This window comes from Triturus cristatus, chromosome 7 (assembly GCF_964204655.1).
Source record: "Triturus cristatus chromosome 7, aTriCri1.1, whole genome shotgun sequence".
NCBI classification, from domain to species: Eukaryota; Metazoa; Chordata; class Amphibia; order Caudata; family Salamandridae; genus Triturus; species Triturus cristatus.
The window spans coordinates 1,361,597,659-1,361,741,837 of record NC_140590.1 but is presented as its reverse complement, the minus strand read 5'-3'; the positions used below and the strand labels follow the sequence as shown (position 1 = coordinate 1,361,741,837).

Genomic DNA, 144,179 nt, shown 5'->3' with positions numbered 1-144,179 from the left:
AGAGTGTTTTAGTGTTAGAGTGTTTTAGTGTTAGAGTGTTTTAGTGTTTCAGTGTTTATTGGTTTATTGTTTCAGTGTTTCATTGTTTTATTGTTTTATTGTTTTATTGTTTTATTGTTTTATTGTTTTATTGTTTTATTGTTTTAGTGTTTTAGTGTTTTAGTGTTTTATTGTTTATTGTTCTATTGTTTATTTTTTTATTGTTTTAGTGTTTTAGTGTGTTAGTTTTAGAGTGTTTTAGAGTGTTTTAGTGTTTTAGAGTGTTAGAGTGTTAGAGTGTTTTAGTGTTTTAGTGTTTTAGTGTTAGAGTGTTTCAGTGTTCTAGTGTTTTATTGGTTTATTGTTTTAGTGTTTTATTGGTTTATTGTTTTAGTGTTTTATTGGTTTATTGTTTTAGTGTTTTAGTGTTAGAGTGTTTTAGTGTTAGATTGTTTTAGTGTTAGAGTGTTTCAGTGTTTTAGTGTTAGAGTGTTTTAGAGTGTTTTAGTGTTTTAGTGTTTTAGTGTTTTAGTGTTTTACTGGTTTATTGTTTGTGTTTTATTGTTTGTGTTTTAGTGTTTTAGTGTTTAGAGTGTTAGAGTGTGTTTTAGTGTTTTAGTGTGTTCGTGTGTTAGTGTGTTTAGTGTTAGTGTTTTAGTGTTAGTGTGTTTTACTGTTAGAGTGTTTTAGAGTGTTTAGAGTGTTTTAGAGTGTTTCAGTGTTTAGTGTTTTAGAGTGTTAGAGTTTTAGACTTTTAGTGTTTTATTGTTTTAGTGTTTTATTGTTTTAGTGTTTTATTGTTTGTGTTTTAGAGTGTTAGAGTGTTTTAGTGTTTTAGTGTTAGAGTGTTTTAGTGTTAGAGTGTTTTAGTGTTAGAGTGTTTTAGTGTTAGAGTGTTTCAGTGTTTTATTGTTTCAGTGGTTTAGTGTTTCAGTGGTTTAGTGTTTTATTGGTTTAGTGTTTGTGTTTTATTGTTTTATTGTTTTATTGTTTTAGTGTTTTATTGTTTTAGTGTTTTATTGTTTATTGTTTATTGTTTTATTGTTTATTGTTTTATTGTGTTAGTTTTAGAGTGTTTTAGAGTGTTTTAGTGTTTTAGAGTGTTAGAGTGTTAGAGTGTTCGAGTGTGTGTGTTAGAGTGTTAGAGTGTTTTAGAGTGTTTCAGTGTTCTAGTGTTTTATTGGTTTATTGTTTTAGTGTTTTATTGGTTTATTGTTTTAGTGTTTTAGTGTTTTAGTGTTTTAGTGTGTTAGAGTGTTTTAGTGTTAGAGTGTTTCAGTGTTTCAGTGTTTCAGTGTTTCAGTGTTTTCAGAGTGTTTTAGAGTGTTTTAGAGTGTTTTAGTCTTTTAGAGTGTTAGAGTGTTCGAGTGTCCGAGTGTGTGTGTGTGTGTTTTAGTGTTTTAAAGTGTTTCAGTGTTTTATTGTTTCAGTGTTTTATTGTTTTAGTGTTTTATTTTTTAGTGTTTTATTGTTTTGGTGTTTTAGTGTTTTAGTGTTTAGTGTGTTACAGTGTTTTAGTGTTAGTGTTTTAGTGTTTTAGAGTGTTAGACTGTTAGAGTGTTTTAGAGTTTCAGTGTTTTAGTGTTTTATTGGTTTATTGTTTTAGTGTTTTATTGGTTTATTGTTTTAGTGTTTAAGTGTTTTAGTGTGTTAGAGTGTTTTAGTGTTTTAGTGGTTTATTGTTTGTGTTTTAGTGTTTTAGTGTTTTATTGTTTTAGTGGTTTATTGTCTTAGTGGTTTAGTGTTTTATTGTTTTAGTGTTTTAGTGTGTTAGTTTTAGAGTGTTTTAGAGTGTTTTAGTGTTTTAGAGTGTTAGAGTGTTAGAGTGTTCGAGTGTGTGTGTTAGAGTGTTAGAGTGTTTTAGAGTATTTCAGTGTTTCAGTGTTCTAGTGTTTTATTGGTTTATTGTTTTAGTGTTTTATTGGTTTATTGTTTTAGTGTTTTAGTGTTTTAGTGTTTTAGTGTGTTAGAGTGTTTTAGTGTTAGAGTGTTTCAGTGTTTCAGTGTTTCAGTGTTTTCAGAGTGTTTTAGAGTGTTTTAGAGTGTTTTAGAGTGTTTTAGAGTGTTTTAGTGTTTTAGAGTGTTAGAGTGTTCGAGTGTTCGAGTGTGTGTGTGTGTTAGAGTGTTTTAGTGTTAGAGTGTTTTAGAGTGTTTCAGTGTTTCAGTGTTTTATTGTTTATTGTTTTAGTGTTTTAGTGTTTTAGTGTTTTAGTGGTTTATTGTTTGTGTTTTATTGTTTCTATTTTAGTGTTTTAGTGTTTTAGAGTGTTAGAGTGTTTTAGTGTTAAGAGTGTTTTAGTGTTAGAGTGTTTTAGTGTTTTAGTGGTTTATTGTTTGTATTTTATTGTTTTAGAGTTTTAGTGTTTTAGTGTTTTATTGTTTGTGTTTTATTGTTTTAGTGTTTTATTGTTTATTGTTTTAGTGTTTTATTGTTTTAGTGTTTTAGTGTTTTAGTGTGTTAGTTTTAGAGTGTTTCAGAGTGTTTTAGTGTTTTAGAGTGTTAGAGTATTCGAGTGTGTGTGTTAGAGTGTTAGAGTGTTTTAGAGTGTTTCAGTGTTTCAGTGTTCTAGTGTTTTATTGGTTTATTGTTTTAGTGTTTTATTGGTTTATTGTTTTAGTGTTTTAGTGTTTTAGTGTTTTAGTGTGTTAGAGTGTTTTAGTGTTAGAGTGTTTCAGTGTTTCAGTGTTTCAGTGTTTTCAGAGTGTTTTAGAGTGTTTTAGAGTGTTTTAGAGTGTTTTAGAGTGTTTTAGAGTGTTTTAGTGTTTTAGAGTGTTAGAGTGTTAGAGTGTTCGAGTGTGTGTGTGTGTGTTTTAGTGTGTTAGAGTGTTTTAGTGTTAGAGTGTTTTAGAGTGTTTCAGTGTTTCAGTGTTTTATTGTTTCAGTGTTTTATTGTTTTAGTGTTTTATTTTTTAGTGTTTTATTGTTTTGGTGTTTTAGTGTTTTAGTTTTTAGTGTGTTACAGTGTTTTAGTGTTAGCGTTTTAGTGTTTTAGAGTGTTTCAGGGTTTCAGTGTTTCAGTGTTTTATTGTTTTAATGTTTTAGTGTTTTAGTGGTTTATTGTTTGTGGTTTATTGTTTGTGTTTTAGTGTTTTAGAGTTTTAGTGTTTAGTGTGTTACAGTGTTTTAGTGTTAGTGTTTTAGTGTTTTAGTGTTAGAGTGTTTTAGTGTTAGAGTGTTTGCAGAGTGTTTTTGTGTTTTAGTGTTTTATTGGTTTATTGTTTTATTGTTTTAGTGTTTTAGTGTTAGAGTGTTTTAGTGTTTAGTGTGTTACAGTGTTTTAGTGTTAGTGTTTTAGTGTTTTAGTGTTAGAGTGTTTTAGTGTTAGAGTGTTTGCAGAGTGTTTTAGAGGGCTTTAGTGTTTTAGAGTGTTAGAGTGTTAGAGTGCTCGAGTGTTCGAGTGTGTGTTAGAGTGTTTTAGTGTTAGAGTGTTTTAGAGTGTTTCAGTGTTTCAGTGTTTTATTGTTTATTGTTTTAGTGTTTTAGTGTTTTAGTGGTTTATTGTTTGTGTTTTATTGTTTTAGAGTTTTAGTGTTTTAGTGTTTTATTGTTTGTGTTTTATTGTTTTAGTGTTTTATTGTTTATTGTTTTAGTGTTTTATTGTTTTAGTGTTTTAGAGTGTTAGAGTGTTTTAGTGTTAAGAGTGTTTTAGTGTTAGAGTGTTTTAGTGGTTTATTGTTTGTGTTTTATTGTTTTAGAGTTTTAGTGTTTTAGTGTTTTATTGTTTGTGTTTTATTGTTTTAGTGTTTTATTGTTTATTGTTTTAGTGTTTTATTGTTTTAGTGTTTTAGTGTGTTAGTGTGTTAGTTTTAGAGTGTTTTAGAGTGTTTTAGTGTTTTAGAGTGTTAGAGTGTTCGAGTGTGTGTGTTAGAGTGTTAGAGTGTTTTAGAGTGTTTCAGTGTTTCAGTGTTCTAGTGTTTTATTGGTTTATTGTTTTAGTGTTTTATTGGTTTATTGTTTTAGTGTTTTAGTGTTTAGTGTGTTACAGTGTTTTAGTGTTAGAGTGTTCGAGTGTTCGAGTGTTTTAGTGTTAGAGTGTTTTAGTGTTAGAGTGTTTTAGAGTGTTTTACAGTGTTTTAGAGTGTTTTAGTGTTTTAGAGTGTTAGAGTGTTAGAGTGTTCGAGTGTTCGAGTGTGTGTGTGTGTTAGAGTGTTTTAGTGTTAGAGTGTTTTAGAGTGTTTCAGTGTTTCAGTGTTTTATTGTTTATTGTTTTAGTGTTTTAGTGTTTTAGTGGTTTATTGTTTGTGTTTTATTGTTTCTATTTTAGTGTTTTAGTGTTTTAGAGTGTTAGAGTGTTTTAGTGTTAGTGTTTTAGTGTTAGTGTGTTTTAGTGTTAGAGTGTTTTAGAGAGTTTTAGTGTTTTAGAGTGTTAGAGTGTTAGAGTGTTCGAGTGTGTGTGTTAGAGTGTTTTAGAGTGTTTCAGTGTTTTAGTGGTTTATTGGTTTATTGTTTTAGAGTTTTAGTGTTTTAGTGTTTTATTGTTTGTGTTTTATTGTTTTAGTGTTTTATTGTTTTAGTGTTTTAGATTGTTAGAGTGTTTTAGTGTTAGAGTGTTTTAGTGTTAGAGTGTTTTAGTGTTACAGTGTTTTAGTGTTAGTGTTTTAGTGTTAGAGTGTTTTAGAGTGTTTTAGTGTTTTATTGGTTTAGTGTTTTAGTGTTTTAGTGTTTAGTGTTTTAGAGTGTTTTAGTGTTTTATTGGTTTAGTGTTTTATTGGTTTAGTGTTTTAGTGTTTTAGTGTTTAGTGTTTTAGAGTGTTTTAGTGTTTTATTGGTTTATTGTTTTATTGTTTTAGTGTTTTAGTGTTTTAGTGTTTTAGTGTTTAGTGTTAGAGTGTTTTAGTGTTAGAGTGTTTTAGAGTGTTTTAGTGTTTTAGAGTGTTAGAGTGTTCGAGTGTTTTAGAGTGTTTCAGTGTTTTAGTGTTTTATTGGTTTATTGTTTTAGTGTTTTAGTGTTTTATTGGTTTATTGTTTTAGTGTTTTAGTGTTTTAGTGTGTTAGAGTGTTTTAGTGTTAGAGTGTTTTAGAGTGTTTCAGTGGTTTATTGTTTTAATGTTTTATTGTTTTATTGTTTTGGTGTTTTATTGTTTTAGTGTTTTATTGGTTTATTGTTAGTGTTTTATTGTTTTAGTGTTTTAGTGTTTTAGTGTTTAGTGTGTTACAGTGTTTTAGTGTTAGTGTTTTAGTGTTAGAGTGTTAGAGTGTTTTAGTGTTAGAGTGTTTGCAGAGTGTTTTAGAGTGTTTCAGTGTTTCAGTGTTTCAGTGTTTCAGTGTTTTATTGTTTATTGTTTTATTGTTTTAGTGTTTTAGTGTTTTAGTGTTTGTGTTTTATTGTTTCTGTTTTAGTGTTTTAGTGTTTTAGAGTGTTAGAGTGTTTTAGTGTTAGTGTTTTAGTGTGTTAGAGTGTTTTAGAGTGTTTCAGTGGTTTATTGTTTTAATGTTTTATTGTTTTATTGTTTTATTGTTTTAGTGTTTTATTGGTTTATTGTTAGTGTTTTATTGTTTTAGTGTTTTAGTGTTTTAGTGTTTAGTGTGTTACAGTGTTTTAGTGTTAGTGTTTTAGTGTTTTAGTGTTAGAGTGTTTTAGTGTTAGAGTGTTTGCAGAGTGTTTTAGAGTGTTTTAGAGTGTTTTAGAGTGTTTTAGTGTTTTAGTGTTTTAGAGTGTTCGAGTGTTAGAGTGTTCGAGTGTTCGTGTGTGTGTGTGTGTGTTAGAGTGTTTTAGTGTTAGAGTGTTTTAGAGTGTTTCAGTGTTTCAGTGTTTTATTGTTTATTGTTTTATTGTTTTAGTGTTTTAGTGGTTTATTGTTTGTGTTTTATTGTTTCTGTTTTAGTGTTTTAGTGTTTTAGAGTGTTAGAGTGTTTTAGTGTTAGTGTTTTAGTGTTAGTGTGTTTCAGTGTTTCTGTGGGTTTGTGTTACTATCCTTGTGGGGACTTAAGTATGATAACACACTCACGCTGTGGGGACTTGATTGCACTGTGGGGACCTGAACCCAAGTCCCCACAAGGTAAAGTCTCCTAAATGATTGGAAATGACTTGAAATACATATGCGCCAATTTTTACAACTTTTTAAAAAATTGCCTTGTGGGGACCTGTGTTTCACCAAGTGTGTTTATTTTTTTGCTCAGCTCTGCCCCTGTAGACAGGAGGTGGTACTGTAGCCTTAAACACACTTAGCATATTAAACACACTTCAGGATTTGGAGCTCATCTAACAACAGAGAGGATAGTGATTTTAAAGAAGCAAACCCATTAGAAAACATACAACTTGAACAAAATGACCTTTTTAATTGTATGTAACTTTTTTTCCAAAGTTTATAAACCACACAAATAGAAGCATGTGGGTCATATTGCATTATTTCCCAATTATAACAATTGTAAGTATGAGGAGATTCAGATGGTTACATTAACCATGTATTTGCTGCACAAAAATGTTCCTCAATCTAAGCTGCGGTAAATTTCATTTTGTGTCTGAATGCTCAGCCTACGATAAATGGGAAGCAGTCTTAAATTTGATGAAAGCTTATTTTCATTTGCAGCTGGAAAAGATTGACAAAGCTGAAAGCGTTTTTCTTTTTTCTTGTCATAGTGTAGTTTATACAGCGTGAAAAAGTGCAATTTCAGGAACGCACTTCAAGTTGATGGTAATTTCTGCATGCTTTGAAAAATGCACAAAAAGGCATTTTGGAGAGTGCCATCTAGGTCACACATTAAGGGCATGTGTGCTTCACATGTGCACACTTAACTTTCGTTGGGGGTGCAATAGGGGGTCCTTAGGCCCCCGGGCACCCTTTGATTTCCATTTGCAATTTGCAATTACCAATTTTGTAATAGCAATTTGCGAATGCATTACCATTCATTCCCCTAGCCCTGCAGGCCCATAGGAATGAATAGAGTCACATTAGCTAATAGCGATTTGCAATTTCTGAATCGCTATTAGCTAATGAAAAGGAATTGCACATTTAAAGCGATTTCTACATGCATAGGCATTTGTGATTTCCAAATACTGTTTTCTTAAAAATCGCTATTTGGTAATCGCAAATGAAGAGTTTGATGCATGTGCCCCTAAGTGATGTGCCCAGAATCAAAGGATGTTGAGCTGCTGCCGAGACTCAAACCAGATTCCCCAGTTTCAAAGTGAACCTATAATAAACTTGTCAACTCACATTATGTCCATTGCTGAGCGAAATGTCCTTGCCAAGGGGCTGTCATTTGTGCCCACTGTCATACCTGACTCGTTTCAAGTCAAACTGGAACTTCAGAAGTTCTTTCGGAAGATTAGACTAAAATACTATTTTAGCAAAAATATCTACAATCCGAGAACAACCGCCACAAGCTTTAGACCCACTTCCACCTTTACACCGGGTTCCTATCTAATGAGCGAAAAGATATTGGCATTTGAGAAGATTGTCCTACAAGAAGCTATGCAACTGATGAATGAAAGGAAATATATTCATTTCAACATTAGCAAGGAAGAAAAACTCGCACTGAACTCCCTGCGCAACAATGATTCTATTGTCATCAAAGCGGCCGATAAGGGTGGTGCCGTGGTGCTACAGAACACTTGTGACTATGTGGAAGAGATAGAACTTCAACTGAGTGACCGGGAGAGTTACCTACCGACTCCACGGGATCCCACGCTCACCCTGAAAGTCATGATAGAGAACATAACCAAGGAAGGAATGAATTCCGGCTTCCTCAGCCAACATGAACATGACTTCCTAAACAAAAAGGAACCAAGGATCCCTACAATCTACACACTTCCTAAAGTGCATAAGCGGATAGTGAAACCACCGGGAAGGCCGATTGTGTCCGGTTGTGGCTCAATATTGGAACCGTTAAACCAGTTCATAGACCATTTCTTACAGCCGCTAGTCCCAAAAACCAAATCCTTCGTGAGGGATTCTATGCATATCATTCAACTTCTGGAAGGACAAGCCTTTGATACGCATAAGCAGCTTCTGGTAACACTCGATGTGTCTTCCCTCTACACATCTATCCCACAGGACAAAGCCCTGGACATCATGAGACAAACACTGGACGAACGACCGAGACCACACTGGATCCCTACTAACTTTCTGATCTCGCTCCTAGAGATCGCTATGAAAAAGAATTATTTCATCTTTAAGAAACAGTTTTATTTCCAGTGTAAGGGCGTAGCGATGGGAGCTACATACGCGCCGAGCCTGGCCAATATCTTTATGGATGATTTTGAAGAGGAACATTTGTATTGTGATGAAAACCCATACCTGAATCAGATCGCGATATGGAAACGATATATCGACGACGTGATAATGGTTTGGTCTGGAGACACAAATGAGCTAAATGAATTTCACGCCTGGCTAAATACCAGATCAAGTGATATCAAATTTACTATGACGAGTAGTAATGAGTCCATAGATTTCTTGGACCTCACGTTTCGAATTGAAGGAGGTCTGTTGTACTGCGATCTCTACAGGAAACCTATGGAGAGAAACACACTGCTGATGTACAACTCGCATCACCCACGCAACCTGAGAGATAATTTGCCCTACGGGCAATTCCTCAGACTGAGAAGAAATTGTACAAAACGATCGGATTTCTTCCAAGAAGCAGACAATCTCGTGAGTCGCCTGAAAGAAAGAGGCTACCCAACAGGACTCCTCAAAAGAGCAAAAAAACGAGCTTGGTATTGCCCACGTGAGGAACTCTTGGAGGTAAAGGACAAAGACACACAATCGGACAACATCGTCTGTGTAACGACTTTTAACACCAAGAGCAATAACATCAAAAAGATTGTGAAGAAATATTGGAACTTGGTTGCAAGTGAACTTGACACTAAGCAAGACCCGATCTTTGCCTTCAAGAGAGGTAAAAATATCAAGAACACGGTCGTCAGAGCATTCTTAGAACCACCGAAGCAACAAGGACTAAGAAACTACCTTGGACTCTCACCACTCAGTGGGCACTACAAATGTGGACAATGTAAGGCCTGTGACCAATGTCAAGAAGGCACGACCTTCACGTACAACAACAAAACATACAAACAACCTCTCTTTACAAATTGCAACAGCTCCCACGTCATATATGCCATCCTCTGCCCCTGTGGTCTGACATATGTAGGGCAAACTATTCAGAAAGTTAAAGCCAGAATTCTTCAACACATAAGCAGAATAAAATGCAAGGTACAGGGAGCACCCATGGTGGAGCATTTTACGACACATAACCATTCTCCAAATAGCATAAAATGGTGGATTATAGAAAAGATCAGTCCCAATGCGAGAGGTGGCTCATTATCTGGGGTCCTAAATTACAAAGAATGCAAATGGATTCATTCACTCAACTCTGTTCATAACGGGTTGAACGAGATTGAAGAGACCGCTAGACAAATGGGACAACTCTAATACTCTGAGTCTCTCATGTCCCATTATCTAAAATGTTTAGAGCCCCTCGCATACACTTGAATGTGTTCAGCTCACCCATTCACCCAACTCTGTTATTAATGGGTTGAACGTGATCAAAGAGACATGGGATAATTATAACACTCTGAGTCTCCCATGTCTGTTTACCTGTATGCACAAAACATACGACAATTGAGCCTGCGGGTCCCTCGACTCACCCTCGCTCTAGAATCCTCAACTCATTCAGGTCGTGACCACAAACATGAACTCAGTAGCATTAATCACAATGTATAGCTTACTCACTTTATAACGCAGTATTAGCGATTCTATGCATTGATCTCTGGTTGTTTTAATCCAAGAAAGTTTGTACATTTTTGTTTAATTGTATATTGTTGTTTAAATGTATGATTTTTCCGAATCAACCATGCTGGCTCTAAACCGCTGACCTGACCTCCATCGGGTGGGATTCTAACTATATGATTCTACACCTCTCAGAGCCCCACGTATTCACCTGTCCATTCACTGTTCATGATGAGTTGAATGCACCGAGTCTACGCGCTCTGCCCTACCATAGACGCATATTGAGTCGCATGCACCACGTAGCCGGTTGCCTAGCAACGAGACCGGGACGCTTTTCCTTTGACTCATATGACGGAGGTACGTCATACGTTTAGCGTGTTGCTTAGCAACGAGCCCTGGAGGCGACCACACACGCTACGTACACGCGCTCTGTCCTACCATGAAATAGACGCCCAGCGGCACACTTGGTGTCGGAGCTCGAGCAGATAGGACGTTAGCCTGCACCCACGGACCGGAATTAATTCATTTTTTCCTGGCACCATTATCATTGAGGTAAGCGCTGTAGTATAACAGCTAATGGCGCAATCGCTCAGATGCGATCCTCACAATAGGTGACTAATCCCCTCCCCCCTTTTTCGCAGAATCATAGAGTGATCACAAGAGACAGGACGATTGCCTGTAACCTTCCACCACATCGAGGTCTTTAGAATTCGGAAGACAGTGGTCGATTCCCTTCACTGGGTAAGTCGACCGCAACCTCGATATTAAGTTTCAGTAAATCACCGAATTTAAACAATTAGAGATCTTATTATGCGAATTTTCCCAATTAGGATACCCACTTTGGAAGAACACCTGCAGTACCCCTTTGCTACTGCATACACACCAGCCCTCTGAATCACCACGGGCCCCAGTAGGTGAGTCCTTTACCCTATAACCCTACATACCGTGATTTATTCAGCCTCTCGCGTCAACACACCTGACCATACATTATTATTCTCCAGGCTGTCCCCCATTTCCTTGTCCTGATGAAGACCCGCATTGACTAAGACAGTAATGCCCCCCTGGGTTGAAACGTCGACATATCCCCCGGACCAGCTGAAAGACTCTGTATAAAGACTCATTTATTCAGTCTACAGACCTATTCAAACAGCCGTTGTATTCTGGCCTTTTAAAACGTCGTTATCACGAAAGTCACTTTGTATATATTACGCACCTCACTATAGCACTGAGCACCACTCTTCACTTTGTCACAAATTACAGTTTACTTTTTTTATAGTGACAGCCATACAAATTGAATGTGGGGATTTATAAATGAAGTAATTTATAAAACTTTTCATATACCCCCTCTTTTGGTCTCTATGTGTGTTGCTTATGAGAATTTGTCTTTCATGAAATTAACCTTTGATTGATTCAATGTTTTAAGAAATAGTGCATACCCGACAGAACCATTGTTTGTTTGATATACCCAGTTTCAAAGTCAGCAGTTTTGGCTGTAACACTAATTCATCTCACCATTAGATTATTCATTTTGTTCTATTAGCCGAATAAGATCAATAGGCGATATATTAAATGATTGATGCAGACGAGGAATATTTTTTAAACTTGTGCTGATTGTATATTGCATATAACAAGACAAATGAAAGTTTGAAAACATCTACCCTTCACTGATATACCTGAGTGACCACGCCACATCTATTCCAGTGACATAAGCCCTTAGGGCACCCACACATTAGAAGTTACTCTGTGAGTGCCCCAGTCGCATACCAATCTCATCCTAAACCACTGCCCCACATATGCACCTTTCAGAAGCCTTACAAAGCCATAGTAATCCACAGGTTACAAAAATCAACTGACTCTAAATCCGATCTCAGGAGACAAATGATCATAGGACTCGTACCCCCCCAGGATGGCTCCCAGCCCAGCCCCCATCCAAACCCACAAATCAATGCTTGACGACCAGAGCTGTGGTTTAAAAAGGCCATGTTTATTACAAATCATCACACAAACATGACAGTATATAATTCATACAATTTGATACGATATGGATTTATCAAATTCAATCGTTTAAACAATATTTATATTCAAGTTGCCCCTAGCTTCGTGCTCCATCCGCTAGTCGGGCAGAACTCAATTTATTCACCAGAAAACTCTATCTTTAGGGACGGGTGGGTGGGAGATTAAAAGGAGACCCTTACATCCCGGGGCTGGCGCAGCAAGGAAAGAGGGCGAGGACACGGGCAAGTTGCCCTAAATAGGCCCTTGCCCCCTCCCCCCCTCGGGGCGCCGACTCCGGCCGGAAGTGACGTCACGACGTTGACCCGGAAGTTCTTCGTGTTGCCGTCCTGTTACTCACGATCACCAAAGGGGGGGGCGTGCCTGGGTGCCCGGGGGGCCGAGTCCTAAGTGAGCGCTTCATTATATTTCGCGCTTGTCATAGGACTCGTACCCCCAGGATGGCTCCCAGCCCAGCCCCCATCCAAACCCACAAATCAATGCTTGACGACCAGAGCTGTGGGTTAAAAAGGCCATGTTTATTACAAATCATCACACAAACATGACAGTATATAATTCATATAATTTGATATGATATGGATTTATCAAATTCAATCGCTTAAACAATAGTTATATTCAAGTTGCCCCTAGCTTCGTGCTCCATCCGCTAGTCGGGCAGAACTCAATCTATTCACCAGAAAACGGTGTCTATTGCTCCAGCACTAAGGGGCCTTCTGGCTCGCTTCGCCCAACCAACTGAGAACCACGCAAGGCGCAACCCACCTGCGTCCTTGAGGGGTGAGCCCCTGTCATCTGGTCTAGGTCCGCCACCTGAGGGGCCCACCCCTCCACCACCAGGCTGCACATCGGGGCTCGTAGGGAATACCCAGGGGCGGAAGCCCCATGCCCTATTTTTAAACTGGCACCCTTGCCCCCAGCCGGTGTCCCATTCTCTCTGGGGTGAGCTTACCGTCTCTCCACCTCAGTGCTGGCCTACGGAGTGGCCTCTTTACCGCCACTAGGGGGACCAGGGCAGACCGCCCTTCACCCTCCCCACCCCAAGCGACATATTAATAAAAATGTACAGGGTACTGCAGTACTGTCCCAGGAGTGCCGCAGTACATAAAATAAATAAGGAAATATATCTTAAGAAACATAAAATACACCATATTTTACAAATATAATGTACAATAATGTATTTTCTATTTTAAAAATATTTAAATATTCGCAAAAAAGTCTACGCAGTACTGTGGTAATACCTTTGGTTAATACAGGCATTAGCCAATCACATACTGACTTCTCATCTGCATGTGCTGTGGTATGCTGCAAACTTACAGTGGTATACCACAAACCTATCACGGTGTAGCGCAGTAAATATATAACACATTTTTCATAAAACTTATAACTTTAATACTACATACAATATTTACACACACTACCCAAAATTACCATATACACCTCACAAAATGTATTGCAGTCACATTACATCTACATCAGTTTTCACACTTTCACACTGTGTCTGTTTCAATTGCTGCACTCCACTCTGTCATTCCAATCTATGCTATGCCACTCTACATCACTTCACTCTACGTCACTCCACTCCACGCCACTCCACTCTACGCCAATTCACTGTAAGCTATTACGCTCTACGCTACTCCATTCTATCACACTCCAGTCTACACAACTCCACTGCAGGCCCCTCCACCCTACACTACTCCATTGTATTCTAATCCAGTGTACTCAATGCCACTCTACAACACTACACTCTACACTATTTTACTCAATGCCACTTCACTGTATTCCACTGCACTGTACACCACTGTACTATACATTATTGCAGTGCACGCCACTCTACGATACGATACGATAATCCACTGTACGCTATTACATTGTATACTGTACAGTGTACATTGTACACTACTCCATTCTACTTCATTCTAATCTCCACTCTGTCACTACACTGTGGAGAAGTGTGGCTCAGTGATTAGAGCGGCAGACCCTGATGCAGAGGTCTAGCCAGGGACCAGGGTTCAATTCCCCGCCTCAAAAATTCCACGGACCTGATCATTCTCGCCTCGGTGCCTATTCCAATCATGGAGTCCCACTCTGCAACTCTGGGCAATAGCTTGCTTAATCTCCACAACGGCCCCCACAACGCTAAGGATGCCTGGCCTCCACCTTGGGGGTGCCCAGGAGTGGCGCGCCTCACAGGGAAAGCCAGGATGGGTTCCACAGCGGTATTCGTACAAGCGCCTTGAGACCCTTGCGGGTGAGTAGTGCGCTATACAAGTATCAATTTACAATTTTTATTTTACACTCTAAGCGACTACACTCTGTGCTATTCCTCTGTACCACACTCCACTCACCTTTACTCTATGCTTCTCCACTATATGCCACTCAACTCTGTCACTACACTGTATGCCGGTAAACCGTACGGTGTTCCACTGTACACTGCTCCACTGTACACTATTCCATTGTATGCCACTCCACTCTATGCCACTATTCTCTATGCCACTGCACTCTAAGCTATTCTACTGTACAACACCCCACTCCACAGTGTGCTATAGCACTATATGCCACTACAGTCTATCCCTATGCACTTTACCTCACTCCCCTCTACAACACTCCACTTTATGGTATTGCATTCTAAAACACTCCACTCTATGCCACTCATCTGTATGGCTGCGCCCAATGTCATGAACCGTAATCAAAACACCGCCCGCAGTTACAGTGTTGACGAACTCCACCTGCTCAACAATGGACTCTGCTACGAACACTGCTGCTGAGCTGCACCTCAGTCCTGAGTGGGTCCCTTTGCCTGCTGACATTGCCACTTCACCTGCCTCCACACACCCGCTCCCACCACCCACACACAGACTGCACTCCTCACCAAGTCAAAACAAAACAAGGTAAAGTAAGTCCTAATTGGGGCGTGGATCGTGAGAAAAGGCATCATGGGTGGGAGAGTAGCCCATGCTCTTGATGGAAAAACAGAAAAACAGAAGTGTAAATGTGTGAGTGTGACCTGAAGGGTATATCGAGCTTCTGAAGTAGTGGCCCTATGGGCAAGAGCTCGAGACACCCTTGGGAGCCAGGGGTGATGAAGGATAAGCACCGAAGGAGTACTGCCACATCCTCTGTTAGAGGAGGGCATCTGCTATTTTGGTGGTAACCCTTGGAGGTGACCCCATCTCTTGTAGCACACCAGAGGAAGTATCTCCATTTTCCAAGGCCTCAGAGGAGGAACTCTGTGGTCCCCGAAACATTTGTGGAATGTAGCTTCTGGCATCTGGGTTAACTGCCTGCCTCTGTGGACCCACAGGAGTTTCACATTGGTTGCCACAAAATCTACCTTTACTTCCAGGGAGATGCTGGAAATATCTATGGAGTTTAGTATAGTGTCTAGTTTGTCTGATTCGGTGGCTGTCAGGCTGGTGGAGGGGTCTGTCTAGGCAGTGACTAGCCCCAGTCTTTACTGCTTTGGTGCATCATATAATTTAGGCAGGTGGTGGAGACAGGGAAGGAGGGGTGGTTGGGGGGTGAGTGGACCCACTTGCAACCACCAGCATGGTAGCCCCACAGCGGAAAAGTCACAGAACTTTCCTGTCACGTAGTTGTGTTATGTAGGAGCAGCCACACCGTGAAGGTTGCGGCTGAACCCCTAGGTTCAAGGCCTGGAGAATGCCCCCTGTTAAGTCTCTCAGCACCCACCTGCTCGGTACCAATAAAACTAGGCCCAGCCACCAGAGTTCCACACCATAATGGCACCTCTAGACCAGTGTTCCGTGCTCTCCATGCCAATCCTAGGTCATAGGATGCTTATTTCCAGTCCAGGGGGGACCTGGCCTGGCAGTTCGGGCTGGACTGTTCCCATTGGGCGCAGGGTCAAGACTGATTTGCATATGGCTGGGTTCAAACTGGAATGGCATGGGGAGTAAAAAAATGATGGATTTAGGCCTAGATCTCTGTACTGGGGAGAATGTATGACATTGTTCTGCATTCTGTCCATCAATTGTTCTTTTTGCATTTTGCCGCTAGGTCATAGCCTGTCTCTATTGCCTGAAGCTCTGCTGACTCTCTGTGTTTTGGTCCTCTGACTCCCTACTGTGATCAGCAGTAGGGGACCACAGAGCACCAGACCCCCGGGAGCAATTGATTTCCTCCAGGAAGCACTCCGCAGGTCACTTCATCCAGTCAATAGTGGCATTGCCAGGACGAGGTGTCACCGCTTTTGCCCCCGCCCATGAAGCCCAGCGGCCTGGTCAAGACAAAGCAGGACCCAGAATCGATATCAAAGTATCTGCTTAAACTTTTTCTGTCTAATTACCAAGCAATGCAATGAATTGTTATAATCAATAAGAGTGTGTCATAACGATTTCACTGCTTTAAGATGGCCGCCGCGTAAAATGCAATAGCGAGGTTGATGTTTGCGTCATCTGTGTTGTTGATGCGTGAGTTACGTAAAATGAATTTAAATGCCTTTGCGCGGCGTTCGTTACTTAACACTGACGAAGGAATCTCCGAAATGCATCTGTTTTTTGTTTATTTGCTGATTGAAAAGAGCTGATACGACCCCCCCCCGCCCCCGAGAGTGCTTGACTTTGTTACAGGACGAGGACGAAGTTGGGAAGCGTTTTTATGAAGAAACGTGGGGCACCACCACGCGAAAGCACCCGCCTGTGAGTGACTTGGCTTTTCGGTGCAAACTTGGCAGCGGTATTTATATCCAGGGCACCACTCCAGGATACGGCAGCTGTGTACCAGCGAAGATTGAGAGCAATGCACGGACCGGCGTTTCAAGTTGTGACAACGGAAACGGGTAAGCCATGCCATTAAGACTTTCTAACTTCCGCATTTACCGTATTGTGAGCCTGGGGTAAGGCGTGTGGGGGAGCGTATCGTGGAAAGAGCGTGCAGCCTTTCCACAGCAACCAACAAGAAATGTTTAACGAAACAGATCGCCGCGAGGCAGCACGCGACATATTTAAAAAGACTACAACCAAGACAGCAGTGGGATCAGATGACTTCTCAAAGGAGTCTAACACTCGCAAAACTTTGCGCATGCAATTCATTAAATTGGAAAGACTATATGAAAGGGAGATGAGGAAGTGGTGGGAAGCCACCTCTCTCCAAAATTACATGGATGTTGATAGGGTGCCAAGAAGTCTACGTATTTATACTGTACCTGCTTACGAAAACCCGGATCCACATCTTTTGGAAGAATGGGCAGAGTACACAGCAGCATCCTGTAAAGGGATGTTGGCTATTCTGGTCAAATTTGCATGGAGTGACAGAGAGAAAGCATTGGCAGAGATAGCTAATCTGGAAAAGGAAATAGCTAATGATGTCGAAACAAGAAGATCTAAGAGAAGAAATGAGGAAACGGTTACACAAATACAAACTGACGATACGGCAAAGAAAACAGGATAAATTTGAGCGTGATTATGCTCAGGGCAGGATTTTGACCTTTGCGAAGAAATTTGATGAACCCCGTAAAGAACTTAATAAAAAGAAACCTCTCCCCCCCACTAAAAGAATCGAAACCTCCGAATCGGAGATCACGGAGAGTGAACTTTCAGGAGATGAAATGGCCGCCCCTCCTAGTGACCAAGGTAAAACTCCTTTTCACTTGGAGTTCAACCTCATCTGCCAAACATGGATCAGAGGCGGGAAGAGCAAGCCACCCGAAAGCAAAGACGGACAAGGAGAGGTGGCTGGAAGGGGAAGAGCAAGAGGAAGGGGCAGAATCGCATCACGATCAACACGCAGCAACAGGGGCAAGAAATGGTAGGAGATGTGGATGACCTTACCATCATCAATCCAACATCCCGAGTACTGACAGCGGCGGAAGAATCTGCCCTTAAACTGGGACTGTCATTCTGCCCCAATGATCGTTTGGAGTTCACGCAGACCAGAATCGATCTGTTCAAATTTATACGCAAAATCAAATTGCACAAATTTTTTAAACTCAAGCCATCTATTATGGAAGCACGGCGACTCAAGCAAAAACCACATCTTAGGGATACTGATATCTTGGCGGTACAGGATCTCAGTATGCTTGAGATGCTTGAAGAACTGCGAGCGGAACAAGATTGTAAGGAGAATCTGAGTGAAGATATAGCAACAAGAACATGTCAGGTGGGTATTGAACAAGAAACACCAACTACCATCTTCAAGCCTACATCACTCTTCAATCCGCAAATGCCATATGATGCGATTGATTCATTCTCTGACGCAGTACTACAAGACGTCCTAAAATTCAGAACGAAGGATACACCACGCAAGCTCAAACAGAGGAACTTGACAAAAGAACAAGTAGTGATCCTCAAAGATCTAAGCATGGATGATCAGATAATCTGCAAACCTTCAGACAAAGGAAGAAATATTGTGCTACTTACCAGAGAACAATATTGCCGTGAAGCACTTCGCCAGTTGAATGATAACAGGTACTACGAAAAGACAAACAAGGAACAATACCATGAAAGTATCACCCTGTACCATAACCTCATTGAAAAATTACATAATAAAGCTATGTTGGACACTAATGAATTTCTCTTTCTACGCAACAGCGATCCAGTGACACCGACCTTTTACCAACTTCCAAAGATTCATAAGGACCGAGTCGATCCACCTGGGAGGCCGATAGTCTCCTCAAAAGGAGGTCTCACTGAAAATTTGTCTACCTATATAGACTCTTTTCTTTTCCAACTGGTTATTCAATTGACATCATATGTAAAAGACACTAAAGACTTCATCATGCAGATGAGTGATATCCAATGGGAAGCTACGTACTTACTAATTGCCTTAGACATCATTAGTCTGTATACATGTATTGATCATAGTCAGGGCATAGAGGCGATGAAATACTTCCTCAACAAAAGACCCTTGAGATTCATGGAACATAACAATATGTTGATAGAGTTCATCGAATTTTGTTTATCAAATAACATCTTTCTATTTCAGGGTCAGCTATACAGACAGATCTCGGGAACGGCTATGGGCACCTGCTTCGCCCCCAGCTATGCGAACTTATTAGTTGGCTGGTGGGAGGAGCAGGTGGCCCTTAGCAACGAAAAGATGAAATGGCCCAAGTATGTAGTTGTCTGGCACAGATACATTGACGACCTTCTCCTAGTTTTGAAAGGGTCGATAGAACAGGCGGAGGAATTTATACATGAACTGAATAATAACGATCTTAATCTCAAGTTCACGTATGAAATTAGTTCAGTGGCAGTGAACTATCTAGATCTCAAAGTATATGTGAGAGATGGAGTCCTTGAGACAGAACTATATAGGAAACCTACTGCCGGCAATTCCATCTTGCATGCCGGCAGTAACCATCCTCCCAAAGTTATCAACAGTATACCATATGGCGAGCTCCTCTGGCTTAAACGCAACTATTCTAGAGAGACTAACTTTAAAACAGCTGCCATCAATTGTATCACGAGATTTCAGGCCAGGGGTTATGATCAAGAGGTATTAACATCCACACTCAATAAAGTCGAAAGAATTCCAAGAAAAGAACTCCTAACAAAGAAAGATGTAAATACAGTAGGAAGGAAGAAAGAGAATGAGGCTGGCAAATTCCGTATGATAACAACTTTCTCGGATGATGCCAATACCTTTAGGAGAATGCTACAAAGAAACTGGCATATCCTCCAGACTGACTCAGTGATAGGCAAGGATATTCCATCAGTACCACTAATTACATTTCAGAAATCTCGGTCACTCAAAGATAAATTGGTCCAGAGTCATCTGTCAGCTATCACGCAGAAAATAGGTACACTTAAAGAAATGAAAGGCTTTTTTCCATGTGGAAAATGTAGAGCCTGTACCAATAGCAAAAGAGTCTTGAACTATACCATCCAAGGAATAAAGAGAGCTAGAGTGATACAGAAATTCATTACATGTTCCACTACACACGTTGTTTACTGCCTGACATGCCCTTGCGGGCTGAGATATATAGGAAGCACTATCCATAATGTTAAAATGCGCATTCTTGAACACGAGCGCGCCATTGTGAACAAAGATGTGAATTATCCAGTGGCCAGACACTTCGCCCTGAAACACCAGAGCAACAGGGAGCTGTTGCAATATTTTGGTTTGGACCATGTGCCCATAAGCCCAAGGGGTGGAGATAGAGTACAAAGGCTACGACAGCTAGAATCCCGCTATATAATTGATTTACATACTAAAGTGCCTTATGGTCTTAATAGTGGAGAAGAATTAGTTGTTCATCTAGGCAGATAACTTGGACATATTGAATTTTCATCCCCAAAAGAGATGTCCTGTAATTCTGCTCAATGCATATAACTCTGTTACCTATCCAATTTTGTGCCAATATTTTATGCACTTATTTTTTATATATTTTTGATTTTTATATTTACTCTAATTTTTCTCCTTTCTGTACTTGCTGGTACTGATGACAGGAGCTAAATTGATACTTCTGGTTTTTGCTTATTCATGGCGATACGTCCTTTAATAATATGTACAATCACAACATTGTAGCATTAAGCAATGGGGCCAATATATGGCGTGATATTGGTTAATTGAATGCCGATACACGGCTAAATAGCATTGTGTATAACACGAGTTGCCCGCACCTCAATATGAGTGCTGCGGCTTCACTGTCATAATATACGTATCGATTTATTACTTAATGCTAATAGGACATAATGCCACTTAGCATATTGTAAATATGCACATGAAGAAAATTGATATCAAAGTATCTGCTTAAACTTTTTCTGTCTAATTACCAAGCAATGCAATGAATTGTTATAATCAATAAGAGTGTCTCATAACGATTTCACTGCTTTAAGATGGCCGCCGCGTAAAATGCAATAGCGAGGCTGATGTTTCCGTCATCTGTGTTGTTGATGCGCGAGTTACGTAAAATGGATTTAAATGCCTTCGCGCAGCGTTCGTTACTTAACACTGACGAAGGAATTTCCGAAACGCGTCTGTTTTTTATTTATTTGCTGATTAAAAAAAGCTGATACGACCCCCCCGGGAGTGCTTGACTTTGTTACAGGACGAGGACGAAGTTGGGAAGCGTATATATATATATATATATATATATATATATATATATATATATATCAACCTGGGTTTTGTGGATTCTGGAGTGCTTCACAATAGCCAGTGGTGCTGGTTTATGGCGATGCCACCTCACGCCTCTAACAATCGAAAAATCCCACTTCTCACATGAAGAGTGTACTTTGAGAGAAAGAAAATGTGAGGAGAGGATAATTTCATTCTTGAGTTATAGAGACAAAAATTATAAAGATGTGCCAGTTTTTAAATCAATTTCTCTATTGTAATAATCCTAAAGTGCCAGAACTAATCAGTATGTGGAGTTTATTGCAATCAGAAATACAGTTTTATCTTCTTAATGGAGACTAGAGTTGATAAGATGGGGGCTAGAAAACAAAATGAGAACACAGATACTTGGATTTTTAACGAAGTGTGAACCTTCCTGGATGAACACAGTTTAAATCCGTAAATGCTGCAGCTGAAGTGGGATTCGTAGATATGGATAATTCCAGTCTATCATAGTGGTGGCTTGAGTACCACTATTATCACATCATATCATCTCATGTGCATATATAAACTGCACATTCACACCTGAGGGTATCTATTTGCTGAATACCATATGTTTTTTGTTATCCAAGTAAATAGTACTTATTCTATTGACCTTGGAAGGAATCAAGGCTGAGTGGTAGCACCAGGATTCAAACATGTGAGAGAGTGGTCAACACATATCCCACAAGTGGATTCATTAATTTAATAAGCCACCAGACTAATACGATCTGTAGGGGTTCTTCAACATACCTATCATTACGCATATCACTGTGGAGACGTGAATATGACTAATCACACATTATCGCTGTGGGGACTTAAACATCACTGAAATCGCACAATATCTCTGTGAGGACTTGCACATGACTATAACCATGCCCTATCTCTGTGTGCTATCCCTGTGCATCCTATTAATCACAGACTATCTCTGTGGGACCTGGGCATGTCTGTAATCACACACATTCTCTTTGGCAACCATGGTAACACTATAGTCACACACCATCTCTGTGGGGACCTCGACATCTCTATAGTCACACACTACTTCTGTGGGGACCTGGGCATGTCTATAATCACACACTATCTTTGTGGGGACCTTGGCATGTCTATAATCACACACTATCTTTGTGGGGACCTGGACATCTCTATAATCACACACTCTCTCTGTGGGGACCTAGCCATCTCTATAATCACACACTATCTCTGTGGGGACCTCAATATCTCTATAATCATGCACAATCTCTGTGGGGACCTGAGCATGGCTATAATCACACACATTCTCTTTGGCAACCGTGTTAATACTGTAGTCACACACCATCTCTGTGGGGACTTGAGCCTTCCCGTAATTACACACAAGCTCTGTTTTGGCTTGAACATCATCAGTTTTGCATTCTCTGTATGTGGCTTTGTGAATACTGAAAAGTAGTAAAGTTAGACTTTTGGTTTAAGTTTACATTGTTAGAACTGAAAAGTAGAAAAGTTAGATCTTTTGTCTAAGTTTACCATTGTGAATCAGACCCTGTTTTAATGAGGACTTAAACACAATCATCTTCATGCACTATCTCTGTGGGGATTTAAACACGGCTATAATAACACACTATCTTTGTGGGGGCTTGAAAAAAACTATAATAAAACACTATCTTTGTGGGGACTTGAACATCACTATAAAAACATACCATCTCTGTGGGGAATTGAGCATTCCTGTAAGTAAACACACGCTCTGTTTCCACTTGAAGCACCAGGGGTGCCATGAGGCACAGGGTCAAGACTAATTTGCATATAGCTGGGTCTGAACCGGGGTGGGGAAGTGAACTAAAGAACGATGATGGATTAAACCCGGATCTGTGACTGGGGGTGAGTGACTGAAAAGTTTCAGCACTCCGTCCATCATCTCCTTTCAAGAGCTTTCTTCGCCCTAAGTTGGCAGGGTATGCCCAGGCGTGGGTCCCTTGCTCACTTTGCCACTGGATTCAAGCTAGCCTGGCTGATGAGGGGGTGTTACCCAGAAACCAGCCCCAGGATGCTTGTTTCCGGTCCAGAGAAGACCTCGTTGGGCAGTTCGAGCTGGACTGTTCCCATGAGGCACAGGATCTAGAATGATTTGAATATAGCTGGGTCTGAACTGGGGTGGTGAAGTGAGCTAAAGAATGATGGTGGATTCAACCCAGATCTATGACTGGGTGTGAGTGACTGGAAGGTTTCAGCACTCCGTCCATCATTTCCTTGTGTTTGCTTTGACTTGAACATCATCAGCTTCATATTCTCTGTATGGGGCTTTGTGAATTTTGAAAAGTAGTAAAGTTAGACTTTTGGTCTAAATTTACCTTTGTGAATACTGAAAAATAGTAAAGTTAGACTTTTTGCCTAAGTTTACCTTTGTGAATCGGGCCCTATTTTAATGAGAACTTAAACACAATCACCTTCATGCACTATCTCTGTGGGGACTTAAACATCGCTATAATAACACACCATCTCTGTGGGGACTTGAACATCTCTATGATAACACACAATCTCTGTGGGGACTTGAACATTGCTATAATTACATACCATCTCTGTGGGGACTTGAGCATTCCTATAATAACACACAACCTCTGTTTGGACTTGAACATCGTTAGCTTCACAGTCTTTATAATGGGATTTAAGCTTTGAATGTACACACTATTTCATGGAGACTTAAATACAATAATCTTTACCCACTATCTCTGTGGGGACTTGAACATCTATTTTGGCAAAAATGTAAGCAGCTAATCAAGTTCAAGGTTCCATTTAACCATATTCCTTGGTTCCATATGTTAATTAGTTTATGTGTTAGTTCCCTTATCTCCTAAGATGATTTTAAGCGCTAATAAATGGGTGAAATACAGCTTTACGTGTCTTTCTTTAAGCATGATATGACATTTTCCGGCACATTAGCATAATCTATCAGTAACGTACACACCTAGGATATATATAGCAATTCAGATATGAATTGATTATAATGTTGTTTGTGTATATTGTTGATAAAATAAACTATTAGCCATGTGCCTTTGACTGTATTCAATCACAAATAGTGTTACGGACTAGGTCCCCACAAGGATGGTAGCACGTGTTCAAGTCCCCACAAGGATGGTGCTGTGCGCACGATTAAATAACAATATATTTGCAAATTTGATTAGTGTGTTTTAAAAACATTGGGAAAGGTTAGTCCCCACAAGGCAGGTATTCACACATAGTCCCCACAAGGATGGTAACACGTGTATGTGTGTGTGTGTGGTTGTGTGTGTGTGGTTGTGTGTATGTGGCTGTGTGTATGTAGTTGTGTGGTTGTGTGTGTGTTTGTTGTGTGTGGTTGTGTGTGTGGTTGTGTGTGTGTGTGTGGTTGTGTGTATGTGTTTGTGTGTATATGTGTGGTTGTGAGTGTGTTTGTGGTTGTGTGTGTGGTTGTGGTTGTGTGTGTATGTGTGGTTGTGTGTGTATGTGTGGGTGTGTGTGTGTGGTTGTGTGGTTGTGTGGTTGTGTGGGGTTGTGTGTGGTTGTGTATGTGGGTGTGGTTGTGTGTGTCGGTGTGGTTGTGTGTGTGTGGTTGTGGTTGTGGGGGGTTTGTGGGGGTGGGTGTGCTTGTGGTTGTGTGTGGGTGTGGTTGTGGGTGTGTGTTTGGTTGTGTGTGTGGTTGTGTGTGTTTGGTTGTGTGCTTGTGGTTGTGTGTGCTTGTGGTTGTGTGTGCTTGTGGTTGTGTGCTTGTGGTTGTGTGTGCTTGTGGTTGTGTGTGTGTGGTTGTGTGTGTGTGGTTGTGTGTGTGGCTGGGTGTGTGGGAGTGTGTGTGTGTATGTTGGGGTGTGTGTGGTTGTGTGTGTGTGTGTGGTTGTGTGTGTGTGGTTGTGTGTGGCATGTGGCTTCTGTAGCACAGTAGCATGTGGCTACCATGGCACAATAGCATGTCGCTACTGTGGCAAGTGGCTTCTGTGGTACAATAGCATGTGGCTTCCGTGGCACAATAGCATGCGGCTACTATGGCATGTGGCTTCTGTGGCACAATAGTATGCTGCTACTGTGGCATGTAGCTTCCATGGCACAATAATATGTATCTACCGTGGCACAAGCCATACGTGTTTTATGTATTCAAACGTATTATCATAATATGTGTGAATACATAAAATACGAAGGGCTTGTGCCATGGTAGCCACGTGCTATTGTGCCACGGTAGACGCATGCTATTGTGCCACAGTAGCCACATGCTATTGTGCCACAGTAGACACATGCTATTGTGCCACGGTAGCCATGTGCTATTGTGCCACAGCAGCCACGTGCTATTGTGCCACTGTAGCCACGTGCTATTGTGCCACAGTAGCCACATGCTATTGTAACACGGTAGCCACATGCCATTGTGCGATGCACAGTTTTACTGGTTAGATAGAACATGTTGTACAGTAATGCATAATACTATTATGCATTATTGTACAGTATTTTCAATCTAACCAGTAAAACTGTGCTGCGTCCGTCCCCTTGCAAGTTATTACATGGCCACACAGGGTTCTCATAACTCACAAGTATGTAGTATACACGCACAACAAAACGTATAAGTAAAAGATACATTTTCCGCTTTTATTCCACAGTTTGTTTGCTTCATTTTGCCTCTGCCACCTAAACCTGTGAAGCCCACGTTTGTTCCACTCCCTTTCACAGCAGCAGCGTGGCTTTGAACAGCGTGAGCCGCCCACTGCTTGCACCAGTGCACAGTGCGTGTGCGTGTGCAAACACGACACTTGTACACACGGATCTCCGCTTCCTGCAGAGTGGTGGGTGTGCTAGAAAGGGGGGGGGAGTATCACATGGTTAGAACGAGGGGGGGCAGTGGCCGCCTGCATCCCTAGACAAGAGATGCAAGTATCTGACTCAGAAGCCACTCCCAAGCGCCTGGTGAAAGTCAGATCCAGCCGAGCCGCTGTCTAAAGTTAAGGGGGGAGAAAGAGATCCGGGGTGGTCAGACGTGGTTATGGATGCTAGAAGTGTACGGCACCTTCATGTCCCTGGCAAGGTTCATGTTATATAAATATCCACATATATACATATGTACATTACCTACTGGCGGTCGCCAGTAGGTAGTTATAGTTAGGACCACGTTTCCATAGGAAATCCGCAACATTCTATTTTGAATAACTTTGGCGCCGGTTGACGAATCCTCGCGAATTTTTCAAAATAGGTGGGGCGCTACGCTCCGCTCCTACCCTGAAAGTCTCGGGGGGATTCGTCAAGTGGGGGCTGAGATAAAAGGGGGGTCCCAAAACGCGTTTTTCCCATGCATTTTTCCATAGGACCTTTAGACAGGGCTACAGCCCGAACGGCTGAACAGAATTACTAGAAATTTGGCAGAGAGGTAGTCCTCAGGTCAAGGAAGTGCCTTTTGTAGGTTTGGTGTAAATCTGTTCAGTAGATTCTGAGAAAATAGCCTTTAAATCAATATATATCTGAGCCAGCTTACGGTGCGCTTACCGTACGCTTACCGTACGCGTACGGTGGCGTGCGCGAGCGCGATTCTGATTGGCTCTTAGATCTTAGTAAACATTCGAATCGGCCGAAACCAGGAAGCGGCGGCCGCCATTTTCTCTCTCGCACTGAGAGTGATGATTAAAATACAAAGCACAAAAACATGTAAAGGGGCTGTTTAGACAGCTCCCACACACATAGCCATGTTGAGGGAGTCCCCAAAGATCCCCCAAGACCAAAAACGGAATTTTTATTTTTTCGGCAATTTCGCCGATTACGCTTACCGTACGCGTACGGTAAAAAAATATTTTTTTTAAAAAATAATCCACACTCTCCCCACCCCGTGTGCAAATGGTGCCCGAAGGTCACCATTTGTGCATGGCATATAAGATATGCGAAAAACTAAAATATTTAAAAAAAAAAATATTTAAAAAAAAAATTATCCACACTCTCCCCACCCCGTGTGCAAAAGGTGCCCGAAGTGCACCATTTGTGCATGGCTTATAACAGGCGCGAAAAATTAAAATATTACCTTTCAAAACGAAGTGCATCATATGTCCTCCATGTGCGCACGTTGCGCGAAGCGCATCGTGCGTACATGGCCCATCTAGCGTAACGTGGGCACGCGGTGCGCGTAGCGCACCGCGTGCCCACCGTGCGTGCACGGCACTAACTGAGTAAAGTGGGCGCGCGGTGCGCGAAGCGCACAGCGTGCTCACTGTGCGCGCACGGTGCGCGAAGCGCACCGTGCGCGCACGGAACGAACTGCGTTAAGTGGGCGTGCACGCCACGAATGGCGTAAAGTAACTTAGCATTTAAAAAACCGTACAAATTCACTGAAAAAACCATAGGTTTCACACACGTTATAGTTAGGAATTAGCATTTAAAAAACCTTGCAAATTCACTGAAAAAACCATAGGTTTCACACATGTTATAGTTAGTGGAAATTTTACTGATAAAAAACCAATGAAATTCCCCCGTTATAGTTAGTGCAGGCAACTATAACTCACGCGACCGCAATCTTCTGCTGATGACATATGTGTCTTTATGAAAAAAAAATATTTGTAATATATGTATAGCTAAAAATGTATGGAAGAAGACATGGGCAAATAAGTGTCTAAATACAGTATTAGCATCAGCAGAGGATTGCGGTCGCGTGAGTTATAGTTGCCTGCACTAACTATAACGGGGGAATTTCATTGGTTTTTTATCAGTAAAATTTCCACTAACTATAACATGTGTGAAACCTATGGTTTTTTCAGTGAATATATATATACATACATACATATATACACACCTGCATACATAGACACACACATACGTTCATACGTATGTACTTACATACGTACATATTTACTTACACCCATGTTCATACATACAAACGTATATTGATACGTACATTCACACATTCACACATACGTATATAGATACATATGCAGATGCATACAGCTGTACATTATACATACATACGGGCATACAAGCGTAGACAGCTGCTAACCTCGCATTTTCACCTCTGGCTCAGACCTCACGTGCACCCATACCATGCCTGGCCAAGCCAGGTCTAAAGCTGCGCAAACACCCAACAATTCATGGCGCTGTGGCATTACCCATGCTCTGACCCTCGCCCTCAGGCCCGTGATGAGGCTGTGATAATACACACATGCATTGAGTATATACATCACAGGAGCGGCACGTGCGATGTTCCTTCTCATGGATTCAGGTGTCCAAAGGCTGTGGTAAAACCCAGTGCATTGATTCTATGCCACCGTTAGCCGGAGCTGTGCTGTGAGTTATGTAGGGCACTCCTGCTTGTGGAATGACGGGGACTGATAATGTTTACAGAGAGAGCCCTAATTTATAGGCAGACTAGTTTTATTACCATCCTTTTGTTATTGATAATAGCAATACATTTTAAACAAGGAAGACAAAAGTAGCGTGTGTCTTCCTGTGGGCTTGAGCTCCCCGCGCTGCTGTACGTCAGTCTCGCGCCTAGATTGAAGTGTCACTTTAATCTCGCTAAACACGGGCTTTGAAGCGGCAAGGGGCGGGGGAGCGCATTCCAGGCGGGGGAGCGGACCCTTTGAAGTAGGTGCACGCGCCAGTGGGCTGAAGCGCTTCCCAAAAGTGGACTGCATGGCGGCATGATGCACGTGATTGTGCGCGTGCTCGCCATGCAATCCACTTTTGGGAGCACTATGAAATGCCCCCCTCTTACTAGAGTCTCGCATAGCAATTGCGTAAACGCAATAGCTAGGCGAGACCTAAAAATGAAATACTATGCAGAGAGCAGAGGAAGATGTCAAAATAAAGAATATCTAGTACTGGTTCGTCAACAACAAACAAAAAAGTCACAAAGTAGGTTCCATCCAATGCCTATGGAAATAAAAGTTCATGGAACTGCATTAACAGCGGAAAATGAAAACAAAACTATAACAAGAAACAAGACATTCTTCAAGAAAGTTAACCTTGCTGAGCATGGAAACATGCAACCGAATACTCAACAAGACAAACAATTAAACAGGTAGTCTGAAAGGGTTCCAAAGAAACCCTTACGTTTAATTGAAAGTTGCTAAATGTGTTTTTTTTTCTTCTTCTTTCTTTTCTTTCTTCAAAAGGGGGGAGGGGGAGAATGTAATGATGTGCATGCATTATGATGTAAGGCGTTCTAATATAGAAGGTTAGGGTTTTTTCAAGGGATACAAGTTCAGTTATTTTTAAGACTGGAGAAGTTATGAAGCTGATCTACTTGCTGATCTACACGCTTTAATAAAACTATTACGAACTTACTTTATGCCTGCAGTAAGTCATTATTCCGTGTGACAAATCTTTCTATGATAATTTTGATTATATGTGAATTAGAATTTGATTTTGAAACTGTGATTTTCAAACTACTTTGATAGAGTTTGCTAAACATTGATTGCAATAATTATACAAACAATTAATCTAGTAAATCCCTTGTAGGCAGATTTACCCACCAATATTTGTTTGCCCAAGCCGTCAAGGGTTAATTGGGTTCCCCATTTACGTTTAAGTATCTATTCACAGCAGGAAAGCAGCTCCAGGATTGGTGCGAGTTCCTTTCCACAAGCAGTCCTTACTTTTCCTGCTCGTGGAAGGGAGAAGTGCTGCAGCGGGCGTGTTCCTGCTCTGAGTTTATGGCGAGCAGCGCCTTCGCGCCCACCTTTTTTAGGTTTTGCCTGGACAACACTTGCGCTGTGCTTGTGAAATCTATAGTATTCAACTTAATTCTGAAAAGGGCTTATTTGTCTGTGGGCTTGTCACTTTAGTTTTCCTTTGTTTCTATTGGTTGAGCATTGTATTTCCTTTACCAATGTTTGTTTTTGTTGTTGTGCTTCTCTTATCAGTTTCTAGAGGCTGGATTACTCATTCTCATTCACCTCTCATTGGCTTTGATGGCTGGAACTACTCTCTGCATATAAACGCTAATTGCATTCTATAGCAAAGGCTGTGGAACAGACATCTGTATGTCATTCTATTTCACATGGATATTTTTGCTACATGGTTTTCATTTCAGAAGTAATGTTAAATACACTTAAGAACGTTATACTTGGTTAGAGCAGTTGTGTTTATGGCGTGATTTATGTCAAACCTGGTGTTCAATGGTGTGACATCTTAGGGATTTTTTGTTGACATTAACGTAATTTTATACTTACCCTTATGCTTTTATCACGGTTCCATAATTAAACTTGTTTATTATTTTCACAAGTAAACGTGGCACCTGATATTGCGGCACATCACAAGTCCTGCGTTTATATCTATTAAAGTACTAGATTTATTGTGAATACAACATGGTGACTATCATAGACACTGATTTAACATATCGGGAGGAGCTACGTTCTTTAGCTGTCAGGTGAGTGAAACAAGGGGATATAAGGTTTTTGCATGCCTGTGGATTCCCTTTGGTAAAGGAAAGTTTGATCCTTTGCGCAACTCTTATGGCACTATATTTCGGCCCGGGGCATGTTTATTTGTTTAAACAATTGATTTTCTAATAATGTCAGACTTTCCATTCACACCTTTATTCATTTGTTTACATTTATATGACCCGTACGGTTTAGGGCTTATTGGTTTGTCTGTCTTTTGAGTTTATTCGTACACATCATTTCCCTGTATATTGTCAATTTACTGTTCTCAACCTCATTCTAGGAGGAGTCACTGGTTTCTTCACCATGAGGGCACCCCTTGGATGTTTATGCTTCGGTAATCTTCATTACACCGAGTGTAGTCTTCCTTACCACATGAGTTACACAGTGAGCTTCAGCTCTGCAACAGAATCCTCCAAAGCAAATTTCCATTCCATTCCTCCCACCTCTTCCCCAACATTGCTGACCACCTTCACCCTTGACCCAGTACAAGAGGAGGCACGACCCACCCCACTTCCTGTATAACTACCAAGCCCCCTAAGCAACCATATGAAGCCGATAGTCAAACAGGGAGGGAGGGATGGGAACTCATGTGGCCAATAAGACTTCACTCGGAGTAATGAAGATTACCGGTAAGTAGCCGGGGCATTACCTCCTTGTGAGTCTTCCTCACCACCTGAGTTACACAGTGAGCATATATATAAACCAAGCGGCTTCATGTTCACCAACAAGAAACCACAGCCCAAAGGATGGGGCAAGCACAAAGTTGTAATCCAAACAACAAGAACGAGGAAAAAAACAGACAGACGCCCAACAGGAGAAGTGCCAATCACGTGCAGGAAGACCCAATCTGTAGAACAGCCTCAGCAAAGCCTTCAGCTGCAAGACCACCCAACACCACACGATAGTGGTCCATGAACATGTCAGGAGAGGCCCACGTAGCGGCCCTACAGATATCCTCACTTGAGACCCCCTTGAAAGAGGCCCAGGAGACAGAAATACACCAGGTAGACCAACCCTGGATCCGGGCCGACACCTTTGGCCCCTGGGAACCATAGGCCAGAAGAATCGTCTGCTTAATTCACCTACTCAGGGTGGACAGATAAGGCTTATGATCTGATCTCACCAGGCCAAAAGTGACATACAGACTATCACAATGGCAAAAAGGCAAAATCTGCTCCAGATAAACCAATACTGCCCGCCAGACATCCATCAGGGGGAGACCAGCATGCACCCCAGACCCAGGCACCGGGGAGAAAGCCGGCAAAGCAACTTCCCTGGAATGGCTGGCAACTGATGGGACCTTGAGCAAGAATGTAGGATCGGGGAGAAGGACAACACGATCCGGCAAGATACACAAGAAAAGAGGAGACTGCAAAAACTACCCCTACTCACCATTCTGACCAGCGGACACAATGGCCACCAGAAACACCACCTTCATGGTCAAGAATTTAACGTCTACAGACTCCAAGGGCTCAAAGGGAGCCACTTGAAGGGCCTGTAACATCAACGGGAGATCCCAGGTTGGGGCAGGACAAATCACGTTGAAGACAACAACTGCGAATCAATCAGGCCACCAATGGACCCTGCTTATCCAACTGAGGACTGCGGAACACCCGCAAAGCCGCCCACTGAACCCGAAGCGTAGAAGGAGCCTGGCCCAATGCAAAACCATCTGAAAAAAAATCCAGCACCCTCATCGGGTCCATTGAATCAGAGTCCAGGCCTTAAGAAACACACCACCTAGAAAAGGACCCCCAATGCCGGGAATAAGACTGAAGGGTCGCCGGACGACGGGAACCCTGAAGCAAGTCAACCACTTCCTCGTAGCAGCCACGGGACAAGAGACTCGCCCTCTTAGGAGCCAGGCCTCAAGATGGAGCCGACGCAGAACCCCCGCAGGAAGATGTGAACCCCTCAGCGGGTAAGGAAGATTGGGAATCGCCCAACACTCCTGAAAGGCCAGCTCCTTCAGAAGAGGATATCACGGGCGGCGACCCCAACCCGGCACATTCAACAGAACAAACACCTTGTTCAGGCAAATTTTGCACAGAACCCAGGCAATCAAAGGGATCAGAGGAAATGCGTAGAGCAGGGTGTCTGGCCACCTGATTGACATTGCATCCACCCGCCACGCCTCCGGGCAGGGAATAATCGTGCAGAAGCGGGGCACCTGAGTATTGTCCTTGGCCGCAAACAAGTCCACCATCGGGCACCCAAAATTAATCTGCAACACATGGAACACCTCCCCTGACAGGGAGATTGGAGACATGGGGGAAAAACCCTGCTCTGTTGATCCACCGCACAATTCTCTCTCCCCGGGAGAGACACCGCCCGTAGAGACAACAAAGTACCTCCGCCCAGGTCAGAATCTCCTGAGCCAGGAGCCACAGGAATCGAACCCTGCATCCCCCCTGGTGATTGAGGTAACCCATCAACACCTTATTGTCCATCCAGACCAGAACATGATGACCCCGAAGGGCAGATGCAAACTCAAGATAAGCCATCTGAACTGCCTTCCGCTCCCGGAATTTGGACAAGCAACCAGCCTGCGGGCAATACCAGAGACCCTGCACAGACCAGGAATCCAACGTTGATCCCCAGCCCAACTGGCTGGCATCTGTCGTCACCACCTGGAAGGGGGTACACCTGAAAAGGAAGACCCCTGGAGAGATTGGACTCCACCATCCACCGACCCAGGGTGAACCGAATCTGAGGGGACACCACCACTGGCAGATCATAAGCAGCGGAACAAGTGGACCAATGGGAAAAGAGATGGTTCACCAATGGGTACAGATGCAAACAAGCCCATGGCAGGACATCTTTTGCCGCTGACATCAAACCCTGCAACTTCAACAACTGATGCACCGGGGCATAATCCAAGGCCAGCAGGCAATCCAGGTCCCTCCTCAAGGTGGCCCTCCTCCCGGCCAGCAAAAACATCAGACCCCTGACTATGTCCCGGTGACCCCCAATAAACACCAAGTCCTGTGTGGGAACCAGATGCAACTTTTTGTGATTGATCAGAAAGCTGTGTCTCTCCAGAATCTTGCAGACCCTCTGGATGTGAAGAGTCCCCTTGGAAAAACGAGAGAGGCAGAAATCAGCCAGTCATCAAGGTACAGGAATACCCGAATCCTCCCCCTATGGATGAACCCAACCAAGGGAGCCAGAACCTTAGTGAAGACCCTTGGGGCAGAAGACAAACCAAATGGCAATACCTGGCACTGGAAATGCTCGTGCCCCACACAAAACCTGAGGAACCACTGGGATGCAGGGTGAATGGGTACTTGGAGGTAGGCATTGAGAAGATCCAAGGAAGCTACCATGTCCCCCTGAACAAATAGAAGAAGGATCTCCTGCAAAGACAACATCATAAATTTACCACGGGGGACAAACAAGTTAACTTTTTTCAAATCCAGCACAGGACGAAAGTCCCTAGAAACCTTCCCCACCAGAAAAAGAATGGAGTAGACTCCTTGACCCCTGTGACATTTCGGAACAGGACAAATGGCCCCTTTCTCGAGAAGATCCCGAAAACCTGTCAACAGAGCCTCCTTTTTTGGTGCAGCTGATGGCCAGGGAATGTGAACAAACAATTCTGGGGGCGGAGAGTTAAAGATAATTGAGTAACCCTCTCTGACATTTCGCAGGACCCACTAGTCAGAGACCGACCCTTCACAAGTCTCCTCGAAAGCCAACAAACGACCCCCCACAGGGGGATGACCTGCAGAGACCCACGGATAGTCAGTACTTGGAGGAGTAGACAAAACCACTATCTGACTGTTGAGACTGAGCCTTATGGGAGAAAGGGGTGCCCCGGCTGCAAACCCTCCCCCGAAAGGGCAAGCTCCCCCTAGGTGCAGAAGAAGGCCCGAAGGCCCTCTTGGTGCCAAAGAATCTCCCTCTAGAATGACGGATGGGAGTCAACAGCTTCCTATCCTCAGCTGATTTCTTCACCACCGCCTCCAGAGGTGAACCAAATAGTTTAGCCCCGAAAAAGGGATCTTCATCAGAAGGGACTTCTGTTTAGCTTCGGCCTTCCAGTGGCGCTGCCAGACCTGTCGCCTTGCCTGAATTGCAGCGCCCCTCGAAGCAACCGCGGCTCCCAAGGTATCAAAGGAAAAGTCAGACAACAGTCTTGTCTGTGCACCATGGCCGCCAGGGTAGTCAAGATGTCAGCCCCCTGCTCTATAAGCTCGGTGAGAGACTGAAAGTCCTTTAAAAGTGACTGAATGGTGTAGGAGAGGTAGGCAGATGCCCTAATGGGGAAGTTGACTGTGGAATCAAACCTCTTAACTATCGCCTCCACCCTCTTGTCCACCAGGTCTGAAGGGGAGGCATCCTCCGAAATGTTGGACCCAAGAGAGGATAACCCAGCCATCGGAGTCAACCTTCACAGCAGAGGGAATGTCTTTCGCAAAATCCTGAATTTCATAGCTTTTTGAGAGATAATGCGGGAAAGAGTGTTTGTCCACCTCCTGCCACTCATTGTCAAACACCCTTCTGATAGATGGGGCACACTGCTGGTACTACATGAAAAAGCATCCGCATCCTCCTACACTGTGGGGACAACAAAAGCCAAGTTATCCTTAATGCTCCTGCCCTGCACATGTCTGCCATGGAGATCATCCCCTCCTCTTCCACCTCAGCACTGGTGGAAGGCTCAAGACGCTGCTTCTTAAGGGAAGGGGGCCCTCACGCACTCTAAATGCTGCAGCCACAGCAGCCTGATTCATCTGCTGGATGGCCTGCAAGGATGGTGACTCCGCAGGAGCCTGAACGCTAGGGCCTGCCTCCATGTGGGGTCCCTCACCATGCTCTATCCTGCTTGATACACAGAGAAGAAGACAATAGCCACAGTGATAGGTAGGCAATAAATACATAATTGGAGTCGTGAAAAACAAACACGACCGAAAACCCCGCCGGTTGCCAAGCAACCATATACCAAAGCAGGGAGCCTGCTGACACTGGGCGCCATGTTCGCATTCCTAGGCAAAAAGACCAGAAAGGCAGGAGTGCATGACGTGTCATGAGGGAAGTCGAAATGGGCCGTCGTAAAATACACAACTGCCCTGAGAAACAAATGCAGCTGTAGAAGGCGCGCACCGGCCGGTAGAACCTAATCATCAGAAGGGCGTTCCCCAAACAAAGATCCAGTGGAGCCCCCCGTGGAGCCCCATGAAGAAAAAAAGGGTGGGTGTAGGGGCAGGGATACAACCAGCGCCGCACTGCACGTCCCTCATACTCCCAGAATGAGCCTGCTGATGCAGGGCTTCCTACCCCAACAATGAGCCTGCTCCTCCGAGCCTCGCTGTAAAGCCCAGTAGAAGAAGCTAAAACAAAAGGGGGCATTTAAACGAGAGCCCGCTTTGCAAGGCCTCAACCACGGGCGTCCTTGCCCCACTTACCTGATACTCGCGCTCGGAGACTCTGCATCGCAGAACAGAAAATACAGGAACTGGAGTGGGTCGTGCCTCCTCTTGTACTGGGTCAAGGGTAAAGGTGGTTGGCCATGTTGGGGAGCAATGGGAGGAATGGAAAGTAAATTTGCTTTGGAGGATTCTGTTGTGGAGCTGAAGCTCACTGTGTAACTCAGGTGGTGAGGAAGACTTACGAAGAGGTAATGTAAGGTATGGATTGTTCCGTGTTTTTTGTGGTGCATCTGTTATTAAGATCAACAGTTGTAATCTTTCTGTCACCCCTTCATGTTAACCCATGCATGCAATGCTTCAGGTTCTCCATAATGTAGTTACATTCAGATCAACTGCACTAATCTCTCAGTGATTGCACCGCTATCCCACGGTTTAACTTTCACATGAACAATCATATTATTCTACTCTTAAGTATTTTTCAGTGTTGAAGCTTGGGTTTTCACTTCACCAGTTGCATTACTTCATAGGTTACTTGTCCCCTTGTGAAGGGCACCGCCCAAAATACATAGAGACGCTTTGCAATAATGGTTGACTGACATTTGATTATTTGGATTGCAATAGCAAATAGACTTGGAAAATAATATTGCACACTGCAATTTTGATGGAATAAAATGGATGAACTTTACATATGAATTTGCATGGTGTAATATCTGGAATTATTTGTTGAAACACAGAATACATCCCTAGTTAGGCATTAAAGTGGTGCATTAAGGGGACGCTACTCCTGCTGTGTGGAGCGCTACAAATTGAACCGGTACCTGTGTCATATCCCATAAAACCATGATGCTACGTGATGGAGTTTAGTTCTGTGTAAATAATACTAGAACATTGGGAGGACATTAGAGGAATTTACAACAAGATTACCTGTCATATACCTTATTTTTATTGTATAATGAGATCGGTTGCTCTCCTCATGCCTTGTGGTTAAGAATGTGTAACTGGGGAAGATGTCACTCATATGTACTCCAGGTTCGCAATTCTGCTAAAACTGAACTATAGCGTATTGTGTAATGGATGTAGGTAGTCACAGCAAATAAATGCCAGTTCAATCTCACCTGACTACTTACCAGCACTTGCAACTCCCAGTATGGTATGACGTGGATGTTCAAAGGCGCTGCATCTTTTTACCATAGGTCATATTTTTAAACCATGGACTTGTGTGGGTGGTGTTAGACTAGTGTTGCTTTTGCCTCAGTTGTCTGCAGTTCTTTAGCATTGTTTACGCTTACCTCCATTCATAGTCGCATAGAATTCTCTGCTGTCTCGTGTTACAGAGACTGTGATATGAAATTGCTTGCATCCAAATGCAAAACTTACACAATGTATTTTGATTGGGGCACTGAATGGGTCGGTTTGGGTACTTTTGTTTCTCTTGATGGGGTAGACCTGCGTGTAGCAACCAGGAAAGGGAAAGACAGAACAATTTTACCACCTCACCTCATAAAGGTGAGCAACTCATTTTATGTTTGTAATCTTTTAAGATTCTGATGGAAACTGGATTCTTTTTTGTTTGCTGTCTCTCATTTGCTCCATCTCAGTCTCTTCTGCTTTCATATTTGTCTTCTGTTTTCTTTCACTGCTTCCTCTGGCTGGCTGTCTCTCTCTCCCTCTCTTTCTCTCTCTCTCTGTGACTCCTTCTTCACTCTTTCTCTCGTTTTCGCTCGCTGCCTCTTTCTTGCTATGAGCATGCCCCTGCGCTTTCTCTCCTGTACCTCTGTCTCGCTCATAGTCTCCTACCCTGTCTGTTGTTACTTCTCTCTACCCACTCCCCCGCTGCACACTTGTGCTGCACCCCTCCACTCCTTGCCCTCCTCCCCCTGGTCAATGTTCGCCCCACCCCCATTCTCACCCTCCTGCTAATGCCTACTGTTTGATTTCCACCCACCACCACCACCATCTTTCCTTGTTTGGGATTGGAAGTGCATAGTTATTCACTTTGTGGCAGTGTGCTCTTCATGCAACTGATCATCCTGGTGCAGCCCCTGTTTTTGACTTCTTCTAGACATGAAGCACTTAAAGGCGAGTCACTTTGAAGCGCTATAATACATATGCTGTCTGTTTATCCCATTGGCGGCTCGTCCTCTATCGCCCCACTGCCTTGATGCAGCAAAAGAAAGTAAAAAATTAAATGATAAAAACGTAGTGTTATTTTATTTTGTCCTCCTGCTGTGGCAGCTGGTGTGAGGGGGCGGGGTGGGGCAGAAGAGCAGGGGATGAGGGTACAACCCTCCTAAGTGCGCAGTGACTGTTTGGTCGGCCCTCTTGGGCTGCCCAAAACAGTCATGCGCACTTTCCCTGTTCTCCATGCAGGCTGCATTACAGCCTGCATGGACAGTTAAGTAGAGGCAACTGAACAAGCAGAAAGCAATTCTGGTATTTAACTGACCTCTACTGGGTGTTTTCTATCAAGACAGTTAAGTAGAGGCAGTTGAACAGAAAAAAAAGTCCCTAAGCGGAAGCAGACAAGTCCTAGGGCTGATCTCCAGAGCCCACAAATTACATTCACATATAAGTATACACTAAAGTATATACAAGAGGTCTTGAATGCTCGACCTAAAAAACAGCTTACTAATCACATAGCCAAAACCAAATGCATTTACTGATGCTGTATAGGTCGAGCCTGTAACAGTGCGCATGCGCTGTTCTGACGAAGACTTCATGTAGGAGCTTTCGAAAACTAACCTAAGAATCGCACACGCTTGTGCGTGTGCTTTTTGTTTTGGCCCACGCTATTGGCCTTTGCGTGCGTTTTTTTAACAAAGACAGCACACAATTGGCCAAAGGCGGGCGCATTGTTCCGCCCATGGCCTATTGGTGTCGGTTACCCGCACGGCCGCCATGTGGTTTCAATTATCGTGTCCAGACACGGTGCGATAATTGAAACCAGATGTCTCGCTGTGGCGCACGCACCACTCGCGTGATTGTCTGTATTTTTTCAGTTGAGGATGATCTCTAAAGAACTATTCTTTGTTTCTTTGCGTCATGATGAAAGTATGCATTACTACCACCAATGGTAATTCATACCTGCCAACTATTTAATTAAACATTCCATACCTGCTAGTTTAACATCATCTCAATGCTATAGTGATGCTAGTTTTCTTTTTCCTTCGGTTTGTGCCTCTCTAAGCGCCGTAAAATTCTGGAGTGTGTGTGCTCTATAAAATACCTAGCTAGTGAATTCATTCCCCAAGCACAAACCTCGCATCTTATGTTGAATTGAAGGACCAGAAGGAGTGAAGGGACTTGCACAAGATCACACTGTTCGTCGTGGTTCTATTACAAGAGATATACAACATACAATCCCTGTCTGCTATGCTAACACACTGTGTGACTGACTGCACATCACAGGGACGGCCCCAAGTGACTGGTTTCAGGTTAATTTCACGTCGCCAGGCCACGGTTTTTACTCTCTTCATACTCTTTTCACACGAGTTACTTCAATTTGTTTAACTGAATATAAAGACTATAACTCCCAGATGCACCGATTCGTTATCTGCATCATCTCTCAGCCTCCACGAGCTAGCAGAGACCCCTTAACCCCTCCCGTCCCCCTTGTTTTATCAGTTGCTGTCAACATTGCATGGGAGTAAATGTGTTAACATAACTTATCTATTCCTGTTGCTTCCTACCTTCTCAGTGTTGCTCCAAGTTGCTCAGCGGTGTTGCTTCTCCACACCTCCCCAGACTAGCTTTCTTAAACAAAGCTGTTGGGCCTCAGTCAGCACAAGGGCATACTGTTAACCCCTGCAGGGGACTTAATTAAAGCCAGTGTATACCACGGCGCGCATGGGCAAATTTACATAAAACCAGAAACATTACAGTAAATCTACACTACAATAAATAAGTCGACCACTTCCCACCTAACCCCATATTTTACATTTTTTTTTTTTTTTAAAAACCTTTATTTATGCCAACATGGATCACAGCTATTCAGCCGACATCCCAGAGGTCCGGCAGCATGATAAGAACAACACGTGAGAGGATCCATAACTATAGAACAGGAGTAACAAAGGTTTAGTTTCAAATTATACCAAAAGTGAAAAACAAAAGCAAGGCAACATTTATTTTTGTGTATTTTGGGGTCTACTATGCAAAAATGTTGGGTATTGCTCACACCAGGGGCGTAATGTTATCGACTGCAGGGTACTTAAATTACGCAGGTGTCTGGCGGGATGGTCATCGGCAAATTCTTATAAAAATAAAAAGATTGCAGGAAAAAGAAGAACCTTTGCGCACAAACTTAATAAAAATAAATTATACCAACACAGATCATCCGGGATGTTTATTTTTACAAGGCACAAGTTTAAATCATAATTAATTACTTCGGATATCAGCTTCTCTCCCCTAAACACCGTAGGTACGTTTGTTTAGCCACATTTTTTAAAACATGTACTCCCTGTCTTTACGATCTGACCCACCCTCTGTTCATATTTACTCTCAACCGCTCCTTTTCTTTAAAAAGAGTTTCTCTTTGGTTCTCCTTTCCCCTCTGCCTGTTCTCTTTCCCCCAACCCCCTTGTATTTTAACTACTTTCGGTGGTTTTTAGAATGTGCCACGCCAAGCTGTTACATGTTGCGCAAAACAGGGCCGTAATGTAAACGCCTGCAGGGGGCTTAAATTTAGCTGGTGTCTGCTGGTACGCGCATCGGCTACTTCAATTAAAATCTTAGAAAAGTGGAAATAATATTTGATACTTAGCGCAAAAACTTAAAAAAAAATGTTTTTAAGTTAGACTAAGCATCCGGGATGTTGTTTTTCACAAGGCATAAGTTTAAACAAGCATTGACATAGCCAATAGGTCTCGCCTTTGGTACCTTATGTGTTTAGCCATGCAACAGTTGATGTTGTTGCACCAAGGATATTGTGCTGGATAACCAAACACTTATAAGGTCCCAAAGGCGAGACCTATTGGCTATGCCAATGCTTGTTTATTGAAGGCAGTTGATACTGTGTCTGTCATAGAAAACTAAAAGACACACAAATACTAATCATCAATTTGATTTGCTCACGAGGAAATGTCACTCGAGGTGTCACACATTCAGTATTAGAATATCATTAATTCACGCACTGAAACCATAGAAACGGGACACATAAGCAATCTAAAATCTTGCCAGCTATGATTTGATGATGGGTCATTTTTGTATGCTCTATTTTTTGCAATCATATACGTGCCACCTTTAGACAACTGCATTTTTACTTTGCATTACTTTCAATGCCTAATGCAAATGTTTATACCAAAAAATACTCTGGTGCTTGCCACGGCCAGTCTTATTGGCTTTGCCACTGTTTGTATTTTACTTGATTTAGAAACTCTTGTCATCCTAGTCAAGAGTTCAGGCAGAAAACGCTGCTTTAAATATTTGATGTGAATGTTCTTTAACGCGAAATAAAATGAATTAACAATGCTATCTATGAACGACAACAAATCTCTGTTTTGATACGATCTCACTGCTGCTTCTCTGTATTCAGTCGACTGAAGGTGCTATTGTCTAAAGACTAGTTAGTACGTTAACTATACGCGATAGCCTACGTGGTACAATGCTAGCTCAAGATGGACGCCACTAAAACGTGCGTAGGGAGGCGCGTTGTAAGTCTTGTGTTTATGACGGAACTGGGTCAATTGTGTTGCGTAGTTTCGTAAGGGGGCGTGTTCAATGTTGAGTGTTCTTTGCATGGATACGGGAACGTGATATCGACGTAGACTACTATTGCCTAAAAACAGCTGTTTTCAAGGGGAGGTGTCCAGCTTTGTGAAGTTGAATGACTGCGCCACACGAGGTACAAGCCTATAGACTTTCTTGTTACAAGAAATCAATTACGCGTGTTAAAAAAAATGCTAGCTCTCCCTCAAACTAACCAAAGATTGCGCACGGTGCTTTAAGTGGGATTGAAAATGTGTGGGGGGTGAAGAGGGTGGTCTCCAAAAGTGACTGGCCGAAAAGGGTAACTAGAAAATATTTCGAAGAGGCGCAGTCTATGTAATTAAGGGTTGTGGCTTAAACCATATGAAATAAAAGCATGTACTTCGCACCGCGTGCCCCCCCCCCCCCCCCCACACACACAAATTGGGTTTCGTTGAGTTTTCAGTTATTGTATCTGGAGTTAGGACCATAGAGTTATTCAGCAAGGGCACCAACTTATGTGGCAGTGTTGATTTATTTATGTGGCAAGAAAAGCCAAATTATGCGTATAATGCAGCTTATGTGATTTATTTATGCATTTTTCTATAGCGTGAACTATACCCAGAGGCGTCAGAGCGCTTTACAATGGAGCGAAGTAAATTACTTGTAATACATGGTATTACTTCATTATTTTGTCAGTTTTACTCATGGGAATTTAGTCTGGGTAAAGATTTCACCTTATTAGTACCAGTTTAACCAACCAAATACTTAAATAGGCAACTGGAAGCTGACCAGTTAACCGTTGCAAAGGATCTTCAAACACGAGGCAACGCATGTTGCCACATTTTGTTAACAACCTTTGTTCAGTTTGAGCTAGAAGGGGGGGGGGGGGTAACATCAGCAGATTGAGCAGCAGATGATGGGTTATGTGGCAGATTCGTAATAATGCAAAAAAAAAAAAAGCAGCTGTCGCAGAATCACATAATTCCAGAGGCCCCGCATATAGCAAAACAGCAAGCTGTATGCTTAAAACAATCCAGACTTCTGATTGAAAATGTTTCATTCCCAAAACTACGAGACTTTGAATTAGCATTACTAAGGACTGCGGATCGGGTAATAATTTCCATATTGTTTGAATCACTCCTTTCTCTTCACATCACTTTCCTAAGCGTCTCTCATCCTGTTCGACATACTTTTCTCCCTAAATCTCTCTGAAATCCTCTATCAGCATATCTTACACTTCATCTCTTTCCTTTTCAGTACAGCCTTTTCACTTTCTCTTGCATGTACCTCTTTTTATCACCTCCCCTTCACCATCCCACCACACACAATACATCCACTCACCTAGAAGGACTGCATTTCCTTTTCCTTGGGCCTTGCGCCTTATTGTGAAAGCTCTGTACCTCCTTCACAAACCTTTCCACAATTACAGTTGGTACAAGTGACTAAAGTACTTCGAAGACTAATAATTTTAGAACAAGTACTTTATTACCAATATACACCACCCACAGGAAAAACCTCCAGCTCGATGTGGCTCATCGAGGCAATTGTCAAGAAGTAGAACTTACATTCCAAGCTCGAACGCAGAATGAGAACTTGACAGCCTGCACGAGCCACTTACACGCAAGCCATAAACATAACACTTCTCCCCCCTCTATTTTCAAACAGAAATAATGTAAATGCAATAAAGATAGTACAATGCTAGGAATATATACATAAACCCACGTAAAGGCATGTAAAGTTAGGCAGAACGACTCAAGATGCATAATCCAACATCCATGCAGGTTTCTTCCTGATTCTTTTGCCCATCCCATTTGAGCTGTTCCAACCCTCCTCCACACGACCGTTGCTAATGTCCACATTAGGCTCACCCAGAGTGGTATCCACACTTGTATCCTCCACCTCCTTATCCTCAATGAGAGAATCAGTGTCATCCCAAATGTCATTTTTAACTCAAAAGGGGGTTTTAAAGTGATCTTTCATCTCACACAATCTAAATTCATGTGTTGGAAGAACTCTCCACAAACCAAGCAGAATTCCTTTTTGTTCTAGCAACTCTTCATCTCATAATTTCAAAAGGAGTATATCCAGTCATATCATTAATAGTTGTGCGATACATCCAAACTGTTTTGTGAACACGTAATTCCCAATCATCATCCTTCACACCAGCAGATTGGACAGCACCCTGAGTACTCTGCTGAAGCATTTAATTATGCAGTTTCCACTGAGATAATATAAAGATGTCGTACGATGTTTCAAACCTAATCTATTAAAGTAATACTTCACTTTGAGAGATAAAAACTATACACCGTTGTCCATGATGATTTGAGTGGGAATCCCTTCCTCTGTGAAAATACTGTCTAAAAAAAAAAATACAGCATCCGTATCCACCTTGTCCACAATCTTGACAATAGGCCATCTTGAAAACATATCAATGGCAGAAATAATATACTTAAACTCATTATCCACAGGGCCCATAATGTCTACAGCAATGGGTTCCTATAGACCATTGGGAATACAGGGAACACTCATGTTGGGTCTTAGAGTCTCGAGAGATTTGTCTGCATTAGCACAAACCAAACAATTCCTAACTGTGCGTTCAACTAGTATGTCCAACCCAGGCCACCAAAAAACATGTTTAACAGGCTGGTTAGTCCTAACGATGCCACCATGACCATCATGACACAGCTTGATAATAGAATTTCTTAAATGCATAGGAGGAACATCTTTATCATCTCTCCACAAAATGCCATTTGCATAAGATAATTCATTATGCACCTCCCAAAAACACCTTAAATCAGGACTTAAGAAACTCTTACTGGGCCATCTGTTTTTGATATAAGCAAGTGCTTTTTGTACAGTCACATCTTTAGTGTATGCAGCCTACCAAACTTGTTTCTCAATTAAAGGAATGTCCTCATCATGCTCTAAGGCAATATGGAAATCATCCCAAGCATTGCCCTTATTCTCCTTTATCTGTAGGGGCATCCTTGATAGAAAATCTGTAGAGATATTATCCTTACCGGAACATACATTGTTTTAATAAATAAAATCTTGAAGTATCATTGACATTCTCTCAATGCGCCCTGAAGCCTTAATCATACCATCAGTGGTGAGGAGATTAACCAAAGGGTTATGATCACTTCTCAAATCAAATTGCTGTCCCCAAATAAAAACCTTGAAGTGTTCTAGAGCCCATACACAACCTAATGTCTCCCTTTCTATTACCGAAAACTTTTCCTCAGCAACAGTAAGTGCTCTGGAAACATACACAATGATAGCCTCCCTACCACCTTCTTTCTTCTGGGATAAGACAGCCCTAATCCTTTGTAACTAGCATCAGTGGTGAACACACTGTGCAGATTGGGATCAAAACCAGATAAAGTTGTGCCTTCAGCAATAGCACATTTGACATCCTTGAACTCTCTCACATTCTCCACACCAGCTTGAATTTGCTCTTATTCTTAAGGAGTTGTCTAATTTGAAGCACTCTACAAGAAAAATTCTTAATGTACTTGGCGTACAATTCTGTAAGCCCTAGAAATGATTGTATATCATCTTTACTTTTTGGGGCTGGAGCAGAAAGTATCGCAACAATCAATTCTGGTTTCGGTTTCACACCATCCATGCATAACACATGATATAAATACGTTACAGAATTCTTTGCAAACTTGCGCTTTGAAAATTTCACTGTTAAACCCCTCGTGTTCAGAATTCCTAAAACTTTTTCCAGAATTAAGTCATGTTCTTACTTATCCTTCCTATGTAAAAGAATGTCCTCCTGAAAGCACTGGACGTTATTAAGTTGACCAAATAATGAATGCATTAATCTTTGAAAGACAGCCGCAACTGACGCTAGTCCGAAAGGCATTCTTTTGTATTGATAGCACCCTACAGGAGTGATAAATGCAGTATATTTTTTACAATCCTCATGCAGCACAATTTGATGGTACGCTGCAGATAGATCTATAGTTGAAAAATATTTGGCCCCCTTTACAGAAGACAGCATTTCTGATATACGAGGTAAAGGGAATTGATCAATGAGAATATTATTATTCAAATATCTCAAGTCTATTCATAAATGAATATTCCCATTAGAATGTCTAGCAATAATCACAGGAGATACCCATTTAGAGGACTCAATTATTTCTATATCTCCTGCTACTAAAGCACCCAGTTCCTTTTCCACCTCCCTCCTGACTGTAATGGGTATGTTTCTTGCTTTAATATTTTTAGGTCAAGCATCCTTTTTTAAGAACAATGTTGTGTTCAAAACCAGACAATTTTCCAATTTTGTTACAAAAAACTCTGGGAAATGTATTAAGCATATACTTCCCAGTAACCTCACCTTTTTCTAACACCATCACATGTTCAGGGCTATTGAGATTAAGCAAAAATACCAAGTTCACCCTGATCAAACCATCCTAAAACTGAGGGTCCGTTCTTAGAAATGTACAATTTACCTAGACTTTTAACGGTTTTTGAATCTAAAGATCAAATTGCGAAAACCCAATAAATCTATCCTTTCTCCAGAATAGCCTTCAGGAGAAATATCTGGTTCTTCCAGTGCAGTACCTACGTTTTCTGTGAACTTGGTTTTCCAAGCATTCTCAGTGATGATGGAGTAGGGAGAACGGGAATCAGCATACATTTGTATTTCTACCTCACCATAGTTTTTTTTTTTAACAGTAGCATTATCCACATTGAGGATCTTGTCCTGTTCTCAATCCGTGATGTGGAGAATACATTTTTCATTACTAAATGAAGGAGAATGGCCTGCTTCCTCTTCACTAAAATCACCGTCTTCAACACACTTTACTTTTTGTTTCAATTTCTTTCTGCATACCTTCCCAAAATGCCCTACCATGCCACAACTGAACATTTTTATTTCAAGGCAAGACACATTTTACTATTGGCAAGATATGATTGACTATCACACCTAAAACATTTCAAACCCTCTTTAGTACGATCTCTAGATCTTTCTTTATCTTTATCTACTTGGTTGTACTCTGTTTTATGAACTGCACTCTTAGTAGAACGTGAACCAGCGCTAACTTTGCCAAGACATTCATCACGCCTCGCTTCAGACTCAGCTTGTATGACTTTGGCACTTCTGCTGGACATTTCTGCCTTCCTAACTAAAGCCAGGATATGTTGTAAATTGGAGTCCCCATTTACCCACATTCTCTCTTGGATAGATGCATCCTTGACATGCATCACTACCTGATCTCTGATGAGCTCTTCCTGCAACGATCCAAATTGACAGTTTAAAGATAAAGTTCTGAGCGCAGCCACATACTCATCAAGCATTTCATCATGCTCTGGTTTCCTGTGAAAAAATGTGTATCTTACAATACCAATACAAACCTTGGGAGAGAAATGTCTATCAAAATCCGCTATAGAACAATCGAACACATTTCTATCCCTTTCCCCACCAATTACTTTAGGCATCTGTGTAAATGTTTTTTAAAAATTCAGGACCTATACAATGTAAGAAAATGTTTTTTTGTGTTTCGCTGACATCTTTCCTTGGTCATCTAAAATCTCGATATAGTTTAAAAAGAAAGGTTAACATTCAACCCACTTCATGCATAGCACTCCTCCAGCCAGCCAAAACGATTGAGGAGGGTTTAACTAAAAAATGGGCTCACACATGTCCGAAACTGGCTGAAAATGAGAGGTTTAATCACAGTGAAGGTACAACAATGAGACCACAACAAACCAGAAACAAAAGAGTGCACCAAGGGACCGGTCAAGTTACTAGGTGGATGAGCAAAGTCTAAGAAGACACTAAAAAGAAAATTGCAGGAGGACAGTTGAATACAAGTTTGAAGGATTCCGCAAAAGTGTACGCTGTTGAGCTAGTGGGAGTAAGCAGGAGAGAACAAATCCATGGAAGGAGAACAAAACTTGGCAAAACAGAGGGACTAGTTCACTGAAAGAAACAGAGCTGCAGAAGTAAGGAGCAAAAGTTGCAGCAGCTCTACCTAGTACTAAACCAGTGTCCCCTCTTCACCCTCCGATTGCCAACAAAAAAACCATGTAGAACTTATGAAGATCACTCGTAGAGACTTACGATTAATTCAACTGGATGGCGGATCTTACCACAAATCCCTTCACCAAATGAGGAACAATTAGATGTATGTTGTTGTTGGTGCAGAGAAATCAGCATGCAAAACCCAGTAGGCTGGAGGTAATTAAATGGGTTTGAACTGGTTTAAAACAGCGTCACGCCATGTGCATACACTAGAAAGCTGACCACGAAGAAAAAATTGAGTCACGTAGACTAGATCGTGCGTAAGAGCACGACGTCGCAACAATGATCGAAAGACATGCTAGGTGGGCGCGAGGCAGTGGCGCAAGGCTTTTGAATTGACAAGACCACCCAACTGCCACCCATGAGTAAATACCTAAATAAAATGGAGATAAAGGTACAACTCACGTCCAAAAGGAAACTGGCGGAACAGGTGAACGGTCAAGGGCTTCTCCAGAAAAGCTGCGTGGAGAAACTGCATGAGGAGCATCACGTAATGAACAGCTGACAAGGTAAAGTGCACATACAGCAGGGTTCGTTAGGGTGGTGTGCGGGTCGTTGCCACAGTTGTAAAGTACTCCAGAGATGAATAATTGAAGAACAAGTACTTTATTATGAATATACACCACCCACAGGAATAACCTCCAGCTCGATCTGGCTTGTCGCGGCAATTGTCAAGAAGCAGAACTTACATTCCAAGCTGGCATGCAGAATGCAAACTTGACAGCCTGCACGAGCCACATACACGCAAACCATAAACATAACAGTAACATCTGACTACACACTGTCCACAGAGGCAAAGGACTGGATGAGCACATAGCTTACTGTGTTACTGTGTACTATGAAGTACCGGTGAAATCAGTTACCATCACCGTGCTGTAATTTTAACTAACCATAATTTAAATAGTCAAACGTGGTAATGCCGAATCGTGCTTCAATTATTTAGAATTAGTGCTATGCTTGTAACATTGACCTTCATGTTGTCACATGCTTTAAAGATGCTCCAACATCTGTTACTTTATAAGTACTTTATTTGTACAAATACCCACACACTTCATCTGGGCACTAATGGACTATACCGCTAGTCAGCGCCTCTCTAACTTCATCCCCACTCTCCCAAGGTTCTACCATCTGAACCTTGTTGCATCATAATGCCCCAGGCATCGTAGTACGGTGCCTATAAGGTTTTCATACAAAAGCACGCATAGTGCCCTGACATAACACATCCCTTAATTCAGACAGTAGATAGAATTGTTGTCTATGGCCTTCATTGGATTCCTCTATCATGAATACAGATACTAAATCTTACTTATATGACTCAGTTATGACATGAAGGAGTTTCTGGCTGCTGTACTAAGACTCTTTAAGGCTGTCAGCAGAGCGATGGCTCTAGCATAGCTTTGGGAGTGGGAAGACCCAGAGGGTGGTGAGTGGCCAGATATTTTCTGTCTTATTTATTTTTACTTTTGGAAGCGAAGAAGAGGCTGTGTTACGTGAGACTTCCTAAATACTTTTCTGCCACTGCATAGCATTAGAAATCAAGGGCAAATGATTTTGAGGGCCATACATACCATACAATTGTCGATGGGTAAAAGGTCAATAACATGGATGTTTTTAGCCTTAAAGTTTTGAATAATACTATAGACAACTTGAGCTTTGCTCTCGTTTTCTATTTCATGTCACTCAGAGCTCACCGATTGAAAAAATCAATGTTATTCACTATTGCACATCTATATTTGTATACATTGGAGCCTGCAATCCCTTTAAAAGGCCATCTCTAATTTTTTGATTTCAGTAGAGTTTTGACACCTCTAGACGTCTTCTAACAACAAAATGATGTAGCTGCTCAGCTGTAGCAAAAATATTACAGGTGAGTTGTGACATCAAAATGCCTGCTGCCAGCAGCCAAGGTGAACGGCAGGTCACACAGCATAATTGTAAGGGTGGGTGGAATTTGCGAAAGTGCCTTTCGCAAAATATCGCGAAACGGCAAAAATTCTCCGCGATCACTCGAAATTTCACGTGATCGCGGAGATTTTGTGCTGATTAATGCGTTACTGAATTTGACCTTCAACTCGGGCACCTGCTTTATTTATATCTGTAAGACTTACAGATATAAATAAAGCAGGTGCCTGAGTTGAAGGTCAAATTCAGTATAAGTAAGTGCTTCCTGTTGAGGTTTAATTTTTGTGACAGGAGCATCGTGCCAGAATGAATCCTGCCCTGCATATTTATTCAAGAAGATGCCACCGTTTTGTGCAATACCTAATTGACTTTACAAATATATGTTCTCCGTGTTTGGTGGTAAAAGCATGAAAAAAGAAAGAATTGTAGTAAAATAAAGGCAGCTAAAAGGCCACAAAATTTAAATTTTTGAATGTTGTGCCTCAAAATCTGTGTGAGTCCTAAACCATCATTTCGACCAGCTGTGCAGACACTCTAAAGCGTGTGGGGGGGGACGTTTCAAGATATTTCAATAAGTAAAGTCGAAGGGTGCACCTTGACAAGTATGGCAGGCTCCTGGCACACCTATGTCCATGCGCCTCATGAGAGCTCCATTAAGAACGTTTTCTTCATTTACATGAGATATTCGTGACCAGCTGACATATTCAACATTTCTGGAAGAACAGGAATATGCCTGTTATGAGAAGATATTGTCCTGGGGAGGCTGGGTGTCAGCAGGGGTGATTCAACGGCTAACTAATAAGAGTAAACAAACAGAACATAAAAAAAAAGAGTTTTGCAAGTCCGATATTTAGCTTATTACATTTGAGACCAACTTACCAAAATAACTAAGGACTATGCTTGCGCGTGAGCACTGAACTACTCGGCAAGCACTGGAGTGGAAAAAGCAGGGAAAAACGAAAACTGAAGGACTGTAGAAACATATGTTCAGTGTTACCAACTGATGCCATAGAGAGAAAATACTCAGTACACATTGATAGCTTGCTTGGGGTGTGTAGAACTCATTGTGATACTGCGCCCTGGCAAAGGCCGCAATACTTTAGCAAAGTATAACAGCGAATTTAATTTACATGTACCTGCTTACTTAAATCCAAACGAGACGTGTGAATGTTGCTTCCGTAGCGGTTTGGTTATCGGTTTAATTAGGCTAACCATTCAGAAAAGCCCATTTTACCTTAAGCACATGTGCCCTCGGAAGAAGACTTATTCTGTAAATTGTCCCCAACGCAGATAGAAGCCCTGCCCAAGCGCATACACTTGTGACATTTATTCATGCATGTTTATATTGCTTTTTCTACAGAGCCGACTTGATCTAGAAGGGTGTCAGAGAGGTTATAAGGACTAAGGGTGGGCGACAATTTCCGCTTCCCTCGCGGATCGCGGAAGTTTCGACATTTTCGCGTTCCGCACGGAACGTGAAAATGTCGAATTTTCGCAATTTCCGCGAGCGGAACGGAAATTGTCGCCCACCTTACATAATTGCATCTGTAGGTTAAACGACGAAAGCAGATACTGACTTTTCGGTATTCTGATGTCTTTTTTCTAAAATGAACAGTGATCAGAGAAATGAAGTACATATGGCACCATGTTTATCTTTTGCATGCTAAGGGTCAATGCAGGAAAAATAGAATTTCTGTGCATGTTTCTACATATTTTGAAGTGTGTCATTTTTAATCTGACAGTAGTGATTCCAGTATTTTTTTCAACCAATTACTGTCAGTCGTTTTGTATGTTTAATTTAGCATATTTCATTTTTTTATGTCTCTATCAATGCTGTTTCATATGAAAGAAGATGCCAGCGATGTACGGTTTGCGGAGAGGGGTGATAGGGTGACCATTTTTTCAGGAATAAAATATCTTCTTCCATAATTTAAAAGTATATTTGAAGTCACCTTGGAGTTCCACAACCTCATAAAGTTCTTCAGCCTTGTTCCCCCATATGGTCATGTAACTCCGCAGTGACTTTCAGTGCCTTAATAATGTATGCCCTGGGGCATTTGATCTATTTTATAGATTGGCACCAGTTAATAATTAGCATGTTTTTTTACCTGGGGATTCTGAGTAACATCAAATAGACAACAAGTTGAAGCTCTAGTTGTCTGTGATGTCACTCAGAACCTTGGGATGAAAAACATTTCAATTATTCACTGTTACCCACCTTTCATTTTGTTATGTACTTGTAATTGTTCCTCATGCATGTTTGTAACATTCTTTATCGAGGACACGCGGCAACCCCACGTGCCCTCGCATGTATTATTTACTTACAAGTGTGCCTTGCATCTCCCGGGCGATGGTTGGGATTCCATGCCAGTTCCTGCTGTGCTGGATTCCATTCGGCTTCTGTGGGTGCGTCGCAGGCTCCTCCTATGGAGTAAACTTCATTGAACGATCAACCTGCGTCAGAGTGATACTTACACTACATATTGGCGACGACCGGATCTTTCCAATTCTTCGGCAGCCTCCCGACGCCCATCTTATGCCCAGCAAGCCGCCAAATTCAAAGCCATGCGCCGACAGCTCCCCGCCCGTGCTGGAGCTTTACCACCATACTGCCAGCAAGTTCAGCTTTCAAACTGCCAGTCGACAGCTTCCGACATGCTGCCCGTACCAGAGTTTCATTGGGAACCCGCTCAACTCATTGTAAGTGTTTCTGGATTTTTTTAGCTTTAATATTTTTTTGGGGCCCACCATTACTGCGCGCTCATAGACTCGCAGACATTCCACTGCTCTCTCCCTGTGGGCGAGCGCTCTCAGGCATGCTATCTCCACCGGGGCATGAAGTCACATGATGTCCAACGTGGCGGCCATCTTGGTGCAGTTAATTCCTCATAACTGCACCGATAGCTACAGCATTTTCATAAACGTCTTCTCCTCTGCGTTTTGGGAGCAATCCTTCTACCAGCAATTTCACATTTACTGTTCCTGCTTGCCACTGCGCTTTACTTCAATAGTGCACCGAATATCAACAATTTAATATATCTATATCTATATATATATATATATATATATATATATTTATATCTATATATATATATATATATTTATATCTATATTGCAAATCACCCACCACCTCCTTTTTTTTTTTTTTTAGCCAAACCAGGTTAAACAGTGGTCAGAATGGCTCAGACTTTTTGAAAAATCATCTTGTGGCAATCGATGCTGTCAATTACAGTCCACAAAGAAAATTTGCTCTATTATTTGGCAGTCTTGGATGTGCTGCTCAACAGATCTTCAATAATGGGCCACATATTCAAGCTCCTACCAGTCATTCTGGCGATTCACAATGGAATATTTACATCAAGACTCTTGACCAGTTAAAAAAACAATTTGCAACAGAACCCAAAATCATGCTAGAGCGTCACAATTTCTTCAAGTATAAAGAGTCCGAAGGTGAAAGCATGGAAGAATACGTTGCAGAACTCAGTATATTAGTGTCCACTTGCGAATTTGGTCCCACTGTCGACACCAGCTTATGTGATCAGTTTGTATTTAGGTGTTCTTCACAGAAAATACAGGAAAGAAAATTAAGTTGCCGCAACCCCATCCTTGATGAGGTAATTGACTTAGCGAAGAGCATCGAACGTTCTCTAATTTCCACTAAGGCCCTGCATAGCGATGCTTCAGTCAGCACCCTGACAACAGAGGACAATGCTCAAGCAGAACACATATGTGCTGTGAACACAAACTACAAGAATACCAGACCTATCAGCGCAAAGCTCACTCCTTTTGTTTCAGATGTGTCTCCAGGAGTCACATTGGTAGCTTTGCCAGATGCCCAGCTTCAGCAAAACGTCTCTTATGTAAGAAATTAGGCAATTTTAGGTCATTCTGAAAAAAGTAATAACACCAGTAGAGTCAGCTGTATTGACACACAAGTGGGTGAATGCACTGACTCAATTAGTAATGTAAACTTAACAATAGAATGTAATTCTGTAAGTGTTCCAATCAAAGGTTCCACCTGTGAGGCCAGCATTGATGGTGCAACTATGCATATGATAGCATATTCCAGCTCCCCTATTACCATTTTGAGAGATACCGCACTACTCTGGGATAGAGAACTGTCTCCCAGTGATGTCAACCCAAAGGCATTTGGCAAAAAGGACATAGACATGCTAGGATTCTTTTCAGCCAAACTAGTCTGCTTGGGTTGAAAAACTGTCACAAAAATGTATGTAGCTGTCAGAGGTAAAAATATTATCGGGTGGCGGGATTTAGCAAAAATAGGCATTATTTTGAAGCCTGGTTCTGATAATACTATTGTCTTGGGGGATTTACTGGTAGATTATGTATGCAACCTCAAAGATCCTGTACAAGGTATTCTTATTCAATTTGAGAACCTTTTGCGCGAGGATGTTGGCAGTGTATAAGGTTTTGGGCATTACATAAGGCTTAAGCCCCAGGGCTCAACCTGTGGTTCATAAAGTAAGACCTATTCGCCTCAGTGTGAGAGAAGTACTCAAAACCAAGCTGAAAAGTTTATGCTCTCAAGGGATCATCGAACCTTGTAACTCCGCACTTTGGGTCACACCCATCGTGGTTGCACACAAAAAGTCTGTATAAATCAGACTCTGCGCCGATTTGAGGAGTCTTAATGCCAACATTTTCATAGACTGACATCCCGTCCCTAAAATAAATGAGTTGTTGGCCAATTTGGGAAGTTCAAAATGGTTTTCCTTGATTGATTTGAGGTCCGCCTATCACCAAGTTGCACTAGACAAAGACTCAGGATCTCGCTATGTTTATTACACCATTCGGAACCTACAAGTACCTGAGATTGCCATTCGGTTTGGCGTCTGCTGCAAGCGTCTTTCACAAACTGATGGATCATCTGTTTGACAATCGTAGGGACGTACAGGCTTACCTGGGCGATGTCCCAATCCATGCTGATACCTTAGAAGAGCATAATCAGTTGCTACATCAAGTTTTGGATATTTTTTCTCATAGAAACATGACAATAAGGAAAGATAAATGCAAATTTGCCACAAACAAATTGGATTATCTGGGTCAAACCATATCCAGCTCAGGGATAAAACCCAAGCTGTCACTCATCAAGGTAGCAAGGGCTCCCAATGACAGGGATGCCTTACGCTCCTTTCTTGGCCTCGCTGAGTACTATGCTAGGTTTGTCCCCAAACATGCGGTAGCTGTGGAACCTCTCAGGTCCTTATTAGGAAGAGGAACAAAGAAGACATGGTCTCAAGACAAAGAAGCAGCATTCATCCAGGTTAAAGCACTCATTGAGAAGGCTCTCGCCTTAAGTGCCTTTCAAGAGAGGCAGGCTTCTGTTATCACTGTAGACGCGAGTTAAATGGGTCTAGGAGCTATTTTTAAAGCAAACATGTAAAGAAAATACAGTAGCGTTCGCCTCACGAGCCCTCAAACAATGCGAAAAACAATATAGCACAATCGAACTGGAAGCATTAGCTTGTGTATGTGGCGTCCACAATTCCAAAATGTACATCTGGGGTCGTAAATTTATTCTACAAACAGACCAAAAACTCCTGGTGCACATTTTTTCCAATGGAGCAAATAATCTGTCGGCAAGATTACCAAAACTAGTGTCCAAACTACTAGAATTTGTGTTTGAAATTAGGCATGTTCCAGGAGGAAAAAACATTAGTGCAGACTGTCTTTTATGAATGCCCGTAGAAGATGTTGAAGAGGACGACTTTGTGGATGATGTGGTCAGTGTGGCATTTGTGGATGCCATTAATCTTGAATTATGTGCAGGCTTGAGTGAACTGGACTGGTTGACTGCTTGTCAGCAGGAGGAAACCTGGAGCAAAGTCTGTGAGCACGTTGTTCAAGGTTGGCCAGAAAAAAGACCACTAAGCAGGCCTTTGAAATCATTTGCTCAAGTAGCAGATGAACTGTCATTAGTCAATGGTTTACTAATGAGGGGGTTTTTGTATGTACCTCCTACAAAATTGAGGGATTCTATCATTAAATAAGCACACCAAGGCCTTTTAGGCTCTACCAAAACCATCATGAGAATTGAACAGTACTACTGGTGGCCAGGAATTGACGCCCAGGTAAAGTTCTTAATTGACAGGTGCCCTGAATGTCTCACATCTTACAAACACTGGAAGACACACAACATCCCTTTGTATCCTGATGCAGCATGGGAGAAACTAGCCAGCACTTTACTATTCAAAAGAGTCTGATTAATATATTCACAATAACAGCATTTTACCGATATATAGAATATACTGTTCTTGGGTTTCCTTAAATTTAAAAAATATTTTTTGATTGAATTAATCACTGACTGCACAAACTCACAACTTTGGTTTTTTTTTCTTCTGGCAACTTTCTCTTTCTCTTTTCACTTTTTCCCAAATGCACAATCATCACTACCTGGTGACCTACAATGGGGATCTAAGCCCTCTTATTATCGTTTTTATTATTTACAAATATACATGAACTCTTTTACAGTTTTGAGAAAGTCCAGGTCGTACTTACCCGAGGGCGAAACACTTTTCGGCTGTTTTGCTACTTTACCTTCAGAGCATCAATAATAAAAGTACATATGAAGACCATTTTATGTAACTAATAAAGACATTTCTTAAAACAAACAACGGATTACGGTCTCCTCCGGATAATCAGCTCCATCACTACTCAATACACCTATGTTATACAAAGAGGAGAAAATGCTCAATTCCTAAACAAACTGGTTGACTGCTTGTCAGGAGGATGAAACCTGGAGCAAAGTCTGTGAGCATGTTCAAGGTTGGCCAGAAAAAAGAACATTAAGCAAGCCTTTGAAATCATTTGCTCAAGTAGCAGATGCACTGTCATTAGTCAATGGTTTACTCATGAGGGGGGTGTTGTATGTACCTCCTACAAAATTGAGGGATTCTATCATTAAACAAGCACACCAAGGCCATTTAGGCTCTACCAAAACCATCATGAGAATTGAACAGTACTACTGGTGGCCAGGTATTGACGCCCAGGTAAAGTTCTTAATTGACAGGTGCCCTGAATGTCTCACATCTTACAAACACTGGAAGACACACAACATCCTTTTGCATCCTGTCCAGTATCCTGATGCCACATGGGGGAAACTAGGGTTAGACTTTTCAGGACCATTCATTTTATTACCTGATCATATGAGATACTTGGTACTTTTGATAGACTATCATTCAAAATGGATGTTCTTTTGTTAAATCTACAGACTCTGAGTCAGCCATTGAATTTTTGAAGCAAGTTTCCTTTAACCTCTTCGGTACTCAGGACGGACCCCGGCCATCCGGCGTCACGGGGGGCCGTCTGAAACACACCCACTCATTAATTCTCCCGCACAGCGCCGAAGGGGTTATTGAAGGTTCACCCAAACATATAGTCACCGATAATGGTTCACACTTTACATCTGTTCGCAAATCCACATTTTTTGCACAACATGACATCATACACTTGCAAACAGCTTTGTATTCCCCTTCATCCAATGTATTAGTAGAAAGGGGCAACAGATTCATAAAGGTAGGGGTGCAAACCGCATTGGCAACCAATATGGATGTTGGAATATTCATCAAACAAAAAGTGTGTTATTATAACACATCCCCACATTGCACCACAGGTGTGACACAATTTTCACTGCTTAGAGGCAGAGAAGCTCACAGAAATCTATTTCCATGTTGGTTAAATGATCGGGCAGACAAGGTTACCACTTTGAAAGTGAAACCTGTTTCCAAAGTGACATTCTCACAGCATAATATGAAAGAGTACTTTGACAAAAGACACAATTTATCCTTGCAGCCATTTGCTGTAGGTGATTGGGTGCTCATAAAGAGCCCCATTAAGGTCACCAAAGGGCAATCAACTTATTCAGCTCCATTCCAGGTGGAAAGAGCTGGCAAGGCTTCTGTATTATTAGTGGGTGGTGGAAAAAACGTCAATTGTTCAGATTGACACCTCAGCAAGCCAACATCATTGTCAACAGAACTAAACCGTTTTAGAATCAGACTGGGCAACCTGGGTGCAACCTACGATGAATATAGCAAATAAACCTTTGCATCAAGGTTTCACACCTGTTTCTCTTCCCACTTCAGCTTCAACTTTTGGGTGCATATCTGCTAGTCCTATTAACTCACTGTCCATTTCAGAAACCACCCCTCTGTCTACCCCTACTGACACTTCAGTAGTAAGGTCCCGCACAATCAAAGATCCTTCAAAATTTAGAGACTTTGTAATGTACTAATCTTGTGGTTGTGTTTTGTTTCCGCCATGATTATACCTTTACTTGTGTATAATTTTTCCTTCCCTCGCAAAGTTTCTTTTATTTTTGTTGTTTTAAAGGGAAAGGTGATGTAGTAATTGTTCCTCGTGCATGTTTGTAACATTCTTTATCGAGGACACGCAGCAACCCGCGTGCCCTTGCATGTATTATTTACTTACAAGTGTGCCTCGCGTCTTTTGGGCGATGGTTGGGATTCCATGGCAGTTCTCGCTGTGATGGATTCCGACTGGCTTGTTTAGGTGCGTTGCGGGCTCCTCCTATGCAATAAACTTCATTGAACGATCACCTTGCGTCAGAGTGATACTTCCACTACAAATCTGCCCTCTAAAACATTTACCCCTGATTTCAGGAGCAGGGGTAGAGGAGTGACGGGGGAGCCATGTATAATATGGTCCCGCACCCAAACATTAAATAAATACCTGCTATCCTGGTACCCACCCTAACACCCTCTGTTCCTTCCCTCCTCACCAGAAGTTGTGCTCTCTGCTGTCTGTTGACCTCCAGCTCTGCATTGACAGGCTTTCTAAAATGCCTGTCAGTACAACCGAATATTTAATTATGACAAGGCAATAGCAAGGACCGATGTTTGGTTCCCACTGTTGCTACATCATCATAGTGAATAACCAGTTTTAGAATCTGCTTATTCATGCTATCCGCTTCCAGTGGAAGCGAAACATAACTATTCCCTTGCTAAGCAGAAATACCACCATTTTTGTTGTCAATTTATTTCATGTAGAAATGTTAGGTAACAATCAACTTTGAGCATTAATGATTCTTATGGTGAATACGAGACACAATTGATGAAGTAATACCATTGCACTTGACACTAGTTTAATATGATATTTAGAAGTGTGTTTACTAATTTGCTTAGTGTCCCACATTCTCATGGGCACCATTTTTGATAAAATGGATGCTGCTCTATTCATCTTGCTCCTGACCATTCCCTTCTCTCCCCACTGTCTCCACAGAGAACAGAACACTGTGACACATCTGGTTATTTGTCTTAGAGTGCATGTATCAGGATTTAAACTTCCCTGTGTACTCAAAGTAACAAGTGTCCAGGACCATTCCGCTGTAGTTCCGATGTGGACCTGGCAGAACACACTGGTGTATATGGTATTGTTCAAATAGTGTTTATTGTGTTGTGCATCTCCATACAGCAGCAGCACAGAAGTTGCTTGATTACTATTTAATAGAAGGTTACTGTTATGTACTGAATTCTTACATGTCATGTTCCGATTTGTCTAAAATGTGTTACCACTAGTCATCCAAACAAAAGAGAGGAAGTAAAATGGGTGGGCTATATTTAATGAGGTCCAGCGTACATGCCCTGGAAAGACATACAAAGAAAGAGTATGCTGTTCCTCCTGGTCAGGGGTGATTCTGTGAAGTACACAATCTACCCTGGGTAGAGATAAAGTGAAAAATGATGTCAAAAAATGTAAAGGGAGTGGGGCACCCACAAGGGTGGAACTAAAACCCTCACACACCCAGCAAGCTAGGTGTCATGCTTCATCATCTGGGTTTTGCTCCTCGTCGGGTCGGTGCCGCAATACCCAACGGGCACCCTGTAAGGGGCTCTTTATCGGAGATCTTTTGTTCCTTGCCGTAAGATGAGTGCAAGTAAGGGCCAGGTAGGTGTAGATGTTGGTGGGTGTATTAAAAAGGGTTGATTAGTCTGAATAACGTCATTTATTAGGTCAGTAAACCACCCTATTTAAAAACCGTGTGAGTGGCGGTAGTCTGGACTCATTAAGTCAAGGACTAACAACGCTCAGCTCGGATGGTCAACATGTTTCTCGCCTAATGGTCAGGAGGATCCAGCGGCAATTCATCAGGACCAGTGTGGTGCAAACTATCTACAATCGTGAGGGTGTATGACAGGGTCTCACATATATGTGTATGTACCTAGTCAAGTCTGCCCTAAGAAAGTGTGAATTAATCTATCACTTTCGCAATGGAGTGGCCTAGAAGAAAGGGAAGCAGCATAGAAGGCCAACAAAAATCAATTAAAATCACTTTATCATAAATGTACATTAGTGTGATGGAGCTGAAGACTCCTCGTGTGCATGCACTATATAGGAAGCAAATGCGCTCGGATATAGTGATCATGCACTAGTGGATGCAGTATGTGACACAGTGTCAAGGCAGTATTTAAAAACTTAGTTCAGGTAAAACCTAAATCGCGGTGATGATGTCATAAAACTCACCTAAAAGCTAAACTAGTACCGCTCCAATCGGTGCGTGGCGAGCCTTTTGGGATGGCGTGGTAGCCTCCTGTAATGTACAGTAAAAATAATCTCAACTCGGAGAGTATATGAACAATGTACACCTGCTGTGCGCAAGGTGCAGCTAGGGACATGCAGACTATGGTCCCCAAGCCCGCAGGCGGCAAGGAACACCGTCCGAGGAGAGCCCCACCCCAAGTGCCTGACTGGCCGCCCACGAGAGCAGGCAGCCCATGTCAGCGTCAGTCAGCTCACCCCAAAACAGCGCTCACCAGTCCACCCACGCGTCCAGAGACCACAGTTCATCCGACAATTTCTACGCGGACCAAGCAGTTACTCACGTTTCTGATGCCCAAGGTGGTCGTAGGACCTACCCGCTCCGCCGAAACCGGGAAATGATGTTCACTTTCCAGCGCTCCATTATAAACCGGTTGAGACAGGTGAGAATGTGTTACTTAATTGGGCGTCCAGTGTCATGTGATTCGTGTATGAAGACCCGCCCAGGTTCTACGTGACTGTGGGCGCCATCTTGGAAAGGGGTACTTAATAAGAACCGGATAGAGTAGAGACAGTATCGGTATCCTTTAAGCAGTGAGAGTGGCCCAGTTGAAATCTAGTCACTCTCTTGAGAAGGAGCTATAATGTACAAAGCCCTGTGTTAGTTAATTCTTGATGTGCGGGTTGCACAGCAGAAGGAGACATGTTGGTTGTGGGCGTCGCACAGAAGGATGAGAAATGTGAATTGGAAACAGGGTGTGTCTAGAGCCACCGGCACAGCGTTAACGCACAAGGGAAGTCTAGCTTATACTGTAAACCAATCGGAGGTAGGTATCCATTCATATCTGGACAACCCCACTTCACATTCGGAGAGTCACAGGAGTGTAGACTAAATCATAATACTGTAGAAGCAGTGTAATCCTCTCAGTGCGTCAGTGCACCCCATGGTATATCATCATTCAATCCTCTCCTATCAGCTGTTAGTCTGTGTACCCATCTTTGTTCCAGTTTGAACAGTGCCTGAGATGTGATTCTCGGGTGTGACTCCAAAACAACCCATCTAAGGGAGTCTGGTGTGTGGTGTAAACTCTTAAAGTGGGTGTACAGTTTGGTGGTCTCCTTCATGCATCTTATATTGCTCTTATGCTCGGTGATGCGTGTTCTAATAGCTCGTGTCGTCATCCCTATGTATATTAGTCCACAGGGACATTTCAGTAGGTAAATGCAGTTGGTGGAGTTGCAATTCGTATGGCGTGTAAGTGCCCATGTGAAGGTATCAGAAAGGGTAATCTCCTTAGTGGTTATCGTCTGTTTGCAGGAGGTAAAATTGCCACAAGGGAAATGTCCAACGACTGGTGGGAGCCCCCATAGTGTTCCCTGGGGGTTCTGTATTTCGTTTCTGGCTGGCCGTGTGTGGATCAAAATGTCTTTGAGATTCTGGGTCCTCTTAAATGCGAACCTGGGTTGAGGGATGGACAGCTCCCCAGAAGATAAGATCCCCCAGTGTTTTTTGATCACTTTTTTCATTTCATTGGATGCTGGGGTGAACGAGGTAACACAGGTAAGGATGTCTTACCACTAGTCATGCCAGGCTGAATTTGCAGCCTTTGCTCATTTTTTTGTATTCTGAAAATGTGTATAAAAACCTCTTGCTTTTGGGAGTGACCCGGGACCCTTTTCCCGGTGACCCTTTTCTACTATTTATGTCTTCATGGCATCTATTATTTAACAATTATTCTGTACCTCTTGAATTTTGAGATTTTCTAATAAAACCCGTTACTTTTCTCTGATCTAGAACTCAGTTATTGAGTGGTCCCAGTTACTTAACTTTGCTACTCTAACTAATATTTGGCCTAATGATATGGAGGGTGTTATTTATCGCAAGATCCATCGCAAGCAGTGGAACCTCAGAGGTAATTTTGAGGTGACCTAAATATGGAGGGTCTGAATTTTGGGTTCAGGGGTTTGCTCCCATATTGCATATTATAAATGTGTTGACTATGCAGGTTTTGATGTATAAATCATACATTATATATTTGGGTGCTAATGAAAGCAGGAAGTGTTTGAGACAATACACTAGCTTACCTTTAGGGAACAATTTATGATTTTATGATGATAATATTTTTTTAATATAAATCTGTTTATTAGTTTTAGAAAACATAACAATCAGGAAAAGAAAATCAACGTATAATAGCAATAAAATAAAGTTGAATTGAGTCCAGTCTTGTGATTTTACAGTAATCAGTAAGAGAAAGGTATACATCAGAAAGATCATCCCATGGATAGGATAGATTCAGAGTAAGACATCAAGTCTCTCTATATCCTATAGTGCTTTTCTGGGTACCCCCTGGACTTATAAACGTATTTCTCTGCTGTAGCAGCAAAGTCCATCCCACTTGTCCATTTAAGAAAGGGCGGAGCACTTTGAGATAACCGATGCTGAGCAATGTCCCTCTCTGCAATAATAAGGCCCGGTCCGACCAGCAGCTGGATGCTGTGGCGTAACCCCTCATGAGAAAAGGTTATGCAAATGCATGACAAGTAAGTTTAGATAATAGGGCAGTCCCAAACACTATGGAAAAAGAAGCCCAATGGATGTCTGCACCGCCACCACTGCGGTAATATCCCTATCCCCATGCCTTGTAGCCGTGAGGAGCTGTAATAGATGCGGTGTAGATATTTTAGTTCGATGAGGCGGAGCCCCATCGACATCGCCAGTGATCTAGGGGCCCTTTTCACCTCAACCCAGTCATGGTCCAAAGAGCCAAAGTCTCCCTCCCAGTGCGTTCAGAGGGTAGTCATGGGGTCTAGAGCATTATGTAGCAATGAGCGATAAAGACGGGACATGCCCTTCTCAGCAAGGTGTTAGTCAAGCTGGTGTGCCTCCAGGAGATTAAATTGGGGAAAGGGCTCTAAGGCATCTAGGGAGGCCTCAATGGCCATGTCATAGCTGCAGGAAGCTGGAAAATTGTGACAAGATGTTGGAAAGTGCACATGACTGTGCCTTGCCAAACACCCCCTCCAACGTTGTAATACTGATAGAGTCCCATGCCCTGAAGCCCTCCAAAGCAGCAGAGTAGGGAAGCCTGGAACCAGTCCGAAGGGACGTCATTGCCATCAGGACCCCATACCATCTAACCCACTTCCGGGATTGGTGCCAGGAAAGAAGAGTCATATGAGTGGCCAAGGGGAGGGACGCGGGAACAGTGCGCCCATAGAGCAGATTATGGGTACTGCAGGGTTACAATTCCTGTGGAAATATGGATTTTTTTGGTCAGTTATGTCCCCTATCTTGGACCCCAACGGTTCTATGTGCATGTTACAAGTACATGTATGTTCCCTCCAGTTCCAGTTATGAAGACGCAAACACATGTGCGTCCACCGTCAACATGTCCTCTGGCAGATCCGCCATGAATAGGCCGGATATTCCATTCCTAAGTATGAAAGGCCACCGGTTTTATATGGTTCACTTATGCCATTTTACAGTCCAGGCAAGTAGGCCCTGATTCTGTCATCAAACTCTTCTTGCCTTCTGCCTCTGAAAGCTCCAGTCTGAGCCTGCATTCGTGACCATGAACTTTGTCTCATTCTCTGCGCGGCTCACGAAGCCTGACATCAGCCTATTCTCTGCCAAGAACTGTATTTCATCTTCAAATTATCTGCTTCACTCCTTAGCCGATGCATTCCTGTCTAGTAGTTTAAGTAAACATTCTTCCAGCTACCGAGCAAAAGGCCCGGCTTCTCTGTCTTTATGCAAGTAATTCATAGCCCTGTTACCATGGAATATTCCTACCCCCTCGCATTTAGTGTAGACACTTAGACGCTTGTACACGCACGCACAGTCAGTATAGAATAGATTCTGTCCGAGAGTCCTTCTTTTGTGGATAACATAGTTCTTTAAACATAGGATGTTAGATATGATTTGGGATTAGGTTGACTTGACCCCCCAGACTTTTCGTCTCCACATGTAGAGCTAAATGTCAAGTCCCCTTCACCCCCTAGTTGCACGTCAATCACACGTCATGCTGCTGCGCGCGCATCTATGCCAAGTATTATCTTATAGATCCACCTATATATGACATCATAACCAATTATGTTCCTTTTTACTCCTTATTACACCCATTTTCGGTTACGCATATGAATCGTCATTTTCCTTATCAATTGTTACGCCTACCGCATTCGCTTCATTGTAATGTATGTTCTATAAAAATCATTTCTTGTCAATAAAGTATGTACTTCACTTCCTGAACCTCCGTGGTGATGGAACTTGGAGCAACCGATTATAATCGATCATTGGAATAAAGCCCATTCCGAACCTCTAATACCACGGATTCTGCCTCTCATTTTACTGAGCTATTTTATTATGTTTCTGTATCAAATTAAGTCCCGGTAATGAATTTTATTTACCACATGAATGGCGCCCGAACAGGGACACTTTCTCATCTCACGCGCCGGCGGTGAGTTGCAGGCCCGGTCTCCTGCCACAGCTGGACGGACCATAACGCGTACCAGCAGGATTTCCTGTATCTCCCTCCGGTCAAGCGGGGGCGACTGAGGCTGCGATCAACACCCAGACGAGGCGGTGAGAAGTGCGAAGTATCCCGACCAGAGCCTAGCTGAGAGAGCAAGATCCGAGGTATACAGAGGCCCACCAGTTCCCGAAATTCGAAGTCCAGTCCAGTTTCCGACGAGTCGAGTCGAGTCCAGTCCGGTCCAAGTTCAGTTTCCGAGGCCTTCCGTTTCCGAAGCTACCCGGTGAGTACCATTACTGGGGAGGCATTTCTGACGTGCACATAGGTTGTGCCGGTCAAGACGGGTTTGGGTACACAAATCCGGTCTGCACTGTTTTAGCAGTGTATATGTACTGTTTAGCAGTATATCAAGTATTCCGAAGTATCTAGTTATTGTCAAAGAATTAGGCTTGGTGATTAGTTATGCAGACGATCATCATTGTTGGTTATTTTAAAGGTTAAAAAAAAAAAAAAAAAAAAAATGTTTAATGTTTAATGTTTGATGTGTTAAACGTCCTGCATATCGTGGTGTGAATGGTTGTTCATTATTGTGCTTTTGTACTAAGTGTGTTCAAGATTAAGTATCGGATCAGTTCTCAATATGCCGCTCTTTTCGAAACTAAGACAGATCACTACAAGAAAAGGGGTACTCGAAGAAGCCGTTCCTATTCCTCCTAGGGACACTCCAGGGTACTTCATGTATCATAAACATGGCTTAGACGCTATATTATTTCTTGATTTATGGGTAGACTACACCAAGGAATTACCAGAAAGTCAGAGGTAGCCCACAGCGGGAACCTGGGATGCAGAGTGCATCATGAAAGTAGAAGAAGAGTTATGGAAAAGGAAAGTCAGACAGTCACAGAAAGACGCCATTGAGTTATGGCGTAAAGAATCTCATACAGACGTACAGAAAAAGCACTCCGACAGGAAGAAAAGAATAAAGAGAGTTCAAATAAAGTTCGAGAAAGACAGACAAAGAAATGCCCTTATGAATGGTATGTATCCCCTTCTGGCCGAAGGATTACCTAAAGCTACTCCAGAAATACCGAAAGACTTGCCACCCCCATTATTCCCAATAAAGGTACATCCTAAGGGGCATCCTAGAACCGCAGAAGATGTCTTTCTCTCCTCATATTTAGACGACGCAGCTCCCGAATATGCTAATTCCGCCCCACATAGACCGCATACCAGGGAGGTTCAACGCCAAGATCCAGTACCCGTATCCCTACAGCAACAGATCGTGTCACAAGTTCCGGCAAGCACATCTGTTTCTACATCTGTTCCTACAGCTGCTTCTATAGCTGTGTCCACACCTATAGTTGCTGTGTCACGTTCAACGAATCCTTTCACACCCGACACCCCAGATGGGGCTGCGGGAGGTGCTAGTAACATTTTTTCTACGCCACCCAGAATAAATAAACTTACTTTTCAAGAATCAGCACATTCACGTACCCCCAAACTCATAAATGCCCGTACGCTTAAGGAACTTCTTATAGATTGTAGATATGACCCTGTGCCCGGCAAAGAGGACGAAATGATCATGGCATCATTGTGTATCAGACGAGCCGCAGTGTATTTAGGGAAGTTACCAGGAATGACTGCGCATCTAGATAAAATATATCATTTTGTCCAAACAGGGCGAGATCCAGAATGTATTAACAGAGCTATGGAATACCAGAAAGTGGAGATACAGGGGGAACTGTTACGTTTCCTCATAAATTGTGTGATCAGAAATGAAGACCGACCGGGGGTAGACCCGGAAGCAATGCAAATTCTTACCAGATGGAGCCAGAATATATCAGAAGGTAGACATGATAAACAAAATTGTATAATAGCCATGGGCCGAAAGATCCGTAAAGAAATAGAACGCCTACACGAAGAAAGATTAGCGGTAGACGAGTTCGAACAAAGCGAGGAGGAAGGGTCTGGACTGCCCGCAGGACAGTCAGACACCATAGCCTACGTAGGTAGAGGAAGATCTTGTAATAGTAATAGAGGTCCTATTGACCCGATACGTCCGATATGTCCAGATAATAACAGGAATTTCCAAATACCTATAATTAACATCAGGTCTAACGAGCATTCGTTCCAAGCCGCCGACAAACTACTCCGAGAACGAAGGGGTTATCATTTCCTCGATTCTATGGATGAACAAGATTTAGCTAGGGCAGCTGTCCATTGGGTGGACAGTCCCGGAAAATATAGTGATGATACAGTAGCACGCACATTTTTGAATCTCACCCCAGATGAACAGCGGTTAGCTGGGATTTATATGATTCAACAACTCATTATACTATATCAGAGTCAGCATTCGGACCCTAGTCCCTTACCTGACATATTGACTGAATTGCTTATGAATAGATGGAGAGGTTCAGGTACTAAATTAATTAAAGAAATTCTAGAATCAAGAAAGCAGTATATTCTTTTTGTATGTTCAGACCATGTCTCATTGCCCATCAAGGAAAGAACCACGTATTACATGGATAGACAGAATCCCTTACGAGAAGTGCACCCAATAAAGGGCGAGGACAACGAGTTTAAGCGCGTATTTGTATATACGCCCATATCGAAAATAGAATTGTTAGAAATGAAGAAAGTGGTACCCAGTCATGACAAAGATCCAGCGGGTTTTCACCGAGAAATTAAAGACATGTTACTCATGGGAGAGTATACCTATCCCGACATTATGACAATATTAAAGGTATTGATGCCTGCTGGCATTTATGAGAAACTCAGGGAAAAAGAGTGGGAGGTAGGAGACCAAAAGATAGAATGGTCAGTATTAGAAGCAGAAGAAAAGGCCCGAACTGCAGGAGCAGGACTTGGGGATAAAACTAAAGCACTACCAGGTTTATTAGTACAGGTACTGCCACGTTTATTAACTACGAAAAAGGAAGATTGGGGTACAATTTCAGCCTGTAAGCAGAAGCAAGATGAAGACACTAGTGATTACTATGCCCGATTTGAAAAATGTTTTGGTATAAATAGTGGCCTAAAAGCAAGTAGCGAATCATACCCACATCTGTTTGTAACAAAACTAGTAGAAAATGCCCTGCCCCAAGTAAAGAATAGAGTATTAAAATTCGAGAGTACCTGGCAAGGTAACACTCCATCACAAATGTTACAAATGTTACAGTACCATCACAATAGAATTAGAGAGGAACAAGAACATGAACACAGACGCATGAAAGACACGAATATGAAGATGCTAGTTTCTCAGACAGTTCCAGCTGAAGGACATAAAAAGGGTATGACACATTCCGGTGATTCAGCAGGACCTGTAAAAGGGACATGCAATTATTGTAAAAAACCAGGTCATTACGTACACGATTGTCCAGTTTTGAAACATAATATCACTATAGGTAAAACACAAGAAAGACCACGGCCACCTAGACAGGACCAGAATGAACAAGGAGCTCCGCAGCATGCACAGTCCATGCCAGCTCCACAACAGTCTATACAGTTTGTGCCAGCTGCACCAGCGCTGCCTGTTGCTGCCACACAAACCACGACACGACAACTGTACCAGACCGCACAGTACGACTATCCTGATTATCAACGATACGCATGAACAAGCCTAGAGAGGGAAGTTGACTTACCCCTTATCGAGATCCCTGTAGATCAAGAAGGACCTTATGTACATAGTGAATTATTAGGCCAAGACAGAAAATTTTTACTCGATACAGGGGCAAGTCGAACAACAATAAAACGTAGTGAAGTTCCAGGGGCACCCCTCTCAGGCTCTCAGAATATTTCCCTTGGTTTTTCAGGAAAACCTATTGTTAATGAAGTGTCACAGCCTCTCCCACTTACGATAGGACCTTTGACCCGAACTACAGATTTATTACTTACTAAATCTTGTCCAGAAAATCTGTTAGGAATAAAAACACTGAAAGCTCTAGGAGCTATAATATGTTGTTCTCCGGAAGGAGTAAGGTTGTTTTTACGTGATTTTAAAGGTCACTATGTGTCTAGAGACATGGATCCCCGACTGCAGACTTTACCTACACATCTATGGGCACAAGGCCCTACTGATGTTGGATGCATGAATATTACACCATATCGAGTCACATTAAAGGCAGGAGTGGTGCTACCACGAATGCGACAATACAAGTTACCACCAGATGCTGTAGTGGCTTTACTACAAATCATTGACGAGCTCATTACCCAAGGAGTAGTTGTGGAAACAGACTCCAATGTATGTAATTCACCGATAATTCCGATTCTTAAACGAACAGATCCAAAGGCCCCGCCAGTATATCGATTGGTTATTGATCTGCGCGAATTAAACAAATGCATTGTGCCACAATTTCCTGTGGTCCCAGATATCTCGTCATTACTGACAGCTATTGATTCCGAAGCGACATTCTTTACTGTAATCGATCTCAAGAATGCCTTTTTCAGCGTCCCAATAGATCCGGAAAGCCAATATTTGTTCGGATTTAGTTTAAATGGGCGTAGCTTTAAATTCTCACGCGCACCTCAAGGATTTACAGAAAGCCCCAGCATCTATAGCCAAGCACTGAAACGAGAACTCGACAGTATCCACATGCCAGTTAACACTGCTCTGCTTCAATACGTCGATGATCTGCTGATCACCGCGAGAAGCGAACCGGAATGTGAAAAAGCATCACTGACAGTTTTACAATTTCTAGCCGAAAAGGGGCACAAGGTGTCCCCTTCTAAGCTGCAATTCTGTGTCCAGCGAGTTATTTATCTTGGACACTCGCTGTCCAAGGAGGGAAGGCAGCTTACACCCGATCGCATTCAGTTAATAGCTAACATGCCAATACCCAAGACACAAAAGGAGGTGCGGGCTTTCATAGGCCTCACTTCATATTGCAGGCAGTGGATCCCTCAGTATGCATTTCTAGCAAAATCACTCATTCAGTTGACAACACAGGAGGCAGCCACATCGACTGTTCTCCCTTGGACTCAGGAACATACACAAGCTTTTGAAAGCCTAAAGAAAGCCTTATGTCAAGCACCTGTTTTAGCAACGCCATGTTACAGAAAACAGTTTACACTCTTTGTTCCAGAACGCGAAGGTACTGCCTTGTCAGTACTCACACAGGAACAAGCAGGAGCACACAAACCATGTGCTTATTTTTCTAGTACATTAGATCCCGTAGCTCAGGCTTTGCCTGCATGCCTAAAATCAGTAGCAGCGACAGCTTTAGCAATAAGACAGAGCGACGCCATAGTGTTAGGACATCCATTGACAGTTCAAGTACCACATGCAGTAGAGGTTCTTGTAAATAGAACGCAAACACAACACTTGACTATAGCGCGACTTACAGGGTACGAACTTACATTGTTTCAGCCACATATAGAAATCAGACGCTGTAACACATTGAATCCTGCCACACTTTTGCCAGTAACCGGAACAGACCCACTAGCCCATGACTGTATTGAAGTTATTACAATAACGACGAAACCTAGACAAGACTTAACCGATGTCCCATTGTCAGACCCAGACCTGACATTGTATGTAGATGGTTCATGTATGAGAACAAATACAGGAGAGTTGGTGGCTGCTTACGCAGTCACAACAGACACTGAAATAATTGAAACTGATCGCATAAATATCTTGTCAGCTCAAGCCGCAGAGCTTATCGCTCTGACACAAGCCTGTATTCAAGCCACAAATAAAAAAGTCAACATATACACTGATTCACGTTATGCATTCGGAGTTGTACATGACTTCGGCGTGCTATGGCGAGAGAGAGGTTATTTAACTTCCCACGGTGCCCACATTCAGCACGGACCCCTCATTCATGCCTTATTAGATGCAATACATCTACCCACTGCAATATCAATTATGAAATGTAAGGCTCATACGAAGGTTACTGATATCATTTCTCAAGGCAATGATCTAGCCGACAGAACAGCTAAACAGACTGCTCAAACTCAAACATCCGACATGACAAAGACAATAGTCCCGATGCCGACACATTGTATGACAGTTAAAGATCCTACTCTTGACGTAATTGACATCCAGACACATGCCACACCAGATGAAATAAAGAAATGGACCGAATTAGGAGGGATCCAAACGGACCAAGGATGGATGATGAAGGAAAAGTCTGTGTGGTTCCTTCCTGATTCAATGGTCCAAGTTATAGTTAACACTATACATAGTCCAGCACATCTAGGAGAAAAAGCTATGCTAGATAGCATTCAACACATTTGGTTCAATAAACATTTACGAGCAGCAGCCAAACAAAAGGTCCGTACCTGTATGATCTGTTGCCAGTTCAACCCAGGAAAAAGCGTTCCTGTAGAACAGGGTGGATTTCATCCTCCTAATCACCCTTTTGAAGTACTCCAGATGGATTATATCCAGATGGAACGATGTCGAGGATTCAAATATGTTCTCGTAGTTGTCTGCGCTCTGTCCCGTTGGACGGAGGCATACCCGGTTTCAGATTACACTGCCCCGACTACTGCCAAACAGTTAGTTCGAGAATTCTTCCCACGATACGGTTTACCACGTGTTGTTCACTCAGATAACGGCCAGCCGTTCTCATCCGAACTAATGAAACATGTTTCACTTCTGTTAGGTTATCAGTGGAAATTCCACTGTGTCCGACACCCCGAAGCAGCAGGTCTCGTAGAAAGACATAATCAGATACTGAAAATCAGATTGTCCAAAATATGCAGAGAGAAAGGTGTCGACTGGGTAGTAGCGTTACCAGTTGCACTCTTTTACATGAGAATGGTAGCACACTCTCGAACAGGGCTATCCCCGTATGAGGTGATCTTCGGCAGACCACCAAATATGTGGGGGACGCCTATACCACGCAAAATAACTGATATTGACTGTAATATGCTGACAGATTACTTGGCTTCCTTGATGTCTGCACTACAATCTTGTCGTTCACAGGTAGCTGCAGCCTTTCCCGACAACACTGAGGTGAAACCCCATGACGTAGTTCCGGGGGACCTTGTGCTTGTGAGAAATTTCGACCGAAAGACTCAGCTGGAGCCCAGGTGGAAGACACCCCAGTTGGTCCTGCTGACCACAAGGACAGCCGTGAAGATTGAAGGCAGAAAAGGATGGATTCATTCAAGTCATATCAAGAAATTCCATGGACTTCCTGCAGATGTAAATAGCCCACCTCGTGTGTCTTCACCAATTGACTCAAAACTACCTCTGGCTGAGGCCGACAGTAAAGAACTCTATAAACTAAAATTAAGGCCTAGACCGTCGGACGATTTGATTGTTTAAGTCCTCTCCTAGGTGAAGCGGTTGAATCTGTCTCCGACATGTATCCTCTAGACCTGAATCATGGAAAACCACGAAAAATGATGAAACGACAGGCGTATTGTAAATCACTGCGTAGCCATTGCATAGTGACATTATTAATCTTGTTTTTCTTAAGTCTTTTAATAATTACTGCAAGTATATTGTTGCACATATATTACCCTATTGCCAGAAATGTTTACAATGTTACTGCTGAACATTCTTTTAGTGACTTACCCCCGCATGAACTGTCCTATAGACTTGCGCTGCGCAATAACACTTTCATTAGTATGTTACATCATTCCCACCAGACTAGTAATGCTACTAATTGTTGGGTGTGTGGCCGGCTCCCTCCCTATCAGAATTATGAAGGAGTCCTGCCTTTCTTCCCACATCCGTTTACACATAATGGCTCCTGTGGAGCATGGTTTAGTTTAATGAATTCCATAGACTCAGACACAGCAGTTTATCAAGACCAGTGGGTATGGGGAAATCTGAACCTAGTTTTATTCAAAGTCTGTTACCCTGACAAGGAGGGTCGCCCCAAAGGAACAGGAACTGATCTAGAAAATGAAGTATATGGATTAGGTAACTTTACACCTAATCTCATGGTTCTAAATGTCGAATCCGAAGTTGAACTAGTTTTACCAACAATGTCAGTATTCCCAGCGAAGGGTGAATTGTGTGTAAGAAAGGTTGGTTCCATACATATGGGCCATAGTAAATGCACTACTATAGTAGAATTCAGTGATCAAGGCAAATCTTCATTTAGAGCTTATCGCCACTCCTACTTTATATGTGGTCAGACTGCATATATGCGTCTACCTCTAGATTGGGATGGTACCTGCTACATTGCATTCCTTTTGCCACCTGTTTTCCTAGCTCCTCCTGATTATTATAGAAATATTCATTTAGTACACAACAGAGAGCGGAGAGATCTCCCAATTGTCGATTATACTGAGACGGCATGGGACAAGTACGTAGATTTTAATAAAGGCATCTTTCCCTATATAGGTACTGTTACTAATAGTAAGCTGATACGTAGATTAACTAGAACCCTTGAAGCAGTAGTGAATGAAACTATTTCCGCCTTAGGCAATTTAACAGAAGAGCAGTCTGCTATGCGGATTGTTGTGCTTCAAAATCGTCTTGTCCTTGACGTCATCCTGGCTGATAGGGGCGGAGCTTGTAGGGTCATCGGATCAAGCTGCTGCGTATTCATACCAGAAAATTCGCCATCTGTATATAAAGCCATAACTCGCCTTCATAAGATTGTAAGCCAGATACACCAGAATCCAGGCACCTGGACTTGGTCCGGTTGGTTTTGGAGTGTATTATCTACCTTTGGATGGAAGGTCCTATCTTTCCTAGGTATTGGCCTTCTCATACTATTCAGTTGCTGTCTATGTCTACAATGTGGACCAGCGATCTGTGGCCTGTGTGCCACATCGTGTATTCCACCACCAAGATCTCATTCGTCACGGAAGAAGAAAGAAGAACAAATGATGTTATATGAACAGATCAATGGAATGATGAAGATTGATATCTCTTAACGGGCAAGTAGGGGACAAGGAGGGAATGTGGAAATATGGATTTTTTTGGTCAGTTATGTCCCCTATCTTGGACCCCAACGGTTCTATGTGCATGTTACAAGTACATGTATGTTCCCTCCAGTTCCAGTTATGAAGACGCAAACACATGTGCGTCCACCGTCAACATGTCCTCTGGCAGATCCGCCATGAATAGGCCGGATATTCCATTCCTAAGTATGAAAGGCCACCGGTTTTATATGGTTCACTTATGCCATTTTACAGTCCAGGCAAGTAGGCCCTGATTCTGTCATCAAACTCTTCTTGCCTTCTGCCTCTGAAAGCTCCAGTCTGAGCCTGCATTCGTGACCATGAACTTTGTCTCATTCTCTGCGCGGCTCACGAAGCCTGACATCAGCCTATTCTCTGCCAAGAACTGTATTTCATCTTCGAATTATCTGCTTCACTCCTTAGCCGATGCATTCCTGTCTAGTAGTTTAAGTAAACATTCTTCCAGCTACCGAGCAAAAGGCCCGGCTTCTCTGTCTTTATGCAAGTAATTCATAGCCCTGTTACCATGGAATATTCCTACCCCCTCGCATTTAGTGTAGACACTTAGACGCTTGTACACGCACGCACAGTCAGTATAGAATAGATTCTGTCCGAGAGTCCTTCTTTTGTGGATAACATAGTTCTTTAAACATAGGATGTTAGATATGATTTGGGATTAGGTTGACTTGACCCCCCAGACTTTTCGTCTCCACATGTAGAGCTAAATGTCAAGTCCCCTTCACCCCCTAGTTGCACGTCAATCACACGTCATGCTGCTGCGCGCGCATCTATGCCAAGTATTATCTTATAGATCCACCTATATATGACATCATAACCAATTATGTTCCTTTTTACTCCTTATTACACCCATTTTCGGTTACGCATATGAATCGTCATTTTCCTTATCAATTGTTACGCCTACCGCATTCGCTTCATTGTAATGTATGTTCTATAAAAATCATTTCTTGTCAATAAAGTATGTACTTCACTTCCTGAACCTCCGTGGTGATGGAACTTGGAGCAACCGATTATAATCGATCATTGGAATAAAGCCCATTCCGAACCTCTAATACCACGGATTCTGCCTCTCATTTTACTGAGCTATTTTATTATGTTTCTGTATCAAATTAAGTCCCGGTAATGAATTTTATTTACCACATTCCTTGAGTTCCGCTGCAATAGCGGGACCCTGGCCGTCAGTGAAGAGATGGTCAGTGATGGGGAGAAGGTGGCTGGCCCAATAATATAAGCATTTGCACCCAGCGGCAAAAGGTGGGGCCAAAGTTAATTCGCTCCAGCAGGCATAACAATAAACGCCATTGAACCAAGTTGGAGGCTTTTAAAAAAAAAATTGAGACAAGGGCTTGGCGTTCCGCCGTGCCCTCAGAGAGAGCAGTCGAGTTGTGTATCCTGTGAAGACAGTGTCAGGTGCCACAACCAGGCATAAAGCTCTTCTGGTCCGGGTTAACAAGGGATGTAAAGACCTTTACTAGGCGGTTCGCCAAGACTTTGCCCAGGATCTTAATTTCCATTTTAAGAATGGAGATAGGCCTAAAAGACCCACAATCCCCAGGAGGTTCACATGGTTTAAGAATGACAGATATCGTGGCTCCTCGAAGGTCATAGGGGAGTTCACTCACCTTCAGTGCCTCCTCGAACATTGCAAGTAAGGGGGTAGATAGCTAGGAGGTGTACACTTCCAATGCAAAGGCTTTGGGGCCTGGTATTTTCCCACTAGGGAGCGCCCCTATGGCTGATGGAAATTCAGCCGCTGTAATGGGTTCGTCCAGCACTTGCCTGTCACTGTCAGTTAGTCGGGCAAGAATGAGATCTTCCACAATAGGATGAAGGCGTTCGGCTTCCGGCGTTGGGTAGTAAGCATAAAGGCTGGTGTGATAACGGGCAAACTCCTGCTCTGTTGAGTGCAGGTCTGCTACCTCTCGACCCATCTCTGTAATAATGGACCGGGCAGATGGAGAGCCAGGTCCCGGCTCACCAGCCAATGAAGGAGTTTCCCATCCTTAACCCTGACATCATAAACCCAACCCTGTAAGGCAAGGTGAGCAGAGGTCGCAGTGTCCAGTATTTTCTGACAAAGTGCGAGTTGTTTTAAATCGGCCATGTGTTACAGATGGGCAGTGGGGTTAGCGGTGTTGGCCTTGTCGGCAAAGTGGAGGCCCTGTTCAAGGTTCAAGACCTCTTTGAATCTACGAGAGCGGGAGGCTGATTGGTAGGAGACTATATGTCCACAAAGGGTCGCCTTCAGGGCCTCCCAGACTGTGGTGAGGGAGGTGACGGATGGTGTATTGACTTTGAAATAGTCTGAAATGTGTCTCTGAAGGAAGTCTGCAATATCAGAGTCCGTGAGCCACCCTACACTGAGGCGCGAATGACTGAGTTGTTGGTGTCTGAAGGGCCTGAGGGTCAAAGTGGTAGAAGTATGGTCTGTCAGTGCACAGAATAAATGTAATGCCATTGAACTTTGAGAAAATCCCAGCATAAATCCCCCACCCCACACTTCCGCCCCGGAAGCATCTGTCACCCTTGCAAACAACAACTAGTAACTAAGTGGGAAACAAAACTAAGAGTAGCCCACTGAGACCCAATCAATCCGCAATTGGTAAAAGCATATAGTGGTGCTAGCGGCAGTCATGTAGTCGTGGTCGGATGTGGCCACAGAGGCAAATCATACATCATCCAGGGAGGCCCGGTCGTCCACTGGAAGAGGAGGGTGAGGTGGAGCGATGAGGGGGTGTCGCCATGAATCTCCCTTCATCTCCCTCAGGGTCCAGAGAGGGTTGGCCTCGGGTGTGGTGACGGTCATCGTGGGTTGATCTTGTGCATTACCTGATGTGGAGATTGATCTTGTGCGTTACCTGATGTGGAGGCCGAAGGTTTTCCGTCCCTCGTCAAAGGAACCCCACGTGGCGGAACGGTGCATTTCAAGGGGAGCTGTTTGATAGCCTATGAGAGGGCTTCCTCGGGGGAGTTGAAAAACCAGGATTTGGAGTTGTGGAGTACATTGAGGCGTGCAGGGAAGAGGAACATGCAACGGAAACCCATAGTGCAGAGCTGTTGCTTAACAGTGTCATATGTCCTGCTTTGTTGCTGTACAGCACAGGTGTAATCCAGGAACATCATCACTCGGGTGTTGTGAAAATGAACGTCAGTCACCTGGTGGGGCCTCTAGAAGAATTGTGTCCTGATCCCGGTAATTCAGGAATTAGGCTATCAAGGGGTGGGGTGGGGCCCCGGGTGGAGGCTGCAGAGCAAGGGAGTGATGTGCCCTCTCAACCACAACCCAAGTAGACGAAAGGAGGCGGGCAGACAGGAGGTCAGCCACTTCTTGAGGAAGTGTTTGGGGGATTGCCCTTCAGAACTCTTGGGGAATCCAACAAAGCATAGGTTAAATCGACGGGCCTGGCCTTCGGCGTCCTCTGCGTAGGCTTCCAACTCCGCAGATGTTATGAGGTGGTGGACTGTGGATTTGAGTTCCTTGAAGGTGTCCTCCGGCTTCAACACTCGGCTCTCAGTCTCTGTCATAGAAACTGAGACCTCCACACCCACCTCTCTGATCTTATAGTCTCCAGCATGGAACAGGTGGCTTGAGTAGCCTGAAGGATGGCATTGGTGGCAGTCCAGAACGGTCCGATGGAGCCATTGAGGGTCCCTGGGGAGCTGTAGTAGGGGCCGTTTAGCAATCGATTTTTAGCCAGGAAATGAGAAGCAGAGGGTTTGTCGTGACCCATGGTAGATCTCAGTAGGGTCGCCGATAGGTCAACTGTGTGCAGGTTGTCAGCATCGGTACCACCCCAGCCTGTCCCACTTGTCCCCCCACCCCACGCCGGGAGAAATTGGGGGCGGTGGGGGCATAACGAGCAGCCAGGAATTCTAGAGGGGATGTACGTAAATGCAGAGTGAATCCACAATGCAAGGAGATGTGCGATGGGTTTCCATCTGGGAATTGAAGTCTGTGCTTCAAGGAGGGGGGCACCAAGTTAGGCACAGTAAAGCAATGGGAAGTCTTGGGGTCATTGTCCGCAGCCTGGAGCGGTAGGAACCAGGCATGGTGGGTCATGCCAGAGAGTTTATCCAGTAGTCCCTGACACACGTGGGTAGGTTTGGTGTAGCAGTTGTGATCACTTCCCACGATTGCTGGCAAGCAAGTCCTTCAGCCCCCCCCCTAGAAGCAAGACTGGGAGTAGTTCACAGTGTGGGGGGAGGAGAAGGAAACACAGTGCAGATCGTCCTGGTGGCTGCCTTAGTGAAGTCACGTGCTGGGGAAGAGGCGGGCCGCAGCCGAGTCCGCAAGGGTGTTCTCCAAGAAGGCACAGACGTGACCGGGCACTTCCATCTAGAAGGGTCCCCAATCAGGGGTGGAGCAGCTCCACCTCTAATCCCCCAGCACCTGCTATGATAGTGGTCTCTATGCCGCATGGTCGAATCCAACCCTCTGAGATACGGGCCGGGGGTCCTTAACATGGCATAGGCTGGCTGATTGCTGTAGCCCGGAGGATGGAGCTGGGTCTCCTCGGAGCCTCCCTGCCCCCAGCCGTGCACACAGTCAAGGGTTGTTGGCTTGGGTGCCACAGCACCTCATTTGTATCTCACTGGGGTCCGCCACCGCACAGGTCCTGGAGCTGCATGGGGGGGTGTGAGGCAAAGAGCTCCCACCCTCCTAGTATACGGGCTGGAGGCCCTGGGCCTGGCCGAGGAGGCTTGAAGGCTTGGCGGGCCCGCAGGGGCTGGGGGTCAGATCACTTCTGGAGCCTCGATGTACTTTCAGGTGGTGCTGGTGTGGGTCAATACTCTTCCGGGATGCCGCCAGCACAGAGGATTACAGTCGTGCCGGAGCGGGATGGCTGGGAGCTCAGAAGGGAGCATCCAACATGTTGGCCATACCCCCATTTATGAATTAAGGTAATGCACATTTACATGGTGTAAAATAATGCATATGTTCCATGCTATAAAACACAAATTATAGATCACAGAAATTGAATTCAGATGCTACACTTTCTCTTTTTTCTTTTTCTTTGAAACTCATCTAGTTGTCCCACAGTATAGGACAGTAAAGGCACTAATCTTGATACACTAAAAGGTGTGACTTTGTGCACAAAGATCAAGTTCCGTCATCAAAGTGATGCGGTCCGGCCTATCAGAAGGCCTGGCAACACCACTTAATTGGTGATGAGGACCGTTGTGACCTGTGCTGCTGTTCTTTCACCATATGCTTGTGTATGTCAGTATCTCTGTGCTCCTGTGTATTCTGGCAGACCCGCACCCTGTGCGGCCCGATGCTGGCTGGAAGGTGAAGCCTGTTGCTGACTGCATCTGTGACTCCGACTTACTATATACTGGAATAGTGTACAGTACAGTATAGTGGCCTACAGTGGAGTGGCACAGAGGGGAGTGGCTCAGAGTGGAATGGCCTAGAGTGCTGTGGCATAAAGTAGTGTGGCATACAGTGGAGTTGCATAGATTGAAGTTGGGTGGAGTGGCGCAGAGTGGAGGGCCTTAGAGTGAAGTCCTGTAGAGTGGTGTGCTGTACAGTACAGTGGCGTTGAGTGCAGTGGCATAAAGTGGTGTGGTGTACAGTGACTTACAGTGGAATGGCGTAGAGTGGACTACTGTACAGTGGAGAGGCGTACAGCCAAGTAACATAGAGTGGAGTGGTGAAGAGTGGACTGGCGTAGAGTAGAATAGCATACAGAAGAGCAGCATACAGTGGAATAGCTTAGAGTGATGTAAAGTGGAGTAGCATACAGTGGAATAGCCTAGAGTGTAGTGGTGTATAGTGGAATAGCGTAGAGTGTAGTGGTGTAGAGTGGCATACAGTACAGTGGTGGAGAGTGTCATATAGTGAAATAGCATAGAAAGGCGTAGAGTCGAAAGGCGTTGAGTGAAGTGGTTTACAGTGGCATGGTGTTGAGTAGAATAGCTTTGAGTAAAATGTAATAGAGAAAAATAGCGTGGAGTGGTGTAAAATGTTGTACAGTCAAGTGGCGGAGAGTGGTGTACAATTGAGTGGCATAGAGTGGAATAGTATAGAGTGGCATACAGTGGAGTGGCGTAGGGTAGAAATATGTAGAGTGGAGTGTAGTAGAGTGGAGTGTAGGGGTGTAGAGTGAAGTTGCATGAAGGGGCGTAAAGTGGAGTGGTGTAGAGTACAGTGGCCTTATAGTGAAATGGCATAGAGTGAATTGGCATAGAGTGGAGTGGCATAGACTAGAGTGGCTTAAAGTGGAGTAGAGTGGAGTCGCATAGTATATAGTCGAGTGGCGTAGAGTGTAGTAGTGTAGAGTGGAATAGAATAAAGTGGAGTGGCTTAGAATAATCAGGGGTGTGGAATTCAATAAAATATCTTCTTGTCCATGGGTCATAAATCTACTTGTCGTGTAACAAAATCCACTTGTCCCTTTGGTGCCATGTAGTGCGGCGACAAATTATGGCAGCAAACTCATTATAAAAGAGCTCTGGTATAGCCTCTCTGATGATGCCAGGGCTTATAACATAGTAGTGTTTCAATATTTGCAATCACCTTATGTTGCCACTTTTCCGCAGATCTACATACTGAAGTGGTAAACAAAAGTTCCAGGGTTAGAATGCCCTTTTGAGTCTGTGCAAACCTACTAACTTGCATGTTTTAAGGGTTTTCAACAACTCTTCTATAATCTTTTCTCATACTGAAAAATGTTGGAAATGTACTCCTGACAATGGCAGATATAAATGTTCTTCCAGAGTTGGGAAAAAAGTGTTGGGAGAGAAAGAGAATTTGTAAACACTCTGCACATGCATATTTGCTCATGCTAAAATGCAGTTCACAAATATTTTGTGGAGTACTATTTCTTGTCCTATTTCTGTAAATGCTTGGGAATTCATGAAAACCGTATAGCTGCTCTTAATGCAAGGACATATACCATGGGTGCACTTTTGAGACTTTCTTTAATAATTGGGCCCCTAATTTGGTCTGGCGTTGACCATAATCTTTTGCGTTCATTAAAATTCTGTCTCTCTCTCTCTCTCTCTGTATTGGCTGGCTTCACTGCGAGTGACAGCATTCTGCTCTTTCACAAAGCCCCAGAGTACATCAAGCAGCGCCTGAGGAGGTATGTTCCCGGCAGAACCTTGCGCTCAGGTCAGGCCTCCAATCTGACTCAACCCAGATTTAAACTAAAAACTAAAGGAGGCAGTGCCTTTTCGGTGATTCTTCCGAAACTCTGGAATGAGCTACCGGCCAGTCTGAAGGAAGATTCACAGCTACTTTCCTTCAGGAAGAAACTCAAGACGTACCTATTTAAAAAGGCAATATTACCGGCGTAATCAGAGATGGCAGAGGGTTCCGGGATGACAGTATGTTGTGTTCTTTCTGTTAAAGCGCTTGGAGACCGGCGGTGATAGGCGCTATACAAAAACTTTATAACATAACATAACATAACATGGAGCATATGGGCACACAAATTAGTTTTGTTCAGTGCCAGTAACTACTGTGGCAGTGTGTGCTTTTTGAGACCAAACATTTGTTCTGCTTTTGCTAATGTTTGTTATAATGGTGAGGGCCCGGCAGTTCCCACACCAATAAGGTTTTACAAAAACCATTGCATGCCAAAACAAGTCACACGTTGACAAAGCTAAAAAGCTGACCACCAGTTTCAGACCTACTGGCTTTGCCAATGCTTGTTTGTTTTTCTTTCCAATAATCCTATTGAAACTGATTACACTGATTTTCCATTACAAAGATTTTTGGGAAATACTAGCATGCATAATCACATGTTACTAAATGATGCTGCAAAGAAATGACACCTGAAATTTTACAGTAGTTTAGCGAAATGTTTTTTTTCCTGCTTTCATTGTTAGATCTCGCTTGACCCAACGCATGAGCCGGTCTGGCGAGACTTTTTGAGAGGGCTCCAAAAAGTGCTACCAGGCCGGCCTCGAGCTACAGTGCATGTGCGCGCTTGACCGTGATTACTTTCACTTTCGCGGCCGCTTTGATGTTTGATCGCGATCACTCACTTTCGCGGCCGCTTGGCATAGCCAATAGGTCTCGCTTTTGGGACCTTATAAGTATTTAGTTATGCAACTGTTGCATGGCTAAACACTTAAAAGGTCCCAAAGGCGAGACCTATTGGCTATGCCAATGCTTGTTTCACAAACATTTTATTTTGAAAGCAAAGAATCATCAATCTTGCTTTCAAGCTTCTGCAAATATTTGCATAAAATCAGAGCATTGTGGGAGCATTATACATGGCCTCATACTGCTAAACTTTGAAAACGTGTTTACACATTTCTATACTTGAACCACTGTCAGTAGTGCAGTCAGAACTTACAACATTTACTTAGAGCGCTCACCCTAATAATAAAGGCTTTCAATTAATGAACCATAAATACAAGTTTGAACAGCATTACCATATGGATAAAAATATTGCCTTAACTGCAGACAGTGCACTTCCCTGCTCCATAATATAGTGTACTAATCTGGCAGCCAAAGGGTTTGTGCTACGGGGTGTTGGGCGCCCGAGGATAAAATACACATGAAAACTTGTTGCCCTTGATCCCAAAAAATATGTCCTGGGGGCTTTAGGAATTCCACATCCCTGCTAATGTAGAGTTAAGTGGCGTAAAGTGGTATGCCATACAGTGGAGTAGCGCAGTGTGGAATGGCTTGCAGTCAAGTGGCACATATTGGAATAGCGTAGATTGGAATGGCATATAATAGAAGGGTGTAGAATCAAGTTGCTTGCGTACAGTTAAGTGGTGTACTTTGGATTGGCAGACATCGGAGCAGAGTGGAGTGGTGTAGAGAGGAATAGCATAGAGCGGAATGGCTTAGAGTCGAATATCTTAGACTGTAGTGGTGTACTGGGAATAGCTTAGAGTGAAGTGGCATACAGTATAGTTGAATAGCGTTGAGTGGTGGCATGTTGTAGACCAAGGTGGCTTAGAGAATGATGTAGATTCTAGTGTTGTACAGTGCAATAGCGTGGAGTGGAGTAGAGTGGAGTGACGTACAGTAAAGTGGTGTTGATTGGAGGGGCTTAAAGGGGAATAGCGTTGGGGGTCAGCACAGAGAAGAGTACAGTGGTGTAGAGTCATGCGTATAGTGGAATAGCATAGAATGTTGATTGGTGCAGAGTATACTGTCGTAGACTGGAGTGGCGTAGAGCTGAATAGTGTAAAATGGAGTGGCGTAGAGCTGAATAGCGTAGAATTAAATGGCATAGAGTCTAGTTTTGTACAGTGGAATAGCGTAGAGTGAAATAGCGTAGAGTGGTGTGGGGTACATTGAAATGATATGGGATGATGTACAGTAGAGTGGAATGGCATATAGAGGAATAATGTAGAGTGGAACTTAGTGGAGTGGCGTACAATGTGGATTGGCATACAGTTGAGTGGAGTGGTGTCCAGTAGAAATAGCGTAAAATGGAGTGGGGTATACAGCTGACTGGCGTAGAGTGGAGTGGTGTGGAGTAGCATGGCTTACAGTGGATTGGCATATATTCAAGTGGTGTATATTGGACTAGCGTACATTGGAATATCATAGAGTGGAGGGGTGTAGAGTCACGTGGCGTTGAGTGGCATACAGTTGAATGGCATGGAATACTGCAGAGTGGATTGGCGTAGAGTGGAAAAGCGTGGAATGGAGTACAGTACAGTGCCAATAGTGGAATAGCTTGGAGTGGCGTGCAGGAGAATTGCTTAGCGTACAGTGACATTGAGAAGAGTGCTGTGAAGTGGCATAGAGTCAAGGGCGTAAAGTGGAATAGCATAGAGTAGAATGGTGCAGAGTGTGTTCTGTCTGTCTGTATACGGCAAGTTATATATGTAAGTAGTGTTACAATAAATTGGAAGATAATAACATGAACAACATATAGATATTAGATACCCATTTTGTAAGATAATAAAATGCCTGCTAATGTAAACAAGCATTTGAAATGCAATCGGTCTTACCTTTGGGACCTTATATGTATTTAGCTATGCAGCACATTAGCCTGGGTGCTTAAACATCTACTGTTCTTTAATATGGAGGGAAAGTAAGCACCAAATTGCTTGACACGCCAAGTATGGGTACACATTTAGAGAAATTTTGCCTTTCAGTGGGAAATGGTAAAGTCCAAAACTCTGGTTTTAATATAAAAGCAGGGCCTTCTGTGGTCATATCACTGAAAATACAAGATTTAAAAAAAATATTATTGTCTACGGGTGCTCGTGGAAGCCAATTTATATATACTGTAATCTAGAGAATGCTAAAATGATTCTGGTATTTTACTGACCTCTGCTGGTTTTTTTCTATCAAGAAAGTTAAATTGAGGTAGTTGCCAGAAAAATTAAAACAAGAAAGTCCCTCCGCAGAAAGCAATTCTGGTATTTTACTGACCTCTGGGTCTTTTTCTATCAAGACAGTTAAATGAAGGCAGTTGAACAGAAAAAAAGACCCTAAGCCGAAGCAGATAAGTCCTAGGGCTGATCTCCAGAGCCCACAAAGTACATACACATATAAGTATATACTAAAGTCTTGAATGCTCGCCCTAAAAAAACTATGAAGGTAAAAAAAAAAATCAACATTTATTATTCTTTCCAGCATTGCGAAGGGCCGGTAAGGAATGTTCTCCAGCACTAACTACAACTCCACAATACATGCAGTATGATTCCATCAGGGAAAACTGTGGAGCCAAATCTTGAAGTTGAGCTTGGACTTTTGAATGGACTCTCTGCTTCAATGTTGTTGTGCTGCTATTGAAATCCAGGGTCCTTCAGCTTTGCATTGCCTTCTTGCTGCTCACTTGAACTCCTCTGCAAAAAAGATAAAAGGGGCTCCTCCAGCTTCACTCTGCTTGGTGGCCAGTTGGAGAGGTTTTTGTGATAGGTTTTTAGATGGTATAATATGGATGTTCTCCCACATCAATATTTATTGTTCATTCCTCTAGAGATGGTCTTGTCAGACATTGTGCATTACACTCGTTTTACAGCAGTTTTTGATTCCCCATAAGTTTGGGTAACAATGTAAAGTTTGATTTTGTTTGGAAATTATGTTGTGTTTGTGTGTTTAGATGTTGAAAGTTATTTTTTCAGACTGTTTTTTTCTAACAAATATGTTGTTGTCACTGACCATGTCATGATTGATGTAATATGTGAGGTCATAAGCAGTGCATTGCGGGGGCACGAGTTATAGTTAGCTCAGCTAACTATAGCTGCTGAATTTCTCTGGTTTTGTATGAGTGAAATTTCAGCCTAACTATAAGGTCCCTATAACCTTTGTTTTTTCAGTGAATATATATATATATATTCACAGAAAAAACCATAGGTTTCAGGCACGTTATAGTTAGGAATTAGCATTTAAAAAACCTCAGAAATTCACTGAAAAAACCATAGGTTTCAGGGGTATTATAGTTAGCTGGACTTTTCACTTGTACAAAACCATTGAAATTCCCCCGTTATAGTTAGTTCAGCTAACTATAACTCGCGCGCCCGCAATGCACTGCTGATGACGTCACATATTACATCACTCATGACATGGTCAGTGACATCACTCATGACATCACTGATGACATCTCAAATGACATCACTGATGACATCATCCAGTGAATGTGTGTTTTTCTGAAAATTAAATATGTTTTATATATGTATATCTCAAGGTCGATGGAAGAATACATGGGTATATAAGTGTCTAAATGGATGATTTGTTTTTGAAAAATTGATTGTGTAACTGACTGATTAAGTGTATCATAGTGAATACATGGCTTAGTGAGTAATGTTTAAATATGTAAATATCTGTATCAGTCTCTCACTTTGTGTATAAGTGGCTGCATGGGTTGGTGAGTAGCTACATGGGTGTCTATATAGGTTATTAGTTGGTTTTTTGAGTATCAGTCTGAGTGTCTGCATGGTTCGGTGGGGGGTATTACGTAGTGCATAGGTGCATGAATGAGTGACTCACTGTTTGTATGTGTTGAACACAGCATGTGTGCAGGACTGTATGGGTGGATGAGTGTGTGTATGGGCGTGTTAGTGAGTGAATGACTGTCTCAATAGTGTCTTTATGAGTAACTACATATGTTTTAAACTAGTATATGTGACTATTGGTGTATATATGTGAGTATATGTGAGAGTGAGAGATTGAAAGAGTTCCTGTATGAATAAGTATGTGTTTCTATAAGTGATTGTTTAAAAGACTAAGTATGTGTAAGTTTCCGTAGAAGTAAGTGTGGTGGTGTGTGTATAACTGTATATGCAAGTAAATGTATGTTTGATTCTTTATTAGCATGAGTGACTATGTGTGTGAGTAACTCTATGGATGAGTGGCATTGTGTAACAGGATGTATAGGTGTATGAGTACATATGATGAGTGAGTACATGTATGAGTGACTGTATAGGACTGTTGGTGAATGAGTGGATGTGTATGTGGATCTTAGAATTACTGAAGAGGTTGTTGTAACTGGTATTGGTATGTCCATTGTTTTGAAAATTTTAGTCTCTATTTTTGAATGTGTGTATCAAAGGTTATATTAGGGTGAGAGGAGGTCTGCCACTATCACAAGGATGATGTCATCAGTGATGTCATCAGTGATGTCATTTGAGATGTCATCAGTGATGTCATGAGTGATGTCACTGACCATGTCATGAGTGATGTAATATGTGACGTCATCAGCAGTGCATTGCGGGCGCGCGAGTTATAGTTAGCTGAACTAACTATAACGGGGGAATTTCAATGGTTTTGTACAAGTGAAAAGTCCAGCTAACTATAATACCCCTGAAACCTATGGTTTTTTCAGTGAATTTCTGAGGTTTTTTAAATGCTAATTCCTAACTATAACGTGCCTGAAACCTATGGTTTTTTCTGTGAATTTCAAAGGTTTTTTAAATGCTAATTTCTAACTATGCCTACAGAGATAGGACATGTGAAGAAAGAAGAAAAAATGCACAGAAAGAAACAAAAGAAGTGCAGAAAGAAGCAACAGAAGTCCTCAAATACGAAGATAAGTGCAGGAAGAAGGATAACGTGCAGAAAGAACAAAAAGAAGAGCAGAAAGAAGCCTTGTTGCAAAATCATCCTGTACCCTCAACTTTTTCAGACGGATACTGGTGGTAACTGAGTCTGACTAACCAGTCCTAGAGCCAGTGCTATGTTAAAAGACACTTAGAATACAGTGAAAACACCTACATACACTAGGGAACATTATGCGTTGGGGTCCCCCTGTGATTAGCATGACCTCCTCTGTAAGCCCCTAGTGTATAATAGGGCATGGGGATTAAAACTACCTCTTAAAACAGGCCACAGGGCGTTTTTGCACACGTTAACTCAGGCCCCGTCCCCTCCCTTTACCACTGTGTAAACACGCCCTGTGTCCATTTTTAGTTGGGAGATTAAGTTCATTTGAATCCTAAGGGTCCCTAGGGTCCAACTAGCCCACTAGGTACCTCCAGTAAGTGCCACAGAGCTGCGTTGCAGAGAGGTGTAAAAAGTGGCACGGCCTGGACCACCTCTCTGCAATGCAGCTCAGTGGCGCTTACTGGAAGCACTTGGTGGGCTAGTTAGCCCCCAGGGGCCCTCAGTATTGAAGGGAAATTATATCCCCAATTTAAAACGTGCCATAGTGCGTGTTTGCACACGCCACCTCAGGCCCCGTCCCCTCCCTTCACCACTGTGTAAACGCGCCCTGTGGCTGTTCTAAGTTGAGAGATTAAGTCCCCCTGAATCCTAAGGGTCCCTAGGGTCAAACTAGACCACTAGGTACCTCCAGTAAGCGCCACAGAGCTGCGTTGCAGAGAGGTGTAAAAAGGGGCTTGGCCTCAGAACACCTGGCTGCAGCGCAGCTCCCTGGCGCATACTGGAGATGCCTGTTGGAGGCGCGTTTGCAGAGTGCTGCACGGAGGGGGCATGGCCTCCGGCACGATGCCAGTCTTTTATTTATTTTAGTTTTTTAAGAAGGGGGGCTGTTTGGTTCCCCTTCTTATTCTAATTTATTGGCCCTGATGACCCCATCCCCCAGGGCCAGTCTCCTAATTATATTTTTTTGACCCCAATCCCCAGGGCCGGCCACTGTTTTTTATTATTTTTAAAAAATATATATTTATAGACACACCTAGGACATGCTGGACAAACCGTACGTACCTATCACCATGACGATTTGCGTGATATTCATTAAAAGGCGACTATGCATGCAATGAATCCACGTGGAATGTATTTACACCACTAGTGAAGCTCTGACATGTCTGATGCCCTACCGTGCCTAATCCTGGTAGACACCCTTGTCGTTTATTTATACAAACATGGGTAGCTATTGACGGGCACATTTAATACACATGCACACCAAGCCATTCAAAGGGGATTCGACAAAAATTCGACCAAAACTATGCAAGAAACCCCCCTCACGGTTAATAAAGCACACATCCACTGCCGGATGTGTAATACTTTTTATTTTACTCTCTGGAAAGGGGACGAACATCACTTGAGAGTCACAGCGTGCTCCTGACAGAGCCCAATGCTGTGTTACACCCACCATTGCCTGCCGAGTGCCACACACCTCTGTGTTGTATTCCACTAGCTAGTGCATATGCTATGACACTCTCTAGCCCATGTGCACTGTAACACCACCCCGTGAATATGTCATGCCACACTTGTCTTCGCACGGGTTATATTGCCCCATCTAACGTGCCTTTCTCGATGCCTATGTTATAACGCACAGTGCTATGCCATACATATTACAATCTGGGATCCATATCTTTGTCACAGTGCATATGCAACGTTACACTCCCCAGCACATATTTTATATTACAACTTTAGAGACTAGTTAGGTTACACAACACTGCCCTGTGCATATTACACTCCAAGGCGCATATCGCATAGCACGCGCTAGTGCCTGTGCTTTCTCGCGCTCTCCAATGAATCTGTCATTGCGCACAATGTATTGCATATTATATTTCACGCCAGGTTCATCTTATATCACACTTTTTGCTGCATAGTTTATACCATACACTATATCTAGTTTTCATTTTCAATCGTGCTCTCAGGACTATGTTCTATATAACACTGTGTTCACCTACCCTTTTCACGGGCATTACATTTTGCGATAGGGGGTGGAGGGTCAGGGGGTGTTTCTGCCAAGTGAGCCCGGAGTCACAGTCACAAACGTCCTCTTCTTCCTGAATAAAAGTGAGATTATACTGCATACTTGTTCATATTTTAAGTAGTTCGCACAGACACAATGTTTTAAAAACAATAAAGTTCCTAATACCCGCCTTCTCTGAACAGTTAGCTTGCTGCCCCATCCCCTTCCTCCCTATCCTCTGTTGTGTGAATCCATGGACTAGCCTCCTCCCTCCTGCCATGCATGGTCTGATGTGCTGCCACTGCCCTCAATTTAGTATGATGTACCAGTCCACTCCTCCTGCCCTCCATTGCCCAATTCTATGCCCCATCATTGACCTCCTGCTTAAACTCTGTGCTTAGCTTGCTGCCCCTATTCTCCTTCCCCCTGCCCTCTGATGTCTTTGTGCATGCCCCTGCTCCATCCTTTTTGCCCACCATGTCCCATGGACCTGCCACTCCTATCTACTCTGAGTGTTCTGTTGAGCTGCCACTCCCCTCCCACCTGCCTAGCATTGTCAGATGACTGTAACCTGTCCCTGCCACCTCCACCCTGCCTGTCCACATGCCATGCCCCTATCCTCTTCCTCCTGTCCTACATGGTCCATTGTACTGCCACACCCTTCTGCCCTCCCTGGTCTGTTGTGCTGCAACTGCTCCTCCTGCCTGCCCCGTGTGGTCTGTTGTGAGGTCCCTTCCCCTGAACTTTCTTGTCTGTGCACAGGTCCTGACCCTCCCTTCTATCCTCCATCGTCCTTTGTGCATGCCCCTCCACCCTCCTTCTTGCCCATCATAGCCATTGTGCTGCCACTAACCCTCCCACTTGCCATGCATGGTCTTCTGTGCTGCCATGGCCCCTCCCACCTTCCCTGTGTGGTCAGTTAGCTGCCCCTGACCCCCTCCCACCTTCCCTCCATGGTCTGTGTGTATGCCATCACAGTCTCACTGTTGCTCTTCATGGTGTGTCTTGCTTCTAGTGCCCATCCTGCCTGACCTCCATGGCTATCTTGCTGCTCCTACCCTGCCCCCTTGCCCCCAGCCCTACTCCCTCCCTCCTGGCTTGTCTGTTCCATTGTAATGCCCCTGATCCGTCCCTCCTGCCCTTTATGGTCTGTTATGCTGCAGCTTTCTCTCCTGTCTGTCCATTATGGTCAGCTAGCTACCATTGCCTCTTGCCCCTCTGTTCTCTGTTGTCCATGTGCATGGTCCTGTCCCCTCCCTCTTGCTTTCTATGGATTGTTGTGCTGCACTCCCATCCTGCATGCCCTGTGTGGTGTATTGTGCTGCTGCAAAGCCTGATGCCTGCCCTGCAGGGTCAGTTTGGTGCACCTCTCCATGTCCCTCCTGTCCTCTGTTATCCAAGTCCATGTCCCTATCCCATTTCCTTCCATGATCCAATGTACCATACTTGCGAACATTTTGAACTTGGTAAGAGGGAGATTTTGAAAAAAAACTGGGGTATTGATTTTCCCCTTTGAGTTACATTGAAAAAGAGGATATTGTAGACAGGAGACAGATCAAATAAAGCCCATTTGAGCTTAAAAACATTGGACGTTTCCTGGCTGAATCGGGTCTGTTGGCATGTATGGTTGTACTACCATTGCCTCTTCCTTCTGCCCACAATGGTCTATTACATTGCCACAGCCTTGAAGGAGGGTAGATTTTGTATCACAGGGGGCCCCTGGCCCGTTCTGTCCACACCTGAAGTATGAGACCCTTGTCCTTGCCCTGCCAGCTGCATTTGTAGGCCGTATTAAATTGACCAGCGGGTCCTGTGTTGCTATATAATTATCCTGAGACATCCTTACCACTCAGCCAGCATAAAACCCCTGTGTAGGCCCTTCTGTTCAATATGTAGGCCTCTTTGTTAAATTGACCATAGCTCTGCAATTTTAGTGTATAGCAGTCTGAAGGCAGGTCTGCGAGGCCTTCTGATCCAAACTAGTAGCCCCCACCCTACCCGAGTGCTCCGTGCTCGGTATCAAAGTTCAACATCCCCCTGAAGCTGTCGACATACAGTAGGCTGCATCCTGGACTGGTACTTGCTTCCTGGGCAGGTTTCCCGCTTTTAAGGAAGTGGCAACCGCAGAGCGTCAAGTTAGGAGAACTGAGGAGATTTTATACATGAATATATTGAATTCCCGTACAATACCCATTATTTTCTGCTTGCTCTATGGAACTTACGATAAGCGATTGGCCTGAGAGACTGACCTTTTCACCCAGTCCATTGTCAGCATTAAGTGGGTAAATGACGAAATGTCTGGTAAAATCTGCAGACGAAGCTTTTGGGTAGCATACGTAGGTAGATGTAGCGTGCAAAGGAGCCCACAAAATGATATAAAAAGGGAGCACCCACAGATATTGACGGACTACCTCGCCGTCTGTATGTAGGTTAACAGGCAGTGCAGGTTTTCCCCAAGAGCTGGGAGCTCTTGTCTTCCTTTGCTTAAAATGTCTTGCTCTGCTTTGCTTGAAGTATCTTATTCTATTTTACCTATATGAAATGTCATGTTATGTTTAACCATTGTTCTCTTTACTTTTGCATTTAAAAGATTTTGTATTGTAATTGCAGGAATGCTTGCTCTAAGAGTAAACGTGAGTGTTCCTAGGTAACATTTTCCTTGGTGTAACTTGTTTCTCATGATGCATTTATAGATGTGTTTTCTCTCTCTCTCTGTCAGTACATTAATTGAGATACAGAGAATATTATGACAGCTGTATGATTATCTGGATTCTGTATTTTGTACTTTATGTCTCTATTCTGCGGTTTCTTTGAAGTTGCATCTTCTCATTAAACTGCCATTGTATTCTGCCTCCAATTCCATGTCTCATATGTCTGTTTAATTCATTTTTGGAGCAAGCGTTCCTAGGCACCCCGGCTCAAATTAAGGTGCCCCTTTTGTCCCTGACTCACTCTCCTGCTCAGTTCTGTGGTGGCTCCCGGGGATCTGGGGACCGCCCCTAGCTTCCTTGACCCGTAATAGATCTTCCCTCCAACAGCCTCTCTTGCAAGTCCTGTATTGTTGGTTTGTTGCCCCTGCCCCCCTTTCCACTGCCCTCCATAGTCTGTTGTGCTTCCACGGCCCTTCCTGCCTGCTCAGTGTGGTTAAATTGTTGCCTTTGCACCCTCCTACCTGCCTTCAATTTTCAGAGTCCGTGCACCTGGCCTCTGCCTCTCAACAGTATCCTAATGAACAACTAGATTGCTAACATTCTATATTTATTACAAAAGTGTGGAACGCCTGACATCATCTTGATGTAATCAAAACTGTAATACATAGAGCATTTCCTTTAGAAATTACATATATGAGAGGGTCTTATTGGCATCAAAATTATGGTTAGTGCTCTAAAAGACTAAAATAAGGACATATTTTCTGAGTTTTCAAATAGCGACAAAGCACTTTTAAATTATTTGTTATCTTTATGTTTTTTTATCCAGTTGACCACTTGATTAAATGTTGCACTTAGGGGAGAGGATGTGGTGTTACTTCCAGAACTGCAGACTTTGCAACTGGGGAACCAGGTTGAAGTTTCTGCTTCAGCTCGACATTCTGTGATTCTGGTCAAATCACTTAGTCTCCCCATGTCTACAACCAAAATGAATTTGTTCTTGTGTGATGTAACCAATGCTCATGTAAAGCACTCCAATACCTGACAAGTCTGCACTATATAACACTGCAAAAACACAAAATAATAAGTATTTTGCACACTTCTGTCATTGGGCTATATTTGGGCTACATCTGGGTGATTTTGGGCTACATTTGGGCTCTTTTGTCTCCGGTGGCCATCTTGGGAGATTTATTTGTTATGAAGTTTCCTAATTTCCTCATGTACTGCAGTCTCCTCAGTAGGAAATGCTTTCAGTTTTTTACTTTGATTCCATCATGAAGGTATTCAGATATGTCACACATTTGCCATAAATTCTGAATGTTAGCACTCTAGTTGCTCATTAGATCACTGTAGTAAAACTACTGCACCATGGAAGTCTGCTCCTGGTATTAAAAGTGCATGTTTCAGTCTGCATGTCAGAATTTTTTAATGAAATAGAAGAGGATTTGAGAAGTCACTCAAAATGTGCCCTCATTTTCTTTCTTCAGCATTAATCATAATTTCTATGGCAAAATGAACCTCCTCATTGTGTTCCTTTTTAAATTAAATGTTTTAAGTGTTACCAGTTTATTCCAATCAAGATGGCTTCAGGTGTGCCATACTTTTGTCATAATGAAGACAGTAAGCGCTCTAGTTGTTTTTAAGAACATTCTGGGACATTCTGTCATTGGGCTATACTTGGGCTACATCTGGGTGATATTTGGGCTACATTTGGGCTCTTTTGTCTCTGGTGGCCATCTTGGGAGACTTATTTGTTATGAAGTTTCCTAATTTCCTCATTTACTGCAGTCTCCTCAGTAGGAAATACTTTCAGTTTTTTACTTTGATTCCATCAAGAAGGCATTCAGATGTGTCACACATTTGCCATAAATTCAGAATGTTAGCACTCTTTTTGCTCATTAGATCACTGTAGTAAAGCTACTGCTCACCAGGGAAAACTGCTGCTGGTATTGAAAGTGCATGTTTCAGTCTGCATGTCAGAATTTTTTAATGAAATAGAAGAGGATTTGAGAAGTCACTCAAAATGTGCCCTAATTTTTCTTTCTGCAGCACTAATCATACTTTTTATGGAAAAATGAACCCCCTCATTTTGTTCCTTTTTAAATTAAATGTTTTAAGAGTTACCACTTTAATCCAAGCAAGATGGCTTCAGGTGTGCCATACGTTTATCATAAGTAGGACTGTTAGCGCTCTAGTAGTTCTTTGGAACACTCTGGGAAGCTGCAGTAGAACACAAAGGAATCAACTGACAGTCTCTGCCCTTGTTGGATGTACATGTTTTACTGAGAATGTCAGACTTCATTCTCACATGACTGAGAAAGATAATGTGAATTTACAGAAAATAAGCTCTCAGTTTAGCCTATAGATCACCTTCCAAACCTCTGTGGTAAAAGCATGAGAAAATATTTTTCTCTCAATCATGATATCCCAGCAGAAGGCTTTTTCACATGGTGAAATCACCTTAGAACATACCACAATTCCTAAAATGAGTATGGTACCATCAACAAATGATTTATAATGTAACTAAAGTCTTAAAACCTTCTATTAACTGCAATGCTTTTTAATGAGGTGCTATCATGTATATTGGTCCCAAGATGGCTGCCAACACTTCTTGGATGAAGTGCTGACAGCCAATCAGATCTCAGGATGAGATATGTGGTTAGGCTCCGCCCACATATATATATGCTTTTAAATGCTATTTTCTCAGGAAATACTGAACAGATTTACACCAGACCTGCAAAAGGCACTTCCTTGACCTTATGGCTACCTCTCTGCCAAATTTCAAGTAATTCTGTTCAGCCGTTCGGGCTGTAGCTGTGTCTAAAGGTCCTATGGAAAAATGCATGGGGAAAACGCGTTTTGGGACCCCCCTTTTTTCTCGGCCCCTGCTTGACGACTCCCCCCGAGACTTTCAGGGTAGGAGCGGAGCGTAGCGCCCCACCTATTTTGAAAATTTCGCGAGGATTCGTCGACCGGCGCCAAAGTTTTTCCAAATAGAATGTTGCGGATTTCCTATGGAAACAGGGTCCTAACTATAACTACCTACTGGCGACCGCCAGTAGGTAATATATATATATATATATATATATATATATATATATATATATTCACTGAAAAAACCATAGGTTTCACACACGTTATAGTTAGGAATTAGCATTTAAAAAACCTTAGAAATTCAGTGAAAAAACCATAGGTTTCACACATGTTATAGTTAGCTGGACATTTTACTCGTAAAAAACCAATGAAATTGCCCCGTTATAGTTAGTTCAGCTAACTATAACTCACGCGCCCGCAATGCACTGCTGATGACGTCACATATTACATCACTCATGACATGGTCAGTGACATCACTCATGACATCACTGATGACATCTCAAATGACATCACTGATGACCTCACTGATGACATCATCCAGTGAATGTGTGTTTTTCTGAAAATTAAATATGTTTTATATATGTATATCTCAAGGTCGATGGAAGAATAAATGGGTATATAAGTGTCTAAATGGATGATTTGTTTTTAAAAAATTGATTGTGTAACTGACTGATTAAGTGTATCTCTCACTTTGTGTATAAGTGGCTGCATGGGTTGGTGAGTAGCTACATGGGTGTCTATATAGGTTAGTAGTTGTTTTTTTGAGTATCAGTCTGAGTGTCTGTATGGTTCGGTGGGGGGTATTACGTAGTGCATAGGTGCATGAATGAGTGACTCACTGTTTGTATGTGTTGAAGACAGCATGTGTGCAGGACTGTATGGGTGGATGAGTGTGTGTATGGGTGTGTTAGTGAGTGAATGACTGTCCCAATAGTGTCTTCAGGAGTAACTACATATGTTTTAAACTAGTATATGTGACTATTGGTGTATATATGTGAGTATATGTGAGAGGGAGAGATTGAAAGAGTTCCTGTATGAATAAGTATGTGTTTCTATAAGTGATTGTTTAAAAGACTAAGTATGTGTAAGTTTCCGTAGAAGTAAGTGTGGTGGTGTGTGTATAACTGTATATGCAGGTGAATGTATGTTTGATTCTTTATTAGCATGAGTGACTATGTGTGTGAGTAACTCTATGGATGAGTGGCATTATGTAACAGGATGTATAGGTGTATGAGTACATATGATGAGTGAGTACATGTATGAGTGACTGTATAGGACTGTTGGTGAATGAGTGGATGTGTATGTGGATCTTAGAATTACTGAAGAGGTTGTTGTAACTGGTATTGGTATGTCCATTGTTTTGAAAATTTTAGTCTCTATTTTTGAATGTGTGTATCAAAGCTTATATTAAGGTGAGAGGAGGTCTGCCACTCTATCACAAGGATGATGTCATCAGTGATGTCATCAGTGATGTCATTTGAGATGTCATCAGTGATGTCATGAGTGATGTCACTGACCATGTCATGAGTGATGTAATATGTGACGTCATCAGCAGTGCATTGCGGGCGCGTGAGTTATAGTTAGCTGAACTAACTATAACGGGGCAATTTCATTGGTTTTTTACGAGTAAAATGTCCAGCTAACTATAACATGTGTGAAACCTATGGTTTTTTCACTGAATTTCTAAGGTTTTTTAAATGCTAATTCCTAACTATAACGTGTGTGAAACCTATGGTTTTTTCAGTGAATTTCTAAGGTTTTTTAAATGCTAATTCCTAACTATAACGTGTGTGAAACCCATGGTTTTTTCAGTGAATTTGCAAGGTTTTTTAAATGCTAATTCCTAACTATAACGTGTGTGTAACCCATGGTTTTTTCAGTGAATTTGCAAGGTTTTTTAAATGCTAATTTTTTTTTTTATTCTTCATTTTTTTCAAACATATTTTTAATTTAATTTTCTTTCATTTTATAAAGACTATGCTTAAATTTTTAAAATCCTTAAATATTTTTTTTTAATATATTTTTTAAAATAAACATGTAAAATTTATGACTAGATTTTTTTTTTTTTTTTTTTTTTTTTTTTTATAGTACGCGTACCGTAAGCTCACGGTAAGCGTACGGTTTACGCAACGTCCGTAATCTATCTACGCTGCTTGCGTATAGTTACGCACTTTGCGTAGCCGCGCGTACTGCGCGTGGGACGCGTGCGCGCTTACGCCACACGCGCACGTTACGCGGAAGTGCCGGGGAGTGACTGTTATGCGCATGCGCGCAAGCGCGTGTCTTTTTTACGCGCACGCGTACTTTTTGCCGTAAGCGTACCGTAAGCGTACCGTAAGCGTACGGTAGGTCATGTGATCTTGAAACACAACTTTTGATTGGTTGAAACTACTTTCAGTTCTAGAACTCTCCTACACCACACCCATTCCCCTCATTTCTGCTTGTGATCCCTTGGGAGAAGGAGCTGGTTTGTCTTTGGGATACGATGGCAGAACAGCAGAGCTCTTCTGAGAGTGAGGCTAGCACCAGCAGCACTGTCTTGAGGCAGAGATCGAGGAAACAAAAGCCTTCTTATGTTTGGGATTATTTTACTTTTCCAGAAAGCCAGCAAAAGGTGAATGCACCCTTAGTTACTTGCAAGCTGTGTAAGCGTGTACTTTCTAGAGGTAATCCTAACAGGAAGTATTCCTTTGGGAATCACACCATGAAGAGACCCCTCCAGGATGTACACAGAAGGACACATGGTCATCTTTTTGGAGGTAACTCTTCAGAAAGACGAGCCAGTACATCCACAGCAGCTCAGCCTGGACCATCATCTGCAGGGCTGACTCCTTCTTCTGCAGGTCAGGTGAGCCCTTCATCTGTGGGGGGAGAATCTCCTTTTGCTGGCCCTCTGGAAATGAACCTTCGATTTCGGAAGGTTGATATTCATTGCACATTTTGTAAAGGTCTAATTTGTCATAGGGAGACCAGTGTTTCCCTAGTGAACAACAAAATAGATCAGCACATTTGTAGCTTTGAATGATTTTCCCATGCTTCCTTTCCTCTGTCCCTGCATGAACACAACGGTTCTTTTAAGAGCCAACCTTATCTTTCATCTTTTTTTTACATATGTTTTTTAAAACCTTTTTTTTTTTTTTTTTTACCGTACGCGTACGGTGCGCGTACCTTTTTTTTATTTTTAAAAAAAAACACTAAAAATCAATTATCACATTACAAGGTCCTTGAGAGACTACAATTATTATTATTGACTTACCATACTCACTCAAAAAAATATTTATTCATTTGTTTTTTTAAAAAATAGTTTTAAAAATGGTTGTAGTTTTCGAAAATTTTCTATATCTATCTGGAAAAAAAGAAAAAAGTATTAATATTTTTTAAACATTTTATAATACAGTACACATATTTACATTTTTTTCAAAAAAATATTTTTGCCTTATTTTTGCTGTTTTCAGAATATATTGCATTTCACTATAAATTGTGAAAGCAATTGCATTCATCATTTTACAGCGGGCAAAAAAAAATACCAATCTACTCGCTTCTAAATACTGTGCATGACTATACATGGCAAGCACATGGGTGTGTGCTAAGCCTCTGCTTCTTCCCCAAAAAATTCGCTCCCCCTTTCCATCTAATGCAACTGTGAAATCACCAGAGCAAGACGCAATAAATCTCTGCCTATAATTCTTCTATGCACACAGAGTCATGTTTTCACATTAGTCCCAAAACGAAATTTCTTTGCCAATTTGAAAGCACACTTACTGCTCTTTTTTTTTCGGGCCAAGTGAAAATCTCTTTTTACAATTTGAAATCACTTTTACAGACTGACACATTATGAAACCACTATTTTTGATTTATTTAATTGCACGTGTCCAAGCTGTTTTTTTTTCAGACCACCACCATGTGCATTCTCTGTGACTGCCTACACTCCACCAAGGGCAACCAGCCTTAGTGATGCTGAATGTATTTGCATTACAGACTTAAACCTGAAAACCCCACTGGCTTCTAAATACTGTGCATGACTATACATGGCAAGCACATGGGTGTGTGCTAAGCCTCTGCTTCTTCCCCAAAAAATTCGCTCCCCCTTTCCATCTAATGCAACTGTGAAATCACCAGAGCAAGACGCAATAAATCTCTGCCTATAATTCTTCTATGCACACAGAGTCATGTTTTCACATTAGTCCCAAAACGAAATTTCTTTGCCAATTTGAAAGCACACTTACTGCTCTTTTTTTTTTCGGGGCAAGTGTAAATCACTTTTACACACTGTCACATTATGAAACCACCATGTGTAACTACAACAAAAACAATTCCCATTTCTATTATTCATTTCTTAAGTTACCACATACATCCCCTCTCAAACTCTAAACTCACCTTTAAAATTAGTTAGTTGTGAAAGAAATGTGACACTCAAACAGCAGATTATCAGAGCCAGGATCTCTGTTGTGTTCACCTCTCTCCTCTCAGCAGAACCAGATAATGGCAAACTTTCCCTCTATTTTTCCACACATATACATGTAAGTTTCAAATCTCAGTGCTTCCCCCTTTTTTTCAAATGTAATCACACATTTCTATTGGTTGAAAACCAACCCTTTTCCAAAAGTACCCTGCCCCCAACTTGACTTCTGCCTAGTACCCTTCCCCCAACTCGACTTCTGCCTGCTACCATAGCAACAGCTCATGGAACACTGCTGTGTGCAGTTAGGTCAGAAGTTCGACACACAATGTTTCAATTCCACAGAGCAAGAGTGCTTGACTTTTCAAACCTTACAGCAAATCCATAGTACTGTTCTTTGGTTACACATTTTTTTGTACCAATACAAAACATGCTTCTATTAATTTTCACATACAGCCTAGTTTTTATTCTAGAATGGTATGAAACAGCCAATCAGTTCTTTTTGTTTTAAAAAAATATGTATGCCTCCATTTCCAAACTGTCTTTCTTTTCATATTGCCATTCTACTGAAAGACACCTCCTGAGTGCATCCAGTTCTCCTTTGAAGATGTTCACAGTGTGGATTGTAGGGCACAGCTATGTCTTCTGGAGTGAAAAGTTTGCAGAGAAAACAGATATGGTGAGAGACCTTGCTTTGCCAAATGTAGACATTAAATGGATTGGTCAGAGAGGGTTAAAGTGGCACCAATTGATGCCATTGGTGAAATCCTTCATTCAAATCCAACACCCTGACCTCATAATAGTGCACTGTGCTGGCAATGACCTAGGCACTTTGACTGGGGTAGGTCTGGAAATGCTTATGAAGGACACCTTTGCACAACTGTTTACACTTTTCCCTAAAACTGCCTTTGTGTTTTCCAACATATGCCAAAGGCAAAAATGGAACTGGTCCAATCATTTCTGTCCACAGATTGACAAAGCAAGAAAGCACGTCAACAAATCTGTTTCTGCTTTCCTCCGTGACTATGGTATGGGTGCCATTTACCACAACAACTTGCGTTATGACATGCAAGACATTTATAGAGGAGATGGTGTGCACTTCAATGATGAAGGGAACAGAGTCTTCCTCTTGAACCTTAGACTCTGCATCGGTACTTACTTGTAGGTACCACTAAAAAAATGACTTCATAAACACAACAGCTCTTTTTAGAGCTCCCTAATTTCTAAACTCTTAAATCTGCTTTTCATTTATCTATTTTTATTTTTTTACCGTACGCTTACCGTAAGCTTACCGTACGCGTACCCCGTGATTTTTTTTAAAATCAATAAATGTTTTTTTTGTACTTTTCTGTCCTTCTTTGACCCCCTTACAAATGTTAGGGGGTCTGTAACTCTCCTCATTGCCCCCTTTCCTTGTTTTCACTCTTTTTTTTCAGAGTGAAATACACAAAATGGCGGCCGCCGCTTCCTGGTTTCGGCCGATTCGAATGTTTACTAAGATCTAACAGCCAATCAGAATCGCGCTCGCGCACGCCGCCGTACGCTTACCGTAAGCGTACGGTAAGCGTACCGTAAGCGGGCTCAGATATATATATTGATTTAAAGGCTATTTTCTCAGAATCTACTGAACAGATTTACACCAAACCTACAAAAGGCACTTCCTTGACCTAGGGACTACCTCTCTGCCAAATTTTGAGTAATTCTGTTCAGCCGTTCGGGCTGTAGCTCGTTCTAAAGGTCCTATGGAAAAATGCATGGGAAAAACGCGTTTTGGGACCCCCCTTTTATCTCAGCCCCCGCTTGACGGATCCCCCCGAGACTTTCAGGGTAGGAGCGGAGCGTAGCGCCCCACCTATTTTGAGAAATTCGCGAGGATTCGTCGACCGGCGCCAAAGTTATTCAAAATAGAATGTTGAGGTTTTCCTATGGAAACGTGGTCCTAACTATAACTACCTACTGGCGACCGCCAGTAGGTAATATATATATATATATATATATATATATATATATATATATATCTCTAGCTATATAATAAATTGCCATGATCATATGACAAAAACATTTGTACATACCATTTTTTAATGTTTCATATTCCAATCATGTTATTAATCGCAAATTTGCACTATAAGGAATACAGTGCAGGTGTGTACCGATTAAGTAATTTAGAATTTACAAAGTTAATTTCTCACGTGGGTCTATTGAAATTATGCACTATGCTGAGATGCGGCCTGAATGTCCTGTTAACTATAGTAATGTCAAAAACAATGAACTATTAAAGCCTCTGTGGCGAGATTAAAAACAATGAAATCAATATAGAGTGTTTAATGATCAGGACTAGTGAGCCAATGAAAAAGTGTATGAAATTAAACGTGTTACACTGAGGAGACTATAATTGATAATGAAATAAGTGCAGTGAGTTCTAGTCATGTTATGTAATGAAATATGTAGGTGATTAATTATGAGTCTCAAACTTGAGATAAAACTGTAATGTTTAATATTACAAATGAATTTAAGGAATGTAAAGAGAAAAAAATATTTTATGTTTATAATTTGTAAATAACTTGAGGACGTATAAACATTGTTAGAAGCATGGTCATGTCATGTTACCAAGACCGCAGTGACGGTCGAAATGCGTTACGGCTGATGGAGTAGAATAAACAAACAGTGCAAATCTGCCATTGGTGTCTGCATCAATCTTATTTATTTATTTTAAGGGATTTATAACGCGCACAGCTACTCGATAGTGTTCCGGCGCGAAAGCCTAAGCATCAGAGGGAACCAAAGCAGAGTAAGAGCGGGACAGTCTAGTTGAACAGGAAGGTTTTTAGCTTTTTCCTAAACTGAGCAGGATTCTTCAGATTGCGTAAATCCAGGGGGAGGGAATTCCAATAAGTTGCTGCAAGATAATACAGGGAACTGCAGCCTTTACGTTTCAGACTAAACCTAGGTACAGACGCAAGAAGCATGTTCGAGGAGCGCAGACACCTGATAGGGGTATAAAACTGAAAACGTTTCCTAAAATAGGCAGGGCCATACTCATAAAGTGCAGCATGAGCAATGGTAATAGCCTTAAACTTTAGCCTAGTTTTTACTGGCAGCCAGTGTAGATTACGTAAGTGATGCCTAACACTGGAGTGCTTAGGAAGATTCAGTAGGAGACAAGCGGCGGCATTCTGAACCACCTGAAGTCTGTCCAGAAGGTAACATGGCAAACCGGCAAAGGACCATTCGCATAATCTATGCAAGAGGTGACCAAAGCACGAATGACAGTTTCCTTAGCTGCGAGAGGCAATAGTGGTAGAAATCTAAGGAGGAGTTTTAAAATACCAAAACAAATGCCAGTAAGTTTGCCAATCTGGTTACCAAAACTTAATTTCTCATCAAACCAGATGCCAAGATTTTTCACAGGATGGCCAGAAGGGGAAGGGTAGGGGGACTCAGTCGGCCAACAGTGATGCCAAAACAGAGGGGGGGAACTCCCCAAAGAAGAGAATCTCAGTTTTTTCTGCGTTACATTTTAACTGAGCCGACTCAAGCCAGCTGAATACCGCAGACAAGCAAGCCTTGACATGAGATGTGTCAGCCTCGTGTTTCTTCCAGGTAAACAAGACTTGTGTATCGTCTGCATAGGCAACTACTTTGGCACCAAAATCCTCAGCCAGCTGAATAAGAGGAGTCATGTAAAGATTAAATAACACGGGACTAAGGATAGACCCCTGAGGCACTCCTGTCAGCACATCTTGAGATGATGACACAAAAGGGGGAATCCAAACCTGTTGAGTTCTTTTTTCCAGGAAGGATTTCAACCACTCCCAAGCAGTGCTGATAATGCCAAGCTTATGTAGATGGGCGAGGAGAAGTGAATGGGGGACAGTATCAAAAGCGGCCGAGAGGTCTAGCAGGACCAAAACGGCCCTGCCCCCAGCATTCCAAAGTCTCACGGATTGCCTCTGTTACTTACACAAGGGCCGACTCAGTACTAGGCCATGCTGTTCAATAAAAAATGTGAGCTGCTTATTAACCATTTTTTCACAACCTTAGTAATTGCAGGGAGCAGAGAAATAGGGCGATAGCTGGTGGAGATATGGGGATCGAGAGTGTTTTTTTTAATAATAGGAACAAGCAGCGCCTGTTTCCAATCAGTAGGCACAAAAGCAAGAGAAAGTGAGGTATTAATCAACTGGTTCACAAAAGGATTAATAACAACCGCAGCAGTGGTCATAAGCTTCGCAGGGCATGGATCATGCAAGAGCCTGCTTTAAAACCAGATAAAGCAGCAAGGGAGTCAGGCAGGGAAACAGCTTCAAATGCAGAAAAGGTGACACAGGAAGTGGAGCCAGTCAGATAGTCGGGGGATAGCTGAGTGATCTGGCTGTTAGAATTTTGAAAATGTGATTGCAGTAACCTGACCTTATTAATAAAAAAAGGTGGAAAGTTATTTGCACCAATCGAGAGAAGGGGTTTGGGCCACATTCATTGCTATGGGAGAAGTGAAACTTTTTACAATGCTAAACCACTCTTTGACATATTATCATTTCAATGAGGTCTTGGCCCCGCAGTCATAATCTTGTCTCCATGTTCTTTCCAGCTTTTTACAATGTTGCTTCAAAATATTAAGCTGGGGTGAGAACCAGGATTTAGGCAATGGGGAATTTTGGTGTCTAGCTTTGACTTGTGAGGATAGATTGCTCACTACCTTCTCAATCCAACTGTTAAAATGGGCAAGAGCAAGACCAAGATCATCAGGAAGACACCAGCGGACATTCTGCTAAAGCTAAACAGAAGGCCGCAGGCTCTATTTTAGAAGGTATCTTACCCCAGTCATTGAAACGAGGCCTGAGGGAGGGATGACCTTTAGAAATCTGACAGGAAAAAGGGATCAGTTAATGGTCGGACCAGGTGACTGGTAGAGGGGGAGAGACCACCAGAGGCAAAGTGGAATAAATTACATCAAGCGTGTGACCACCGCAATGAGTCGGGGTAGTTACAAATTGCTGGAGAGAAGATGATTGTATCACAGCTAAAAAATCATGTGTGTCACTCCCGTTGCTGTTATCAATGTGGATGTTACAGTCACCAAGGGGAAGAAAATGCGAATATCGCAAGGCCCTAGACATGGTCCTGTCAGCAAGCAGTTTAGGAAAGGGGGACCAGCAGGTCCAGGGGGGCGATATAACAGTATCCCACCCAAGCAGTAGTGAGGGGACATTTTGATGCAGAAGTCAAGGGCTTCAATGTCAGAGGAATCAGTCAATTCACTGCATTGACAGTCCCACTCTTCCCTCATAATCAGGGCAACTCCCCCACCCCGCCGAACTTTGCGGTCGGTTCTAAATATCTTATACCCATTAGGGATAGCCATTTCCACAGCTGGGTTGGAGGAGGGGGTAAACCATGTTTCAGTAACGAAGAGCAGGTCCAGAGACTCCTCAATCAACAAATCAAAAATATCCTGATGATGCTTAGGGATGGAGCGGGCATTATTAAGAACAGCCTTAACAGTCTGTAGCTCTATTCTACCCATCATCTCACTTAAGAAGGTAGGGGGGAGCCGGGGCAGTTCGAGTCTGCACTTATCACAGGTGTACTTATCATTAACCGCAACCTCCCATCTCCTGCATACCTCACAACTATGAGGGTTTAAGCACGCATTTTTATGCCCCAGCCCTCTGGAAGCACTAGAGCACGCACTAAGCAAGATGGCGTCTCAGTTTGGCACAACCAGGAAGTTGGAGCCCCAAGGGAGAGATGAGGTAGAAGTGGCGCGAGAAGCAGCCGAGAATGCCCAATTTAGTATGTTGATTTCCCCGTTTTCCCAATTCAATTTAAACACAGTAAAAAAGTTGACCCCGTTTACCCAATTCCATTAAACACAGTAAAAATGCAAGGAACAGTGAGCTTTAGGAGGAACGTGAAGGCGATATAGATATATTCATCTTCCAGTGGCAGTCGCCACTGGGTTGTTATAGTTTGGTCAGTGTTTCCATAGGAAATGCGTTTTTTGTGATGTTAATAACTTTGGCACCGTTCGATGAAACTTTTTTAAAAAGTGCTTGTTTGTGCATAGAAAGTTTCAGGGTGATCCTCAGGCCTCGAAAAATCTACTCGCTGAACTCGCTAAGGCGAGTCTGATTTTATATGGTTGAGCTACATTTAGGACCTAGTCGCCCATTCTGGCAAGTTGACAAAGAACAGGTGTTCTTATATAAAAACAATATAAGGGGGCAGAGTAGGGATACCCTGCCTTTCTAGGCCCCATGTAGGGCACCCAGAGGGGACCCCCTCTTTGGCTAAAATAAAAGCATAATAGGCAGTTTTTGCTGCGATCCAGTGGAACTCCCACGGGATAGAAAAAAAAAAATGATGGCCTGGGGTCGGTTTCATTAGTTAATTATAGGCCCTGGGTAACCCAACCCCAGGGTCCCACTTAATAAGGGGAGGGGACACGAGACTCCCTCCCAGAGCCAATATAGGCCCTAGGAAGCCCACACTAGGGTCAAAATCCTTTTACAACAAAAGGGGAGTGGGCCCGTACGGCACCCCTCCCGAGCTGTTATAGTCCCCGGGACACAGCAAGTGAGCCAGCCCCGGGATTGGGATCCCTGGGGCCATTAAAGGCTCAGGTATGGAGCCCACCCCGGCCTGAAATTTACCAAAAAGGGGAGGGGGCAGCGCTCCCCAAACTTTGAAAAGTCCATGGGAACCCTATCTCCCTGGGCTGCTAACTTTACAAAAAGGGGGAGGGCGCACAGCTCCCTCCCTGAGCCTTTATTGGCCCCGGGGAACCCATTCCTGGGGCTGGCTCACTTGCTGAGTCCAGGGGAGCCTATACCCGGTACACAGCAGATTTCCTGCCTGCACCGGCAGGAAAACTTGTGTTTGCTAGCGCCAGCTGGGAGCACACTTCCGGAGTGATGCGGGCTGGGAAGCAGATTAACAGATTGCTCCCATCCGGAGGGAGCAACATAAATAGCTGCTCCCTCTGGGCAGGAGGCATATGTGTTCTATTTCCCTGGCCGCATCAGTGCGGGCAGAGAAACATAATACAAGTCTGCTCCCAGCCTGCAGGAGCATTTTCAAAGCTCCCGCCTGATGGGAGCAGACTCAGTGTTTAGTCCCGTTTGGCAGGAGTTTTGAAAATTCTCTTGCCAGGCGGGAGCACACATAAGTTTCCCTGCCATCACCGGTGCAGGCAGGAAAATTGTTGTGTCCCTGGGTTGTGCTCCCCAGGACACAGCAAGTGAGCTGGCTCCAGGGGATGGGGACCCCAGGGCCAATAAACGCTCAGGGATGGGGGCTGTTTGTGGGCAGTAAACCTGGGTGCCTAAGTACTTTGATTGTCATCTTCTGACCACGTTGTGTCCCACCTGTTGTGGTAGCAACTGCTCAAATACTATAGTGTCCTGCTCCAATGACTATTTTTCAGTTCAAGTCCACTTTTTGGGTTATTTTCATGTGACAGGTGCCAGAGGATGTAAAAGCAGGTGCACAGCGACACAGTCATCTAGGCATCCGATGCTAGGCTACCAGTGACTCCAGTTTCCCTCACAAGTATCTCCAAGACTAGAACAGACCCTAATCTTCATATACAGTGTAATTTGATGAAGACTGCGCTAACAAGGGCATAATGGACCAATTTTATGTCATTCTATTTCTAAGTTTGGACTATTAAGGCCACTGCACTGAAACTGCTCACACTGTCCGCATGCTCCTAGACAAAAGTAACTTGATTAATACATTCAAGGATACACTTAAATCCTCTAAGACTAACACGTTTTCACTGCTCATTGAAAATCAGTTCATCTTGCTGACTATTATAATTGACTTGAGCAAACACTCATGAAAATTATTTAACATTAATTTATAGTCTGTTGGATCCAAGGACCATGCAGGTGGTGGGACTGAGATCTTCTATGAATACTCTGAAGGTTGCCATGATACATGGATTAAGAATTTGAGTGGTCATATATCTGGTGCTGCTTGTCTTGCTAACACTGAATCGCCATTGCATCGTCTGGTGAATGTATGCATTAACACAATGCATGAACCCATAATGACAATGAACGTAAGGTTGGGAAATTATTGAATACTTCATGTTGAAATATTTATGTTAAATGAGCATAACACTGGGAAAATAGCTTGCTATAATACACAGCCAGCTGCCGTCTCCATTAGCTTGACATGCTATAGAATTTCAGCAAAGGAGCCTAGTTTAAGGTTGTTAAAGTCGTGCAGTGCTATGTCCAGATGTGCCCAGAAGGTGAAAGAAGAGGGAGATTAGAGACAGAAAGCTAAAGGAAACAAGCATTTGCAATGCAATAGGTCTCGCATTTACGCAAGTTTGAGCTATTGACATTGCAAATAACAATGCTTTTTATATTTGTTTTCGTTTTAAAAACATAAATAAAAGGCATTGTCATTTACAATGCCAATAGCTTTAACTCGTGTAACTGCGAGACCTATTGCATTGCAAATGCTTGTTTTTAATGCGCTTCGATCGCTGGTCATTACTGACTGATAGAAAGTGTTCGTTCATGAGTCAACAGGCAGCTCTTTAACTAGTATGGTCACCTCGCCTTCTTTTGTAAAGCCAAATAGGCGCGGACCTGCACACTCACTCAGGGTTCCTGAAATGATCGAAGGGCCTACAGTAGAATTTAAGGGGAAGAGGGTGTGGGCGTTACGGCCTGCCAGAGCTGCCTACTTTAGCACTTGGAACTAGTTTCAAGTCCCGGCGTCGGCTCAATGTCCGGTGATCCTGGGCAAATCACGTAATCTCCACGTACCTAACAAAATAATACAGATCTAAATCTATGTAATGCTATTGGTGCCCATGTAAATCGCGCCAATGCCAAAGGACCAAGTTCGCGCTATATAAAACTACAAAAAGCTCTCCTGTTTTCTTTTACCCCTAAACGAGCCCCATAGTCTTTTTTTCATGGGTACATGTTAATATATGCTCCTTTCTACTAACATCCGTTCAAAGTCGTCCTCTCTCTTCCGTGGATGAACCGCCATCTCTCTCCTCGGGTTACAGACTCCACTCTGCCCCTTGTCAGTACCTGCAGCGCACTTGCATGAATTCAGCACGCCCGTCCCAGCTGTGGAGATGGTCATACTGTGCTGACCTCAGCAGTTTGTAACTAGATCAATGGGACAGCGGCACATTTTAAATGGCAAACGGACGTCACACCTAGGGGGTGCTGTTTACAAATGCAGGGGGACTATCTCGAGTTACAAACAATATACAGGCAGGGTCCTGTGATCCTGGGCAAATCACGTAATCTCCACGTACCTAACAAATAAAACAGATCTAAATCTATGTAATGCTATTGGTTCCCATGTAAATCGCTCCAATGCCAAAGGACCGAGTTTGCGCTATATAAAACTACAAAAAACCTCTCCTGTTTCATTTTACCCCTAAATGATCCCCATAGTCTTTTTTTCATGTGGACATGTTAATATATGCTCCTTTCTACTAAAATCCGTTCAAAGTCGTCCTCTCTCTTCCGTGGATGAACTGCCGCCTCTCTCCTCGGGTTACAGACTCCGCTCTGCCCCTTGTCAGTACCTGCAGCGCACTTGCATGAATTCAGGGGGCCCATCCCTGCTGTAGAGCTGGTCATGCTGTGCTGACCTTAGCAGTTTGTAACTAGATCAATGGGACAGCGGCACATTTTAAATGGTAAACGGACGTCACACCTAGGGGGTGCAGTTTACAAATGCAGAGATGCCATTACAAACTGTCGTGGGTCAAGAGGGATGAATGAATGCACGTGTATGAAGGAGCGTCCCCGTAAGAAGTGGGTCAGGGGGACTATCTTGAGTTACAAAAAATATGCAGGCAGGGTGGGTGGGGCCTAATGCCGACAGGGCGGACACCAACCCCGCTTCCACAGGCCCCGGACACAGAAGCAATGACAATAGATCTCGTCGAGGCGAAGCAGCGCATGCACTGCATTCGCAGGCGAGACCTAAAAAGAAATCAAAGGAAACTTCGTATATAGTCTGCCACAACTCCCAACCACCAGAGACCCCCCCCCCCACTACACACAGTTTTATGAATAGCCACCATCAGCACCAAAGTTCAAGATTTCTAAAGAAGCCTAAGCCATTTTCATGTGTATAAATAGGTACTACTTTCCCTGATGTTCGACCTTCAACTTTGCAGGAAAGCTCACTGATTCCACCATAGCCTTGAATGCCAAATGCATGCAGATATCCGATAGAACCACAACACTTCAGATCACTGCCCAGTTGCAGTGTATGATAGTATCAGAAGCAGTGTTGTAGTGTGATTGAGTCAGTCAAGCCTCTGCTTCAAAGAAGAGCTGGGCTATATGAGGAAATGATTGCTATCAGCACAGCGGAATAGGACGCTGAATGGTTCGGGCTGCTCTTCACCCATTGAGGGTACAGTAACTCCTTCAGTATCATCTGTCACCTGACCCGGTGCCTGGGTGCAGTGGTGTAACATTAGCCACAGCAGCCCCTGTGGTCCTGAGGGCCACCGGCACTGTGCACAGGCATTGGGCCTCTGCCCTGAAAGCTCCTGACTGGGTCCGGAGCGTGGGGGGCCCCCCTCCGTGTGCTTTGCAGGGGAGCCCTCTCAAGTTTTGTTACACCACTGCCTGGATGCCATAATTTGACTGCCCATCACCAGCCAAGCTGTAGCACCTCTTACAGCCCGCTGTCCTCTTTTCTCTTCTGGCCTGACATTTGTTCCAGTGCCTCTTTCCCTCCATCCCTGATCCTTATCCAGGGAACAGTAGGGTGGGATCGCCACCACTGGCTCCACAGTATATAAACACCAAGCAGGCCTCCTGGCAGTGAACGGGTAAGTGAGAATAGAGCCCGATGCTTAACCTGTACTGGAAAGGACATTGAAGTTGAAATCCACATGAGCTCCTGTAGTTCAAGCCATTCACCGCTGCCCCTTCAGTGGTAGATAGGCTGACCAGGACATGTTATGTCTAGGGGAAAATGTCCAGGGTTTAGTGAGGAGCTCTGTAAAGTTACAGCCATCTTGACCCCCAGCCACCCCATCCCCGTTATTGAAAGTTTTAAATTAATTGTTGTCAAGTCTACCTATAATGACCATTCTTAGTCCTGTCCAGTTAATTCCACTGGCATTAACTTAATTAACTTGCTTTCATTTGCGCCAATACTGTGGTAATTACAAGTCTTGTGCTTCATGACATTCATTATCACCAGTCTGAAACAAGTCATTGGTTGCGCTGTCTGCTGGAACGGATAAGCCTAAAGAGGGTGAAAACTGGAAGAATGCAATTGTTTTAAGAGTTTCATTGGGGAAACATAGCATCTTCTGGCATTGAGATGGACATAGGTTGAGGATGAGGTATATATTTAGGTTCCTCAAAAGTAAATGAATTAGAGTTCATTGGCCCACTGTTAAAGCATGGTTGTGATGAGTACCTAGGCTGCAAATGTATTTTGGTTTATGCTTTGCTCTGGTGCAGCTGCTTTCATAGTAAGTAAGTAGAAATTTTGTAGAGCATGCGATTGCCGAGGCGACTTGCCGCTAGTGGTTTCTTGAAACAAAACTGAGTACAAGTTGCACTTGATTAACAAGCAATGTTGCTCTTAAACAGCCATGTCTTCAAAGGCTTTCTGAAGGAAGAATTGTTCAATTCGGAGCTCCATTCCAATGACCTCAAATTCCAAAGTTTGCAAGTTACAAAATAGAAACTTCTCCCACCCCAGTTTACTTTTTTTATTTTCCAAACAGAGGACAGTCTTGCTGAACTAGATCTAAGAGTTCGAGTAGGTATATGCCAGACAAAGGTCTCTTGGAAGTACGCAGGCCCCCTTCTGTGCACTGCTTTATGCGCTATACACAAAGCTTTGAATTTAATTTTTTCACTTACAGGAAGCCAGTGAATATTCCTAATGCTCTTTGAAACAGAAGCACATTTGTGTATTCCTAATAGCAGGCGAGCAGTAGCATTTTGGAGGCATTGAAGTTTCCAAAGCAAACTTTTTGAGTGACTTGGTACAATGCATTACAATAATCTAATTTCGATAGTACCAGAGCCGCCACCACTGTTTTTTGTAATTCTAATGGAATAAACAGAAATATTTATCTCAAAACTCTGAGGCGATGAAAACAAGCGGAGTTGATCTGGTCGATTTGGGCTGAAAAATTCAGCTGATTATCAAATAGCACTCCCAGATTTTTTGCATTCAACACTGGGCAGGGAAGCTGCCGAAGATTTGTCGGCCACCACACCGTATTCCAAAAGGATTTATTTGCACTGAACAGAACTACTTCTGTCTTTTCTGAATTCAACTTTAAACAGTTATCCTGTATCCAGGTCACTATCTTGACCCGGCAGTTTTGAAAGGTGCTAGCAGCTTCATCAACATCAGATGATATCGGTAACACAATTTGTGTATTGTCTACATAGGCTACTGCCATCAACCCAAATGATCGAATGAGTTTCAATAGAGGGATAGCGTATATTTTGAACAATGTGGGTGACAGAGACGATCATTGTAATGTAATGTAAAGTGCACTTGTATAGTGCGGCTGTCACCCCAAGGGTATCCTGGCGCTTAGATTATCAATCAGCGGATATCAGAACTGAGATAGGCGAAAGTCTAGTCTCTGGGGAACAGTCTGGTTTTCAGTTCCTTCCTGAAGCGTGACAAGGTGTTCAATTGTCTAAGCTCCGGAGATAGTGCATTCCAAAGTCTGGAAGCTGTAAAACTGAAAGATCGGCCCCCACTTCCGAGCTTTATTAACATGGGGAACACAGACCAGATTAGCAGAAGAAGAGCGCAGGGATCTAACAGGAGAGTACCATACAAACTTCCTTTGTAGTACTTTAGGCCCAATGTTGTGTAATGCCCTGTAGACAACACAAAGTGTCTTAAATTGAACTCTTTGCACAATGGGCAGCCAATGTAGGTCCTTTAGGGCCAAAGAGGCAGAGGCTCCATATGGTCGATTTAATGCCAACTTAGCTGCCATAGTCTGTACTCTTTGTAATTTATTTGTCAAAGAGGCTGGGGCACCCAAAAGGAGTGCATTACAGTAATATATTCTGCTTAGAACAATACTCCATACCACTTGAGGTCTAACCAGAGTGGGTAAAAACAGGAGTATCTTCCTGAGAGCTCGAAGCAGAGATAGACAAATATTCACTGTTTTATCCACCTGAGAATCCAGTTGTAAATTGCTATCCAGCAACACTCCTAAATTACGCACTGTATTAGCGGGCACTAAGGAATTATTAGCCAAATCTGGCCAGAAATCTGCTGGGAGAGGACGCTGAATTTTACCTGCGGTACAGCACAGAACTTCAGTTTTTCCCCCATTAAATTGTAGAGAATTCTCTTTCAGACATTGTGCCGTTCTGTGCAAACAATTGTGGAATTTTTCCAGAGACACTGCATTGTTGCCTTCAACCGCGAAGACAAGCTGAGTATCATCCGCATAATTAACGACATCAATGCCGAATGATTTTATTAAAACAATGAGAGGGCGATGGTATAGATTAAACAAAATTGGGCTGATGGCCGAGCCCTGTGGGACCCCCTGTTTAACATCTCTGTTCTAGGAGATGAATGGTGACACAGTCACTGCCTGCTGCCTATTAGAGAGATAAGAGGCAGCCAGTCTCGTGCCCTGCCTACAACGGGCAATTCCTCCAATCTCTTAATCAGGATCCAATGGTTAACCGTGTCGAACGCGGCCAACATGTCAAGCAGCACTAAAAAGCCTGCTTGACCACTGGCGGCCCGCATTCTCAGATTATCCAAGACTGCTACTAGGGCAGTCTCGGTCCCGTGTGCAGGACGAAACCCAAATTGGACTTCGTCCAGCAGCTCATTGTCCTCAACGTATTTTGAAAGAGATTTAGTCACTACCCTCTCCAGAATCTTAATTGGATAGGGCAGCAAGGAGATGGGTCTGTAATTAGAGGGACACTGGGGATCCAGGGTAGCCTTTTTTAGCAGTGGAGAGACAACTGCCCTTTTCCAGCAGTTCGGGACTGTCGCGTTAGTTAGAGATTGACAGCAAATATGGTATAAATGCAGAAAGAGTTCACCACCAAACAATTTCCAAAACTTGTGTAGAAGTGGGTCCATGGGGGAGCCTGAGGAAATGCCAGCAGCAATTGCATTAAATTCCTCTTGTGTGGGATTCTGGAAATGATCCAGAGCTGTCATGTGTTCCTGTCAATTATGCCACACTTTATTAAAATAGAGTCGCCAGTATGCTTGTGTGCCTCATCATCCACAGAGGATTTGAGTCCGATTGAAATTTTATTAATTTTTTCTTCAAAGAGAATTGCCAAATCATCACATAGTTCTTGTGATGCCGGGATTTTAGATTTAGCACAGTCTGGGTTGGACAGGCTTCTTAATAAGCTAAATAAAGTTTGAGTCTTATTAGCTGAGTGTAGGATAATCTCCTCTAGATATTTAGCCTTGGTTTTGCCTATCGACTCTTAATAAATATAGAGCAAGTCTTTTAGAGCCGCTTTGTCTATCTCTAAATAATTTCTCCTCCATTTCCTTTCTGCTTGTTTACAGCTAGTCTTCATCCGCCTCAGCTCTTCATTGTACCATGGAGCAGAAGGCTTTTTGCGACTTTTGGCTTTCCTCAAAGGTGCTAGCTGATCTAGCGAGTTGGTAATTTGATGGCATAGATTCAGGTAATTCACTTCCACTGAATCATGCATGACATAACTGTCATCAACAAGCCGGGGGAGGTCCATTGATTTTGATATTTTAGACCACTCTCTACTAGTTCGAGTAGCAGACCTATAGACATCTTGTTGTTGGCAGTTAACTACTTTCAAGGAAAAGAGGACCAAACAATGGTCTGTCCAACATTGTGGAAGTATTTCCTTTACAATTGTAACATTTTCATCAGCAAAAACAAGATCAAGCACATGGCCTTTCTGATGAGTAGGGTGTAGTACCAGCTGTTGAAGATTAACATTTGTTGTATAACAACATTCTTACTGGCCTGACAAAGCTCTTTAAAAGCTGTATCAAGAGTACCATTCTCCCAGAGATTAAAATCTCTGAGGCTCAATAGCTTGGAATGAGAGTGCGATAAATTATATATCGCATCAATCAGTTCTTGATAAACCTGAACAGCTCCACCTGGTGGTCTATAGCAAAGTAGGCCTGTACATAAAACACCACTAGTGTCTTTAAGTGAGAACCTCAATGATTCAACCCCCGGGATGTCCTCTATACAGAGTGGAGTGATATTTCAGATGTCTTTATACATAAATCCTACTCCTCCCCCTCTCCCATCCCGCCTGGGTTTATGGCAGATTTTATAACCTGGAGGACAGGCTAAGCCAAGCTCAACTTCTCGGTCTACTCGTGTCCAAGTTTCTGTAAGAAACAGGACATCGAGGTTATAATCATCCAATAATATAAAAATCTCCATAATAATGTTTAGCCAAGGATCTGGCATTAATCAATCCACAGTTAAGAGTCCCTGATGTTACTTTCTTAAGGAGGTTCTTACCAGTTTCAGTGCCACTTTCATTAATCATGGTCCTATCACTCCGAGTATCAAGCCGAATAAGCTCGTCTCTGGAATAGACCAGACGAGGGGCAATGGAGGCAGCATGGCTGGTGCTGTGTGCGTCCAGGGTGCGAACGGGCGCAGACGGGCTTGCCTTATGGCGCGCCCGCTGCGCGCTTGCACCGCCTCCATTTAATAGGGAAGTGCAAATCAGCAACTAGAACGCTACTCAAGATGGCGGTACTCCGGTGACTTGCTCTCACAGACGAGTACACCAGCACATCAAGGGAGCGTGGAGAAAAAGTGACTATGTGCAGTAGGAAGAAATAAGTGGTGCCAATGATTAAAAATATTTTTTGTTAAAAAAAAATAGTCTTATAAACACACAATGCCCAGCTAGTAAAAAGTAAACAACATCAATTTCAAGGTCGCGTTTCATCTATCGCAATGAGCGCGCTGCGGGTAATCTTGTGGTACTCCACAAGGTAGAGAAAAAGGATCAGATGCAAATTCTCCACAGGATACGCTTTCTTTTCTTAGACAAAAATGATCGTAGGATAGTAAGGGCTGCTCTTCTAATCCCGATTTTCTCCAATCGTCTGACAAGCGCAGGATGGTTCACCGTATCAAATGCGGCTGAGAGGTCAAGAAGTATCATTGCAGCCCTATCTCCCGGATCCTCAAATTTATTGTTCTCCTTTGTGGCGATGTTGAATCATAGAATCTGATAGAGATTTTATCTGCACCATCAAGAAGAACTCCTGGGACTTCTGACGTAAAGACGTTAGCCTTCGAAAAATCCCTTCTTGACAGTAAGCAACACCTTGCTTTAAACTAAAGGTATTTTGATGTTGTCGATGCCTCGGCATATTAATCTCTAATGGATAAAAGGCACAATCCATCTTCACGTAAGTTTAGGCACAGGATGTTTATACCTGTCATGCTTTGAAGTTGGCTGTTCATACGGGCAAATTAAAACTGTAATTACTATGATGGCCATTTTTAATAAAGCTCCCGCACCAGCTCCCAGATTCCTTCCTGAGGTTCTTCTAAAAGCTTCTGATTCCTGCAGAAGGATTTTGCAGGAGAATTGCATGTTGATGGGACAACTGGTACTAGCACTGTCTTCTGCAAACCCTTGAACCAAGGCAGCAGTGGCCAAGATGATTCTCTTGTGCATCAGTCATTCAGCCACGATAACTAATGCAAGGCAAATAACATGCTTAAACTGTGAAAGTAACTGGTGGGAGTGGTGCAACCATCGCCTGATGTCGCGGATGCCTCACAGTCTCCCTCTGGTTTTGAGGAATCTTTTGTAGATGGTTGTGTGCTCAGCTTATCCAAAGTCAACCCTGGTCGTCTTCTCGATGTGCAGTTTCCTGTGGTGTTTAGAGATGGGAAATCTGACACGGAGAAAACAGTAGTAAATGTGAATTTGGAAAAAGCCTTGTTGCTGAGTGACGGCTGTGCAGGGTGCTGCTGGACCAGATCGTGGTGAGATGAGAGCAGAAGAGGGATATACATTTTTTTTCACACTTGGCGAATCAGATGCTCCAGAGAAGAGGAGTGCAAAGACTGCTGTTGCTGATTTGTTTGAAATCAAGGAGATAATGTCTGCACTTCAACCTACTGGGTACAACACAGGAGGAGGCAGAGAAAAGTATTACTGTGCTGGAAGAGCGAATCAGGAAAATGGAGCAGAATATGGCTTTGTAGTTACTTGTTGAAGACTGTGGTGTGGTCCATGCAGCAGTGCAAACTAAGGAAGTGAGGTCTTATAAGCACAGAATCACAGGCGCAATGCTGCAGTTGGAAAACCATATAGTCTTGGACAATGTGAGAAGGGTAGCAAATAAACGCATGCTGGGGAGAACATTACTGAGGTAGTTTACAATATTTTATTGTTCATTTGCCAGTCTAATTTTCCCGACTCCACAATTGCACAGAAAATGTATGCGCTTCAGAGTGGATCTTCAACCGTAAATGATTTTCAGTTTGTACCAGGAGCATATACAGTAATACACACTCAAATTTGTTTGCAAGTAATGATTTTTTTCTTGGTGCATCCTCCTCAAGAGCAGATATAACATCCCTCAATATAGTAACTGTGGAACACGGTTCCTTTTTTAGAAAGCACAATTTTATTTTTAATTTGGACTCTTATTATCCAGGTCTGTACATTGTGATTCGGAATTGGAAATAAAGGCTAGAGTAATCAACCGGTATTGTTATTCATGCAGCCCATGCTTAAAAAGGCAAACTACTTTTAAGGTGTAACTGCAGCTGTCGGACCAGAGGCTCAGATTATGCTTATCTCTTCCTGTATTTTCCGCTCAGTTGCCAAAACAACACATCAGATACACAAGACTACATATCCCAGGAATCTTTGTACTGAAAGAAAAAACAACCATAGAGGCAGTCCCATATAAACAACAGCAAGGAAACAGCACTTAATCTTTCTTCGCTGCTCAGCAGCCAGTTAAGTGCCTATCCTTGCTATTGTTGATTTCTGTCCTTGTGCGATAACATTTTGCCTACCTTTCCAGTTGCGGTGTTGACATTGTGGGTCACACGTTGATTGGCGCACTTCGGGGGGGTTTCCATACTTCCGCACAGCTCCGATAGTCAGAGCCTGACTGCCAGTCGCGAGCGATCTCCTACACTGTTTCCAGGCTGCAGGGAGCTCGCTCGGTGCATCCCTGCCCCTATAGGGGGTGGGACACTTGTGCACAACCCTAAGGAAGGAGGGGGTGTTCCCTCTCACATTCCTCAGCAGCGCGTAGGCCAGATCTCATCAGATGCGCACTTCCTTGTAAAGGGCATCCCTGATGCAACGTTGCTGCTTTGCTTCATGAACGTTAGGGCTTCAATTTCAGTTCACGCTGGCTCCAGGCTGCGATTAGACAGCGGACCACTTGTTGGTTCTATAGTAGTATAATGACTCTCGCATTGCGAGACTGCACAAGCCTTGGTATCAAACGAGCCTTGGCTCATTCAAGTGCCAAATTTTTCTTTTCACTGTCTGGCGCTCAATTGCCCATATCTTCTCACAGCCTGAATAAGGCAGGTGAGTTTACTGACTGGGAGTCCGAGGAGGAGCATTCCATGCTTCCTATTCACGTAGAGCTGGTGGATGCGATTGACGCATCCCTGGAGAGGGCAGTCTTCTCAACTCTTGAACCCTTGAGCCGGCGGATTGTAGAGCTCACAGTCAGGAGAACCGTGGTACCCTCATCAGAGGAAGGCTGGGAGGGAGCCCTCTTCTGGTGCAAAAACCCTCCATGGGTAAAGGCAAGAACAATGCACGTGGCAGCGCCCCTAAGACCGCTATCTCTCTGGATGCCTTTGAGAGGCTGCTTCAGGCCTTCTTAAGCAGTGACTGGATGATGATTCTCAGGAGGATTCCCGGCCAGGCAATACCCCCAAAGACGATTCCTGCCCCCAGAATGAGGCAGAGGGTAATACCAGGGATGACACGGACCCAGATGGGGACTCGGATAATGACTCGGGCCCAAATAGACTCTGGCGCCCCGAAGGGTGCCAAGAAGCCCCAGCTGGATGCACCTCAGTCCGCGACGCCCCAGATATATCAGGCATGCTTAACCCTGAGGACATTTATCACCCCTGTACCGCGGATTGGATACCGGCGCCCGCCGTGGCGTCTTGCATGACCAGCCACATTAGGAAGCTTATGGACCAAGAGGTCCGTGGCCGCCTAAAGGCAGGATGCCCCCCGCCCCTCCCTGGTGGATAAAGTGACTAGACCCCAGAGATTGACACCAGAGTGGCAACGTTCATCACTAAATTTATAAAAGACCCCAAGAAGAGTTTAGACCGCTCCTGGCGGTCATGCCAAAATAAGGTATTGGATGTCCTGGGGCCCCTCACCAAACTCCTGGCCATATGATCGACCCGGGATTCTATCGGGTTGGGCGCAAAGAGCCCTCTGCTTTCTTGGGAATGTAAATTGTGCATTACCAACTTATCATGGATGCTCCTGGTTGATTCAAATTGCGCCCAGACTCTTGGAGCTGCCCACCATGGAAGGTGGCCCAGTGGCACACGGGGGCCTCTTCGGAGAGCCGTATATAAAAGAACTGTTCCGGTTTGTTAACACCTTCTCCTCCCTGGATAAAGCCCAGCAGTCTATTAAAAAGGTGTCCAGCCAACACATTTTTTGGGGGTCAGGAAGAGGTAGGGGGCGCTCTTCCGGACGGTAATTCAATTCCAATCCCCACAGGTTCCAGGCAAAGCGTTCAATGCAGTGGCAGGACCAGAAGAAGTTCGGAGTGTTCTATCCCTCCAGAGGCTGCAGCAAGGGACGTGGCGGAAGGGGCAACTTCTGCAGAGCCATCAACACACAAGGTGGATCCACTGGTAAGGAATACCTACCTGACAGTACAGATTTCGCCCCCCCTCCCCCATTCATACGTTTCCTCCAATTTCAGTTGGGCGGGTACAGTTACGAGTTCACCTGTTTACCGTTCGATCTCTCCTCAGCACCGTGGTACTTCACCAAACTCTTGAGGCCAGTCATGGAATGGCTCAGAGCACGGGGCGTACACCTCACAGTGTTGCTAGACGAAATCGTTCTGATGCATCAGGAGAAGGAGATTTTACTTTCTCAACTCCAGATTACGGAAACTCTGTTGTAGGATCTAGGTTTTTTCTTGAACGATCTGAAATCGGAATACATACCGGCACAACGCATGACGTTCCTGGGGTTCGAGGTGGATGCCGTACAGCAATGGCTTTGATTACCCCAACAGAAGATACGCTTGATTCGAAGGGAACTGCGCTGTACTTTAGAGAAGGAAACCTTTTCCCTACAACACTTGGCTCGGATTGTCGGCTTTCTGTCATCCTCGATTCAGGCGATCTTTCCAGGTCCCCTGCATTACCGAGCTCTTCAGCGCCTGAAGACGCAACATCTATACCAGGATCTGACGCACATGCGACAGATCATCTTTTCACCGGAGGCTCGCTCAGAGCTTCTTTAGTGACTAGAACACATGCCAGCCTGGAACGGGAGAGTCATTTTCGGCTCGGAGCCGGAACTTGTAATCGAGTCGCGTGCCAGTCGACTCGGTTGGGGCACCCGTTGCAGGGACTTCACCGCGGGCGGTCATTGGTCGGAGCACAAGGAGTCTCTCCACATCAATTGTTTGGAAAGCCTGGGTGGATCCTGCATGATTCGGAGCCTGGCGTCCAACAAAGTGTCCTGCGCCATCTTGTTGAAGATGGCAGTATCTTGGCAGTGAGATATATCAATCGCTTGTGGGGGCACGAGGTCCAAAATATTAGCAGACTTGGCCAAGGATTTATGGAATTATTGCCTGAGTCCCAACCTGTTTGTCACAACAGAATTTTAACCAGGGACTCTCAATCAGACGGCAGTCTGGCACTCTAGACACCTGCAGGATTTCAGTGCCTGGAAATTGGATCCCTCGGTTTTTCAGAGTCTAATGGCGCATTGGGGTCCATGCCAAGTGGATCTCTTTGTGTCGCGCCTCAATTATCAGATTCCCTGATTCTTCAGCTGGCGGCCGGATCCGCTTGCTGAGCGATGGACACATTCCTGCAGGACTGGATCCTGTTTCGGGGGTATGTGTTTTCCCCATTCTCCACAATACCCAGTCTCACGGCATTGATCATGCGTTAGAAAGGGGCAGTGATCTTGTGACGCCGCGTTGGAAATCTCAAGTTTGGTTTCCAGTTTTTCTGGAACTTTCTACAGATTTTCCAATCTGACTACCCCGGACTCCTCGTTTCTTGACAAACTCGAGCTGCAACTTGCACCCTCTGCTTCGAGAGGAGACACTCACACTCATGGCTTGGAAGATTAGAGGGGACGTTTGGAAATCCCAGGCCTTTCGGCTGGGGCTTCCTCCTTTATCTGGAAGGCATGGGCAGACTCTATATTCAAACGATACAGATCTGCATGACGAATGTGGTCATGTTAGTGTTTGCGACAGGGTTTCGATCCCGTGGGGTCAGATATAGTACACATATTTAATTACTTGTCGGAGTTGGCTCACAAGGGCCTGGCATAACGGTCAATTGACACCAGTAGGTCTGCAATTGTGGCGGGCATGTCCCCATTCATGAGGTTCCGGTAGGAGAACATCCACTATGATGTAGATTGCCGAGGGGTATCCATCTGTCTTTTCCCCCTCGTTCGAAGTATTCTTCTCTGTGGGATGTTAACGTAGTGCTCATGGAACTGCGGTCTTGGCAGGATAACCCTTACCTTTCATGGAAGGAACTCACAGGCAAACTAGCAATGCTTCTTTGTCTGATCTCATGTAAACGGGTGTCAGATGTACGAGCGATGGAAATCTCTTCATGTATCTTTGCCCAGGAAGGGGTGTCATTTACAATTGCCGAGCAGTGTTATTTGTACTCTCCCAGGATGTACACAAATATATACGTTGGATAAGTACACCTGTTTCAGAGAGTTATTTGTTATTCCTGTCCAGGATTTACCAAGGATACAAAGATGAGAGACTGGGTTTTGCAATGTATAATCAGAGTATCTCATTAAAAGGTAATGTTGTCTTGTAAGAATTGTGGATTGACATCTTAATTTAGGTTTGTTATATCTGATGCTGGATACCCTTTGTTCTTTAAAGGGTCGTTTCAGAAGCAAGATTATTGAAAGGAAAGTGGGTTATTACCTGAAGAAAGAGGAAGGACTGTTTCCTTGCTGTTGTTTATATGGGTCTGCCACTATGGTTGTTTTTTCTTTCAGTAAAAAGACTCATGGGATATGTAGTCTTGTGTATCTAATGTGTTGTTAAGGCTGCTGAGCGGAAAATAAAGGAAGAGATGAGCATAATCCTCGCCTCCGCATCCTTATTAGAGTAAAAACTTTCCTTCAAGTTAGCTAGTACATTTTATATTCATCTAAAATGCAAAGAACATCCGGTCCTGTGTAACTGGTTTCTGGACCTGGGAAGCAAAAGTTTCCTTGTGAAGCCCCACCAGACACATGGTAATCCATGAAGGGAAAACGTTTGTATTTACTTGCCCTGAAGCAGTTAAGACCTATTTAGGGGGGTAAATAGACTGCACCTACTTTACGATCCTCTAATTCCTTTCTTGTAGGCATAGTTTTTTTGTTTGTAATCTGAATGCTGCTTGATTTCTCCCCAAACATTTGTGACATGTTTTTGGATGCTAAGTATGATGGATGTCTGAGAATTATGAACAATGGTTGATGAATCTATTTTTCGGCTTCCCTGTCTGCTTCCACTCTTGTTTCTCGTCTCATCCCTTCTTCCTCTATTCCATGATATTCCCATTGTGTTTTGGAAGATAGTTTTGCTTTAGGCCTATGGTGATCTCTTAAAGATTAAAAACAGTAGTGATGACCATATTTGTTTTCCAGGTTTTTTTTTACACAGAGTTATATAGCGCGAACTTGACCCAAATCGGGTATCAGAGCGCTTTACATAGCACCAGTTGCATTACATGAGGACAAATTCATTTTTGTTAGGCAGAGGGAGATTAAGGGATTTGCCCAGAATCACAAGATGTTCAGCTGTCATTGCCGAGACTCGAACCCAGTTCCCCAGATTCGAGGGCGGCAGCCCTGGCCGTTAGGCCAACTCCTCTCCCTTTGTGCGCAATCGATATCAACTCTGTGATGGATATTGTATATTGAGCTTAGGTCCCCTCAGACCTAGGCTTTGGTGTTCTCTTTTAATAAAGAAGTTTATTTAAAATGTAAGCACTAAATGCACACTTCTCAAGACTAAAAAAATAATGTACCTGCTGGATGCTTGAAGTGTGTAAACTGAAGCCATTGGAACATACAAAAAGAATAAAAGATCGTAGCACTTGCCATAAGTTACCGATTACATTAAACATGCAGCTCACATATATTTACCATGGTTAAATATTAATTGAAATCTGTTTCATTATTGATTTTTAGGCCATGTGATAATCTTTTATATGTATTTCTTGTATTAGGAAATGGATAGAAAAGACAACCAAAAACCGAAGATAGAAAGTAATCATCTATCAGACCTAAAAGAAGACAACACCAATATTTCTGACAGTTCTTCCTCACTTAAAAATCAAGAGAACATGGAGGAACCAGACCTACCTCAATTTCAGATGGGACAATCACAAGTGGATGATATGCGCTACATGGTTGCATGCACTAACTGGTACTAGTGTTAGTTAAAAGACTTGTGTCGAATTAAAATCTTTGGTGATTCTGTTTGCAGCATTTTACTTCGGATGTTCAGTTATTTGACCTTGCTCTGACATATTATTGTGTATTGTATGTTGTTAATGGATTTTATTACAACTCTCTTACTTGCATATTTTTAAATTTGATTTTTTGCTGTGCTTTTATGGATACGATGTTATCCGGATAAAGTGTCTTTGAACCTTGGACCTTGCTCTGACATGGAGGTACATTGCCAATCTAAAAGTAAGACAAGAAGAGGCTTTGAAAATGTTTCCATGTTGTTAATAATCGTAAGATACCTTCATTAGAAAAATTAAATAAACGCAGCGTTAAAAGCATGTTAAATTTCGTCCTGAAAGGCTGTTTCCCTTGATGGAAAGCCAGCTGTCAAGATCTTTGTGTATTGAAGATGGGATCCTGCTTGGTTTCACATTAACTGTGATCTCACTGAAACACTACCTTGCAAAGACAACAGCTGTCTCTTTAGTTTTCTGGGTGTCCATTGACATCTATACAAAGGCTGACAACATTTGACGAAGCATGTTATTTGTCCTCTAATGTTGTCTGTTTTACTTAAAGTGTTCTCGCGTTTGTGACCTAATCTATTTATGGCAGTAAACTATTTGAATATTCTGCACAAGGTACAATCTTTAGATTTGGACATCTGATCACTGTGCACTAGAATTGAGTTGAATAATATGTTCTCCAGAGTTTCATGTAGTTTTCATCTGCAAATGCAGTTGGAGAGGTCAGAGAAGCAACAGGCTGTATGGGGTGTCTGTGGACCACTCTTCTTTCTGGTCTACCTGCACATGAGCCTAGTTTTACCTTGAGAGTTCCGCATCACCAGTCTTCTCACTGGTCTAACCTGCTATACCAATCAAGCCCACTGTATAGGTGCAGACCACATTACTCCTTCTTTGGACCAGCGCTACCCCATAATACAGTGTGTCAGAAGATAACCAACAGACCTCGTGCAAAATCAGCTTTATTAAGCAGTTCTGATCGCAGCAGAACCCTTGCAGTCGTACCTTTGTACGAGCTGTACTAGAGATAACTGATGCTGTTTTTCTCATGTGCAAGACAAATTCAAGGTTTTACATTAACAGCCCATGAGAAATGTAATTGAAATGAAACTCAACACCAGGGTTCAGTTGAAAATTCTGTTCAACGCAGTGATGGAGTTAAAATGATAATGCAGTACAAAATTACTGTACTTGAAGTCTTCGAGGAAAACACCGGTGCTTAACAATGGTTTGTACAAAATGGCTAAAAATAACCTGTAAATTATAGTCAAAATAATTAATTAGGAATCTAAATTATTTACTAAAGCCAACACAAGGTAAAAGAAAAATACTGTTTCATGCTAGTAATTGTGAGTCGCTATAGGAATGGAAGCATGAAACACAGAATTTTTCTTTTTGTCGAGAACTGTTCCATGATGTTGATGCTAATGAAGTGCTCAAAAGAATGGCACTATTTAATGTACAAATGGTAATAATAATCGTGCCTGGCTTGTGAAGAGGACTTTTTCTACAACATTGAACCATTTTCAAACATTTATTAAAGTTGATAAAGTAGTGCTGCGCCTTGGGCCTTTACAGTGTTAAGAACGTTAAACACAATCTTTTACATTGCGCAAGTTTCCGCAGAAAGCTTTAGTTACTGTGGTCCAAAGCATTTTAAACAGAACAAAAATATACTATTATGTCTTAATTTCGGCCATTGTCATTCCCTATTGCCAATCTTTACAGTCAAGTAAACAGATTATTTTTATTATACGTGCCATTTCAGTTGTCTCCTCTGGGGGGGGGGGGGGGGGGGGGGGGGGGGGGGGTAATCATCCAGCGCTTTCGAACATATATCGATAAAATAAACAGCATCACAGGGAACTGTACGTTTTATTGAACAGAAAAAATACATTAATTACGATCACATGTTTTAGAACTGATAAAATGACTTGTTAGGAGGACATGGATACATGTTGAATTTAACATCAACTTGTGTCGTCCTGTTATCTTAATACAAGTATCAAATGTATGTTTTTCCCTTTACAATTTACAATTGCAAATGTTTTTGTCACACAACCCCAGGGAAAAAGGTACCACATTTACACTTTACATTAAAATAAGTGTTAATTGTATCTGGTTAACTGTCCCTGGGACAGCCAATATAGACATCCGCTATGTTGTAACATGCAAAAGAGTCCAAATATTTAAGAGAATTAAACATCATCCTGTTTAGAAAGAATGCACAAAAGACAACATTTAATGGAATTTGATAACACGGTGATGCTGTCCACTGGTGATTTCCTTACTATGGTTAGGTTTTGGACAAAAAATAAAGTAAATGTGAATCCACTGTGTATTTTGTAAAATGAAAAATTTCATGCAGCAGTTATGCACATCATTTTATTCTTGATTATTATATTTGTCGGATATCAAAAGAGAATGGATCACTTGTACCTGTGCAACCAGGGTCAGATATGGTGGCCTTGTTAAAAAACTCTCATTCACAGGTGGTAGGGAGGTACATCTTGATTATCCGCCTATTTCTGACGTGACAGCATCATCATTGTGTTTTTTTTGGTTATGCTATCCTCCACCTGGAGGTAGAACCACTGGTAATACAGTAGTGATAAGTGATGAAAAAAGTGCTCAAGTGAAGTGAGTTAAAATTGCCTACAACTCCAAATTAGAAAATACTTTAATTAATTGGAGATGTGGAAAAAGTAAAATAAAGGTGGTGCGTATGGAGATAAGCTACTAATCTGACGCACTGGTTTGTTCATGTGGGTGGTCGACATGTTTTACCCCCATAATTGCCTAGCCGGTCGGGGGGCTTTCTTCAGGACCATTGGTGGAATTAGGTTGCTAAATTTGCGGCCTAAAAGAGGTAGGTCAATGACTTACCCTTCTTCTGTGATCATTACTGGTTATTTGTACCTGTAACTGTTGAAACGAGAGAGAGAAAATTCAAATTTATACTATTTTGATAATATACTCTCCTAACACCCAATAACATTACTCTAATGTAGTGATGCTGGCTACTAAGTTATAGCTGCATAGTGTTAGAAAATATTCTTAAACATTGTTAAAAAGGTGGTGAAATACATGGTACATGATTAAGCACACAGGAGTTTCTAGAGTGCTTACATGTGGCAGATCAAACTCCGGTCAAAACGCACAGAAAAACAACAGTTCATAGTGGTGGGAAGGTGTTCGCTATGTTTGTCGGCAAGTTGCTGGTTTCATTACTGTCACATTCTAAGTTGCTGCGGGGGGACTCCTAAGTGAGGGCATTACTGCCTAACACGTTGTGGTTCTGGCATGAGGGAAGGTTAGACGCATATCATTTGGATTACAAAGGAGAGAGAGTGTGCATGCATGCATCTATTTCACCTTGGTCATGGTGGTGCTTTGTGAGGATCAGAATTACGGGTAGTTGTGCGGTTTGTTGCGCGCAATTATGTGGATGCCTCATCTAAACGCATTCTGAATCAAACTGCTCATAAATATATGTTTAAGATTTGTAAGATCCCAGTATTAATATGCCACTAACAGCTTGTATTGCTTGGAATAGGAAAAGTGTAATGTAACTGTATGGTGAATAACAAGGAAAAAATGTGGGCACAGGCTGCCAGTGTTTTGATTGAGCTTTCTAGTACTGCGTTTACAAAACTAGCAAGCTTAGTACACTGTAAACACAAACGTGTTTCAGCACTTCTGCAACAAGAATTGTCACTTAAGGCTTCACCAGAGCAATAATTGAACGTAAAGCACATGAGAAGTATTTAACTGAAGAAGAATATAAAGCGTTGCTTCTGTACTCTACATCTTTTTATGCAATACTTGTTATGGTTACTCAGTATTTGAAGCCGAATGCTCCCTTTGAGAAGCATACCAAATGTTTTGCTATAAGTCTGGTATGGAATGCATGTTCTGAAAGTTTTCTAAGGCTAAAACAATAGCTGAGGTGCCTGAGAATGTCACTGATAGTAATTTATGGAGGTAAATTGAGATGTCCTACTTGTGCTTCTACTGCTCTGCTTCAGAACATTGTTGGATGCAGCATGGGGTGGGAGATGCAGAGGGTTCAAAGTGAAATAAAAAATGCAGACAAGACTAACAAACCTTGAGAATATGGCTTTCTTACCGTAATGTGCCTCTTAATAGTGTGGTTAAGGATGTGGTTACTATATGTCTTGTAGTGGTAACGTTTTCTAGACAGCAGTACTTAGGAATCATCAGTTGTAAATTGAAATGTCTCATTATGGGGCAAATAAAGGCAGCACAAAAATTGGATGAAAGGTACCCCTTTCTAACCAAACCGTTTCTAGAGCACCATGAGAAGGACCGCCAGCTTTTAAGATTGGGACTGAGTTTTATTAAATAGAACCATAGGGTGAGTAATTTAGGCTGAGGAGGCTGGACCGAAAATGATTATTACAATACATCATACATGCCTTTTTGATTAATTGTAAAAGAGAAAGAACTCAATCTCTTTAATTCAATGCTCCTTACAGCTGGTGCTAGATTCCTGCTTTCTCTCTCGTAACATGGATGTGAAGGTAATCAGAAATATTTTTAAAAGATTAATATTATACATCAAACTTTTGGTGTATTGCTTACTGATTCCTGTCACTTTCAGGGTACTTTCCCCTGTTCTCTCTCCCAGTCCCCTTCCCATTCTTTTTTCTGGCTCATGACAAGTATGGATACTACAATTTACCATGACTACAATAAGATGGACGTAGACAATATTGTAACAGTAATTTAGGCTGAGGAGGCTGGACCGAAAATGATTATTACAATAAATCATACATGCCTTTTTGATTAATTGTAAAAGAGAAAGAACTCAATCTCTTTAATTCAATGCTCCTTACAGCTGGTGTTAGATTCCTGCTTTCTCTCTCGTAACATGGATGTGAAGGTAATCAGAAATATTTTTAAAAGATTAATATTATACATCAAACTTTTGGTGTATTGCTTACTGATTCCTGTCACTTTCAGGGTACTTTCCCCTGTTCTCTCTCCCAGTCCCCTTCCCATTCTTTTTTCTGGCTCATGACAAGTATGGATACTACAATTTACCATGACTACAATAAGATGGACGTAGACAATATTGTAACTGTTATAGGGTTTTTAATTTCTGAAAATCTGAGAACCCTACGTGGAGAGAGAATATGCTAATTGCAATAGATGATGTGCACGAGAATACAAATATTTGAGGAAAAGATCATTACCACCAGAGGTGGTGTGTGCAAGAAATGTGTGAAGCTCGCATCAGTAGCACCCAAAACAAACCTTTTGCTGTTAGTCAATCTGTGAGAGGAGCTAGGAATGCATCAGGAGATAGAGCAAGCAACATCATTACTTGAACCCTGCCCCTGCAGGCAAAGTCATTATTAGTCTTTAAGTTTAATGGTGATATGTTTTCGTCAACCATGTTGTCTAGCCCTTTGTTAATGACCATTCCCTGGTACTTAAGGTTTCTTGGGACCCGTCTCATAGTGATAATATACTGGCTGGATTTCGCAGTGCAGTGTGATATGGGCAAAGCCTCATATTTGCTCTAATTAATATTGTAGTCCGAAAAATGGTAGAATTATTGAGTGATTGATATCATTGCTGAGAGGGAGCGTTCAGATGTGGTGAGATTTAGCAGTGTGTTACCTTCATATAGGAGCAGTTTAACAGGCTCCGGCTGGGACCCAGCAGAATGTCACAGTTACATTTTGTTACTGGGTTAACTTACCTGTGAGCCATACAACAGTGCGGGCTCCCATGTATATGATGTATCTGTCCTTAACCATGCCAAAGCTTCCTCTACCTACCTTTCTGTCTGATTGACTGCCATATTCTGCAGAATGAGTAGTGAGTTGTAAATCAGAATATGCATCAAACATCCTCTTTACTGTCATGCTTTTCACTTCTCCTGAGGATCTGTTGTCATTGTAACTTTGGCATAATGCCTTCATAAGCACAACACAAGTTTGTGAGGTTTGCCTCTCTTCTGCCCCCCTCCCACTGCTGCATTCTTTAAGCAGTGCTGTACTCTCTACCTGTAGTATATCACCTCATTTTCTTTTTCTCTGTGGCCCTCGTGGATTTTCATGCTTGTGTAATGCATTTTTTGGCTAACACTAATGCCAGATCAATCATTTGGTGCTGATTTTCTTACTCTTTCGTCTAGGAATGAGGCCCAGTGGCACTTCCTTGAGATCTGCAGACAAGCTCTCTGTTGTTTTCTTGATAACCAACATAATTTCTGCCAGTATTCAACTATGATGAGGCACAACCAAACCAAATGGTAAATTCTTGCTTTCCCTTCCCGACATTTTATGCATTACTTGACTGCCTCTGGAAATATCGTGCACTTTTATGTTCACTTTTGAGTAAGGTACATTCTGTGCAATATGGTCTTTTGTAATTATTTAAATCTAGTGTACCTGGAAACATTAGAGGAGTAAACTAATCACAGTTTCCATTGGAGCAGAGTTGGGGTCGTTTATGTATCTATTGCCAAAGCTCTCTAGGTTTCCTTTGGAAGCCTCTACTAGTGGTCAAGATAATGTTTGGACAGCTTTTATACTGCTCCCTAACATCACCAAGGCTTGCAATAATGTGGCCCCATGGTTCCTTCTCCCTAGATAGCAATTCCTTGAATGGTGTGTCTGAGAGGCAAGTGGAAAGTCAAGTACTACTGAACCGCCTTCAGAAGTCAGATATCTGATTTTATGTAAGACCACACTGTCTACCCTAATTTCAAATCAGCGTTAACAATATACTGTCTCACTACTTCAAAGGTAGGTTAGCAAATAAATATAGTAAGCATGGCATTAGCACCATTTTGGTCAGTACTTCTCTTCCCGTCCCTTAGAGGGGAAACGACCTCCAGAATGTAATATTTCTTCTGACTGATGTCAACACTCTGCCAGTATTACTGTCAGTGTTGTCAGTCGTTGTGCGATATATATGTATACTCAAGAAACAAAAGTTTGCTGTTCCCATTTCAGTGTATGGTGGATTTGGGGTGACGTATACTTTTAAATTTTATTGTTTATTGGCATTTGTCAAAATAAACAATACAGCAACAGCCTTGGGAATGAGAGTAGATGAAATCAGAAAGGAGGGAAGGAAGATCCGGGCAGGGAGGACATCAGAAATAGCAATCAAGAACCAAGCCACAGTTACACAACCCTAATCAAGAAGATACATACATTAAGCTGCTCCAAATGTCCAATAATGGCACTTTTTGGAGCACCTGCCCAGAATGTCAGAGCAAGAGTGGTAGAGGCATATAGTAAGGATTACATAAACACAATATAGGAGGATTATTTAAATCTCATAGGGAGACACTGAAAATAGTGCATTAACGGCTTACAAGTATCAAATTGCGATTCAACACATAATACAATAAGGCAATTGACAGTCACCTATCCTGATCTGGTTGTTCCCTGACTGCATTCTCCACAGGTGAATTAGAGTCCCTGCTGCGGAGAAAAGAGGCAAAAGGTTCCCATATATCCCTTGGACAGGAGCGCAATGCCATAAGTTCCCAAAAGTTAGACACTTGTTCTTGGCAATGTGCTACGTCACTCAACCATGCTTTGGAGGAGGGAGTGGGCTTCCGGACCCAGTGAATGGCAACCCTGCATTTAGCCAGCAGGAGTAACATGGTGGTGAGGCACCAGCAAGAGCTGGGTGTGTCTTTAACATAGCCCAATAGGCCGACCAAAGGGATAAGGGGAGGTGAGTGTCCAATGATCGTATGGATGATAGCAAACACCTCCATCCAGAAGGATGCGATTTCCAAGCACTGCCAGGCAAGGTAGATCCGCGGCCTGCCCCACTTTGAAAAGCTGCATTGGGGTGCGTCATAGGCAGTGTAAAAATTTAAAGGGGATGAGCCAAAGTCTATAGTTGGGGGGAGACCAATTGACCACAGCAGAAGGACCGCTGCGTGTCCAAAAGGGCCAGCGAGATGTCATCCTCCCAAGCTGCATGTGCCCTCGGGATACAACTGGAGAGGAGCACTGCATAGTGTTGTAAAGACGAGTAATCAGTTTACGGGAAGATGTTGAAGTGAGGAGGTGCTCTAGCGACAGGAGGGGTGGGGATGGGAAGGTGCCTTGCAGAGTGCATCAGGTGGCGTGTAGTTGATAATATATCAGTGTATCAAGAAGAGTATGGGGTGGAGACGCCGCAGCATCAAACAGAAGGAGGAACTGGTCTTCGGGTTAAAGGTGCGAAAGCAGTTTGTTTGCGCAAGCAATGGCGCCCTTATCTGAGAGTGGTGGTATCATGGGATTATTGGCAAGTGGAATGGAGGGAGCATATAGAATTGTCAGCCCTGCTCTCTTCCTCAAACTCCCAAGCCCAGCGCACACATTCAACAGTATTGATTTCAGCCTTAGAAGCTTTGTATGGTAAATATAGTGCAGGTGATCGGCTCCATGGAGCTGTGTGGTGTGTGTCAACAGCTGTGTGTGGCTAGAATGGGGTAGGGTAAAGTCAGTAATGGAGGAACTGAGCTTGGGCACGTAGAGCATACAGCACCTTGTCCAGCACTCCCAGTCCACCCTGCACGAGTGGTAGAGTGAGGAGCTCTCAGGAAACCCACGGTTGTCTACAAGCCCACGCCAAAGTCACCAAGTTAGATCTAAAACACATGAGAAACCGAGTCATAAGAGTAAGTAGGGCATTAAGGAACAGGTAGAGGAATTTAGGGAGGATAAACATCTTCGCAATCGCGATAAGGCCAGCGAGAGAGAGAGCTAGTTTGGACCACATAGGTATTCTGTCCTCCAGGCCATAGCACGGCCGTAATTGCACGACATAGTTCTTCTGGATTGCGGCACAGCCATATTCCCAGGTACGGCACCGGATCATCTGCCCACGTCAGGGATTATTCGGTGGGGAATGGACCTGTGTTATCTCTAAGGGGAAAAACTAGGGATTTGGCCCAGTTCACATGTATACCAGAATAGCCACTAAAATTCACCACCTAATGAATCGCATTAATCAGCAGGTTTGTGATAACTGCTTCCTGCAGCAAGGGTGGCAATTCCCCATATTCAGGGGGTCCTGGTACATTTCCAGAAGGTGTGGGGCTAGTAGGGGAGCAAACTCCTTTAAAATGGTGGCGGTGAGCCCATCAAGTCCGGGCGCTTTGTCTCCTGGTAGGGCACTGCTAACCTCTTCAATCTCTTCCTTAGTGAAGAGGCAATCTAGCTAGGCATAGTGGGCACAGCTTAGCCAGAGCAGTTGTATAGTGTCAACGTACTCCGATAACTTGGTCGGACCGCGAATCGGGATGGCAGCGTAAAGTTGGGCTTAAAAGGAGGACATCACGTTCAGTATCTTAGGTGTAGAGAAGACAGGATTGGACTGAGTCAAGGAGTTTGGCTCCATAGCCGGACGCTTGCAGGCTCTGCAGCAGACCCGCAAGAGTCGCCCGGTCTGTCGCCCTCTGTAATTTCTGCTTGCACGTCGCCATTCAAAAAGCAAGTTTCATGGAGGGCTTCCTCCTGAAACTTCGAAAACTTGTCACGGATACGGGCCAGATTGGCAGTATTGTTGGAGTGGAATTATTGCTGCTCCTGAGTTTGGCTATCTTGCTCGAGCCGGGTTAGCGACCCCCTGATGGCCTTCAAGACCCCAGATTGCTTTGCGATACAAGCACCTCATATGACAACTTTAAAAGCCTCGCAAAGTACAGATAGTGATTCAACTGAGCTACATTGTGTGCAAAGTCGTGTATGATTTCTTGCGGATCTCCTCCCGTCATAAAGACCGGAGCATGGTGTGAGAGGATGCGTGGCAGATGGGCTACCTTGGACGACCAGGTCTGAATATCCTTAGAGACCAACCAAAAATCCAGACTAGACCAAGTATTGCGAAATGCTGAGATATAAGTGTCTTCACGTGTGTGGGGGACGACATACGTCTTGCAGGCAGTTGTCATGCGCTATTGTGCTAAGCGTCATTGTAGCATGGAGTGCAAGCTTCTAGAGATGCTGGAACGGTCCAGTTAGTCGTCCATTACAGTGTTAAAGTCGCCACCCCATAAAATGGCATGGGCCACAAGTCCAGGGATCTTTGCCCAAATGCCAGAGAAAAACTCAGGTTCATCCCTATTGGGACCATATACGGCAGTCAGTGTCACCAGCCTCCTGTGCAGGGAACCCACATGTATAAAGTACAGTCTTTCTGGATCAATAATGGAATGGGACAATTGCCATGGAAGCCCCCTGCACTGTAGAATCGACATACCTCTGGCATAGTTGGAGTAGGTAGAGGAGTAGGCATCACCACACCACCGTGTACACAGGGCAGGGACCGAGGGATTGTGTATGTGGGTCCCTTGTAAGAAGCAAATGTAGATATTGTGTCTGTTGAGAACAAGGCATGATGTTTCTGGTAATGCAATTTAAAGTGACCGTATTATCTACAGGGAAGAGATAGTGGATATGGCGGGCACGTGTAATGTGATCTATGGTGAGCAGGCAAGGACAAAGGACAGGAGATTCTGTAGCAGAGGCTGAGGGGAAAAAACCCATTACTCAAAAACACAACCTAAGTCACCCCCTCCCACTCCAACCCCCCAACTAGGTTGAGTTCTACTTCTCCATCCCCCTCCTGGTGACCCTTTCCAAAAACTGAGCAAAAGCGAGAATCATCCCTGGGGATGGGGAAACGGGCATACAACCTTACCAAAGACAGCAGAGTGGCTGAACAAAAGGGTGACCTATACAGATGTAGGAGCATGATCGGTAACACATAGTGTAAGGGAACATACACAACAAATGAAATGTATATGTAGCTCCCTGTACAATGAAAACAAGTGATACCTATGGGAAAAATCCCCGGTACTTGCGGGTGGTATAGAAGACGACGGTGGCTCAAAGCAGCAACAGTTCAGTCATTGTCATTAAGTGGGGTCTCCTCAGTGGCGTTTGGCGTTCCCCTGGGGGACCAACGCCCTTTGACAACATGTTTGGCAAATTTTATTGCAGATTTTGCTTCTGTAAAGAAATGAGTTTTGCACTCGAAGGAAACCCTCAGCCGGGTACGGAAGAGCATGGGGTATATCAACATTTTGAAGAATGTTCTTGCCTGGCAACAACGTAAAGTCTGGGTAAAAGGAGATATTGTTACCTTGGCATTGAATTGAGCTTTCCAGCTGTAGGACCGCATCGTGATCCCGGTAGTTTAACAGACGGGCAACTATGGGGCAGTCGAGGGCCAAGCGAGTGATAGGTGCACTCCACAATGAAGACTGCAGATAGACCCTCACTTAAGAGGTCTTGCAACAAGGATTGACAAAGTCTTCCATCTTGGAGATCGCAGTAGATTTGGGGCTCCCAGTGATCCGGGGTTGTTGTGCCTTGATCTTGCCTCTAAATCCTAGTTTTCGGCTTTGATGAGGTCGAGAGCCTTGTCCATGCGCAGCAGGAGTTCCATGGAGACGGCCTGAAGGTTATCCGCAGCGAAGACATGGTTTTCCAATTTATCAAGTCTGGTTTCTTGTTTATCAACTCGTTCTTTGATGTGATCTAAACGGCTAGTGAGCAGATTTAGTTTGCCTTCTATCGTTTTTAGTCTTGTTGCAGGGATTCTGCACATACACAGAACTATGCGCAGTAGAACATGACCTTTGTGTATAGGGGCTAAGCCTTCCTACTACCTCAGTACCCAAAATCCCAGGACCGACTAGCTATGGTGTCTCACTCACTCTCCTACATAATCACGATGATGCAAATGATTAGACACCCCAGAACACAACACTCCCGACTCTCTCAGGAATCGCAGTAGCAAGACGTACCCTTTCGCTCACTCACTCGTACTCGTCCACAATAAGAATTGACAGAGTCACTGTTATAGTTCAAAATGTTTATTTTAACTACAGTGCTCTATAATGAAGTATACGAGCCACTACCAGCAGCAAAACGCATAAACCTTAAACATTTAGCATTGTTGCAAGTCCATAGATTATAAAGGCGGATTTCATCGTATACAGACAGTGGATAAAGGACTATAAGGCCTAACCATCCTCCCCTTGGTAAGCAGAGGTTTTATTATATAAAAGAAAATCTCTGGGCTTTGTCAGCAGACCCCATACTTTAGTGCCTAGATGATATTTCTACATCATAGAAACGGCATAGCTCTTTTACCTGGAAAGGTCCCTCTCCAAGTGTGTGTTAAACCAACACGCATAAACATATTGTCAAAGCACGAGTTTCCAGCAGTCACCGCTATGTTAGCATGTTTTGTCTAGGTGCTAGGAACTGACCATAACAGAATAACATGGGGCATTGTTTATCGACCTTGCACATCGTGTTCAAACTAAACTCCAGGAACAGGCAGAGAACGCAGAAAGCAGACGGTTCTCATGTGAAAGGCACAAACAGAGTTGTGCAAAATAAAGTCGTGTAGTAACGTGCGCAAAAGCAGCATCATGGCAGCAGAGCTCATGCTAACTTAGCAATGTCAAAAATTACCCTAACGGCCACATGACACCCTCCCATTGGCCAAGTCATAGCATATAGATAAAAGACCCAGAGAGAGTTCAAAGGTAAACAGAGTCTAAAAGCGCTCCAAAAAAACCAAATTGGAAAATTTCAATTTTTTTTCTTTCTTTCATTCAAAATTGTCCATTGTGAACGTGATTAATGTTAAGCTGGAAAATCCATCAAAGTACATAAACTTAAGAATAAAATACCTTGAAGCGGTGAGCGGCATCCGCCTCAACAACAAAAATAAGATCAGCACTGGCAATAGGGACTCCATATTGAGTCAAGTATGCAGTAACCGATGCGCGGTTAGGACCCACTATGACCACCGCCATATTCAAAACAAGAGGTCGACAACAAGCTGCAAGCGCAGTGCAACAACGGGTAAAAGAAAGAAAAAGACCTTTTAAAACTCAAGCTTGAAAAACCTATAAAATCTCAATATAGGAGGCTACACCGTCACAACTGTCTCGGAAACAGAAGTGAGGGGATTGTGGACAAGCACAAGCACTACTCAGGAGTCTCGCAGATAAGAACCAGACCATGTTGCAGGGATTCTGCACATACACAGAACTATGCGCAGGAGAACGGGACCTCAATGTATAGGGGCTAAGCCTTCCTACCATTTCAGTACCCAAAATCCCAGGACCGACTAGCTATAGTGTTTCACTCGCTCTCCTACATAATCATGAAGATGCAAATGATTAGACACCCCAGAACACAACACTCCTGACTCTCTCAGGAATCACGGTAGCAAGACGTACCCTTTCGCTCACTCACTCGTACCTGTCCACAATAAGAATTGACAGAGTCACTTATAGTTCAAAATGTTTATTTTAACTGCAGTGCTCTATAATGCAGTATACAAGCCACTACCAGCAGCAAAACGCATAAACCTTAAACAGCAGTGTTGCAAGTCCATAGATTATAAAGGGGAATGTCATCGTATATAGACAGTGGATAAATGACTATAAGGCCTTGGTAAGGAGAAGTTTTATTGTATAAAATAAGATCTCTGCGCTTTGTCAGCAGAACCCATACCTTAGTGCCTAGATGGTATTCCTACATCATAGGAACAGCATAGCTCTTCTCCCTGGAAAGATCCCTCTCCAAGTGCGTGTTAAGCCAACATGCATCCCCATAATATCAAAGCACGAGTTTCCAGCAGTCGCAGCTGTGTTAGCATGTTTTGTCTAGGTGCTAGGGACTGACCAGAACAGAATAACAAGGGGCATTGTTTATCGACCTTGCACATCGTGTTCAGACTAAACTCCAGGAACAGGCAGAGAATGCAGAAAGCAGATGGTTCTCATGTGTAAGGCACAAACAGAGTCGTGCAAAATAAAGTCATGTAGTAACGTGCGCAAAAGCAGCATCATGGCAGCAGAGCTCATGCTAACTTAGCAATGTCGACAATGACCCTAACGGCCATATGACAGTCTTGTTGTTACCTCCATAAGTATCTCTCTTAGGTCAATCTCCTAGGGGGCCATCGTCGTCCGGGTGGTCAGCAGTGGGCTCAAAGCTCTGGCCCTGCTCCGGCCGGGGAGTAAGGCGTCTACTTTCGAAGGGGAGGTTTTTTTTGTTTGGCCTTATGTTTCCCACGGCAAGGGCTGCAGGTGCAGATGATAGAGGTGACAAAGGAGCATGGTCCTAGTGGTGAAATGGCCACGTGCACAAAGTCATTGGCAAGGACGTCCAAGACGAGCGGTCCTTGATTCCAAGAGATCCGGGAGTGTATGGTGCGGCCCAGTACTGAGGTCAGTGAAGCCCCACCACACCCTGGGAAGGTTGTGCACCAGGGGACATGAGGAGGCTCAGCCACTGGAACAGGGGACCGACCTGGCGCTGTGCACACAATAAGAAAATACCCTAGCTCTGCCACCGGATGAGATGCCCAGATGCAGTGATCCAGAGGGCCCCCTGCCTCATACGGCTGCAGAGTGACCAAACAGAGGCTGCAGGGTGGTGGTCCAGGTTGGGACCAGCTGAGGCAGTGTCCTGCATGAGGCAGAATTTAGGGGAAGCTGGCAGTCTACTAAGGTGCATGGGCCCGCCAGGCCAATACCAGTGGTCTTAATTGTGTACGCGCTGGGTGGGTTGTAGAGCAACGTAACTGCACCAATGGGCAGCAGGTCCTGGCGGTGGGGCACCACCCAGCAACAGGCCACACAGTAGTTATTAGGCCTGCATCAACTGGACCGGCACAGGCAGCAAACCGCAGCAGCAGGCCCACTATCTCCCAGCAGAGCTCAAGAGTCAAACAAACAGGGCCCAGCCACACCCGATGCAACAGCCAGTGGGGAAGCAGGCATGGGAACCAACAAGGCACACAAGTCTATGGGGAGTGCAGGGAAACAAAGGGGCCTAGGCTTTACCCACTGGACCGCCGCTAGGGGAATCCCAGCTCCGTCCATGATCAGGGCGGCCCCCAGAGTCAAAGCAGTCGCACTCCACCACAAGCAGGCCTCTGGAATATCAGGGCCAAGGAGTTTGACTGAAACACAGAGCTGTTCACCCAGAGCATAGTCCCTGACCCAGAGAACGTGCAGCAGGCCCGTAATTGCACCCAAGCCAGGTTGAGGCTGGCGCAGCCAGGTCCGGAGAGCTGGCGGCAGCCACTGACGGGTATGCAGCAGTCGGAAACACGCGCCCTGGGGGCACCCCAGCGGCACAGCCCTGGCAGTCACTCTATGTAGATTGCAGCATATACAGGCCACGTACCCACACCACAGCTCCCAGGCCCAGAGAGGTATCAATGGGCTCACAGCGGTGACCAGGCTCGGCCAGGCAAGCACCGCGGAGGTCGGCGGTCAGCATTTTACTGTGGTAGTTTTCTTCGGCACGGCCAGCCATCTCAACAGCCGGATCAGTGTACTCATCCCATTTTCACCCCACACAGCAGGCCAGGAGCGTGCAGACCTCCCTTCGCCTCCAAACAAAGCCCAGCTAAGAGGCAGAACAGTGGATGCAGTTGCCATAGGGAGGGTCCCGGGTGGAGAGAGACCCTGTGTAGGCGAAAGCAACCATAGGGAAGCCTGTGTTTCCCTGTGCTGGATATTTGATGGATTAGAATTCCAGCCGACTAAGCCCTCTAAAGAGTGGCCATCTTTCTGTCCGTCAAAGCCACGCCCCCCCTTATGTGAAATATACTTAACTTTAATCAATTCACACTTAGTATGGGAGATATATCTAAATCTGTAATCTCTGTGATCATTGATTTAAACCCTTGGTCAACATTCTCTTGGAGTAAGAGCTTATCATCCTCTTATAATTGTATTGCACAGGGGTCTCCAACCTTTATAGTAATAAGTTCAATGTAAATGATTACGAGCTACTAATATTGTGAAGTGATGTAATAGTGATCAAATCAGACAAGTTTACATTAGTGACTACCATTTGCAAGATTACAGCACTGATCACCTTAGTGCATCAGGCACTGTTGCCAGCAGTTATGCAAAAAAAGATTTTCAAATGTAGAATGCCTTTAACATGGGTAAAATATCAGTCATAGTTGCTGAGTGAATGTATGTAGTGTGCAAAATACGTTGGAAAGGTCCTGCACTTCGTAATAAATATATTGAAAAAGACGCAAAGTGTGGATTGTGTCAACAATTGCTTTGCACGTACCTCATGGGTGAAGTGCCATGGAATGATCAGCCAATGAGGTACTAGATGAGCAGGTATTTAACGTACGGTATTGTGGCTGTTGTTTGTTTGTACACAACCAACTCTCTGAATGTGTTAGTTAAAACAGAGCTTTATCTACCAGACAGTGCTCACAGAGAGGCAACTAAAGCACAGAACAAAATGTATTCATTTATCCTGAGTGTGAAGGCACCCGGAAGGCCTAAGTGCCTGCCCAGAGAGGCTAGGGATCCCAGCACTTCTACAGACTCTGCCGTGCCCCTCTGCACCAGCAGGGCACAGCTCAGAATCTGCCGCTTCTGCTAAGAATAGGTGAGGGGGATGAGGTTGGGGCATGAGGGAGTTGCCAGCAGATTTCCAGGTTATTGAAAGTGATGACTCTGATGTGAGGCAATGGAGAGTGACTTTGTCTGTTTGTCTACACCAGTCTATTTCTCTACCATCTACCGGGCTCACTGTCATGTATCCATTCATCTCTCTATGTTATAGGTGCGCGAGCCAATATATTAATTAACAGGTAGAGCCAGCCGGAGACAAGCCAAGCGTATACGAGCCAGTGGGCGAGCCGTGAAAATGATCGGCATGTTAATCATACAGTAAACATAATGTAAATGTGCGATAATGTCTCTTCAGAATTATAAAAAGTGCATTTCTTTAGCGCGTTACCTCAGTACACAAGATTATAGCACTGAATTGAGAGGAAGTTAATAAAAGTGCTCGTTTTAAGCATGAGTTAAAACACTGCCGCTCCTCCCGCCCGACAACAATGCCATTTGTGAACTAAGAGGCGTCAGTTACCATGCATACCCTGAATGTTGCCTAGAGCCTTATTATATTTAGAGTAACATTAAAATCTAGTTAATTAAACACAAGAGGTTTTTGTACAGCACACATCTTGAACTCGCGTATTTCAAGGTGGCAATAATAAAGATGAAAACGGAAGTGCCAGCAGGCAAGAAAACACAAACGGGAGTGGGGGTAGGGTGAGAAGTCACAGACTGAGGGAGGGGGCAGTGGGGTGGGGGGACAGGGAAGAAAAGTTTGTTAGGTGTAAAGGGGCCAATAGCCGTGGAAGGATACAAGTGATGACTGAGGAGGGACTAACAAGCATCAAACTAATCGGAAGGCAGCATTTAAGACAAAAGCCAATTAGCAGAGAGTGGGCAGAGCTTCCACGAAGCTTCCACACTACAGTTTATACTGCATGTCTCGCAAAGCGATGGTAGCGCATTCGCGCTGCAATGCTAGGCGAGACCTAAAAGAAAATAGTGTCAGGAGTAAAGGGGCCAATAGCCATGGAAGGATACAAATGATGAATGAGGAGGGACTAACTAGCCTCAAACCATTCAGAAGGCATCATTTAAGACAAAAGCCAATGGGCAGAGAGTGGGCGGAGCTTCCACAAAGCTTCCACACTAAAGTATATACTGCATGCCTCGCAAAGTGATGGCAGCGAATTCGCGCTGCAACGCTAGGCGAGACCTAAAAATGGGTCTTCTCAGAGCCGTGTGATATATTACTCTAATATTACTTTAAATATATTTTTTTAATTCAATCATTCTCCTCCAGGCCTCAGCATAAGTTCTGAAAATACGAGCATTGTTATATTGAATACACACTCTTCCAATTTGCTTCTAATTTAGTAGGTTGGGCTGTGCTCTCAGGAGAGCTACTAACAGGTATGTGGAGAGCTACCAGTAGCTCATGAGCTACTCGTTGGAGAAGCCTGTCCTAAAGAGTTAAGAGAAACAGAGAGGCAGAGGCTGTGGATTAGGACATCATAATGTTAATAGCAATAGTACTATATCAGTATTAATGTGCCTGTTCCATATTCTCCAACGGGTCTGTCAATATTCTGATCTTCTTCTTTAATTTATAATGTTGGAGGTTTGTGAATATGTGACTGTGCTTTCTATACCTAGAAAGTACACATTTTAAGTGTGCTAAAAGTTAAATGTTGCAGGCTGTGTTATCTATCTATTGTCGTGTTTCTCTGCTATAATATGTTGGCTGTCTCCCTTAGGTATCTAGTCCATAAGATTATCTCCACTCTCTTACAATTTAATGTGCATTCTGTTTTATCATTTTGTTTGTTTTCTAATAGAAAGGAATCATTTTGTAATTATCTTTACATGATTTTATAAACTGAAGAAAAAAAAGGTAATCACAACGGTTAATGAGGAAGTATTCAATCTGGAGTTAAATCCTCAGGTAGAAGTGTGCAAACGAACCAGAAGCAAAACACAAGTAAGGAATCAAGGTACTAGTGAGCACCAAAATCAGGTAGATAGGGAAAATGCAATAATGTGCCCAAATGTAGCTATGAGGAAAAAAGAAATTTAAAGAACTTTCTGAAAAGGTTCTTTCTCAATAGGTTAGTACACAACATTATCATTTGGAAGGAATTTGTAGAAACGCTTGTAAGTCATTTGCTCTCAAGAGAAAGTTGTTCATTTTGATTCTTCATAGTTAGTGAGTTCATTGAAAAAGAAGTGCTACCAAAGGCTGAATTAAAAAGAAAGTTGACCTTTTTTGCCAATTTTAAGGGAGACTAGAAATAATCAATCAATCAATCAGTGCTTTATTCGCCAATAAGTCATAAAAGCATGTATCAAATACAGGACAACTCACACAAATGCAACCTTCTATAAAACATGATAAATCAATAATAAATAGAATAATACCATACATTACAAAATATCATTGATAAATAAATAACAATTTGTTAAAAAGTCAATTTAACAGCCTGATCCTCTATTAGCATGCAAATACCAAAGCAAATGTGGATCAAAAAAACAAGTTCTTTTGCAGTCCAAGGGACTTATATGGAGGTGTAAACCCACCATTTATGTGTTTACAAAAAATAAACATGGGCAGCTGATGCAAGAGCAGTGCAAGAAAATGTAAGTATGATCAAGCTGCCCTTTTTATTGCATTTGAGCGAATAATCCACATTTTGCCCAGAAACTTGGCAACAGCACATTACATCGCTTGATTCGGGTCTGATCTAAGTATCCTAAGAGCAATTTGACTACTACAAGTCCTCATCAGCCTGCATATCGATTTAATCCATGTACGGCGAATACAGTCATATCCAGAGCAGGCAAATAAAACGTGACCAACTGAATCTGGGGCAGCATTACACACTTGACAAACGTAATTTTTATCAGGAGCCCATCTTGCAGTAAAAGATTTTAGGGGTAGTGTACCTATCCTTAATTGGAAGTACAATTTACTATCTGGGGGGTACAGTTATTAAGTCCCAATATGACTCCAGATGAAATGTGGATTTGAAATCAGCGGGTGACCAATGCTTGATTTGACCGCATTTTTGTCCACCCACTGCCAGTAGTGGCTTTCAGCAGCCTTGGTGTTAAAGGTAGACTTAAAAGTGGATTGAGCCAATGGTCCCCAAGGCAAATGGCTGCAAGCAACTTACGGACCTGTCTCAGCTATGGTATTTTATAAAACTTGTCTGCAATCATCACATCCCTTAGTGCTTCCCCATAATGTGCCATCTCAGGCTGAAACCACAGCCTCCTCCAGAATAACAAGGGACCTTAGTTTAGCTCTATCTGCCAATGATCGTTGACCCATGTCCAACATGAGGGGTTTAAGAGGGGTACATTGTGGTAAGTTGACCAATTTCCTCAAAAAGCACTTTTCTGATCTAGTCAACGAGGAAAGGTCAGACTGACTCCCTAGCTCTGAGCCATAAAAACATGCACCAAAGGCTTTGGCATCATAAATTTGCAAAGTCGGGCAATGGGTGCTATTGCACTCTCTAATTATAGCTCCTGTTATTTACCAGTGCTTGAGAGTTAGCAAATCTAGCTGAGGTTTCCATGATAGATTCAGGGAGATGGACACTCCCAAGTACCTAAATATCTTTACACTATTGAGTGGCTCGACCCTAGCTCAAGTTTTCCTTTAAAAGATCTATGCTTGTTAAAGAACATTATCTTATTCTTTGCTCAAACGATTTCCAAACCTCAAAGGGAGCAAATTTTCGAAAAGCGATCTAAAGTAAGTTGCAGACCACTCGGGGTTTTGGATATCAATAGGGTGTCGTCTGCAAATGAGTAGGATCGGTGTCTTGATACCCACCAAAATTGGAGTTTCAGTGTGTATGGAGGACAGGTAGGAAACAACATCGTTAAGAAAAAGCGAAAACAAGGTGGGTGCCAACACACACCTCTGGCGAACACCCTTTGTGATAGAGAACCGGTATGTCACCTGTCCTTGAGAACCGCAGCGGACTAGAAACATAATTCCATTACAGAAGGTTTTTCCAATGAGAAGAGCTATTTTCTTAATCATCCTTTAATGTTTGCTGTTGACAGAGATGCACATGCATATGAACTGGAATGAGGTACACCAGTGCCAAAGGACATGTTAGTACCAACAAACAGAAAAGAGATAGATTGGAATAAATTGTTTCAGTGATGCTTCCAGCTCATTTATACGAGTGTTAGTGCAGTAATATCTGCGACTTAAGACAAAATTCAATTGAGAAACTCCTATTTTTTATAAAAATTTATAGAAGAGAACTGTAAAGCAAAAACGTAGACTCTTACAAAGTCCTGATCCATGCAGTTAAGAAACTTTCACATTTTCAAGGACATTCTTCGGTTTGTTCATCAAAACTGGTATGTTTTCTTTTTAACTCTTTTTATTGAGATTTTTCGCTGTTTTACAACATGCAATAGTCATTACATCATATACATTGCAACTGTTACATTCAGACATGTCTATGCAGTCTGTGGGGTGAGTCCGCTGTGGAACTTCAGGTGGTGTTGGGCCAGAGTGTAACACAAGTGGGTCGTTCTGTTATTAATGCTGGAGGTGGGTGTGCTTGTTGTGTGGCCTATGTTTATAGCATTTGTAAGATGTAACTCCAGTGTTCAGCCATAAGATGCGTGTACCTCTGAAACAGTAACTATGGAATGAGGGTAAGGTTGTGCAGCAACACAAGCGTAGGTGACAGGAATTTTGGTGGGAAGGTGGGCATGGTCTGAGGGTGCAGGGGAAACCTCACAATGAGGGCTATAGCCCATTGCCGAGTTAGCTTTCGGCTGATGTCAGGGATGGTGCTGGGTCGGGCCTGGGGCACAAGCTCCACAGAGGAGAAGGGCTTGAACTGGCATGGTGTGCTAAGTGTGGTGGCGGGGACTTAGGCTCAAGTGTGCCTTGGGGGAAGGGCGTCTGCCTCACGTATTTCTTCTCAGAACTGTATGAGCATGGTGTCCCATGCTACTGCTATGGGTCTTTTACAGAGGTGGTACGCCTCTTCGTAGTGGAGATTGGTTCTTTCTGCCTCCCCAGCGGGGAAGATCCTTATGCAACTGTACCGGGGATGGTGGTTTGGAGCTCTCCAGTGCAGGGTGAGGACACATTTGGCAAGTAGTAGGGCTAGGTTAGCAAAGCGGGCCCGGACTATGTGTCTCTTTTCTCGTTTATAGATCTGCAAAGCTGTTGCTGCCTATGTGTACAGATGGGGAAGTTCAGTGACAGAGGGTAGGATTTCCTGGACTACCGCCCAGTATGGAGTTATGATGGGGGCACTCCCATAGCATGTGCTGGAGATCTGTGGTGTTGGAGAGGAATCTGGGGCACGCGAGGTTGGTAGTTGGGAATATGCGGTTTAGTTTGGCTGGTGTAAGGTAGGCCCCGATATTGGATGCTCTTAAATTTAGCGTTTCAAGAGATATTCTGGGGTGACTCGAGTTCCAGTTTCCATTCTGAGTAATGGAGTGGGTATCCAATATCATCCTCCCACCTTTGTCTCAGGGGTGTTAGATAGACCTCTGTGTGTTCCCGGATGGCCTTGTTTAACCATGTGATCAGATATCACCCAGGGCCCATAGTGTATGTATGGCTGCATTTGTGGGAAGTTCCTTTTCTGCTTTGGTGCTATATACGACTGCATGTTTACCAATAGTTGACCTACAAGAGAAATTGATCTGGGGATCTAACCGTCTTGTCGTACTTGATCGAACATCATCAGGAGTTGGTCTTGGAATAGATTTCCTATTGTTTCAACAGATCTGTCATGTCAGGTGGTTAAGTCTTCCAAAGTGAAGGACCCCAGAAACTGAGGAAGCCCATGGATGGGGATCTCAGCAGCATATGGCAGGACATTCTGCGTTAGATGGAATACTAGGGGGCTACCTAGGAGTGCAATGACCATGAATGTTATAATTTGACAGTTGGTAGCAGGAGCTGGTATAAATTGCTCCCTACCAACCAGTGTGACACCCACTTGAGTTGGGCCGCCAAGTAGTACAATTCAAAGGAGGGGGGGCTCCCAGTCCACGCTTTTCCACTGGTAACTGGAGTTTACTGAGAGCCACCTCACTTTTCATCTATATTAACTCCCCTAGCATGGTGTTGAGATCTTGGAAGATTAA

The 144,179-nt window shown here is 43.1% G+C and overlaps 1 long non-coding RNA gene across 1 annotated transcript; it reads left to right on the top strand.

The window, feature by feature from the left end:
- The first annotated feature begins 41,146 nt into the window (after positions 1-41,146).
- LOC146812062 (uncharacterized) lies at positions 41,147-121,637 on the top strand. The gene is made up of 2 exons (XR_014965862.1): positions 41,147-41,279; positions 121,379-121,637. It is a non-coding gene; the product is annotated as an uncharacterized LOC146812062 (long non-coding RNA).
- The last annotated feature ends 22,542 nt before the right edge of the window (positions 121,638-144,179 follow it).